The sequence below is a fragment of the Anolis sagrei genome, chromosome 2, assembly GCF_037176765.1.
Source record: "Anolis sagrei isolate rAnoSag1 chromosome 2, rAnoSag1.mat, whole genome shotgun sequence".
Classification (NCBI taxonomy): domain Eukaryota; kingdom Metazoa; phylum Chordata; class Lepidosauria; order Squamata; family Dactyloidae; genus Anolis; species Anolis sagrei.
The window spans coordinates 123,441,333-123,585,511 of NC_090022.1; the positions used below are offsets into that span (position 1 = coordinate 123,441,333).

General features: G+C 41.0%; 1 protein-coding gene across 1 annotated transcript; it reads left to right on the top strand.

Annotated features, from left to right (window-relative positions):
- Positions 1-5,676: 5,676 nt before the first annotated feature.
- Positions 5,677-67,189, top strand: TRIM16 (tripartite motif containing 16). Its single transcript, XM_060764523.2, has 8 exons — positions 5,677-5,695; positions 46,970-47,042; positions 54,740-55,374; positions 60,059-60,154; positions 62,779-63,012; positions 64,836-65,007; positions 65,147-65,242; positions 66,443-67,189. The coding sequence occupies exons 3-8, from the start codon at positions 54,805-54,807 to the stop codon at positions 67,114-67,116; spliced, it is 1,842 nt and encodes a 613-aa protein (XP_060620506.2). The 5' UTR covers positions 5,677-5,695; positions 46,970-47,042; positions 54,740-54,804; the 3' UTR covers positions 67,117-67,189.
- The last annotated feature ends 76,990 nt before the right edge of the window (positions 67,190-144,179 follow it).

Below are 144,179 nucleotides of genomic sequence, written 5' to 3' on the forward strand. Positions count from 1 at the left end.
CAAAACCTGTCCAAACTAACCAGACCTCTCCCTCTGATAAAGAGGGAAGGAAACTTGACTCCATGGCCAAGAAATTCTATTCCTCAGCATGCTTGTTTGCACGCATGGCTCATTATGGGGTTTATATGAGTGTATATCAAACCCACCTATGGAACAAAATATCACCCTACCTGGAACTGTTACCTCCAGCTGATCAGCCACTGGCTCTAGCTTTTAAGCAAGAGGCCCTACTTTTGTCATCTTTACAAAAGGATCTTGCAAGAAATACAGCAGACACTGCTGGCAAACTCATTGCAGGCTCGGTGGCCCTTCGCCGTCATGCCTGGCTAAGGGCTGCTATCCTCTCTCAATCACAACGCAACCTCATCGAAAACCTGCCTATGGACGAAGCAGGACTTTTCAACCCGGAGACTGATTCGCAACTCGAGCATTCTCATAAAATGAAACAAACGGTCTTCAAATATGACCAACAACCTCACTCTTACCAACGCCAACGATGGGGCTCATATTACTACCGCCCTCATTACTACAACAGACCTTATAACACCTCCTTCTACAGAGGACGACAGAGATCTTACACCCAGTCTACAGCCCCGAGACGGCCTCAGCTTCCTTTCAGAGGTCAGTACCGTGGTACCAGACCCTCCAATAACAATAAACGTCGTTTTTAGCACATCACTAACCATTACCACTCATCCTTCCATACACACACCACCATTCACATACTTCAATAGACTACAGCCGTTTCTTCCAGCATGGCAATCTATCACCACAGATGCCTGGGTTTTGGACATAATTGAAAGAGGATATGCGATAGAGTTTGACACATACCCACCTGTTGGAAAGGTCCTCCTTACACAACCCTCCCAGGAGATTTGGGAAGAGATACACTCGCTCCTTCAAAAGGGCGCCATATCTCCCAACCCCACACACAATACCGACACCTGCTTTTTTTCTCGATACTTCCTAATAGACAAGAGGGACGGGGGACTACGCCCCATCCTAGATCTTCGTAGGCTTAATACCTTCATCACACCACGCAAATTCCGCATGGTTACACTTCCTAACATACTACCCTTCATCCCACCGGGAGCGTGGCTAGCGACGGTGGATCTACAAGATGCCTACTTCCATATCTCAATTAGGAACTCCCATCGCAGGTTCCTCACCTTTGCAGTGCAAGACAAACACTTCTCGTTCAACTCCCTCGCGTTTGGCTTGTCCACCGCACCCAGAGTGTTTACAAAATGCATGTCAGTCATAGCGGCGCACCTCCGCCAACAAAACATCGTGGTTTTTCCTTACCTGGATGACTGGTTATTTTGTTCTATATCAAAAACGCAACTGTGCAAAGATATTCATTACGCCTTATCTCTCTTACAGGACTTGGGTCTGGTTGTGAACCAGGAAAAATCCCATCTCACCCCAACCCAACGAATCCAGTTCATCGGAGCCATCATAGACTCCACCCTCCAAAAGGCCTTCCTTCCAGACGACCGTTTCACCAACCTTCAGCAATCAATCCTAAATCTCCAACAATCCCGTCGGGCCTCGGCCTGGGCTATCCAGTCTATCCTTGGACACATGTCATCTACCACAAATGTAACCCCATTTGCCCGCCTAAAGATGAGGCCGCTGCAGAGATGGTTCATCAAGTCATTCGACCCCCTACGAGAATCTCAATCCCGAATCCTATACCCACCCCACTCCGTCCTCCACTCCCTCTCATGGTGGACAAAGCAATACAATGTTCAATCGGGTATGCCTTTCACCCAACCTCACCCATCCATGTCCCTCACGACAGACGCCTCCAACTCGGGCTGGGGAGCGCACCTCAAAGGTTTCAAAGTGAGCGGCCACTGGTCCCCTCAGGACCGAAACCTACATATAAACGCACTCGAGATGATGGCGGTAGAAAAGGCCCTCAGAGCCTTTGTCCGCATCGTTTCGAACCGCAAACTCCAAATTGTGACAGACAACACTGCAGTCAAATACTACATCAACAAACAAGGGGGAACACGCTCTCACACCTTACTAGCCATATCGACACGAATTTGGGAATGGTGCATACAGAGGAACATCCTCCTCACAGCCATCCACCTACCAGGCCAGGACAACATACTGGCGGACTCTCTAAGCAGGTCCTCAAAGAACAACCACGAGTGGCAACTACATCCCACACAATTCAAAACTCTCACCCACAAATGGGGCACCCCCAGCATAGACCTATTCGCATCCCCTGTAAACACACATTGCCCTCTCTACTGCGCAAGGCTCCGCCCTCACTCATCCCCAGGTTGTCTAGGAGACGCCTTTCTGTTCCTATGGTCTCCAGGCCTCCTTTACCTATTCCCACCTCTCCCTCTCCTATCCCCAGTCATAGCCAAGATAATTCAGGACAATACCGATTGCATCCTGATCACCCCCTGGTGGCCGCGTCAGCACTGGTTTGCTCCTCTCCTCTGCATCTCCAACAAGGAGTTCCTCCGCCTCCCCCCAACCCCGGACCTTCTCTCAATAGAGAACGGCCTGGTCCTCCATCCGGACCTCCACTCCCTTTCCCTAACGGCGTGGAGGATCAAACCACAATGAACCTATCCGACGATGTTTCCAGAATTCTGTTGGCCGCCCATAAACCTACCACTAAAAAGTCATATCATTATAAGTGGTCATCTTTTCAAAAGTATACTCAAACAGTGGGCTACACGCCCACCTCAGCACCTATTTCGGTGATACTAGATTTCCTTGTTACCCTTTCTAACAAGAATTTCTCCCTTTCCTCGGTTAAGTGCTACTTGGCAGCAATCTCTTCTGTTCGCAGGAAATTCGGCTTGCCGTCCCTTTTTCAAGACAACCTTGTCCAGTTGTTCCTCAAGGGCTATAAAAACGTTCACCCTCCTACGTCCCTTCCTTCACCTCAGTGGAGCCTAGAGTTAGTATTATCCCAGTTGTCAAAACCGCCCTTTGAACCTATGGCCTCTGCCGACATCTCCCACTTGTCTTGGAAAACGGCATTTCTCGTGGCCATTACGTCTGCTAGGCGATCGAGTGAGTTGACAGCTCTACGCTCAGACCCTCCATACATTAGGTTCCATGACGACAAGGTGGTCCTCCGGACCGATGTTACGTTTTTGCCCAAAGTTGTTTCTCATTTCCATATGTCACAAGATATTGTTCTCCCGGCCTTTTTCCCTAACCCATCCTCCCCGTTGGAGGTAGCGTTACACTCCCTTGATGTTAAGAGAGCACTCTCCTTTTATCTACATAGGACCTCCACCTCTAGGAAGTCCCCTAAGTTGTTTTTGAAATACAGAAAAGACATGCTGGGCCACCCTATATCATCTCAAGGGTTGGCCTCTTGGATTGTTTCGACGATCCAACTAGCTTACCAATTGGCAAAGAAAGAACCTCCTTCTCACATCGTGGCTCACTCGACACGTTCGGTGTCCACGTCCCAAGCTTTTCTTCGAGGAGTCCCCTTGGACCAAATCTGTAGAGCAGCCACGTGGTCTACTCCCTCCACGTTTGTCTCCCACTACAAGTTGGACATACAAGCAAAGAAAGACGCTGCTTTTGGCAGAGCCGTCCTCTTCTCCTGCGTGGCATGACCCACCTCCAGGTCAGTAGCTTGCTATTCACCCATAGGTGTGGATTTCGCAGAGGACACGAAGAATAAATTTAGGTTGCTTACCTGTAACCGTATTTCTTCGAGTGTCCATCTGCGAAATTCACACAACCCGCCCTTCCTCCCCTCTGTCATGCCTCTAGACCTAGCTGTGATTAGCGCTGGGGAACTAGAGCTCACCCGCACACGGCGGGATATATATACGAGGGGGCGGGGAGGGGGGTGGAGCCTCAAAATAATCATTTTTTATTTCATCAAACTTAGAATGTTCCGGATTTCTGCGCATGCGCGAAGGGAAACCCATAGGTGTGAATTTCGCAGATGGACACTCGAAGAAATACGGTTACAGGTAAGCAACCTAAATATCATCATCATCCTCATCATCATCATATCTCTCAGGGATTTGCAATAAGTTGGGAATATGTTTAGTCTTTAAGTTTAAAAACAACAATGGAAAGACTTCCCTCTCACATTATACTATTGAGGAAGGCTTGAGGGATAGTAGACGACTAGACATGTTGACTAAATGTGATTTTTGTGTGTGGAAGATATTGAGCTCCACTGAATTCTGGTACTCAGATTCATAGTCTGGGAATTCTTTAGTTATAAGCTTCTGTCTTGTGTATAGTAAATTTAGAGTTTTTGGTCAAAAACAGGGTAGATGCTCCAAGGTTGAACTTGTTCCATCACTGGTCTAAAAAATTGACATGGTACTCATTTTGCGTGCATTTCCTTAGCAGACAAACATGGCTATCCATCTGGGACTTATTAGTTTGGAGAGTTCTTATTCAAATGACAAATTTTATAAAAACATCTATTTGGAGACTCTTGTTTTCTTCTGCCTGGAGATGAATCACTCATCACATCTGTCTGTGCTAGCTTCACTAATAGGCATGAAAGCGAAGCAGATTTTTTTTCTTTTGTAGCAAAAAAGAAGGCTAGTTACAGTTGGTTCTTTGGGTTGTGGCATGGGTTGACATAAGCCAAAGTTGTCAGCTGAGTCTTGAATCATGTTTTGGTCCCTTCAGCAAAACCACATGAGATGCAAGTCTTCAAAATGGGATTTTTTAATAGCCCACAAGAACAAAGCAACTCTGAAAATATAAGAGGGTTAAGTGATTTCACATGACATTCAATCACAGGAGTTGTGACTGATCAAGCAAAGGCCCATCATGATTTTCCTTATATTTTCATTTCATGGTTTTACAAGCAATCAATAGTGTCGTGGTGACCTTACCAATATCTTCTGATACCTTTTAAGACACAACTATAGATGGGATGGTACAATATGGGTTGGGATCAGAGCATAACCTCCAATTGCACTGATTTGGCAAGAGCAATTCCGGTTAATTCTCTGATGCCGTTTTCCCCCAGCTGTTCTTAAAATGTCCTATTTTCTCTCTGCTCAATCACTTTCTCTCTTTCTTCTGTCTACTTCAGTTACTGCAAACTGAGTTCAAAGTGCAACAATGGGTTATACTCAGTCTTGTGTTGTTTGCCACTGTAATGCTTGAAGTCATGCGTCCTAGTTTTAATCTAGGCCATGATATGGAAGGAGGGGGATAGTTATATCCCTTATCATGCCATTTCCTCAGTTTGTTGATGTTACCGTATGCAACTTCAAGTCAACTCCAATTCAAAGTGATTGCTCATAGGATTTTCCTGGCATGTTTTATTAAAAGGAGGTTTGCAAGTGCTTTTGTCCAAATGTGCCTTGTCCAAGATCAACTAGGGGGTTACCATGGCTGGGCAGGGATCTGAACCCTGGCCTCCCAGATTCCTAGTCCAATACTCAAACCATTACATCATGCTGGTTGGTTTCTTCATTTTATCTCCCATTTCACATCAGCTCCTAAGGATTGCAAAGGAAAAGACTGGCATAGCATGGGTAGCTATCTTTTCATCTTTCAACTAATCAGCTCTAAGGGAGGCTTTAAATTAGAGGAATGCTGAAGTGGGAAAGAGTTCACAGCTGCCTCCCACATGTCAAGCCTCACATTTAATATAACTACCATTGTGAGTAGTTTTAAGCAAAGAAAAGAAAGCATTTCTGATCCACAGATTTCCAAGGTAACAGACTTACTTGTTTGACCTTTTGACAATGTGGGGTATGCTACAGCTATTAGCTCTTCTGCTCAGTATCCCAGTTTGCTGACATCATAGGTAAAGAGTGAAAAGGGAAATATTTGTGATGATGGCAACCAAGAAACAAAAAAGACGGATCTAAAGGGAAAATGCTCAAAGTAAAGATTCAGACCACAGTTGGAGACTTGTCCTATTGGTTCAACAATGAAACCAATTGCCTAGAAAGATGGTCGCTCTCCTTTCCCATATGTCATCGAGAAGAGTCGTGATAGCTACTTGTTCTGGATACACGGATTGGACATGCTGGTCTATAAGGCTCTTCCCAGGTCTATGATTCTATGATTTGAGACCTCTTGTGTCACCTGGCTACAACTGACAGCAGATAGAAGTAGCAGACCTATCATCCTCTGCCAATCTGCCAGTGTTGTCATCAGCAAGTAAAAGCTTGGATCTGACATCTGGACTCACTGGTTTGACATTGCAGCAGTTTTACAAACTTATTCTTTAGCTGTTATGTCTTGTCTTTGGACACAGAGAGAACACTACCAAGAAGAATTTGAGGAATTGATTAGGCTGTATTAGAACCATAGCTACAAACTGGAACATCCCCTATTTAAATTTGGCAGAACAATAGTTCCAAAGGGTGTGGCTTTGACATTTAATCATTTGAGCATACGTTTGTGTTTAGCTATTATTGGAAAATTGGGTGGCCATCAAGCAGCCTATGAGTTGGATCCTCTGAATCCTTTCTCTCTCAGGCTGTGAGGGATAAGGGGAGGATTCCAAGATTAAGAACAGCATTCTTGGCTCATCTGAATTCTCAAGCCCTTCTGGAAATAGCAGTGGAGACTCCTCTAGCTAAGAGATTAGAAGGGAAAATGTTTCCTGAACAAGCATAGCCTGTGCTCCTGAAAAAATGGGAGCTTTGGAGCTGCATCTTCTGTGTGGACAGCCAAGTTCAGCAAGGCTTTTGAGAAAGCACGTAACACATATCCTATCAGTGGGCAATCCAGGGATTGGAATGCAGCGTGCATCATATACTGTTCAGCTCAGATATTAGGATCATGTCATCTTTTGTAGTCTTTCCCATATTGAATGTATTTATTTTATTTATTAAAACATTTACACAGTGTAGTGGCATGAGTCAAATTATTGGGATCAGCCGAGTCTTGAAAAAAAACCTTTGGATCTATGGAAACTGCCCTGCATGACGAAGCAATGAAACAGCACTGGCCCATAGTATCTTCAGGCCCTGGAATGAATATCCTCAGATTCTAGGCTGGAAACTAGATCCCCACCCTAAATTCCGTTAATTCTTCTTGGTAGAATTAATGGAGCAAAGATTGTCCCCTATCCCAAAGGCAAGGTCAATACTATACCTTTCCATATCCTCTGGGCCATGGAGACACAGATCAGACAGTTTTCCTGGTTGTACTGTCATTTTGCAGCACAATGCCCCAAACCCAAATATCTGGACAATAACGGAATTCATGATACTTATACTGGAGGTCACAGTTGTAAGAAGTCAAACTCTAGCACCTAAGAATCAGAAATATATTTACACAGTGAAAAGGACAATAAACTAAGCGTTATTGTAGCTTGCGTAAGAGTTTTCCACACTTAAAATCCTGGGACAGTATGTCTTGTCTGCTGAGTCACAGAAATGAATAAAACAGATGCTGCAGTAAAATGTGTCACTGTGATTCATCAGTATATATCAGCAAGTCTTCAAAAGACTTCAACTTAGGCTGGATCTTACTGCCCTTGAAGCAAAGGACAAAATGGTATCTTTGCCCTTCCCCACCCTGTCCACCTGCAGAAGCTGACCAGATGAGCAGTTGAACCATTTTGGCAATGATGTTGGCAAAAGGCTAGGTGAGAGTGTGCAGGCCTGCTTGCCTAAAGCGTATGCCAGTTCTTCAGCACAGAGAAACAACAACCTTTATGCACCATCTAGTATCTGCCATGGGAGGTGACCACCTAACTCCATGAGATAGTAGGACTGACCCTTTTCCCAAGATGCAAGTATAAGCAGTGATTCTTACTTCATGACTTTCACCCAATGGGAGTAGTACTTGTTAGGAAAGATATCTTAGAAACCATATTCAGGCTAGTTCCAGACAGGGAAGAAGTCAGTTCCAACCCGGGTTTAAAAAACCTGGGTCAGGGCGGCCTTCTGTTGCCTCATTGGCCCGAAAGCCTAAGCTTTCAACACTGGGTGTCTAGAAGTGCACCCTTCTGGGAGAACACCCAGACACCCTAACCCCCTCCCCAAAATCTCTTTAAAACCTCTTTAAAAAAGAACATAGATTATCTGGCTGCCATGACCTTGTGCTAGAGTCCTGGTGCATAGAAATGATGTGCTAGGAGAAGGAGGGGTGAGGAGGAAAATTGCTCCTCATCCCTCCTTCTCCTGGCACATCATTTCTGCATGCCAGAAGAACTCAAGCACAGGGTAATGGCGGCCAGAAAAGTTGTTTTCTTTGGGGGGGGGGGTGATGGTTACAACCCTCAGGGTTTTCCGGGCTGTTTCAGCTTGGAAAATCCGAGTCCACACAGTGCCCATACTGGATTAGACTTGGGTCTTTAAAGAATTGAGTACCTAATTAATTTGGGACAAAGCAGGGTTTTCCTACTTTCTACTGAATTAATTCACTTTTACTCGTGGTGCCATTTGGACACCTCTGGTAAAAGCGCATGAGCTCATGCATTTTGGGCCCTGTCTGGATGGGCCCCCAGCAGACATATTTTGAGAGGACTTTTACTCCTTGTGTTTTTTTAAAACCCCAGGATCAGCTTTAAATGTAAGGACGCTTGCCAACTATATTCTAAAAGCTACCTTGGGTCGTGTGCAAAGCAAAAAATGGGATATAAGAAAAATAAAGTTAAGTTATGCTGATCCTGTCCACATTTGAAATGAAAGGAAGGTAGAATTTTTGGTAGAGTCACATTCTCACGTTGGCTGCTCTTTCATCCCCCCCTACTGGCCAACTTCAGCAAATGAGGAAAACATGACCTCTAAATGTAGGTTTGTTTTATACTACATCTTGTGGTATCTTTTTGGGATTCAAGCTCTTCCTGCCATGAGTGCTGCTCAATATTATATAGGAAATGCCTGAATCAAGACTAAATTGTTCCTAAATCTGTAAGTAAATGAAAAAGTTCTTTGTATTGTTGGGAAAACAGGCAAGCTGCTCAGGGGACAGTGTTCTATAAAACTGTTGTGTGCTTTTACCTTGAGTTTCACCTTTGGTTCTATGCCTAGATCTACACTGTCATATAATGCAGTTTGAAACTGCATTACATGGTCAGTGTAGATCCATATAACGCAGGTCTTAAATTGCGTTATATGGGTCAACACAGACCGTATAATGCAGTTTCAAACTACATTATATAGCAGGTTAGTTCCAGACTATGTTAAGTATAGAATACTTAATAGATAGCTAAACTGAATGATCAATGAATCTCAGGGCTCTTTTAGGTACAGGGAATATTCCACAGGTGAACCCTCCAGATGTTTGTCTTCACCTCAATACTGTCGAATACAGGACCCTTTCACACAGCCATATAACACAGAATATAAAGGCAGATAATCCACAATATCTGCTTTGAAGTGGATTATCTGGGTCCTCACAGACATATAATCCAGTTCAGTGTGGATTTTATACAACTGTGTGGAAGGGGCCACAGTCGGCACAGGACAGGTATGACAGAAGATAGGATTTGTGAAGTAGAACACAGTCAACAGAGCACCCATGTATTCACCTCTGGGCTACTAGACACGTCACATATTGCCACAGCGAATTGAGCCAACTCCTTTGATAAGAAAGCTCCTTCCACTAGAAATGTTAAAAGTGACAGACATTTTCCTCTGACCTCTGGCCTGGTTTTGGGCCAGACACAACTTTGATCTTCTTGAAGGAGGATCTACACTGAAAGTTGAATCAGGGAGTGTATTCCTGTTGATTTTATCATACTTCTTGGCAGCTTTCAATGTTGCTAATTTGGAACCTGGAAATAGTTGTAAGGAATGATGTTGCTTGTAATTAAGAGAGGAACAGATACTTGAACAAAAGACAAAAATCTTTGAAAAATGTCTTTCTTAAATGCTGGAAAATCCTGGTGGGAATTCTAGACTAATGGGAATCTTCACAGTTAAGGACTTAATTATGCCATAAAAATAAAATCTGGCTTTTTTTGAAAACAGAAAGCAACATTTGTGTCCTGGAAACTAGATTTTCTGCACATAAATGGAAAATATCATCAGCTGCATAGACATCAGTATTCTCTGCACAAAAATTGCAAATTTTGCTCAGAACAAGTCCCAAATTAGGACCTAAATATCTTAAAGGCACCAGATCTTATTTGAACTTGGATACTAAGCAGAGCCAGCCCTGGTTAGTACCTGGTTGGGAGACTGCCAACAAATACCAGATGCTGTATCTCAAGGAAGCAATGGATAAAATCACTTTTGAGTATTCCTTGCCTTAGAAAATCCCATGAGCTTAATGAGTTTGCCATAAATTGGTAGACCATTTGAAGGCAAACTGTGAAGAGTACTCAAAAATAAAACTGCTAAAAGTATGTGCTGCTTTCTTAAGGACTGAAATTAGTTTTTTTTATTCAGAAGCGACTTGAGAAACTGCAAGTCATTTCCGGTGTGAGAGAATAGGCCATCTGCAGAGACGTTGCCTAGGGGAAGCCTGGATGTGTTACCATCCTGCGGGAGGCTTCTCTGATGTCCCCTCATGAGGAGCTGGAGCTGACAGATGGGAGCTCACCCCATCTCTTGGATTTGAACCGTCAACCTTCAGGTCAACAGCTCAGCTGGCGGAAGGGTTTAACCTACCATGGAACAGGTTAAATTAGTGAAAAATTATATCCCTACCTGTACCAACTCACTTTTGTAATGTCCCTTTCCAGTGACAGTAAATAACATTTATGTGGAGTACTGCAGGTTTAGTTTGAGGGAGATTTTTTTACAACCTATTATCTAATTTAAAATGTCTTTGTGTTTTTCCTTTTCTCTACTTCTGCTCAATTTGTGCAACAGAATATTTACTGTAGGAAATAATAATGAAGAGAAATATATAAGAAGTTCTCACAAAGGATCTAGCTGGGTGATTTTGCATGCACTGAAAATGAAGGTAGAGAAAAAGAACCTCCAAGTTTCATTCCTGAAGCAGGGATAGACTTATTTAAAAACCCTCAAATGATTTAAAATGGAATTTGGGGTTAGTAGGTGGTTATTTTAAATTGCATTGAAGCCTGAAAGAAGTGTGTTTGCTTAGAAAACAGATAGATGCTGTGTGTACCACCAGCACCAGGAACAAAATGAGTATGGATTTTCTGGCTGCTTTGAATGTGGTCCTAATTTGACTCACAATATTCTGGATCTTTTCCTTGCCTTTTTTTAGCCCTTATAATTGGAAGTTGCTTAGGGGAATTTTGCTCTGTATTATCTACATAGTACAATGTCTCTTGAAAACTGCAGTGTCTACAGGATTGCAAAGAACTGAACAGAAGCTTAAAAGATTAATGGACCGACTCAGCACACTAAAAACAGAGTTCTTGTGACGTCTTCCTTCTTTCATCCAGTGCAGCTGTGCTGTGTTTTGAGCATTTTTGAGGTGGAGCTGCAAAACAAATCTGTCCCAAACAAAGTCTAGGGTGCTCCCTTTATCATTGCCTGTGTTATTATAGTAGTGGTAACATGCTGCAATTGGTGGCAAAGCAAGCCTCAGGGAAGCCCAGCCAAGGAGTTCACCTGTTGTACAATTCTTATTATTACTCCAAGTGAACTAACCTGTTACAGGGAGGTGTTTTTCTACCTGCCATGCACTTGCCAAGTAACTCCCTTTACCTGTTGTGGCTTCAAGCAAAATCTGTCCTGGAATTTAAGTTTACCTGAACTGGATTCTGAGTGCTCCTTTTATTATTGAAGCATTTCATTGTAGGAGATGCTCTTTCTGAGAGGCTGACTTCTGTGTCTCTGCCAAATGCTAGGCTCTTGTGGCAATATTATTTTAGAAGAGAACAAAATGAGGGACAATAAGACCTTTCCACACACTGAGGGCTCTTCCACACAATCATATAACCCAGAATATCAAGGCAGAAAATCCCACAATATCTGTTTTGAACTGGGTTGTCTGAGTCCACTCTGCCATATATTCCAGTTCGAAGCAGAAAATGTGGGATTTTATTGAGCTGTGTGGAAGGAGCCTGAGAGCAATCATATTATAACTATTTCCAATCACACCGTTGAGTGGAAAACTTCATCCAGAATATGTTAAGGGAAAAAAGATAAAGTCCTGGAAGTTTTTCTGTTGCAGAAATCTTAGAAGTTGGATGTGTAGGAAACTATAGGCCAGGGCAAAGTACCTGGTGCACTCTAGATGTAATGCATCTCTAGCAAGTGGACAGAGATGATGCTATCATTCAAAAATATGGAGGTTATCAAATGACCCATCCCTGTAAATTATGAGTAATGGAATATCGCCTTCTAGTAACAGGTGGGGAAAACTGATCTTGGTCTTTCCTGTCAGTGTTCAGACATCTTCCTTGCCTTCTGTCTCCTTGTGATCACTCATTTTTTTAAGCTTAGAAGAAATTCTCCTCTGACCTGTGTTAACAATATGTTGTGATGGTATATCAAATGATAATAGTAATAATAATATAAATGCATTTCATTTATATTCCGCCATTCTCCTCTCGGGGAGTCAGAGTGGATTACAGCACAGGCAAACATTCAGTGCCTTTACAATAAAATACAATGAGACACACCAACACAAACAAAGGCAGAGGCGTTTCCTTTCATTTCCGGCTTCTGGAGGCGGTGCTTATCTCTGGCTCCGGGGAGGTACTTTCTCCATTTTCAGGCAGAGGAGCCTGCGTTGTCACCTCCTGGTTGTGTGGCTGGCAAGATTGTTTGGAGTGTCTCTGTGCTTTTTCCCGCTGAAGCGGTACCTATTTATCTACTCACATTTGCATGTTTTCTAATTGCTAGGTTGGCAAGAGCTGACAGATGAGAGCTCACCCCATCTCACGTATTCAAACTGTTGACCTTTGGCAGTTCGAATCTAAGTAATCTAAGTAGGGACTTTGCATATCAAACAGGTTATTAGTTCCAGCCAACATCTTCAGGGTGTGAGTTCTTCACCATTTGGGTGTAGTGCTCAAGGTTTCTTGCATGTCACCATTCATCAGCTGAAGTATTTTGTGTTAATGGGATCTTCTGTGTATATGCTATGTGCTCTGCTATGAAGAATGGCCTCTCCTTATCACAGTGGTAAGGAATGCTGGACATTGCAGTCCAACAATATCTGGAGGAAAGGTTTTGGCTTGTACCTGTTCTAGGACTTCAAAGGCTGCCTAGACCAGTGGTTCTCAGCCTATGGTTCCCTAGATGTTTTGGCCTTCAACTCCCAGACATCCTAAGAGCCACTAAACTGGCTGGGATTTCTGGGAGTTGTAGGCCAAAACACCTGGGGACTCACAGGTTGAGAACTACTGGTCTAGACCTCACACAAGCAAGCCATTTTATTTGTCCACCTAAGTGACTAGTGTCTACTTTGATTGGCAGCAGCTCTGTTGAGTTTTAGGCAGAAGTATTTTGTGTTAATGGGATCTTCTGTGTATATGCTATGTGCTCTGCTATGAAGAATGGCCTCTCCTTATCATGAAAATTACACAATGGCTTCCAGAATACCCTATTTTGAACTGACTGTCATCAGTAAAACAGGAGCTGTATATGAAAAGGGGAATTGTGCCTTCTGTCCCGCCTGTTCACTGTAAATGCCAGTACCTTAACAGTGGGCATTAGCCAATAGTGACATTTTGATTTTATGTTGACTTGTATGAAACATTCTAAGCAAACTGAAGGGGTTTCAGCAAAGCACGGTCCAAAGTGGTGAAAGGGTTTTGGATGACACCTTGCATATGGAAAAGATAAAGGAACCACATTTCTGCATATTTTAGCTTTTAGAACAGGAATTAGGGCAATCTTCAAACATAATTAAAAGAGCATTTGAGTAGGGGTGGCCAAAGGTTTTTATTGCCAGAGATTTAAGTACAAATTGCCAGAGATGTTAGGATAACAAAAGTAATTATGTTTTTTTTAAGTTGTAGGAAAGCTGTTAGGGACAATGCCTCCAAGCAATGATTGATAGGATAGAAATGGTCATAAAATGTTTCCAGCTGAGTTTTTTTTAAAAGAAATCTAGATGTTAACAATCCATACATTTGTTTCTGGATTAGCATATTATGTTTTCACTATTGCAGAATGATTTGGATGTAATTCAAGAATCTAAAAATCCTGTGAATGCTTATTTGGAAGTAAGTCTCATTGAACATAGGGCCCTTCTACACAGCTGAATACAATCCCACATTATCTGCTTTGAACTGGAATGTATGGCAGTGTGGTGGACTCAGATAACCCAGTTCAAAGCAGATATTGTGGGATTTTCTGCCTTGATATTCTGGGATACAGGACTGCGTGGAAGGGCCCTTAGTAGGACTTCTTTGCAGATAATTGTGCACAAGGTCATCATTCTACGGGCAATCCCCAAGTTATGAACAAGATTCTGTAAATTTGTTCTTAGGTTGAATTTCTATGTCAGTCGGAGCAGACGTGTGTGTGTGTGTGAAGCTTTGGATATCATAGGGAAGTGTTAATACCCCTGTGGTGTTTGTTTTGCTATCTGTGCTCCTGTTAAGAAGATTTCGACACACTTTCTGTTCCTGTGATTCTTGGATTATGAAAAATTAGCTTGTTGTGGAAACAAGGATTGGTGAGAAAGCTTCGGTGAAGACACCTTTTTTCCATCATAACTTTTTCAGGAGTGGATTCCCCTTCTTAGGGGTAGAATTCTCTCACCGTTGTCTCATCTCTGTTCTTAACAATGAGCCATTTGTAAGTGAGATGTTTGGAACTCAGGGACTGCTTGTATTAGTGATATTTAAGTACTTGTTAGCTGCATTTCTATTCGCACTGTTTCTCCAATAGACTCAAAGTGACCTACTCATGCACGAGAATCCCCGCAATCATATGAGCAGTGACAGCTGGTGGTTTCTATTAAGACTGGGTGGCATTGGATATGCTCTGAGTTTTAATTCAAACTTTAAAGGAGATATCCTAAATGCTAATCCTATTTTGGAGGGAGGGTTTAATGCTTTGGATAGCTTCTTTAAAGTTAGGACTAAAACCAAAAGCAAATTCACTGCTCTTCTGATTTGGAAGCCTGTATGTGAGGTCAGCCAGGATGAAACAAAGGGCACGTCTGCACTGTAGAATTAATACAGTTTGACAGCACTTTAAACTGTAATGGTTCAGTGCTATGGAGTCACAATAGTTTTAACTTAACTATGTTTTTAGCTAACATGTTTCTTACCAACATGTGTTTGGTACATGTTAGTGTCTTAGCAAACTGCAACTTCTTATGATTCCATAGCATTGACCCATGGCAATTTAAATGATGTCAAACTGCATTAATTCTACAGTGTAAATACTCCCATAGTGGTGGGCTCAAACTTGCACAGTGAGGTTCATGGCTCAGTGAAACTAGAATCTGGATCTCCCAAGTCCAACATACTGTGATAATAGTATATAAAAAGTTATTTTTAAAAATAGGCATACAGATCACAAGAGAAGAGCCAATGAGCTTCAGTTAAGTTCTGCAGATACTTATACAATGGTTGAATGAAAATTAATGCCTCCACCTTCATAACTCCTCAACAGATGGCAGTACTGGTATGCGGCAGGTACTGGCTTGTTCAGTAGACTCTCCTCTACAGTTCCATTTTGGCAGGAAGACTTAACATTTAACGGTTGTGTTGTTAAAGTGCAAAGTATGGAACCCTGCCCAGACGGTTTGTTAATGTGACTTAAGCAACATGCAGTCATTGAATTCTTGACAGCAGAAGGTGTCACCCCAAAGGAGATTCATCAGAGAATGCAAGCTGTTTATGGTGATTGAGTTGATGTGAGTTTAAAAATGTTGAGGTGGAAACATCTGACTTGCATGACAAACAAAGAGTTGGACGTTCTGTGACAGCAACCACTGAGTTTCACAAGCAAAAGGTTGACAGATTGATTCAGGATGATCATTGTATCACTCAGAGAGAAATTTCAAGCATAATTGACATTTCACAAGAATGTGTGGGTCACATTATTGCTTTGCTTGGCTATTGGAAGATCTGTGCATGATGGGTACCCAGGATGCTGACGCCTGAAATGAAAGTGCATAGACTTGAAACTTCAGAGACTGGATCTCACCACCATACAACATCCTCCATACTGTCCAGATTTAGCACCGTCTGACTTTCATCTGTTCCCGATAATGAAAGAAGATCTGTGGGGACATCATTATGCTTCTGATGAAGACATTGAGAGAACTGTGAGACGCTAGTTGCAGAAACAGAGTGTCGACTTCTTGTTCATCATTGATAGACATGTATCCAATTATCTGGTGATTATATGGAAAATGGATAGTGGTAGTTAAAAAGCACATTCTAAGGATTATTTCTGTGTTTGATTTATTAAAATATTCCCATCCAAATCCAAGTAATGAAGGTGGAGGCATTACTTTTCATTCAACCCTCGTAGTAGGAAATAACCTGTAATCTGACATCACTTGGATCACTGAAAATGAAAAACCAACCGCATTCTGACCCTCTTGAATTCTGCCCTGTCCTGTATCTGTTTTCCTGATCTGGAGCAGTCAGTTTTTAAAAAAGATACCACATCACTAAAATGGCATTGTCATATTACAGTCTGATGGAAAAAATTAGCTTCTGAAAGAACCTATCGATTGCACAGCTTGAAAATGCAACTCTCTAATCTTGATTAAACCAGCAAGCATTTGAACTTTACAAAATAGAAGAGAACTCTTTCTAAAATGCAGCCAAATCTGGACTGATGTAGACCCCAAGGATTTGGCAGAGAGAGTATTGGCCTGGAAGTCTTTACAGATTCTCTAATTAACCATAAAAGGTTACATACAAGGACAGATTACAGTTAATTGCTTGTTTTGATCATGGAGTCTTGCCATAACTGAGGAAGTAATTTAGAGCAATTTCACACATGCCAGATTTCAACACTTTGGAGCTCCTCTCCCGCTGTTGGTATGCGTGTGTGAAAGACTAGAGATGAACAAACTTCCACCAGCTTCATTCATATTCGGCCCAGTGGAAGTGGAGAAAGCTTCCTGAGTTTGAAATCTCTTCATAATTTCTATATCTTTCATAATTTATTCAACCATCTTCTGAGCCTTAAAATATTTCGGAGCTCTCTCATTCCTTCAACTGGTAGTTTGGAATGGTGGCTGCAATACTAGCTTTTGTCAAAGTCTCTTCTCACTTTCCCTCCCTCTTCTCCACTTGCCCAGCTACTCTATCAGTGGAGTAGTAAGGAGATCTGGGAAAGGTTTAATTTTCTGGACTATAACTTCCAGAAGATAAAAAGGGGAATAAAGAAGCTCTCTACTCTTTGGTTTCAGCAGGAGCACCTGAGCAAGTGGGACAAAGAGTAAGGAGAGAAGTCCTCTGGGCTTGAGTTAGGATTCGGTCTACAGATCTTGAAATTGCATTCAGTTGCATTTCTACAAATGCTAGAAATGCAATTTTAAAACTTCAGTCTGAGATATTCCATATAAGCATAATGTTCCACCTATACAATTCCATTCATCCCACCAATGCAATCAAATATATAGATAAATAGTTAAATACATCATGCATACAGTACACTCCTCCCCCATATCTGTGAGATCAATATGTGCACATGTGTGCACAGGGGTGGCTCTTCCATTACGCGAAGTAAGCGACCGCGGAATACTTTGTTTGTCCCAGAGGCAACCCAGGGGCGCCTCCTTAAATGCCCCTCCCTCCAATTGGGCCTCGTCCCATGAGCAGCGCCGGTGGCGGGGGGCGGCAGCGGGAGGAAGCAGAAAAGCCACGCATGCGGCATGGGGGAAGGGAAAGGCGCGCGCCTCTGCCCTTCCCCTCTCGCCCTGCATGTGCTTTCCTTGGCGGCAGAGGCAGGAAAGGCGTGTGAGGGAGAAGAGAAAGGTGCACGCCTTTCCCTCCCCTCATGCCCCATGCACCTTGTAGAGCGGCGAGAGGAGTGTGGGGCAGCAGCGAGGCTTGGCCATCTCCTTCTCCTCTGGGCGCTTCTTCCTCCTCCTCTCCGTTTAGACACCTCCAAATGGAGAGGAGGAGGAGGAAGACCCTGGAGGAGAAGGGGGGCATCCTCGCTGCTGCTGCTGCTCTGTGCCACCCTCTTCTCACCCCCTTCGAGGCCTCGCCTCGAAGGGGGCGAGAAGAGGAGCGTAGGGCGGCAGCAGCAGCGAGGCTTGGCCATCTCCTTCTCCTCTGGGCTCTTCTTCCTCCTCCTCTCTGTTTAGAAACCTCCAAATGGATAGGAGGAGGAGGAAGACCCTGGAGGAGAAGGGGGGAAGACTTCGCTGCAGCTGTTGCCCCACTCCGTGCTCTTCTCTCTGCCCTTTGAAGACTCTGCTTCGCCTGGAAGGCTCAAAATGTGCCAGCAGCATTCTCTCCTGACGTTTCACCCACATCAGTGGCAGGCATCCTCAGAGATTGGAAGGTCTGTTGGAAACTGACTCGCCCCCATTTCCTTCTCAGCTTTGGAATTATTACTATTATTATTATATTTTATTATATTTATTATTCTATTTACAATTATTACGTTATTATTTTTATCATGAATTATTTATATTTATTAGATTGTTATGTGTTATAAATGGCAGACATCTTCAGAGGTTGGGAACTCTGTTGGAAACTAGGCAAGTGGGGTTTATATATATCCCTGTGGAATGATGTCCAGGGTGGGAAGAACTCTTGCCTGCTTGAGGCAAGTGTGAGTGTTGACATTGGCCACCTTGATTAGCACAGCACTGAATGACCTTGCAGCAGGATGCCAAGTTTTTAAACTTTGTGTTTTCTATATACATTACAAATTTACCTTTGGTTTGCATCTGATGCAGCAAATAACCTTGCAGCTTCAAAGCCTGGCTGCTTCCTGCCCGGGGGAATCCATTGTTGAGACGTATTAGCTGGCCTTGATTGACTCTTGTCTGCAAGGCCATTGAATGCTAATCAAGCTGATGGGATTTGGAGTACCTTCAATTGATTCAGCTCAGACTTCCACAGACCATTAAAACTCCCATTAATGACAGATCTGAACCAAACTTGGCACACAGAACCTCCATGACCAGCAGAAAACACTGGAGGGGTTTGGGAGGAATTCACAGTAACAGGATCCTAGTGTTACAAGAGACTTCCAAGGGCCATCCAGTCCAACCTCCTTCTGCCATAAGGGAAAAACACAATCCAAGCACTCCTAACAGATGGCCATAGAGACTCTGCTTAATAATAATACTATTATTAATAATAGTAATAGAATCATAAAGTAGGGAGACCTCCAAGGTCCATCCAATCCAATTTCCTTCTGGCATAAGCGAAAAGCACAATTAAAACACTCCTGATAGATGGCCATTTAGACTCTTAATAATAATAATAATAATAATAATAATAATAATAATAATAGCAGCAGCACCCAGGGGTAGTGTGGTGGTATGCAAAATAAAGTAATGAGAAGCAGCCAGAGATTTTTTTGTTTGACAGACATAGATTGGATTAGTATGTGTTTTGCTGCCAAATTTGGTGCCAATTTGTCCAGCGGGTTTTGAGTTATGTTAATCCCACAAACAAACATTATATTTTTATTTATATAGATAAGGTTATTCTATCTTTAGTCATCTCAGTGGACTTACTTGTCGTGGTCCAAAATATTTTATTTTCTTTGGAATTGCTATGCATTCTAGAAGAAGTCCTTGCAGAAAGGAAGCCGTTCGTTCCGTAAACACACAATATTTATTTAAATGTGTGTGTGATGGAATGTATTGCAATTTGCAATTCCAAATAAAATAATATGTATGTGTGTGTGTCTGTGTGCATGTATGTGTGTATGTGTATGTATATGTATGTGTATGTATTAAGGGCTGTTCTGTCTTGAATTGGCTCAGCGGAATTGTCATAATGCAAAGATCTTGTATTTTCTGTGAAACCTTTGTGTCGTACTTGTAGATCAAAAATAACAACAAAAATATTTGCATTTATAAAACATTAATTTGTGTTAATTCTATGTAATGTAACTATATGAACATAATGTAAGTAACCTTCTGGTTTTAAGGTAACTCTTTATTCACCTCTACCTTTTTTTTTTCAGTGATTGGTTTTTTTTTGGGGGGGGGGCGCCAAAATAATGTTTGCTTACCATTGAAAATTACCTAGGGCCGGCCCTGTGTGTGCACATATAAGTTGAGTGTTTTTTGGAATACAAGACAATATCCTATAGTGCCGTTTGTGCTCTGTCCAACCCACCTACTCCCCCAGCTGTCAATTATGGGAGGGGAAAGTAGGGGAGAAATTCAGATGTTGGTGAACTGATTCATCTTTACTTGAAAATGGAAGAAAATGGGAGTACTCTCACAGTGAACCAATCTGACCCACAAGAGAATACCACCCATGAAACACCATGCTGTGAGGAGCTTGCTCATCATTTTGCAGATAAGATCTTCCAGATTCCCTTTGACTTGGATGCCATACAGCTCTGTTGGATGTAACCTTGGTTTATGCTTGTCCAGTGTTGATGGATACTTTTCAACTTGTGCAATGTGAGGATGTGGACAGGATCCTCGGAGAGGTGAGAGCAAACACATTGCTTTAGAGTCCTGTCCTTTCTGGCTCATAAAACATGCCAGATGAGGACTAGTGGAATGGGTCAGGTAAGTGATTAATGCATCAGGGCAGGGTCTCTGCAGGCCTAAGGAGGCTGGGGTAAGACCTCTTCTAAAGAAATCTTCCCTAGACTCCACTGTCCTTAATAAATACAGACCAGTTTCCATTTTCCCATTTCTGGACAAGGTACTGGAGTATGTGGTGGCTTCTGAAGGATTCCTGGATGAAGTGGATTATCTAGATCAGGCATGGGCAAACTTCAGCCCTTTAGATGTTTTAGATTTCAACTACCAGAAATCCCAGCCAGCTTACTGGCTGTAAGGAATTGTGGGAGTTGAAGTCCAAAATACCTGGAGGGCCAAAGTTTGCCCATGCCTGATCGAGATCCATTTCAATCTAGTTTCAGACCTGCTTATGGGACAGAGACAGCTCTGGTCACCTTGGTGGGTGACCTACACAGAGAACTGGACAGGGGGGAGTGTGTACCTGTTGATTCTCCTGGACATTTCAGCGAATTTCGATACCATCAACCATGGTATCCTTCTGAGTTGCCTTTCTAGGATGGGGCTTTGAGATACTATTCTTCAGTGGCTCCATTCCTTCCTGGAGGGACAGTCTCAGAAGGTGGTGCTGGAGAATTACTGTATGATTCCCGGGTCTGTGGAGGCCAGAGAGGCAGGCTTTCCCCACCACACCCCTGGCCTCTATGTGTGGAGGCCAGAGGCTCAGGAGGCATGGGTAAGGAAGCACAGGTAAAAAAATCCGCAAAGTAGGGAGGCTATATTAATTTTAATATTTGTACATTATGCTAAAATAATGTATAAATATTAAAATTAATATAGCATCCCTATTTTGCAGATTTTCACTTATTGCGAGTGGTCCTGGAACAGAACACCCGTGATAAGTGAGGGAATACTGTATTCATTTTGTTTAAATTGTTTCCAGAGAGTGTGATTGTTAGCCACCTTGAGTCTCCATGAAGATAAAGGTGGGGTTTTAATAAATAAGCAAACGTACCCTTCCATCCTTTCCCCTTATTTTTCACCACCGTCACCACCATTTGTGGTCTTTTCCAGGATAGCTTATTAAGCAGTTTGGGATACTGTGCACAGAATAGCACTAAAAATGTATATGCATTGTTCCGTCTCCCAGGAGCCTGGTTTGCCTTACCTTTCAGCTGCTTAAGGCTGCTTTCTTTTGCATTTTGTCTCAGGGCTGCTGCAATTTGCAAGAGCCCCAAAGGTTAATAGTAGCAAGTCTGCAAGGCAGTCTGCAGGCCTCCTTTGCAGTTATTGGCCCAGAACTTTTGAGCCCGCCCCTTTTACCAGGCCAGACCTCCATTTTGGAATCCTCCCTGCCTTCAGTTTGGAAAGAAAGTCCTGATGTGCTGGAAGCTATCAAGGAAACCCTAGAGAAAACCATCACAAGTACTAAACTAAACTGAATAAATTGGGCTGTAGATAAAAGGTTAAATAATTTAGGATAGAAAGGTCAATTAGGCTATAGATAGAAAGTACTATATATAAACTAAATATAAGTAAATTGGGCTTATAGATAGATAGATAGATAGATAAGATAGATAGAAAGGCTTAGGGAGCTATTGCGCTATAGAGGAGTTTATTGAGCTATAGAAAAACAACTGAGTTCATAGAATTTTGAGATAGAATTGAGTTAGATTTATAGATAAAATTTAAGATAGTTATTGAGCTCCATTTGCCTCATCTTTAAACTAACCCTGGGCTGGAATAGGGAAGGCCTACACCTTCTATAGATAGTGGTTCAGGGTTAGGGTAAAAATCTCAGGATTTTCTACCATTTGAAGAAAGGCAACTCAGTGACTGGAAAAGAAAGAAAATAATAGCTATATGGTTTCATTGATTGTCTGTAACTTCGTAAAGCTGAGCCAAGTCTACAAGGACTTTGTTAATAAATATTCTGTTTGTTCTTCAATACTCAATGTGGACTCGGTTACTTAGAAAGTTTAAGCCCTTTAAAGAAAGATTCCAGCAGTCCGCTCAAACAAAAGGCAGCACATCATAGTTCCATCTTTAAGGCGTTTGGGTGTGACGACACATGCTTGCATGCAAGCTACCTGCATATTAGCATATATCACCCACAGGACTCCATCCACACTATGGGTTTTTCCCCTCTTTTTCAGAACAAATCCGTTCTACAGACTAGAAGTTGGGGTCAACCAATGAGGTAGAATGGTTGAACATTCAGGGCAGATAACAGGAAATATCTCATATAGCATTAAATGCATCTATGGGGTTGTCTGCCACAAAATGGTGTGATAGCCACCAACTAGGATGGCTTTAAAAGGAAATATGTCTAATTTATGAAGGAAAACACTGTCAATAACTAGATGTTTTTTTCTAGTATCATAGGCAGCACATCCCTTAATATTAGTTTCTAGGAACAGGATTAGAAGTATGTTATAGTTCTACTCATATTCTGCCTGTGAGTTTCTTTGGGCATCTGGTTGTCTATCTTTGCTTTGGTCCAGTACAATTTTTCTTAAGCATCAGCTTACTGAAATCTCCCTACAAGTACAAATAACCCAGGGACTATATACTATACAGGTTCATGCAAGCAAAACATGATGCTAATAATCATGGGAAAATACGTCCATTAATTTAACACATGTGCCCATGTATGTAGTATATGAAACTGCTTTCAGTGGTGTAATTTGGGAGATTTTAGTGATTTCCATTTTTTGGAGGGGGGGATTAATGAAGCGTACCCAGAAGAATGTTTGTTTTTGCCAACTGCATCTCTTGATTTCATTTTCCCAAGATTCTTGTGCCCTGAAGCCAAAAGAACACAAAACCCTGTCCTTTCCTTCCATGCAGAAAAAGAAATATTGCCAGGAGTATCAAGATGAGCATAGAAATTGGTGTGAAAATGTTACTGGAGCATAGAGCTCTGCAACCAACGGAACATCCACCTGCTATTCATTGTTTCTGAAAGCGGATTATGCTTCTCTCCATATATGCCTTACTACATATGGGGAATTTCTTCAAAAATCAAACATCCTTAACCCATTTGAATGTTTTTGCACCTCATTTTCTGTCAGTCAGTGTGCATGTTTTGATATGGCTAGCTTCCCTTCTTAGTTCCATGATCTACTGGTGGAACAGAAATTACTGTATTTCTCAATTCTAAGACACACTTTTCTCCATATAAGCTTCCCTAAAATGAGGTGTGCTTTAGAATCACAGACACACTCACACACATACACCCTACATTTTGCTTATATAGATATCTTAAAATCAATGGTATTTTAGAATCAACTAAATATGGTAGAGATAAGAAGGTGTATGGGGCTGCTTCTGCTCATAATGCTCTCACCCTTCCTTCATAATAACACATTTTATGGCCTAAGCATATGAAATAATCCTGTCCTGAAATAAGAATTAAAGTTCTCATGCTTCTGTGTATAGAAGCTATATCAATACCCTGAGAAGTAATATGGTGTAGTGATTCCAGTACTGGATTATGACTCTGGAGGACAGGGTTTGAATCCCTGTTCGGCTATGAAAACCTAAGCCACATATTTTTAGCCTCCGAAAATCCCATGATGGGGTTGAAATAACACAGACATGACGTGAAGGAACACAACACTTATGTATCATATGCATGCCATCATATGTTATGAACTTATCTTCTTTCTTTGCTTGTCTGCTCTCCTCATATCCTTCAGGATGGGAAGCCATGACTGGTTGTCATGAAGCCACTGAGAGTATTAATACCACATGCTAAAATGTATGTCTTGTCATACTACAGGATTATATACATTTTTCCTACCAAGAAAATGCATGCAACTGACAAAGGTCCGTAGACCTAAAAAAATGGTGCAAAAAAGGAATACTGTATCAAAACTGTGGGTAACAGCAAATCATTACACTGGTCAACACACATTTTGGTGCTTCAAGTTTTAGACTGGTTTCTGGGTATATTTGACCTGCTGGTTCCAAAAATGGCACACTATGAACTCTAGGTTTTGAGAACATATGCCATATACCAGTCTTTATCTGCTTACCCATAAAGAATCATGAGAACTAAGAAACTAGTTTATCCAAAGTGATTTTCTGAATCAGTGCCTCAAATAACCCTAAAAACAGGCCTAAAAACCAAGAAATCAAGATTTATTTCTGTCGGATCGAGAAAGCCTGAGTTATGATAGTAACTGCCTATCACAATTCTATATTTTAGGATTTATTTGTCGTGTCAGAGCAACCAGTCCATTATATTACATTTCTAACAGAACAAAGCAAACAAACAGAAAAATACAGAACTTGTGAGTTTGGTAGTTGGTTAAATGTCCTTTGCCCAGTATCTGGCCACTTGGACTGCTTCCGGTGTTGCTGCAAGAAGGTCCTCCATTGTGCATGTGGCAGGGCTCATGTTGCATTGCAGCAGGTGGTCAGTGGTTTGCTCTTCTCCACACTCACATGTCAAGGATTCCACTTTGTAGCCCCATTTCTGAAGGTTGGCTCTGCATCTCGTGGTGCCAGAGCGCAGTCTGTTCAGCGCCTTCCAAGTCGCCCAGTCTTCTGTGTGCCCAGGAGAGTTTCTCATTTGGTATCAGCCATTGGTTGAGGTGCTGGGTTTGAGCCTGCCACTTTTGGACTCTTGCTTGCTGAGGTGTTCCAGCGAGTGTCTCTGTAGATCTTAGAAAACTATGTCTAGATTTAAGTCGTTGACGTGCTGGCTGATACCCAAACAGGGGATGAGCTGGAGATGTCTCTGCCTTGGTCCTTTCACTATTGGCTGCCACTTCCCGGCGGATGTCAGGTGGTGCAATACTGGCTAAGCAGTGTAATTTCTCCAGTGGTGTAGGGCGCAGACACCCCGTGATAATGCGGCATGTCTCATTAAGAGCCACATCCACTGTTTTAGTGTGGTGAGATGTGTTCCACACTGGGCATGCATACTCAGCAGCAGAGTAGCACAGCGCAAGGGCAGATGTCTTCACTGTATCTGGTTGTAATCCCCAGGTTGTGCCAGTCAGCTTTCGTATGATATTGTTTCTAGCACCCACTTTTTGCTTGATGTTCAGGCAGTGCTTCTTGTAGGTAAGAGCACGGTCCAGGGTGACTCCCAGGTATTTGGGTGCGCTGCAATGCTCCAGTGGGATTCCTTCCCAGGTGATCTTCAGAGCTCGGGATGCTTCTCTGTTCTTGAGATGAAAGGCACATGTCTGTGTTTTAGATGGGTTAGGGATCAGCTGGTTTTCCCTGTAGTAGGCAGTAAGAGCACCTAGAGCTTCGGAGAGCTTCTGTTCTACTATCTCAAAGTTCCCTGCTTGAGCAGTAATGGCACGATCATCAGCATAGATGAAACTCTCTGTCCCTTCTGGCAGTGGCTGGTCATTTGTGTAGATGTTGAACATGGATGGAGCAAGCACGCTCCCCTGAGGCAGGCCGTTCTTCTGTTTCCGCCATCTGCTTCTCTGGCCCTGGAACTCAACAAAAAAGCTCCTGTTTTGTAGCAGGTTTCCTATGAGTCGGGTGAGGTGGTAGTCCTTTGTGATATTATACATTTTTCTCAGGAGGAGGCGGTGGTTCACAGTATCATAGGCTGCTGACAGGTCTATGAAAACAGCTCCTGTGATCTGCTGCCTTTCAAAGCCATCTTCTATGTGCTGAGTCAGGTTGAGCACTTGCGATGTGCAGCTTTTGCCTTTCCTGAAGCCAGCTTGCTGTGGAATCAGACATGGGTCTATTTTTTCCATAATTCTATACAAAATAAGTCTCTCCAGAACTTTGTAGAGGTGGCACAACAGGGAGATTGGTCTGTAGCTTTATGGGTCATTACGGTCTTTGCCTGGCTTCAGGATGGCAATGACTCTTGCTTTCCTCCAGATTTTGGGGATCTGACAGGATGCAGTGCAGTTGTTCGTCAGCTCCAGCAGCCAGCACCTTGCTTTGGGACCAAAGTTCTTGATTTGTTCCATCCGCAGATCATCCAGGCCAGCTGCTTTGCCATTTTTACATTTATTGAGAGCCATGTGCAATTCAGTAGATGTAAAGGGTTCATGGAGGTTGTTGTTCTCAATCTCTGGCTGCCTGGCTATTGGTTTCTTTCCTACTTTGGTGGCAAAGTTGGGTTTCCCATTCTTCAAGAGTTGGTGTGCTATCTGATCTGCCTTTATGTTGGCATGGGTATTAGTTTGTGAGGGGTCGTTGCTCCACCGTCTCAGCAGCCTCCACGCTTTCTGGCTGCTCCTGCCCATGTTGACCTCTGTGATCCACTGTTCTTTCTTGGCTTCAGAGATGGAGGACACAATGCTCTGCGCTGCCTGGAGGGTTTGCTCACTAAATGGGTCTTCGTTGTGGAGCCTGTAATAGTTTTCCAACAAGGCAGCTGTTTCAGGAGTAATGCCCTGAAGGTAGTTGGTTCTGCAGCCTCTTGGTATCGAGGCCCGTGAGCAAGTTTTCACAATGTCAATAAAATGCTCGTATTCCTCAGGGATTGGCGCGACCGATGTGATCATGTCACCTAACATGTCTGAGAATTTGGTCCAATCTGCCTTTCTGAAGTTGTATCTTCGTTTAAATCGAACTTCTGGAGGCCTTATTGTTGGGAACAGTTGGCATACTATTGGTCGGTGCTGTGTGTTTGGGATGGGTGGTCCCACTGATTTGGTGCATTGCTGTACAATGCTGTCACTCACAAATAGGAGGTCTGAGTTATAACCTCGGTGCCATCTCCCGCTGTTGTAGAATGGTGGGAGCTTGCTATCATGGATGAGTGATAGTTTGTGCAGTTCAGACCAGGAGAGGACAGCCTCTCCATTTTTATCTTCTTGGGTATAGCCCCACACGTGGCTATGGCTGTTAAAGTCACCAATTACTACCGCCCTTTGGTGCCTATCAAAAGTCTTAGGGGAGGAGAAGCAGAACTCTTCATTTGGGGGCTTGTACACAGAGGTGATGGTGATGTTATTAAGCTCTACTGTTAGATCCTCGATATTGTTCTCTTCAGTGTTGTGGGCACTGCTGACTTGGAGGCCTGGTTTGACAAAGACGGCACTTCCATACTGCGCATGTGGTCTTTCCGCTACTAGGATCATTCCTGGAACTTTGGGTCATTTCTGTCGTTCATCCCTGTGTGTTTCTTGGACACACAGCACATCGCATTTCTTATCTCGGCACAGTTCATAGAGCAATTGCTCTTTGGCAGCGGACATGCCTTCGATGTTGATTGAGATTATTGTCATGGTTGGTCCTGAAAAGGTCCGTTGGTTGTTTTGCTTGCTTGCTTGCATGCTGGTCGCTTCTGTGGTGAGAGAATCAGCCGTCTACGAAGACATTGCCCAGGGGACGCCTGGATGTCTTGCAATCCTGCGAGGAGGCTTCTCTCATGTCCCCCTATATTTTAGGATGATTTGCCTTACCTGTTTGATATAGTTGAGCCATCTTGTTTGGTAAAGATGATTAAGAGCCTCCTTTGGGAAGCTTAAAACAGCATGGTGGCAAGAATGGCACTACCATTAGGCAAACAGTACACCCTTTAGGTCAGCTCAGGGGCAGCTGCTAAGATGATTAAGGTGCTGAAGGCAAAAGGTATGGACCTTTGGCCCTATACTCTGAGTTAGCCTACCATCTACAGCTATAACGACATTGTCAGCGTTGAAGAAATTTTCAATTGCTAGATATTATCCATTTTGTACTTATTTTTTTGCTATAGACAGCATTTTGTGTGGACCAGCTGTGCACAGAAGATTGTAAAGATAGAATGGGTCCAGGGAATACTGCCACAAAAGGCAGTGGTCCAAATCTCATGCCTGAGAAATCAAGCTTTCCAACCTTGCCAGCCATGGTTCATGAATTCATTAGCCACAAAGATAATATAGGATTTGTCAAGCTGTCAAAATCTGAAGTCCTGTGATATCATTATCTCGGTAATATTTTAGGTTTGTTAGAAGGTATCTAATGCTGATCTCTGCATGCCAAGAAACATTATCTCAAGTTGGCCAGGTTCAGCTCACTGAAGGGTAAGCTCATGCTGGAATCGATTTTCACACTGATCACATGACTTTAGTGTTCACAATCCATCAACATAAGCAGAGACTGAAACCTAGGTAAATCTTTAACAGGATTTACAGTCAAATTAGCCAGCTACAAATCACACTATGGACTTTTCAAACTGCTTCATACAGAGTATTCAGCTGAGATATTGCTTGTTGTTAAGACAAACTTTTCTTTCCATAAAACAATCACAGGCTGCCTTAGCGATGAAAGAAATTTTGATATTATTCCGCAGGTAATGATCCAGGGTCAAGTGAAAAACCATGAATTTTTGTAGGAAAACCTACAGTGTTTTTGGTCATTGGTCTTTTTTTGAGGAAATTAAACAGGGATCTGCTAATATAATACATTTAACAAAACAAAAAGGGTACTTGAGGGCACTGTGAGGACTACATTTACTGATAACAAATCAGCATTTGAAGGGCTTGCTAAACAGCCTGATTTTCTTTTTTTATGTAGTCCAGATGAAGCATCCTTCCGCAGAGTCCACTGAAAACACTGCATAGCAGATTCATGTAATGTCTAAAACAGTCAGTAGATGATTTTCAGAAAACTTTTACTCTTGCCAAATTGAGGGACCCCATTTGGGATCAGGGCACACTGTTTAAGAAGCAGTGTTCTAGATGATCTTGGACTGCAAGTGCCAACAGCCCTAGCTAATGCAGGTAACACTGGGAAGGTTACTGTTGGATATTTCATGCCAGCTGAATCTGAGGCCAGTGTCCAGATGGTCCAGCCTGTTCCTGTGCTGGCCTGTCCCCTGTGTTGTTCCCAGTTCTCCTTGCTGGCAACAGAGTTCTCTGCAAGTGCTTGGCCATAGACTGCAAAGTCTGCTGATGTCAGCATGGAAGACTTGTTTGATCAGCTAACAAAGTAGATTGTTGCCCTCGTCCTTACTGGTCATGCAGATGTTCTATTCTGAAATCAGCAGACGTGACCATCGTGGCCAAGCACTCAATGGAAGCTCAATGGTTGGCATGGAATGGCGGCAGTGACAGAGTCATCCCTTCCCTTGTACTGATTAGTGTCAGGAAAGGATGATGATGGCAGTGTCCATCTGAACAGTAAATTGAACTAAAACTCACCCAATCAAGATTTCTGTGAACCTCCAGATTTTTCTGGACTTTCTTGCAAAGTCCAGAGTTTCCTGAAAACTGCAGAGTATCCCCAATTTTGCCAAGCTGAAGCAAAATGAAGTTAAGGGTAGAAAATTTGGGACACTCATCAGATACACCATCATTGTGAATTATAAAAACAGCTAGCACTGGACTGAAGGTGAGTGTGTTTGTTTTTGTTTGAGTAGAAGTAGCCAGTAGTGAGGAATGCTGAGAACTGCAGTCCAACAACATCTGGATAACTGCACAATTTCTACCTCTGGTATAGTGGGATGAATAGTCTACTGTTTTATACATTATTATGGATTACACAAAAGATTGGAGAAGTAAAGCTTCGATATTTACTCTATTGCCAATTCCCCCAATGTCTTTCATGTATATACTTTTATTGCGTTTAAAATAAACACAATTGCAGCTGTTCCCATGGGAAGCAGCTGGTTCTGTTGAAACAGGGGAAAATGCTGTGCATTCATTCATGCCAGGTGGTATGCTTCTGTAAGTGTTATGGGAAAAAGACTAAATTGGTAAGGTTTACATGTGCCTCACCCATCCTGCTTTCGCACCACCCCATGGTCTTAGGAATGGAAAAGCCCCTCCTTGCTGCACAGATTAATCTTGTCTTAAACATCAATGAATTATTTCTGAGTGGGCATAAATGGGACTACTAGTGTCAGGTTGTCATTTATGGAACAGACTTCCTCAAACTGATGTCCTTTATAGATTTTGAACAAAACGTTCCCATAAACTGCATCCAGTATAGCAGATGGCTTGGAATAGTGTTTGAGGCCCACCACATTTGGAGGGTGTTGATTTGAGCAAGGCATCAGGCACAAAAATCAGATTTCTTGAAGAAATCTGTATCTAGTGTACTATTTAGATCTAGTGTACTATTTGGATCTAGTGTACTCTTCGGATACCAATTTCTATTTTTCAAAATTTATTTTCTCTTCTGCATTGCACAACCTGAAGGAAATTGCTTCATCTGGTGAAAAGTGTAAGATAAAGCTCTTGGGATTTTGCCCATGGTGGTACTCTTTGCTTTGCTTGTGGGCATTTGTCCTTTGAATAGCTATGTGACACAGAGTGTATGGACTATCTTTGCATTACTAACATTAAAGAAACCACAACTGATATTTTCTCGCGGTTATGCAAGTATTTGATTCTAGTAACCAGAGGCAACTCTAGCCTAAATACCCTAAAGGCATCAGATCCTGTCTGATCTTGGAAGACGATATTTCAGAGGAAAGAACTGGCAAAACCACTTTTGAGTATTCTTTGACTATGAAATTAGTGGTGTTACCATAAGTCCATAGATAACTTGAAGGCACAACTAGAGACAAAAGCCCATGGGTCATGAGGTGGCAAGCCAACCAGGCAGAAGGTGCTGAATGGGCTCATAAAATATGTTTAAGGCATGCCATTGTTGCTCTCAGCACGTCTTCTATAAAATCCATTCTTGATTAGGGACCAGCTGTTGGGCTTGAATATTAAAGACTTCGACAGAGCTTGAATAAGTGACTTTTTGGGATCATAGCTCACAGAATATCCCATGGAGGTTGACTGGGACTATCAGGAGATTCTGAGAACTGACATTCATACAAGTAACATTTCAAAGTACTGGCTATAGTCTTCATTCCTATTCTTAATAAAATCTACCCACTTGCTGCCGGGCTGCACTTCTCTGTATATCTGGAAGCAACAATCCTATCTCATCTCATTCCTCCATAAAGGTGTATGAAAAGGGCTCTGCCATCTGCACACTTGCTCTAAGACTTGGCGCGTGTGCGCACAGACACAGACACACTGAACAACCTTAACTTGCTTAGCAAGAAAGACAATCTCTCTCTCCTCCCCATCCCAAGTAATTTGTCCTCTTGCTCTTTGGTTATTTGTGCTGGGTGGGGCTAAAGAGGATTTAACATGTATTCTTGAAGACTGACAGTAATGAGGCAATGATGAAAGATGTGTGAAATCAGCCTGGTGATAGGTGGTGATAGATCCTGTTTCAGGTGAGTGGGGCAAGAGGAGAGCCAGTGTCTTCTCTAACAGCATCCACATCTTCTTGAAATGTAGAGACAAAAACCTAGAAGGAAAAAAAACTGCTGCCTTTTTCACCATGCTATGGGCATCATTCTCAGCAACTGAAGTACTATTTATGATTCCACCATTCCAGCTTTCCTCCTCAGCTCAGGTTGGCATGTGTGAGTTTTTCCTTTTCAGCCTCTCCCTAGAATAATTTTATGCTGGCAAGCAGTGCTTTGTCCCAGATAATGATGAATTTCATGCTTCAGGGTAAGTGGGAAGAGAATAGTGGCTTCCAACCTTGAATTCACAGATTTTATTGGACTGCTAGATCCAGAAATCCTGACCACCCTTTCTGCTGGTGGAAACTTCTAGGGCCAGAAGTTCAACAATACTAGAATTAGGTCCTAGTTTTCTCCAGTCCTACCCCAGTACTTTTTAAGGTTCTCCAATATTCTCTGCTAGGCTGTTCATGGTTTCTATAACTGGAACTTCAATGTACTTTCTGGCAAAACAGTTTTTTTTATCTCTGTGCCTGAAGCATCCACATGTAATACAAATGACAAATAAAGCCAGAAGAAGTGATCAAGATGTGCAACTGGAAAATGCAAAGGTTCAAAGTAGCTAAAAATGAGTATAAAAAATAATTCAGGGACTCCTTTGTTTCACACTTTATGTGGCTATTCTTTGGGAATGCATGCGTTTCTGATTGGCTCTCTAGTTCTTCCCAATCTCTTCTGGGTGTTGCAACGATTTGCTTACAAAAGCAGAACACAACACTTTTCAATAGGTGTATAACTAAGGTCATGGTTCTGGTTATTGTGAGGCATTTAATTATATTTAGTGAGAGGTAAGAGATTTGTGCTCCATCATATACTCTATATTGTCTTGTACTTTGAACATATCAGATGACATGACTCATTCGAAAAGATGATAACTCTTGGCAATAGAAGGCAGTAGGAAAGGAGGAAGACCACATCACAGGTGGAGTCATTTGATCAAGGAAGCCATAACCCATAAATTATAAGATCTTTACAGGGCTGTTAATAGTACAGTGACCTGGAGGTCTCTCAGGCCCCATCTGCATTGCCATATAATGCAGTTTCAGAATGCAGTTTGACTGAAATAACTGCATTGTATGGCAGTGTAAATGGGGCCTCATTCACTGGGTCACTAAGGCAACGTTACATTAGTGAAGGAAAATAAGAAGAGATTTGTATATTGTGAAAAGAATAGGTTTATCAATACAATGATAAAAACATAAATTCAAGACAGGCTTCCTAGTTTAGATTAAAACTAGTCTTTTGCTTAATATCCAATAGACTTTATATTAGTTAATTCAATAACTAGTGACATGAAACCATGAATGAAATGTGCAAATAATGAGTCAGGGTAAATGCCAATGTTAACCAATCCTTTGTGTAAGCTCAGTTAGAGAACTCTTCATTGTTTAAGCTCAATTAAAAGGAAGAATTAGATCTGGGTGGTTAAACAAGTAAGTTGGTCTATAGAGATTAATTTCGGAGGCCCCACCTATAAAAGGATTTGACACGTTGTAAGTCTGGTGTTTTCCATGTGTTCCAGATACTTTTTCATGCACAGAAATTGGCTGCTGAATCACTTATGGATTTTTTAAAAAATGAACATGCATCATGTCTATGTGTCATTTATTTATTTATTTATTTCGGGTACTTTTACCCCGCCCTTCTCAATCCCCGAGGGGAGACTCAGGGCGGCTTACAAAAAGGCACAATTCAATGCCGACACAAAATACACATAATGTACAAAACCATAGTTAAAACAATTATCACAGTTAAAAACAATCAAAACGATCAGTATATAACACATCAATAAAACTATTCTCATGCTCAACGTTCATCTTTCAGAGTTCCATAATTCCATTCCATTAGTCAATTCCTGTCCATTGTCAAAGTCCTTTCTTTATCTGCCAGATTGTCCGAATGTCTGGTCCCAAATCCATGTTTTCAATTTTTTCCTAAAGGAAAGGAGTGATATCGCTGATCTAATTTCCCCGGGGAGTGAATTCCACAGGTGGGGGTTCACCACCGAGAAGGCCCTGCTCCTCGTCCCCGCCAACCTCACTTGTGATAGAGGCAGGGTTGAGAGCAGGGCCTCCCCAGAAGATCTTAAACTCCAGGGTGGGACGTAGAGGGAGATCCTTTCGGACAGATACACTGGGCCGGAACCGTATAGGGTTTTGTAGGACAAAACCAGCACTTTGAATTGTGCTCGGAATTGGATCGGCAGCCAGTGGAGCTGACACAACAGGGGGGTGGTATGCTCCCTGTATGACGCTCCGGTGAGCAGTCTGGCTGCCTCCCGCTGGACTAGTTGGAGTTTCTGAACAGTCTTCAAAAGCAACTCCACGTAGAGTGCATTGCAGTAATCTAATCGGGATGTAACAAGAGCGTGGACCACCGTGGCCAGATCCGACTTCCCAAGTTACGGGCGCAGCTGGCTCAAAAGTTTTAATTGTGCCCCATTTTTACATCACAGATGCCACAGGACATGGCCAGGTGCTTTCACAGAACACTGTGGCTTGCAATGCTGGCAACATGGAGGATAAGGTGATCATCAGTATGCCAGATGCAGTCTTGGTCTGGCTGGGCTGTCTGGACAAGCAATGCAACGTCGTAACAAATTCAGTCCATGGGTCAGTATAGACTTGCTTATGGAGAACCCACTGAAAAACTGTTAGGAATTTGGAAATGACTCAGTCTCCCCTTCCCAATACCACTGCATAATATAGGACACAGCTATGACTGTCCAGAAATTGTTGGACTCCTCATCTATTTTTCTTTGGCAAGAAATATTTAAAAGCTTTTTTCCAGTTCTATCCTCTCAAATATTGCATGCAGTATCTGGTCTTCATTGGTGGTACTGCTTGGTTTCCAAGATCAGAAGGACCTGCTGTCTTCGAGTCAAGTATGACCCCCTTATTCACAGAGTTGATGTCCACACAGTTTCACCTACCCATGCTACCAAGCAGGCCCGTAGCCAGGATTTCATTTCGGGGGGGGGGGGGGGGGGGAAAGAATTTCAGGGGGGGTTGCGGGGGCTGAGTTTCGGGGGGGGGGGCTGAGTCTGAGTGAAAGAGGGTCTAGCCTAGCAAACCTTTTGTATCATTACCCCAATACCCCCATGCATATGGGATATATTGAGTATGGTGATCAGATCATGATATGAATAAACATAACAGTTTAAATAATGCACCAGTAAGGCCTTTTCGCGAACCACCTTGAGAATTTCGGGGGGGGGGGGGGGGCTGAAGCTCTTCAAGCCCCCCCCCCCCCCCCCCGGCTACATGCCTGCTACCAAGTATAGCCTCCTCTTCGCAAGGTGTTTATGGGCCTCTTTTAATCCTTCAGTACAATTCAATGTAATGTTTCTGACTCAGTTAAAAATATATAATCCACCCCTGTCCCTAAGTTGTACTTTATTTATCCCCCGTCACCAAAAGAATTGTTATCATCACAGAAAGAAGCTTGTAGTACTGAAAGATTCCTGAAAGTGTCCCTATGTGCCTTGCTTTCAGTAAAAGTTACTTTCTGCCAAATCAGATGTGAACCTATGGTCATTCTAGTTTAGCTGAAGGAAAAGATGTGGCCAAAGGTATGATCCTGATGGTGTGTGGGAATTCACTCTAGAGCTGCCAGAATTGACCACCCCACCTCTGCCAATGGTCCATGTCCTGTAACATAAAGTTCACTTTTCTTACTGACGTGTGGAACAATAGACAAGGGCTAGTGTTAGTACTATATAAAGTGACCCAGTTTTCCTACATAATATCTGTGTTATATATTTTCCTTTCAAGCCCAGCAGAGTGCCTCTGGCTATTCTGCTTCACAGAACATCTCAGCTTGGGCACCTGGCACAGAATGAGATTTCTGGAATTTCTCTGAGTAAAACACCAAAGTGAGCTTTTTCAAGTGCAAAAGGCTGGGCTGGCTCTATTCATGATTACCAGGCTCTGCAAAGTCACAGGGGTGTTTGGGTGTAATTCCTTCAGTGTTTGTTTGCTGGTACCTTGAGAGTCAGCGCTGTCATTAAATTGAATCCTTTTCTCTCAGCTGGACTATGCAATGTGTGCAGCAAGAGCAGCCGCTGCATAGCTCCCACTGAGCCTTTGGAAAGGAACAGAAATACCTTTACCCCTTAATATCTCAATTAAAGAGTGGAATTTGCCATTGGATAGCTCTTGGTCCCCCCCCCCCCCTTTTTTCTCCATAGCCTGGCAGGAATGAATCCGACAGGATGTGTACACACACTCAGGGCAAACACAGAGAAGGCTTGTTTTACACGATGGCCTGAAAGTCTGCCGCTTTCCTTCCTGTAGACCCTCAGCCTCCCTCCCTCCTTGCCCCTTGCATGGGGCCTGCAAATTGATGGTGAGGTGAATAACTTCTTTGACACCAAGAACTAGACCGAAACTATGTCAACGGAGACAGGATTTTGGGGGGAGGCAGTTCTCTGGCTTTTCCTGTTTATCCTGTTTGAGCTTTTGAGCTGCATCCTGAAAGGTCAATTTGTAGAGGAGACATTTTTATCTGGGGATGAGAAGAGAAAAGAAAACAGAAACCAAAAATGCCCAGAGAGAAAGAAATAAAAAAAAAGTCTTTAGCAAATGTCTTGGCCCTGACATACTTCAGAAACCATTCAGTTTAAAAAATGTTAACCCCAAGGAAATAAAGATCGTGAAGGACACATGGGATACTTGCTTGAAGCCTTGAGGACACAGAGTTTACTCAGGAACAATCTGAAGCCCAAATCAACTAAGGTAGCCATGGAATGTATTACACAACATCTCTCCTAGAAATGTATTATTTTGCAATAATGATCATTCTGAATGTATTGTTTGTACAACTCTCTTTTGATATGGACCAGCAGCCTAATTCAGGACTGTCTGGTGATGTATCATGCATTATATATCAAACAATGAGGCCACAAACATTACACAAACAGATATTTGGAGCATGGGGAAGAGATGCCACGTATTGTCACAAAACCCATCCGCACTATTCAGTGATAATACTATGATTCCACCTTAATAGTCATGGATGTCTTTTGTGAAATCCAGGTGTTTGTAGTTTGTTCAGAGACATCAGAAGAGCTCTTCAGTTGAATGTTCACCTCAGGGCTCCAGAGGAGGGAACCTGGCAATTAAAACAATTGAATATCACTTTAATTCCATTATCCTTTCAGATTTGGAGTTTTGACTTTTGTTGACTTGGTTATCACAGATTTGATTAAATTTCCCCTCTAGGGAGCTCATCATACCTATGCCCCCACTTTAGTTCCATTTCACTGGAAGGCACGCATGGCCCCTGCAGTGACCTGAACATCCTCCCTCCTTTCTCCAGTATACTGGGGCATCAGAAAAAGGTGCATTGGTCCCTGCCCCCATCAAACAGGGAAAAGGGTGGCAATGTACATTGCCATGTTGTCCTTTCCCCCATCTGTCAGGGGGAAAGGGCCAAAAATGCAGGTAGCTCACTCAGAGCTACCCAAAAGATGCTTTACTTCCTGTTGCTGGCGAAGAATGGCAATCAATGGGGAGAGGCCATGGTCATGTGGTGTTGCTCAGCAGGCCCCATCCCTGAAGAGGAGCAAAGAGCCCAAAACTTCCAGTGTGATGTGGAGGCTGGAGTCTCTAGCTCAGTGGTTCTCAACCTGTGGGTCCTCAGATGTTTTGGCCTTCAACTCCCAGAAATCCTACCAGCTGGTAAACTGGCTGGGATTTCTGGGAGTTGTAGACCAAAACACCTGGGGACTCACAGGTTGAGAACCATTGCTCTAGCTTCACTAGCATGACTGGAATCTCTAAGTTCTCCTGTGCAATTCTATAATCAGCTTCCAGTAGAAGTCAACCGAAAAAGCCAGCCTCCAGACCCGTTTCCCCTATAAACTTACTGGAGGACCCTCCAAGGAGCCTGAGGATGCAGCCATGGTCCTCTGGCAAGTTTACAGGGGAATCAGAAGCAGGGAAGGGGAGGATGGGGATGTCATTGTGCTTCTTTGGGCTCTTAGAGTTGACTCTTGGGTTCACAGAAGGCAGTCTTGAGAGTCAATTCCCACAGGTCCAACACCTGAAAAGATTTGGACCTTTAAGTAAGGTCCAGATCTTTCAGGTTTTTTAAAATCTAGAGTAAATAGGGAAATCTCAGTTTATTCTGGATTAATCTGGATAATCCTGAGGCATCGCTTGGATGCCTCAGGTTAATCCTAAACCCATTAGGGGTTTTGAGCCTGTGTGGAAGAGTCCTGAATGAGACCAGATGAATAACGAATAGTCCAGTGTCATCTTACAGTCTAGCAAGTATCAGTATCACACACGGTTTTCACAGACAGAGCCTTCTTAGAGACGCAAACACTTGAAATGTTCACCTAAGCAAACTGTCAGCCACAGCGGTGTACAGGCAGTCCCCGAGTTATGAACAGGGTAGGTTTTGTAGGCTTGTTCTTAAGTTGAATTTGTATGTAAGTCTGAACAGGCATATTTTTAAGTGTAACTCCAGCCAAATTTTTTTACATTGGCTTTGGATAGCATAGGGAAAGGTTAAAACCCCTTGTGGTGTTTGTTTTGCTGTCTGTGCCCCGTTCAGGAGATTTCACCTTGCTTTCTGTGACTGTGATACTGGATTTTTTTTAAAAAAAGGCTTTTTGTGGAAACAAAGATTGACGATCAAGCTTCACTTGAGGTACCTTTTCCCCATAATAACTTTTATCGAAGTGAATTTCCTTTCCTTTTGTAAAATTTTAAAGGATTTTTATTTTAAAATTGTCATACACCACAATACACATTACAAACATATACACATACATAGACAACCTGCCACCCACAATACCCCTCTGCTCACCCCCAGTGCAACCCACTGCCTTGGGTCTGGACACTCATCTACGCAGAGTTTATGCATAGTTTTATTTAACCCTCTCTAATTCTAGATCAATACATTTCTCTTGTTTTGATTTCTTGTTTCCTGTCAGGTGTGCTAAGACCAGCTTCCAATTTCTTTCAAAACTTTATCACTTTCATATTTCAGATTGCTAGAAATCATTGCCATGCTTTCTGTTGAGTAGATTTGTCTCACTTCCTATTGTCTCACCCCTGTTCTTAACTATGAGTCATTCATGAGTTGGATGTTTGTAACTCAGGGACTTTCTGTAGTATCTTCTGTTTCTGCCAATCCTTCTCCCAGCTTCTCTATTTGTTTATTTTCTCTCCTTCCCCCCTACACTTTTAATATTTTTCTTCAAGAGCTCCCTAGTGATAAGTAATAGAAAATAACAACTGTCTGTCAACTAGTTAATGCTGGATTGCAGCCATGGGCAGACCAACTTTAAAAAATATATCTATTCGCCTCAGACCATAGAACATTTAAGTTTTTGGATTGCAGCTCCCAGGATAGCCATATTGATGTGTGTATGTGTGTGTGAGAGAGAGACCTACCCAGAGTATAAAAAAGCCAGATTTTCCAATTTCCTACTGACCTATCTATTTGCCTAATGATGTCATCAGGAGGAGCTTGTTTTGGTGGCATAAATCGGTTCACAGAATCTATCGACTCCCATACTACAATGTAATGCTACTTCATAGAATCATAGAATCATAGAGTTGGAAGAGATCTCATGGGCCATCCAGTCCAACCCCCTGCCAAGAAGCAGGAATATTGCATTCAAATCACCCCTGACAGATGGCCATCCAGCCTCTGTTTAAAAGCTTCCAAAGAAGGAGCCTCTACCATGCACCGGGGCAGAGAGTGGGGTTCTGTGGCTACACTATCCCTCCATATACATTATGTAACAAAAGTTGTAAGATTTTCTGTTCCTGGTTTGAAAGTGTTATTTCATGTTTAATTGAGCAGTATTTACTTTGTAAGTAGTTGTTATGCTCCAGAAACTTAATTTTTGTGGCTGCCATATACTTTGTTGATTTGGTTGAGACTCTATGAGATATTCATTGAAAAACTATGTCCTGCAAAAACAAAATTTTTACTGTTTCATAAACTTTTTAATGATAAAACCAATTAGGAAATGACATTTATAACCTAGGAACAAAAACCATGTTACATAGTGATATTGTCAAGTGCTAGCAGTGCCCACCATTGCCAATGCTGACTGGGGCTGCTGGGAGAGGCAATTCCAAAGCACCTGGAAGGCTGCTTGATTATCACCTAGAGATAACAAATGGACAGTGAAAGGGAAACACGTGCCAAGAGGAAGGCGCGTCAAACCAACCCTGATCGGGATTGCCTTCCACCTGGAAACTGATGCCCTCACTGTGGAAGAACATGTGGGACAAGAACAGGGCTCCACAGTCATCTACATATCCACCAGCAAGACACTGTTTTTGGAAGGCCCTCATACTCAGACAAGGAGGGATTGCCTAAGTAAGTAACTTTGCATTTGAATAAAGTTAGGAAAATTAAATGTGTGTGAGAAAGACTGAATTCAGTGGCATGTTAACTGGCATTGGTAGGATGATGCTTTCGCACCCACAGTATCTTTCAAATGTCTCTTTCTGAGTAATGATCACATGGTATTAGGGAGCTGATTATAAACTTCAGCAACTCTGAATAAAGAAGCCTTTCAATTTTGTTTCCTTGTCCTTCTAGTGACACCTAGTGGCTTATTTGCAAAAGCAATTGGAAATATAGTAAATTGCTACAAAAAAGCAACAAATTGTTTCAATATCTGCAAATTGTTACAGATTATATTTATTCTGAGCTGATTTCTCTTGGCTTGCTATTTCTTTAGACAGTGTTTTGTGTCTGTTGATCCCTTGTTTCAATTTTTGGGATTACCTTTACTGCTGTGCCATTCATGCTTAACTTTTTGTTTTAAATTGTGGCATTTTATTCCCATCGGGACTGTTGGATTCGTGGTCATTTGTTATTTGCATTGGTTATAGATAATACACACATTATTAAATATACACATTATTAACTACATTTCTTAACATGTATTGTTTTGTTCTTTGCTCATGTGTTTGTAATTGTCTTTTCTGGGTTTTTTTGTTGGGTTTTTTTTGCCAATACTCTTATTTTCTGTATTGTTTGGTAAAATGCAAACTGGTCACATCAGAAGTTCAGTTCCTAGAATGACTAGGCTCATAAAGTTGGAGGAAGTTCCAGAGTCTGTTTGAAACTCCATAGCACTTTGTGACTTCAGCGTAGTGTGGATATCAAGAAGAGGTCTGATTCAGACCAGTCATAAAATCATAGAATCATAGAATCATAGAATCAAAGAGTTGGAAGAGACCTCATGGGCCATCCAGTCCAACCCCCTGCCAAGAAGCAGGAATATTGCATTCAAATCACCCCTGACAGATGGCCATCCAGCCTCTGCTTAAAAGCTTCCAAAGAAGGAGCCTCCACCACACTCCGGGGCAGAGAGTTCCACTGCTGAACGGCTCTCACAGTCAGGAAGTTCTTCCTAATGTTCAGATGGAATCTCCTCTCTTGTAGTTTGAAGCCATTGTTCCACGTCCTAGTCTCCAAGGAAGCAGAAAACAAGCTTGCTCCCTCCTCCCTGTGGCTTCCTCTCACATATTTATACATGGCTATCATATCTCCTCTCAGCCTTCTCTTCTTCAGGCTAAACATGCCCAGTTCCCTAAGCCGCTCCTCATAGGGCTTGTTCTCCAGACCCTTGATCATTTTAGTCGCCCTCCTCTGGACACATTCCAGCTTGTCAATATCTCTCTTGAATTGTGGTGCCCAGAATTGGACACAATATTCCAAATGTGGTCTAACCAAAGCAGAATAGAGGGGTAGCATTACTTCCTTAGATCTAGACACTATGCTCCTATTGATGCAGGCCAAAATCCCATTGGCTTTTTTTGCCGCCACATCACATTGTTGGCTCATGTTTAACTTGTTGTCCACGAGGACTCCAAGATCTTTTTCACACGTACTGCTCTCGAGCCAGGCGTCCCCCATTCTGTATCTTTGCATTTCATTTTTTTCTGCCAAAGTGGAGTATCTTGCATTTGTCACTGTTGAACTTCATTTTGTTAGTTTTGGCCCATCTCTCTAATCTGTCAAGATCGTTTTGAATTCTGCTCCTGTCCTCTGGACTATTGGCTATCCCTCCCAATTTGGTGTCGTCTGCAAACTTGATGATCATGCCTTCTAGCCCTTCATCTAAGTCATTAATAAAGATGTTGAACAGGACCGGGCCCAGGACGGAACCCTGCGGCACTCCGCTCGTCACTTCTTTCCAGGATGAAGAGGAAGCATTAGTGAGCACTCTCTGTGTTCGTCCACTTAACCAATTACAGATCCACCTCACCGTAGTTTTGCCTAGCCCACATTGGACTAGTTTCCTTGCCAGAAGGTCATGGGGGACCTTGTCGAAGGCCTTACTGAAATCCAGGTACGCTACACATCCACGGCATTCCCCGCATCTACCCAGCTTGTAGCTCTGTCGAAGAAAGAGATCAGATTAGTCTGGCATGACTTGTTTTTGATAAATCCATATTGACTATTAGCGATGACTGCATTTGTTTCTAAGTGTTTGCAGACCGCTTCCTTAACAATCTTTTCCAGAATCTTGCCCGGTATCGACGTGAGGCTGACCGGACGGTAGTTGTTTGGGTCCTCCTTTTTTCCCTTCTTGAAGATTGGGACCACATTGGCCCTCCTCCAATCTGCTGGAACTTCTCCCGTTCTCCAAGAACTCTCAAAGATGGTTGCCAATGGTTCCGAAATGACTTCCGCTAGTTCCTTCAATACTCTGGGGTGTAGTTGATCTGGCCCTGGGGACTTGAACTCATTAAGAGCGGCCAGGTATTCCTGGACGACTTCTTTCCCAATTTGGGGTTGGATGTCCTCCAATCCCTCATCCACTCGATCTTGCTGAGGTTGAAGACTCTCTTTTTGTGAGAAGACCGAGGCAAAGAAGGCATTAAGTAGTTCTGCCTTTTCCCTATCCCCTGTCAGCATTGCCCCATCTTCTCCGCGAAGAGGTCCTATCACCTCCTTGTTTTTCCTTTTTCTACTGACATAAGAATAGAAGCCCCTTTTATTGTTTTTAATGTCCCTGGCAAGCCTGAGCTCGTTTTGTGCTTTAGCCTTGCGGACCTTTTCCCTACAGGTGTTGGCTATTTGTTTGAATTCTTCTTTGGTGATTTCTCCCTTTTTCCACTTCTTGTGCATGTCTCTTTTGTGTCTTAGCACAGTTAGAAGTTCTTTGGACATCCATTCTGGCTTCTTTGCACTTGTCCTATTTTTTCTCTTTGTTGGCACGGTTTGCAATTGCGTCTTGAGTATTTCACTCTTGAGAAATTCCCATCCATCCGTAACTCCCTTGTCTTTTAGTATCTGTGTCCACGGAATGCTGCTCAGTGTTTCCTTCATTTTTTGGAAATCAGCTCTCCTAAAGTCCAAAATACGGGTTTGACTTGTCTTAGTTTCGGCCTTCCTTTGTACCTCAAATTGCAGGAGCACATGGTCACTTGCCCCTAAGGATCCTACCACTTCGACCGCATCGATCAGGTCCTCCGCATTTGTTAGGATGAGATCAAGGGTAGCCAATCCCCTTGTTGCCTCTTCTACCTTCTGGACCATGAAATTGTCTGCAAGGCAAGCGAGGAATTTGTTGGACCTTGTACTCTTGGCCGAGTTTGTTTTCCAGCAAATATTGGGATAGTTGAAATCGCCCATGACTACTACATCATCTGTCCACACAGGCCACTGCTACCATTTCTTATTCTTTGTGCTCAGCAGCTCAGGGAAAGGGGGATGGATTGGGCTCATGTCATTGCCACTGCCATTCACACATGGCTGCTGAGCCCTGTGAGATCTCCCGGCTGTCACTAATGCCTCATGCTTACATTAGAAAAAGGTGCTCATATCATCAGGAAGAAGGAAATTCCACCAAAACATTAGGAAGAACTTCCTGATAGTAAGAGCTATGCTGCAATGGAATATGCTGCCTTGGAGTGTGGTGGCATCTCCTTCTATGAAGGTTTTTAAGAAAAGGCTGGATGGTCATCTATTGGGTTTGCTTTGATTGTGAATTTCTGCATGGGTTGGACCAGATGGCTCTTGGAGGTCTCTTTCAAGTCTAGGATTCTGTGAGATGGGATTGGCTTCCTCTTTCTTCTTGACTGCAAACACTCCTCTGCTGATATCAGCATGGGGCATCTGCAATAGCCAGGAACTGTCACAAAGCTCTGTAGATGTCTGGGAACAGTGATCACAAAATGAACATCAAGGTGATGGTTCATAGTGACTAATGTGGTCATGGCCTGGCTGGAATGGCTTGACTTTGAACCTGATGTTGTGGGTTGGAAATGGTGTGCGTGGTCACCTCTGGGGCCATTGGAGAGCATTTCTATTCCAGATTGGTTCTGTATTAAGCACCAGTGTAGATGAAGCCACTGACAACCTAAAGTACCTTTAGATTTGGACTAAAATTCAGACCAGAGTCACTACTCCATTGTAAAGAAGCTGTTAACTGTTAATAAGTCAAAGTTCACTCCATCCTTTCATCTTGGTGCTCTTCCAATAATGTGAATCTCCTACACTTTCTAGGTGGGGTTTTGATTTTTGAAGATTCATATATTTAACTTTATTTTTTAAAAAAATGAAAGCAAAAATATTATTTTAACAAGAAGAATAGAGAAGATACATTAGATGTAGCATATTAACGTATTGGGTTGTTTTTTTTAAAAAAAGAATTAGATATCTTTGCTATTTTGGAAAACATATTTACCATGTGCATTTCATTTTCCATTTGAAAGGTATGTCCAGAAAACATCTCCATATTACATAGAGAACTGTTTTGCATTTTGTCTATGATGTCCTCAGGTCTTAATTTTATCCAGAGGCCAGGATTTAGTTAGAGCCAAGTGTGCCTCAAAGCTTGGGAAAGTTTTTGGTTTTGGATTAGAACTCCCAAAATCTCACAATCAACACGTTACCAGGTTTTGCCTCTCTCCTTATGAATTCATTTAACCTATAGAAATGGCTGGGCACCAATATTGTTTCTTTTATGTCTCCAGGATGAAACCTTTTGTATGTAGGCTTTCACACCTTTGTCATTTCAATCCTGTTTACAAGTTAGTGGTTTCCACTCCTATTTCTTTCTCTTTTTATGTCCATCTCATTTTACTCTCAATCTTATTTGTTTTCTTCTGTAGCTTTAACAAGTTGATTTTCCATTTGCATTTCTGTTTTTTCTGACATTTCAAATGTGCATAATGCTTATAGAAGACATTTGATAGATGTTGTTTAATTTGAAACAAATAATACATATTCTGATTGTCATCTTTCCACTTTCCCAATGCAAAGGCATATCAATAAGCCTGGGCTTAGTTGCATGTTATGTGTTTTCATATCTCAAGTGGAGAATGGGAGATGGCATGTCCTCATCCATATCATGCTGTTTGTAGTGTGTGTGAGGGATGATGATTGTGGTGGTCTGTTACATCAAAGAAAAACACTAATAAGAATGGACACCATGGGAAAAGTACTACCAATTCTTGGGAGATAGGACAATGCAACAGGAGGGTGCATTGATGTTCTTGCTCCATTCCAGGATTTTTAAAAATTTTATATGACTTGATGGCTGTATATGAAATACTTCTGATCAAGAGTTAAATAAAAGGTCATGTTGCACTTTGGAAAAAAGTGGTAGGAGAATACTCTGTGAGATGTCATTTTCATGGTTTTCTGCCTAGTAAAATTAGGAATACACCATAGCCATTCTGTTGTTTTGTACCACCTTCCATGTATTATTCAGATCTAGAAGAAAGAGGGAGACATTCATTGGTTGCAATATTGCCTAGCTAGGCAGAATATAGCATTTCCACACGCAGAACTACAGTGGACACCTAAGACCTCATCACACAATGGAAATTCAGTGTCCTAGGATGCTTCTGCCCCAGTTGACACATGGAGCCCCACACCACCAATCTCACAACATAGTCTCACTTCCAGTGGGGCTCTGTGGGTCAACTGGGTGGCACAATCATAAGATACTGCACCGCCAACATGGAAGCCTCCCTGTGTTCTATTTGGGACAATGGAGCTAGCGCAAAGGGAAGCCATGTGGCGACATTTCCCCACATATTATAAGCGTCTGCTGGTGATGAGGCAGGGTACAGGAATTGACCCACTGCTGCCCCCCACAATTCACCATGGAGGCTGGGAAATTGGAATGCTGGACCACATTAATGTGATGAGGTCCCTGTTATACTGCTTTGAAAGACCTTCCTCTCTATCCAATGGGCATATGTACCAGGAGAGTGGCACATATGCCCACTGGATAGCATATGTGCCATCCAGTAGCTCTGCAGCAGCACCTCACTATGTCCCCAGAGCCCCACAAAAAGCAATTACAGCATCATCGGAAGTCCTTCAGGGGTGTCTGTTCTGATATAATAATTTCACATCTGGCTACAGGGACATACTCAGATACTTGAATGACCCCCACCCCTTTCCAGGGGCTGGGAATGGTTCAGCAGTTTTGTGTTGGTTTTGGGAGGACTTCACCTTCTTTGGAGAGGAAAAGGGAATAGCAATTTCTGTAGCAACAAAAATAAAGATATGCAGGAATAGGGTTATTTTAACATTTGTGTCTGCCACTAACAGAAGGCCTGCCATAAACAACAACACCTATGAACAATGATGACAGTAAGAGTAATGATGAGCAATAGCATTTTTTCAGTCACTTTCCCAAATAGTTATGTAAATTCTCATCTTAAAATTATGATGTGTGTAGTCTGTGGAGCTCTTTCGAGAACCTCCTAGTATAGTACCATGATAATTGCAAATTAATGTGGTTGATCGACAACTGTAGATTTTAGACTAGATAGGAGAACTCCGAATGACATGATCCATATTGATGGGTGTTGGAGGTCATGGGGTCGGGTTCATGGGTGTGGGGTTAGAGAGGGACAATAAATGTTAAGGTATAATAACTACATTTTTTTCAAATGTTTAATGAGTAATGACTGCATGCCATTCTGTAAACTTGCTTTCTATTTTATAGATCTTTTTCTGTTTTCTTTTTTGTTTTTCTGTTGTCTGTTTTGTTCCTTGTGCACACTATAATATTTTTTTTTTAAAAAAAGAACTCCGAATGGTGATTTCTATGGGCTTATATATGTTTGTCTCCAATTTTGTCTGGGAAATGTCAGAGAACTGTAAATCATAGAAACATAGGATGTTAGAGTTGAGAGACCATCCAGTTCATGCATGTGGTAAGGATATTTGCTTTCTCATTATGACATAGGTTCGGAAAATGCAAATGTGGAAATTTCTCATTGAAATGCAATCTGAACAAATTTTTCCATCTTTAACCAGGCCTTATAAAACCATTGTGGCTGAATCAGCTCATCATTCAAAGAAGAATATATTTTCAGTGCAAGGACTTTAGGTATGTTCTTTCTTCCTTTTTCTGACTGCTATGTCACATCGTAACCCCTGCCTTGTCTTAGGACTTTCATCTCTTTCCAGTTTCTCCAACACAGTCTACACTGCATTGGAAATTGGCTTGTTGATCCTTTTCTCCCTGACCTGATGTTTGGCCTGAAGTCTGCCACATCTAATCATATCTCTGACATTTTCACCCCTGCCCCTCTGCACCAGGACATCAGTGCACATTAGCCAGCACCTTCCTGTTGCATTGGATTATAATTGCTGTCATCCCTGGCCATCAACATGGTCACACAGGATTTGTTTACAGTAAAGGAGGACATCTTGAAAATACTTTATAGGTTCAAAACAGCAGTGATCACAAATTCTATCATATATTTCAACAGAGTGGTGGAATACATCAAGAACTTGGCACACATTAATGGATGGGAAGATTATTCACTTTGACAAATCTTTCAAACCATCTGATTGATTCACTTTCCTAGTGCTTCCCCTTTGGCATATACAATCTGATGACCAGAGGAGACTTTGTCAGTCAATATATTTATTTGATTTATTCAGTGTAGATTCTCTGATGTAAAGTGAGAGTGCCCCTTGAAGAAAAGTTAATCTAAGGCTAAAGAAACATTCTTTCTACACAATGGACATTTCTATGGTTTGCCTTCTGGGTAGAGTCGATGCCATGACATAAGGCCTCTAACATGCCAAAAATACTTCTCTTACCCCAAATATTCCTGTGGTTTCCTCATCATATGAATTGTCCAATGTGGTACACTAAGTAACTTTGTACATAGGGATTTATGTTATAAAGCATACTGTGCCTCCTTTGCGACTCTTACTTCTTTCTTAATCAGATTTCAAATGTAATCTCTGTGCTCACTTCTTTATTTACTCCCAAGAGAAGTAAAATGCTTTTGAGCAGGTCTGATTATGTGTGGCACATCCAACAGAAAATTTTCCATGCCCTCTAATGAAGTGTTTTCATTCTTCTTCCCAAGATTCATTGGAGGAAACCATGAGTGCACATTTGTTCTTATATTATTTTTCAAGTCAGGTTGTATTATTATTATGATTTCATTACATTTGAAGCATGTGGTTTATTATTATTTTTGGCTTCCATCCTTTTATATTTAATTTTCCACTTTCATTGTCCCTGGTCAGGAGGGAAAGTTGGCTAGAAATTTCACTGTAAATGAAAATAAATATAATTTGAGTATTACGGCCTGGTATCTCATCAGTATAGATTGAGAAAAGTTGGCTACTGTCCATGAAAGCTCATGCTCTAATAAATTTGTTAGGGTCTATGGTGCCCTAGAACTCTTGGTTGTTTTGTTGCAGCAGTGTAACTTGGCTATCACTTTGGAAATATTATTCTCATACCCAAAATCAACTTGACTCTCTCTCCCCTCCCCCCATAGTCTTCCTTGAAAGGAAAAACAAGAGTGCTGAGCTCCAGTTTGTGATAGTGGCAGAGCAGCAGAGACATCAACAAGCATTGCTTTCTCCTGGAAGCCTGAAGTGTCAGCTGGAAGTGCAGCCATAGAAGGGAAACCAAGGGTCCTGCTACATTGCCATATAATGCAGTTTGAAACAGTGTAGAATCATATAATGCAGTTTATACTGCCCATTTAATTACATTTCAAAGAGAAAGCTAACCTGGAGTGAAGCACCAAACAGATCTTTTTCACTCAACAGGCAACTTGGTACCAGAAGAGGAAGAATGGGCAGAAGAAGTTGGATGTAGAGCAATGGGAAGCATAACTGGGATACACAAACCTCTAGGTTTCCCAGGTCCGATTATCTCAGGCTCTGAGATTTTGGGACAAAATCCTGCTGAGGCCTAGGTACAGAGAGGCAGGTCCTATTGATATTACAAGGATGCATAAATCATCAGTCACAGTTATATAGCGTATACCATCCAAATATAAAACTCCAAGGTATGTGCACAATTTCCAAGTCAGTCCTGAGATTTTTCATTGTTCTAACAACAGAAGAGGGTCCATGTCCAGAGATCGGGCAAGCCTAAAGGTCATAAAGGCATGTTTGACGGGAATGTGAAGGAGGTTCTTCTTAATGGCTGCTTTACACTTGTCTATGCTAACAAAAAACAAAAAAACAAAACAAAAAAACTTCCTGAACCACTACTGTCTGTCTTCATGACACATGAGGACGACTTATGAAAATCAGCCACATTCATCATATTAATAGAAATCATTCTAATCAACTGGGTGATGTCCAGTCATAATAGTGGATAAAATGTCATACCAGTCACAATGCTGTTATTTTCCATTTTTGCTAATGTTTCCATTCCATTTCCCATCCATCATTTCTGACTATGATTTATCCTATTAGGCATGATGTAGCTCTGCATGAAGGCCATAAACATTGATAGTGTACAATTACTGTGCACTGCACTTTAATGGTTATAAAACAAGAAAAGCAGGGATTAATGTGCTTTTCTCTTGATAAACAGGATTCAAATTTCTGCAAGCTTCAATGCATTTGGGGGATTTATATGATTCCCTGGAAAGTTTCTTTGGTTTGTTTTGCTTTATGTGCCTTAACTCTTTTTCTTTTTATTAGCAAAGCAAAATGCAGGTTTCCCGCATTTTGCAATGGAGCAGAACAGTGCACTTAATTCTAGGACCCTTTCCAGATGATGATAAAATCCAGATTTTCTAACGTTCTAAACCAAAGCAGCCAGAATCTGTGATATTACATCTCCACATAGTGCTAGTATTAATTTTGTCAGTTGTTGGAGCTGTTGTTAGGAACTTGCTGTCGAAAGTAATACTCTCACCTCATTCCTCTGCCCCAAACCCCCCCTTTCAAATCACAATAAATATATACTCGTGTAACTATTTTGTTAAGAGAAAAAGGGAGCTTCAAAGAGCAGTAGAGTGGAAGCTTGACTTAAGAGTATCCCAACTTAAGAGCATTTTGAGTTAAGAGCCATTGCTTGGCCTGTGTTTCACTTTGACATGAAAGCAGCATTTTGAGTTAAGCACTAGTGCCAGGGGGAGTACAGGACTTTAGGGCTTCAAGAGAACAGCCAACAACCTCTGTGCCTCATGCTCTTGTGTGCTTTGGGAGATTGCTGTCCGCTTTGCTCTTATCCGCTTTGAGGAACTTTGGGTTGGTTGATTTTGTGTGGATTTCATTCCTGGAATGTTTGGCTTCATGAAGAGAGAGGGGAGAGAGAGCCAAAGAAGAGGGGAGGCTGGATTGAGAACAATATGAAGAAAAGGATGCTTCTGTCTCTTCACTTTGTGCTTCCTTGCTTCAGATTTGTGCTTCCACCATGTTAAAGGTGATATTTTATATTGTTCCATGTGAATGAGTTAAGAGCTCGGTCACAGAACAAGTTAAACTCTTAAGTCAAGGTATCACTGTATATATGCCCCTTGTTAAAGTTCTCATTTTCACTTTACAAAATAGATGTAGGAACTTCTCATGCCCAGGTCTGGATGTTTTACCATTTGAGGCAAAGAAGTAAACAGTAGCTATCTGTATTCCATATACCAAACTAAATTAGTCATTGGTTTAAACCCTGTTTGGAAACACCCTATATGGATAGTTCAGAGCAGTATAACAACATGCCTAAATACAATAAAGGTATTAAACCCTGTCTGAAGCAGAGTCATCCTGTGAAGCAGAGTCATCCCTAGTTATTCCTTGGCTGGAAAGCCACTAAATACGAAATGCTGTAGGCTATATTACAGAAAAAGGAAACCACCCTGGAGTATTCCTTAATCAACAAAACCCTATGAAATTCATGGGGTCACCATAAATCAACAAATGACTTCAATGGCAAACACACAATATAGGAGTAAAGGACTTCTCTCTCAGCATTCTCCAGTGTCTTTTCTGAAGCGATCCCCTTGCACAGTACCTTACATTGCCAGTTTTCCCCAGGTACCAGTCTGAATTGTACGAGTATTTGGTGGTTGCTTGGGAAGGGGGGCACATCAACACTGAGTGAATTAAGTGGCAATGAATAAATCACTATAGGGTGACTGGTTGCCCTCTGAGCTCATCAGCTAAAGATCCTGGGAGTTTCAGTATGAGCTCAGTGAATATTTTGTCCTGTCAGTTTGGTATTAGATTACAAAATAACAGGCTGAATCCACCCCACCTTCCCTCCAACTTTTTAATTTTTTTTAAAGAACTTCTTTTGATGAATGATTTAGCATTGCAGATTGTGTAATCTGTTTTAAGAGATCCATTCACCTTGAAATGCCATGTGTGAAGTAAGGTTCTGTATTAACCAGCAAATATATGAAGCAGAAATAATACCTTCAGCAAGGCTGCATTCAAATATCAATCTCTGGCCAATAAGTATGGTAGATAAAGATGATGTAATACTGCTTCAAAACTGCAGTTGCCAGATAGTTTTTTTGCCTCTTAAGCAGAAGCCTATTGCTTTGTATGTTTACATAAGGAATATTTTACAAGAGAAATATGAATCCAGGACAATACACAAGATGTAACAGACCAAAACCTGGGTCTAGTTAGGTCTCAGTGTCTAAACTAGTAATGAAAGAATATATTAGCCATTATCAATGTATAGATTGCAATTTAGCTGGAGCTGAAATTTAATGGAGTGTAACTGGGAGTCTGGAAAATGATACAGCAACTTTTTTATTTGCTGGCATCTAAGCCAAGGCCACATTCCCTGGAGGTAGTGAACCAAAGGTCATGTGCTAGAAGTGGGAAAGTCAGAGTTGATGTGGGGTTGAACCAGAGGCAGGATAGTGCCAGAGCTGAGTAGTTCTTTTTGATATAACACTTCCCTTTAAAAATAAACAATATTGGAAAACCAAATAGGTGTGACTGCACTTATAGCTCTACCTTTTAGGGATGTACGATCCATTTAAAATGGTTCAAGGGGGGTGGGGGGGCGCTGGCATTTCATTTCTAAAGTGTTTCTAAAGTATTGTTGCATCTCAGATCAGGAAATGAGACCATAAGATTAAATCCATCACACTGGACTGTGGGAAAAAACAATCCTTTTCATTGATGAAAAAAAAGTATGTATAGTGAAAAAAGTTACTATAATGAAAGTAACAAAATTACATTACTATTTCGTTACAGTAATTGCATATAACCCCCCCCCCCCCCCTTCAGCACCGACTGCTGCTCTGAGATCAAAATAAAAGAAAGGCCATGAAGGCAGTTCCATCTTGCCTCCAGTGTCATCGGTTGGGAGCCCTCCAGCACCAACTGCTGCTCTGAGATCAGAATGAAGTGAGGGGCCATCAAGGCAGTTCCATCTTGTCTCCTGCACTGTGCTTATAATATATTATAATATAATATATTATATTATATTATAATATAATATATTGTATATACATATAATATTGATAATATTATAATGTAATACAATATACTACTACTACTAACAAAATGATATTATAATTATATATATTTATATTAAATGTAATATTACTAATATTACAGTATAATGTTATAGTACAATGTAATATATAATATTAATATTGTGCTATGATAATAATAGATTGTATTTACTTTTTACTTGTAAGCCGCTCTGAGTCCCCTTTGGAGTGAGAAGGGCAGCATATAAACTTCATAAATAAATAAATAAATAAATAATGATAATTGGGCAAACTTCAAGGGCTCCTTTCTCCCTATTTTTTAAAAGCTATTGGGGTGAAAGTTGCTACAATTGTAGAACTATTACTGTTAGCCCACCAAATTTCAGAATGTTTCACTTATCCACAGATTTTTGGGGAATTTAATATGCTTCCCCTATAGTATGGAGCCATTCATTTAGGGATTTCTTTCCAGCAAAGCACAGAAATTTACTTACGAGAAGTATCTGTCAGTCCTCCTCTTTACAGATTAGACCATTAATTGGAACTCTCACTGGTTGCTGTTAGGGAGGGACAAATCTCTCTCTCTGCTACCATAATTGGTGCTTTCTGATGCTGGTGCATTCTGAGGAATGTAGTTTTGGGCAGGGCCTTTTAAATTATCTGACATACAGCCCCTCCCTTCCAAAACTACATTTCCCAGAATTCTGTGCTGTTCCCAGCAAACACTGCCCCCCCTTTCCCCCCTTCTCCTAATGCTGAGACTCCATTGATTTAGAGAAAAGGCAAGGCACTAAGGCAGGCTTTTTGGCTTTACTTTGCTTCCTTATGCTGAAAAGGAAACTGACTTTGGGAGCCTTCCGAAGTTTACAAAAATAAAATGAAAAAGTATGGGGTAAGTTTTGATTTTTAATTTTTTTGGTGCAGGCCACACCCATGTATTGAATATCACCTCGTAAGCACAAAATTTAACAAATTTGATTCAAATTACAAGGCAAACAAAAAACATGCTGAAACCATAAACTTGCATCTTCGGGGCAGTGTAACCTTATTTAACACAAGCTGAAGCCTTATTCCCAGATCTGAATTTCAATCAACCAGGAACACCTGTGCCATAAGCTTCAATTTGATGATGACCATTCAGTCAATTGCACATGTTAGGTAATGGGTTTATTGGAATTAGGCAGCAAGGAATAATAGAGCTGGGCATCATCAGAATACTACACAGGCAAAGCTCTGAACAATTTCTCTCTGTGGTTTCATTTGTATGTTGAGCCCCTTTGGGGAAAGAGGACAGGTTATAAAGAAATAATAATAATAATAATAATAATAATAATAGTTATTATTATTATTATGCTAAAGATATATGTGAGAGACTCCAGAAGGTCCTGAGGGACCCCCCCCCCCCCCACACCACACCACACACCAATAGACAACAGCTGAATTTTCTGTCAAGTCGTGGTCCTCTAGAATGTGTACAATTCTCTAAAACAAAAGTTGTGACCTTTATAACTAATATTGAGCAGCAGTTGAAGCAGAAATGAGAATTGCTACAGACTCTTATTCCTAATTAAAACTTTATACCCCTAACTCTTTATTACTTTATCCAAACTATCATAATAACAATTTCATTAGGTTTGTGATATGTGCCATGTAATTTTTGAAGAGCCTGAAGTGGTTCCATTCTGTTCCTTTATTTTTTTTTCTTATCCTATTTCCCTGGACAATTAATTAACTTGGAAATTTTGTCTATGATATAGTGTTTTGCTTAGGCCAGGGGTTCCTATGATGGACCTAGCCATTACTGTTGCTGATATTGTTTGCTTTCAAATTGTTAGTGACTTATAGCAATTTGGTCAACTTTTCAAATAGGGCCCCTATATCCCAGGATCTGATTATTCCAGATTAACTGGCAGTGGAGACTCATTTAATCCAGTTTAAAGCGGGCAATCAAGGATCAGATCCTGGGATTCAGGGTAGAGTAGAAGGGGCCTGAGTGACATTTGAGAAAGGCTTGGCCTGTGAACATTGCCAAAAGTTTTAGTAAAGGAAAGAGTAAGAAGTCCAGGCAGTTGCTGAGCAGAGAACCTGTTTCTTAAAGTTGAATGGAAGAAGGTTTTAAACTTCCCCACCCTTTCAAGTTGTCTGTGGAAGGTGCCTGTGGGCCGGCACTTCTCTATACAGCTCTCTTGATGTGGAAGAGGCCAGGCATGCCCTTCGCTTACTTCACTGACTCACAGGCTGCATAATTTTCAGTCATGCTTCTGCAAACCGGAAGGAAGGAAGGAAGGAGTTAATATCCTGAGGCAGCCACCTAGTCGGGAGTGTTCAAGTGTGATTGTTCTTTCATTTCTCGACTGTGCAGATATAATGCAAACACCTTGGGAAGCAGCAGTTAGAGGAGTGCCTTTGTACAGGAGAGATTAGAAAATGGATGATCCGGAATCAAGTCTTTGTGAAGAAGTCTGTGAAGAGTTGGTGCTGAAGGACGCAATCCCTGTGGTGAACGGACCACCATTCCATGAAGAAGATTATGAAAGTGTGGGACTGAAGAATGTCACAGAAAATCTGTCAGAATCTGAAAGAAAAGACAGCCACAGCAATAATAACAAGCCGGGAGATGATCTGACTAAAAATGAAACTAAGGGGGAGCCACCGGATCCCATGAGCTCAAGCAGAGAAGGGGACGCAGTGGAGGAAGAAGAGATTCTTTGTGACTTCTGCTTGGTTGAAAAAGTACAGGCAGTGAAATCCTGTTTGACTTGCATGGTAAATTATTGCCAGGATCACTTGCGGCCTCACTTGGAGAATGTCAAACTCCAGACACACAAGCTTATGGACCCACGGAAAGATATTGACATAGAGAGCTGTGAAGCCCACAGGGCACATCTCAGTTGGTTCTGCCATGCTGACCTTACATGCGTCTGTGAGGAGTGCCTTGCTGATGGACACCTGGAGCACAAAGTAGATACTTGTGAAGTGGCCAGGAAAGAAAAGGAGGTAAAGTGTGGATTTCTGTGTATCGTTATGTGTTGGGATGTGTATGTTTTAAGGGGGAGTGTCATTGTGCATTTAATTGCTTGAAAATACAAGGCTGAACAGTTTTCTCTTTGACTCACAGTCTTCGAGGTGGGTGGGGCATGCCAAAGGGAGATTAAGCAACCCCTGTTAGATGGCTCTTGGAGTACAGTCTTCACATGTTCACTAGGGAGTAGCCCCACTGAAGGGAGCTGGGCCTCCTTCTGAGTAAACTTGCATAAGGTTGTGATATCAGTGTGGGATACCTGGAGTTTTTATGACTGTGTAACTGGAGTACTCTGAATCTTAGGCCATCCTTGTAAAAAGGATTGATTGCTTTATACAAGAGATGTCTGGATGAACAGAACTGTAGTTTGCTTGCTTTCTGCTAAAGAACATGGCTGTGTTGCCAAATGTTATCTACAGGCACACCAACCTTGGCTGTGTTGCAAAACACTGAAGCAGCTATGTGGCTGCTGACAGACTATTCAGAAACTGATATAAATCAACTTTTGGCATAGAAATCTTGGCTGCATGTCAAATGGAGATTTATGCGTGTATTTCTGGCGGTCACATAACCAGTTCAATCCTTAGTAGTATAGACAATACAATGCAAAAATGTTGCTCCTGGAAGGTTACGGAATTAGAAGAGCTAATGATTTTCACTGAAGGCTTAGTTCCCAAAGTTCTATGGATGGCCACAAAGTTGAATAGTTTAAAAAGTGGATCAATAAAATTCACTGATGAAGAGCGCTCTCAAATCTTCTAGTTATGAGTCCACTGTTTCTCTCCCCTCCCCTTCTCCCTTTCTTCTGCATGACATCAATTTCAAGATAATGTATTATAGTTGTACTTGCGTCATGTTGGTTGGCTTCCCATAGAAACCAGGATGGTCATTGTGTGAATAAAATGATGGCCCAGAAGGTCTATGTTTAGATCTAAGGCAAGTGTTTCCCTATGGTTTCTAAGATGCCACACAAGCTTGCTGGGTTGAGCTCTGCTCTACCTGACAAAAGATTTATATTTGCTCTGTTTGGCATACTGTCTCCAGTGTATTAGAACCACCTATCTGAGACTTAATCTTTTCACATCATACTCACCTAAATTACATTGGACCCACCTAAATCCTTTGAAAAGTCTGACATTTTTGAATGGTTGTCACTGAGAAAAATCTTTTATGGTTGCCACAGAGGGGGAGAGAAAGAACAATAATAGTTACATTAACAAATGCATATTCATCTTTCACTTTTTCATATTTATTTGCACTAATCTACCATTTATATCATTCTGAGATTGGGGCTGAGGTTATGGGAGTTGCTCAGGAATCACCCCTAGAACCCCATGTTGAAACAAGATTCCCCAGTCATACTCCCAACTATCGATACCTATGTCACCTTTGCTCACACCTACCAAAGTGTTTGAAAAGTTTTGAGGTTGGACAGTGCTGAAGAGGTTAAGGAAGGAAAGACAAATTCTTTAGGGAATCAATTCAGTTCCAAGACATGGGATGAAACCAGACAAACACAGGTCTTAAGTAATCTTGGCAAGGCAGAGGGTGCTTGGTTGGATAGATCAGATGGCTAATTCATCAGACCCTGAAGTGAAAGAAAGAAAATTAGGAATGTTTTAAATGGGTCTTACCCTATATAACTACATTGAAAAAATAGCAAACAGTCAATGGCATTTATGTATTTATTTATTGCATTCGTATGCCTCTGTTCTTCCAGAGCATCAAAAATAATGTTGAAAATTCACAATTAAAAAAAAAAAAATTAAAACCACAAAACATATTGCCTTTCTCCCAACTGTAAAATTAAGCCTGATGGGGCAATTAAGAACAATATAGGCTTTAACTTCCTCTTTTCTGCCTTTCCATTCCACCTCAGTAAGTCCTGTCATATCCTATCTCTAGCAAAGAAGTGAATGTTATTTAAAAGAGTGCATATCCACAGTTGCCAGTGCTAAAAATGCACCACTGGATTTTACATTGAGATGTTTCGACAAACTCAAACAATTGCATTCTCGAGAGTTTCTAATACCTTGCAAATGCAGAGTTAAAAAGCAAGCTGTCCTAAATGATCACCTCAGAGATCTATCTGTTTCATTGGAAACTGTTTAAATTTCAATCCAGTTTTGAACAATGATCTTCTTATGGATAATCTTTTCCATATCTCATATTTCCATGCTGAGACTTTCCAACCCTGAGGCTGTTATAATATGAAAATAATTCCAGAAATGGCAATGAATCATAGTTTAGGTGGAGTTGACAGGCATTCCTATCTGTTATGACAACTGATGTGGTGTGAACTCCTTGCCTTTTCTGTCCATCCTCGCCTTCTCCAGGGTATGAGAACTATTAGAATTCCATTCGAATGAAAAGCACAGGAATTTATGTTAGGTTCATCACTCCTGTTTCCCAACTCCAATTATTCCATGCTGCCTTTTAGTCCTAGGTGAGGAATTGTTCAGAGGGATGAAACTGAAATCCTTTGTGGTGTGTGTGTGTGTGTGTTTAATTTGAATCCTGTTTGCATTTTTCATGTGCCTGCATAGAATGAACTTGAAACCTCTGAGGCAAGGTACTCAGAAGGTCCAACGCCAAAAATGAATGCATTATTTTTGCTGCCTGAATGTGACATTTATACAGCTCACACGAATCTAAACTATTCAGTCAAATGAAAACTTTCAAATCAAAGTACACGTATACATGGATTTCATTGTGTTCTCATCCCTCTGTAGAAACAAATCTCTTATTTATTTTTCAATGTGTTTATTAAAACATTAACAACTCAGCTTTCTATGTAAAAGATGCCCCCTCCCCATGCCTATCGTTTATTCATTTGTCCATGATGGCCCTTGATGCTGTCATATGGTTAGCAAAAATCATAAAATAAAAAAATCCAAACAATAATAAATCTATTGAAAACTAAAAAGAGTAAGTGAAAAATATTCTAATGGCGAGGTGTGGGAATAATAAAATGTTAACAATATACCAAAGTTGGCAGAATAAAAACATTTTATCATGGGGGGAAGCCAGTAAGGAAATTGCTAACTGGGATTCTTGGGGGAGGGAGTGCTGATTGCAAACCCAAATAATTTCAAACTAGTGGCATGTAGAGCAAAGCTCCAGTGGTACCTGCAGTGAATTAGATAGGTTAATGCAGGGAAAGGCCAGATTTATAGGCCATTCCTAGAAACTAAGCTGCGGCCACTTTAGATAGAACAATTCTGGAGTAACAGGCTCCAGATAACATTATGCCTGTTGTATGCAGAATATTTTTTGAATATTTTACAGAGGTCACGCCATGCAAAATGCACTGTGTTAATCTAATCTATAGAGGCCAAAACTTGCATTTGAATTTGCTTTCTTTAGGAAAAGACACAGAAGGCATATCAGTTGATGGAGTTCAAAAACAATCCTAACAGATGCTGCCTGATAATCTATGAATAAGACTAGGTCCAGGCATATCTCTGAATTGGGAACTGTCTTCACCAAGGGAACTGCAATTCTCTCCAAAACACCTTAACATGGATCAGTTTTTCAAATGAACACCATGCCTGTTTTATCTGAATTAACACCTATTGCTGGATTATATGGCTAATGTAGATCCATAAACTGCAATTTAAACAGTTGGTAAACTGCATAGTGTCTCGATCTAAGGAAGTAATGCTACCCCTCTATTCTGCTTTGGTTAGACCACATCTGGAATATTGTGTCCAATTCTGGGCACCACAATTCAAGAGAGATGTTGACAAGCTGGAAAGTGTCCAGAGGAGGGCGACTAAAATGATCAAGGGTCTGGAGAACAAGCCCTATGAGGAGCGGCTTAGGGAACTGGGCATGTTTAGCCTGAAGAAGAGAAGGCTGAGAGGAGATATGATAGCCATGTATAAATATGTGAGAGGAAGCCACAGGGAGGAGGGAGCAAGCTTGTTTTCTGCTTCCTTGGAGACTAGGACACGGAACAATGGCTTCAAACTACAAGAGAGGAGATTCCATCTGAACATTAGGAAGAACTTCCTGACTGTGAGAGCCGTTCAGCAGTGGAACTCTCTGCCCCGGAGTGTGGTGGAGGCTCCTTCTTTGGAAGCTTTTAAGCAGAGGCTGGATGGCCATTTGTCAGGGGTGATTTGAATGCAATATTCCTGCTTCTTGGCAGGGGGTTGGACTGGATGGCCCATGAGGTCTCTTCCAACTCTATGATTCTATGATTCTATGATTCTATGTGTTGTTGTAGGTTTTTCAAGCTGAATGGCCATGTTCTAGAAGCATTTTCTCCTGACATTTCTCCTGCATCTATAACCTCACAACCTCTGAGGATGCCTGCCATAGATGCAGGCAAAATATCAGGAGAAAATGCTTCTAGAACATGGCCATACAGCCAAAAAAACCTACAACGACTCAGTGATTCTGGCCATGAAAGCCTTCAACAATAAGTTGGTATATTGGCTGGGATTTCTGGGAGTTGTAGGCCAAAACACCTGGGGACCCACAGGTTGAGAACCACTGGTGTAGATCCAGCCAGCAGAAGAAATTAGGCCCTTATAGGCTAGAATTCCTACCCCAATTGTCATAAAAGAAATAAGAAGGCAATTTTATTCATTAATTTGAAAAAATATATGTTGTATTGCTTCTGTTAATAACTCTTGCTTTGTCTATCCACAGTATGAACTTCTTCAACTCCAAGCAGAATATGACTGGAAGCTAAAGTCAGCTGAAAATGCAATAATTAAACTGCAGAAAAATTCAGAATCCATAGTGGTAAGAATTACATTGCCTCATTTTGTGCTTATATTTCAGTGGTTGTAATGCCTAGTTAGGGCATTACAACCTTGTACAGACTAGCCTCTGGTTCTATCCCTTTTAAGTAGATCTTCCCCCACTTTTCTTGGCAGCAGCAGCAGCAGCAGAAAAAAATGTTCAAAGATGCAAAGGAGCTGGATTTTTTTTTTGCAATGATGCAGAATGTTCAACATAGTGCTCTTCCCAAAGTTTTGTAGTTACTCATTAGAGTAATAGGTATTAGCTACATATATCTTTACACACAGGGCTAATTTTCAGCAACATGCAGCAGTTTAGCCTTGGTCACCCACCAAGCTGGCCGGCTTCCATCACATGACTCTGGCACAGCTCCATGGGTGGAGGGTGAGGCTGGCGGTGGCATGCGCCAGCCCCACCTTCCACCCACGGAGCCACGCTGGCATCTTGTGATGGGAGCCAGCTGGCTTGGTGGGTGACCTGGACCACACCACATGTGCTCACGCTTCCCCCATGTGATTGCCTTCTACTGGAGCTGAACTATGAAAGTCATGGGGCTCCAGGTTCCCCATGCCCCTCTACGAAGTGAAGTATCGCTGACTGCCATCTGATGAAGCAATTAAGTAGTCCTGTGGTGGGGGGAGCTATGGCAATGGGATATTTAAAACATTCAAAACCACTGGGTTTTGTGAATACTGAATATATCAGATTCCTTACTTTTTTCTTGAGACTTAGAGAAATGCTGCCTCATTGATACACAATGCAGTTCAAGTTTTTCTGTCATCCTTTTTGTTTTCTTTTGCATGCTGAAACAAAATATGGGGTATAAATAAAGTTAATAGTAGCAATAACAATAATAACATCAACAACAAAGATGATGACATAATGCAGAGTGACATTCATTGTCTGCTCTGACTACTTTAGACTGAAACCAAACAGTAAGGCCCTGTGTTTTTCTGTGCCACACTGTCCAGGTGAAAATTTATAAAGAGACTAAAAAAACCCCTGTTTATATAATTATATAGCTTTAATTATATAATGAAGGTCAGGAGAATTACCATCCCCAAAAGTATGGCTAATGTAATGGAGCAATATGTAATAATGGTCTCTTACAGACCTGGCAATATGGCATAGATGTGTGTTCCTGTCTAGGAACTGGACTATCCAGAAGGTCTCCTCAACTAAAGACAAAACAATTCTGTCCAAAGCAGACTACAACTCTATTCCTAAATCAGTGTTCCTCATAACCACAGCACTTCCTATCTCATCTAGATTAGGTCACATTACTTGCAAGGTCCAACATGTTAGAAAGTAATGAGTAGAATGACAACTTCATCCATACAGAGGTTTTGTTGAAGAAACAGCTTAACGGTAGCACCCAGCAAATAAGCCTCTGAGTCAGATTTCTGCATAGCAGATGCATTGTCATAGGGTTGGTCATTAAAATAACAGTAGAGTGACAAATACAATTTTTTGCTATCTTCTGAAAAGTTAATTAAATAACAGTCCTTCTGCTACCCTTATAATATCACAAGGATTTCAAAATGTTACACTTCCATGGGAACCACTAGAATCACTAACCTAAAAAAATCTCTGCATTTGATTTGTAGTGTTCTGTGATGGGTTTTCCCACCTTTCAACATTTCATAGATGAAAACTGGGACATGTGTAACCAAGTGATCAAGACAGCAAACGCTATTGATGAGGAAGAACACAAAACTAAAGAGTGTCTGCAGTTTATTTTTGCCTGAACCCAAGACAAGATTCTTGTCCTTTTCCCATGCTACTTTTGTACTTTGAATTCAGTATGGAGCAGTTGAACCAAGCTATGGACAAACTGCAGGTGTGCATGCAGAGTTGAAAGTGAAGAGAAAAACTGGGTTATTTTTCAAAGCAACTAGGGGCGCATCTAGACAGCTTAACGACAGCATCCAGCAAATAAGCCACTGGGTCAGCCTTTAACTTGGGAGTTTTTAGATCCATGGAGTAAAGATACTATGGGCAGATTTTTATAGATAAACTATGCCTGAGTGCTATAGAAATGCAAAAGGTGCTGTTATGGTGATAATAATCACTGAGGGAGAAAGACAGGAGAAGATGTTGCCTGAAGCCAATGAGAGAATAACCATATGATTGGAAGAGGAAAGTACTGAATTGTAGCTTGATGCTAGCTGCAGCCAGAAAGGGGATGTAATAATTGGCCAAGGGGCCCCTCATGAGGTTTGGGTGATAACTGGTGTTAAAATATGTGAAATGTGTCAGGAAATCATTGTCGTTGTTCAACCTACTGCTGATGGACTGGAGTTTGTGGATATTTTTCAGTTCCACTGTTTCTCCTTCCATTCATTCTACCAATAATAAATTAGTTACCTTAGCCTGTTGTGGTTTCTTTTGCTGGTAAGGGAAAGAAGGTTTTGTGTGAGTTTATTAAAGTTGGTGTTGGGCACTATTTAGCTTGACAGAGGAAAGAAAGTACTTTTTGGCATTCTGCCTCAGGCAGCAAAATACCTTTACTACCTCTTTCCCCCTAATAATTATGTTTTCTAATGTTGATTATAAGTCCCTATGGGAAAATTATTAGGGACACAATAGGAAAATGGATACATTGGATATTTTTATTCCTGCAGAATTCAGTTTCTGAAGTGAAAACCTTGGTGGAGGAGAAATTTGAGGAGCTACTGCAAGCTGTTAAGAAGACTCACTCTGTCGTTTTAGCATTCCTTGAGGAGAAGGAGCGCACTGCAGTTAATCATGCAAATGGAATAAAGATACACCTTGAGAACAAGAGAGTGACAATGGAGGAATGTAAGAATAGGTTAGAGAAGATGGCCACACACACCAATGACATCATCTTCCTAAAGGTATCTTCCTTGATTAAAAGACGTAAATGGCCGGGTAGTACAATTTAGATAATCTGGGTTATTTGGATAATCTGGGATCAGATCCCTGGATATAGGGCAATGCATTTCCAGCCTTAGACTGCCTTTTCAATTGGGAAAAATTGCAATAAAAAGTGGAGATTCTAAATAGTGAGTTAAATCCAGTCATTGCATCTCATTACATTTCTTTCATGTCCTCCTCCTGTGAGAACTCTTCCAGTTTCTTTGTACTGTACCAGCCATTCTATTTGATAGAAAGAGAAAACAAATTCTTAATTATCTGAATATTTTTGTAATTTTTATTATGATCAAGGAGTGGAACTTAAGTGATATTCTGTTCCAATTAACTCAGCTGAACATGGGGTATATTTCTATTATGCACATTTACCAAAAGTGATACTGAACAGCGTTGGTCCAACTCCAGCTTCTGAGAGTTAGTGCTGAAGTGTTGACATGAAGAACTTCTCCTAGATACATCTCTGAAGCTAGCTGCTGATTGACATGTATGTTGGAGGGAACTGCTGGTGCTGCTCAGCATGAGTCACTTTTTGGCAATCCTAAGTGTGTAACTCCAGTTGAGGAGCAGCACAATAGGCACCAAACCATCTCTTAAGTAAAGGGCCCCAAATCAACAAGAACCATCTTGCCATGGACTACAACAAGGATCTGGGTTTAGATAGCTGTCCCAACACCTGGGAATATATGTTTGCATGTGGTAGTCTGTTTTCTCATTCTGAGAGATGGATATACTCATATGCCAAGTAGATCTAGGCTTGATCACTTTGAATGCATTCTAATGTCACTGTAAATAATATATAAAATGGCAACACAGAAGCAAGAAAAAGGAAAGTTGCTAGGTATTCGAGAACCAATAGGCCTACAGAAGTTGGTGATCTACTATTCCTGAGATCTCTTTCCATTATTACAATTCAGGGAAAGTGGAGATTAACAACATCTAAGGTCAAAGCTCCCACAGCTCCAATGCAGCCATTATCAAAAGGGAGATAGTTACAAGGCAGTGTGAGGCTGCTTGGGACTGATCTTGGTTAACTCTGGGTAAGGCTACCTTAACATGGTCTTGTTTTGGGTTAACCTAAGTTGGGGTAAAGCCCAAATCTCAGCTGTCCCCCCAAATTAGAGACAATGGTTTTGACCACCATTCCATGTTCTTTGGTTCAGGCAGCTTGGGGGGGAGGGGACACAGAGTGTCATTCCCCTCTCCTGTGATGGTCCCCAGCTGTGACACGCCACCTACGTGCTTCTTGGCATTCTGGTTTATGTTAGCCAGAGCACCACCATACCAAGGGTGATGGGAGGATGGGAGAGGGGATGAGAAAAACCCTGTAGCAGCTGATCAAAGGTGCCAAGCAGTGTTCAGTGTGTCCAGGCAATAGGAACTCCCTCCTGCCTTCAAGGAGCTTGAGCGAGTCCCAAAGAGGAAACCATACAGGCGTGATTTGGCATCTTGGATGCCAGATCATGCCTGTGTTTGCTTTATGTGTAGATAAAACTTAAGAGGCTATGAGTTCAGTGGCTTCTGTTATTTTATTGGTACATTCCGCATCCTAAAGGTAACTTAGATAGAAAGAAGTGCTATCTGAGGATTCAGACCAAGACAACAAGATCTGTTATCTTAGGATGATTATTACTGAAGCTGAGTGAAAATTAATTAAAAGGATAATATTTATTCTCTCTCTCTCTTCCACCATCTCTTGCCCTCCCAACTTTCCCTCTGTGTACATACTTATTACCAAGAATACTGTGTATTGAAAAGAGATATTTATGAGAGTATTCATTATTAATAGGAATATTGTGAATTCAAGAAGAGTGAAGGAGATGACACGCTACCCAGTGTTTATATTGGTCTAAAGGACAAATTGTCAGGAATCCGAAGGGTGGTCTCGGAGTCCACAGAACACATTTTACAGTCACTGCAAACTTCCTATAAGGACAAGTTACAGGAATTTGCCAAAGATGGTGGGTATTCATTAATCAACCCATCCCCAAAACTACTTACTCCTTAGTTACTAAAATAAAGAATAAAGTTGGTCATGATAACTTCCTTCCTTCCTTCCTTCTTTCCTTCCTTCCTTCCTTCCTTCCTGTTTATTTGCAGAGGATGCTGGGATAAAAACAATGGTGTCTGCAATTGTTCCATCCAAGCACCGCTTATCAGCTCCAGAACCTGAAACTAGGAGTGACTTCCTCAAATGTAAGTAATTGGCTATTTTTTGTGGTGACTCCCATAAGCACATCCCTTGTTAGGCAACCCAGTGATAATGTGTATAAGGAATATTTCTTTAGTTTGTGATATGAATTTAATGTGTTAGTGCTGTTTGAATGCTACTATGGGGGTTAGTATATTTCTCTTGCTGATACCAAGAGGGGAAATAAGTGCAGAAAGTCTTCTAATCAACTGTTGATATTATATCAAACATACATGTGAAACATCACAGTGCCTTATACAGCAAGCCATCACTTTCTACTGTTTTAGTACAAGGAAAAATGTGAAAGTAGCAAACCACTAGCTACCCCATAGATTTTCAACTATTGAATAATGTTATTTTCTCCTAGTTCTAATGTTGCTCCCAACCTAACTCCTCAGTAAAATGTTAAAATTCTTTATAAAAAATATATCCATATTTTCCACAAACAAAACAAAATGCCTGAAATCACCAAAATTTACTTGTATAAAAAGAGATGCTTGAATTCTTTCAGAGGGCTCTTCTACACAGACCAAAAAGTCAAGTATGATCCGTCATACCGAACACCAGTTCAGACCTACATGGAGTCCCCACAGTAACTCCCTTAGCCTTCTTGGAGGCAGGAGGGAGTCCCTATTGCCCAGCCATGCCAACCACAACCCAATGTCTTCCCACCACATGTTGCAGTAGTCCCTAGACATGACGCGTCACCTAACTTGTTCCTGGCACTTTGCCTCATGTCAGGCAAAATGTTGGGAACAAGGTAGGTGCCGTGTTACAGCTGGGAACCACTTTGACATGGGGGATGGTTGGAACTGGAATCCCATGTCCCTGAGTTGCCCAAGCCTGAGGAACACAGAATGGTTGTTAAGACAGTTATAGCTGGTAATGGTTGGGAACTGGCCTAACTGTCCTGACTTAGGTTAACCTGGGGTAAGACTGTGTTAAAGTGGCCTTGCCCAGGTTATCACAGATCAGTCTGTGTGGTATTGAGTATGGAAATGCCCTTAGTCCCAATCAAAGTCAGTCTATTGAATCAAAGGTATTTACTTATGTGCTGATTCACTATTTAATAGGATTACATCTGTTGAACCTAATAGGGCTCAAGTTGGACCTTCTGGGCGCAAAATTAAATTTAGCACAGAGAGTTCTATTCTTCCATTTCCTTACATATATGCCTATATCTATATCTACATCTACCTTTGCAGATACTTGCCCACTGACATTTGACCCAATTACAGCTCATCGCTATTTGAGGCTCTTGGATGACAACCACAAAGTCACCAACACAACACCATGGGAGCACCCGTACCCTGATCACCCAGAGAGATTTGAGCACTGGCGCCAAGTGCTGTCAGACAAAAGCTTATATATTGGACGCTACTACTTTGAGGTGGAGATCTTTGGGGCTGGCATTTACATTGGTATGACCAACAAAAGCATAGACCGAAAAGCTTCAGAAAGCAATGGCTGCATCTCAGGGAATAACTTCTCCTGGTGCATCAAGTGGAATGGCAAGGAGTTCTCCGCTTGGCATAGTGATATGGAGACACCCTTGAAAAGCCAGGAGTTTAGTAGGATAGGAATCTACCTGGATTACCCCAGGGGTACCCTGTCCTTTTATGGAGTTATTTCTGAAACCATGACACTGTTACATAAATTTGAGTGCAATTTTACCGAACCCCTGTACCCAGCCTTCTGGCTATCAAAAAAAGAAAATAAGATGCGGATTGTCAAGCTGCGGGAAGAGGCAGAGCAGAGTCCAGCCCCTCCTCTTACCTCTGGAGAAGTCCCTTCAGTCAGTACAGCTCTGGCAACAGAGAGTGAAGCAGTGGCAAGTATAAAGATGGATGATTTGGGGGTGAATCCAGTGAATGGATGATTTGATCATGGGCAGTTGCCTACCTTTTCATGTGCCATTTGTATGTCATTAAATAAATGGGTCTTTATATATACTTAAACGTTTTGGTTGCTTGCTAGTTAATAGATATCACCTTTCAATTGAGAAGCAAAGTAAGAAATGGCTGGTGCTTCCTTCTCTTTAAATTGGTGGCATTGAGAAGATTTTATTTATCTTTAGAATTAGCTTCCTTATGGAAAAACTGTGCTGAAGGGTGGTGTGTGTGTGTGTTTTAAAAAAGCTGTACCAACTCTCCAATTCAGGAAAGAGAGAGATGGAAGTTGTGGCGAGGAGACCAAAGTCTATATTATCTTGGTTGGCTCATTGTCCAACTAAATTGGGAGAGATTGAATGTGTTTGACTTAGTGGAAACTTGGACTTAGATCTCACAGGTCCTAGTCCAACATTCCCACACATGGCATCATACTATCTGTTTTTGCTTCCCACCAGAATCTACACTTAATGCATGAACATCAGGCTGAGGAAAACTATGTTGATGTGTGCTGCACTTCTGCTCCCAGATTATGGGAAGGGTCGATCTTTTCAGGCTTATCAAATTTTAAGAAGAAGGTTCTCTTTGAAATGGCCATGCTACTCACCTGTAAATCACATAAAAGCTATATATACACTGAGTATTTCTTACCCAAAATGCTTGGGGGGGAAATGCTTGGATTTGGGATTTTTTTAAAATTTTGGAATACCTTTATTTGTCTATATGTACACATTAAACAATGAGATATCTTGGAGAAGGGGCCCTTACACATAGAGTGAAGGTAATTTTGTACAATATTTTTTCATAATCCATGCATGAAACACAGTTTTTGTACATTGAATACAAAAGCCACCTATTTGGATAATCTTGGATTTTTTTTTTCAGATTTCAGAATTCTGGATAAGGGATACTCAGTCTGAATTTGCATTAAGATTTCAAATATTTGTATGGGGTCAGTTGGGCTTCTATGGTTTTTGTCTCTAATTTTTTTTTATGTCAGGAGTGACTTGAGAAACTGCAAGTTGCTTCCTGCATGAGAGAATTTGCTACCTGCAAGGATGTTGCCCAGGAGATGCCCACATGTTTGATGTTTGACCATTCTTGTGGGAGGCTTCTCTCATGTCTCTGGATGAGGAGCTGGAGCTGACAGAGGGAGTTCAATCTGCTCTCCTTGGATTCGAACTGCTGATCTATTGGTCAGCAGTCCTGCCAGCACAAGGGTTTAACTCATTGCACCACCAGGGGCACTTCTCCTTTTAAAATACCTTGGTTATTTTGGCATCAGCATGATTCTATAGCATTCCTATATCCCTGACCACCTCAAACTGTGCTAAATGAGACTTACTCAGAGGAGAGAAACACATTGCAGTCTTGATTATATTCTATAAGGCTTCTTAAACTAGCCAACCCAGTCTTTCTTAACTGGGTACTTTCCAAATCTTTTGGACTACAACTCTTCATGCAGGGGAGTCCTATGCCAATTAATCTGGAGGGCACCTTGTTGGGAATATTGGGCTAGATTGAGTGTGTGTCTTATTTAAAACACCCCTATTTTTATTTGAAATACTATTATAAGTGGTGGATTTTTCTTGGCTGAAAGCGGACATGAGGATTAACCACAGAGTGACGTAAGGGAGACATGAAAGAAGAACCAAATGTCTCTGCACAGGGTCAAATCAAGAATGACAAACAGTGGAGTTGAAATGAACCTTGAAAAGTGAGAGAAAGCCTGGGTGTCAAATTTTCCTTTCGTATATGACCAAATTAACTTCAAAATTAAACAAACAAACATGTTCTGAAGACTAGGACTTTTTCCAGGAATACAAAACTCAGAGACCAAAGGAACAGGCAGTGGTTTCAGAAAAGTCTTGAAATACAACATTTCTCCACATGGGGGCAATATTGTTTCATAACAAGTCTGATGTGCCAACAATGAACCAAGTGTTCGGTTGGCAAGTTTGATTTTGCAAAATTTCCACTCCTCTTTAGAGAAATTTAGTCATGTGCTTTAGAAAGCAATTTCAGCTCTGTGCAAATATAGATATTTTTTAATAGATCAGTAATAATATAGGCTGGTGTAGAGACATTTCTGAATCAGTACTTGAAGGTATATATAGATTTGGTTTAAAAAACTGAATTCTGATCAGACTGAGTGAAGCAACCATCCCAGGCAGGAAAGATTTGGTCTTATGAAATGGCTAGTTACTCAAAGTGGTGCTTGTTGCATTTTTAATGTCAGATATGGAGAGCAGTGCTTTTTTGTTTCACGTGCCAAAATAATCTGCCCAATCTGGGAACCAACACATCTTGACACATGTAGTATGATGTTTGCTACTCCATCTAATATTACAGTATATCTGGTCTTTTCAGCAAAAGGACATAGGCAGGAAAAAGCAGTTGGTGGATGGAGCTGGACCCCTCACTGCTTATTCTTAAAACAATTAGTTTTGCATCTTTGGTCCCCTCCTGGATATTTTGATGGCAGCTTTGGGCAGGGCTGACTTTACTTACTTTCAACCAATGTGCCTGCGGTGTCCCTCTCTGGGAATGTTAGAACTGGCTTCTTATATGTTTCTTCAGTCCCTCAGCATTGGGTGTGATTGTTGATATGCATTGCTATACATGCATACACAGCCAGAATGCTGTAGTGGTTTGAAGATTGGACTCTAGTCTCAGCAACACTCATTTGGTTCTGCTTTGTCGTTTTCTGAATCGGTTTGACTCCTCTTGGGCAATGTCTACTCAGATTTTTTAAAAAGTAGATTCACTGCTAAGCTGCTGTAAGGAGTTCACAGTTAGATTTGCAGCACGACTGCATCCAGCAAGTAATCAACATCAAGGGAACATGTGTTTTACACTGGAGATTCCTGGTAACTCCAGAGCAGTGGTTCTCAACCTGTGGGTCCCCAGGTATTTTGGCCTATGACTCCCAGAAATTCCAGCCAGCTTACCAGTTGGTAGGATTTATGGGAGTTGAAGGCCAAAACATCTGGGGACCCACAGGTTGAGAACCATTGTTCTAGAGTGATCCTGCAGTTTTGAAAATGAGGAACATTGCATCTAACCCGATCAACTGTCCACAATGCCAACAGTCCTTCTGCTGTGTCTCTGCCAGCAAGTAGCTCTCTCTTTGGGGTTTGCCATCATGAATGAGAGACCTCCAAGTCACGCAGCCATCAGGTCTTGAAGACTCTGTGCAATCATGGCTTCTGTGATTGAAACCATCCATTTGGAATGCAATCTTCATCTTTCCATGCCATCTTCTACCTTAGTAAGCATTACTGTCTGTTTTAGTGAATCACATCTTGTCATAATATAACCAATATTCAACAGTCTCAACTGAGTCATCTTGGCTTCTAGGGAAAGTTCAGGCTTGATTTGTTCTAGATCTCACTCTCAAACTGTTTTGCAGTGTCTGTAGAACTTTTCTCCAGCACCACGTTTTAAATTAGTAGATTTTCTTCCTATCCGGTTTCTTCACTGTCCTGTTTTCATAACCATACACAGACACTGGAAATACAATGGCATGGACAATCCTAACTTTAAGTATTCAATAATATATTTCACACCTGAAAGTATTGTCCAGTTCCTTCATAACTGCCATTCCCAGTCTTGGTCTTCTTATTTCTTGACTGCATTCAGATTAAGTAATGGGCCAAAGTAAGGACCATCTTGAATTATTTCTATGTTTTCATCATTTACTTCAAAGTTATGTGGTCATTTTCTCTCTCCTAATGTTCAGCTTCAAACTTGCCTTTGCACTTCCTTGATTTTTTTAAAAAAACAATCATTCTATGTCTTGCTATTTCTGTTAGTAACTGCTCGTTTAAATATATTGGGGGTTATGGGGGGTTGTATTTTCTCCCCAAACACTATTTCCCTCCCCTTCCTCCTAGTTGTAACAGAATGGGAAAATAAACACCTGAGAATAACAAAGGGCAAAGCAGATTATGAGAGAAGAAAGCCTTGTGACACGGGGACAAAGCTGTCGAGGGAAACGTTCAGGCTGTATTTGTTCAGCCAATCAGCAGCTGCCGTGCCTATGATGGCAACCTGCCAGTCCCACCAATGGTGCTGGCCCATGGGATGGTTATTACAAAGGGGGACACCCACCCATATTGGCTCTCTTTAGAATGCTACTGAGAGAGAGAGAGAGAGAGAGGGAGAGAGAGGGAGAGAGAGGGAGGGAGGTGCCAAATGAATTTTATATCCTGGATATGATTTATCCCTTCTACATATTTAGGGAGAGCATCCTGCAAACCTTGGCATGCAAACAGGCCTGCTGCTAGATCAGATTAATAATTTTGAATTAAGCTGTAAAGCAAATGTCCCCATTATGCTTTAAAACCTACTAAAAACTGACACTTTTGGAGGAAGCAGGAGAACATTTTGAGCTGAACAGCAGCATCTAAATAGCCTGAAGAGAATACGAGAGAGATCCGACTTGTGCGGCAATTTCGAATGTCAAAACAAGTTTCCTCGCTACCATGAAAAGCTATTTGGACTTCACATTTTTAATTAAAGTTTTAATTATCCCCAGAGTATTTTATTAGCTTTTATGAAGACAGCTGCTTTTTAGGCTATAAACCAAAGCTTTGCTCCGCTCCAAAGAGCAACTCGTCCCAGTTAGGAGTTTTGTTCTGAATAATTTTCATCATTTGTAAATGGGGTTACTTAATTTAAACTGACATTTACCATCCCAATTTGATTGAAATGGCTTCTTTAAAAATTGCCAAGGCAGCAAATAACTTCGCATGGGGATTTTGTGCTATTCTTAGATAAGATGGGAGAACCTCCCTTGGGCCCAATTTTCCTCTGCAGAACGAAAGCCCTGCTGGCCTCTTATTCACAGGTTGGATCCTGACCTCACCCAACCTTTTCTATTTCCACACCACAAGTGCCATATGACTGGAAATGTCCCTGGAGAAATCAGTGGGCTGTTACTGGGGGCAGAATATAACATATTGCAGGATGCAAGTTTCTATAGAGGCTTTGAAACATTTAAATTTTTTTAAATGTGTGATCAGCGTGAAATATTTTTCTTTGAAAATAAAACAAAACAACAATTTGTGATTTAATGAACTGATGGAATAGTTGGTGCTTATACTTTGTTGTACAGTGGTTACCAAATTATAAACTAGAGTTGGTTGTGTCTGGCTTGTTCAAGTCCACTAGCCTATTTGTGAGCATTTGTGTGTTTCAGTTCACTAAATTGTAAACAGCTGTGGTGACAGAATAGGTATATTTCTGTCTTTCTATGAGTAGGCATCCTGTTGGTGACATCTGCAGGCTTAAGTCTCCCTTAAACCTGTATATATCTTCTCTTGGTTGTTGCAGAGGTTGATACTTCTTTCCAGCCTCTGCAACAACCAAAGCACTGCCCAGACTCACTGTTTAGCTGCCACAGCCCAAACTAGCCATTCAGCAACTGAAGGAAGTGAGCATTGGCTGGGCAGAGAATGATTACATTATTTACTGAAATCATTGGAGGATCCTGGTGAGACTAGAGGAATTATGTCATTAATTTGCATCTGGCTATGAGGACATGGTAGAGTGATGTTTCTCTGACCCTCCTGCTTTCCACCAGGCATTGTATGGCTGATGGCAGAGGTGGCAGCAGCTAAAGTGTGGGGAGCTGAGTCAACCACGGAATTATTATGCTATACTTTGCCATGAAGTAGTTCTGTTTGTACATATGCACACACAATGTATATGTTAAGAATGATTTTAGCACATCGGCAGCAATGACTCTTTGGTGGTTCCAGGTTTATCATTTGCATCTTCCACAAAGTAAAAAAATTACGTATTATCTATCTCTTATCTGAAATGCTTGGAACCAAAGATGCTTTGGAATTTGGAATGCCTATATGTGCATACATGCACATACTGTGATTTCTTGGAGATAGGCTCAAAGTCTAAACATAAAATATTTTAAATTACATTATGTATGAATCAGAAAGCAAAGGGGGTCACTATCTCAGCCACCCATGTCAACCATTTTGAATTGCTGAATATTTCAGGTTGTGGAATTCCTGATTGGCAATGCTCAGCCTGTAGCATTAATATAGGATAATGGCAACTCTCTTTGTTTTCTAGGGGATGGGTTGAGGGACACTTTGTATGGGTGGGACTCCCTGAGATTAATTTAACAAAAGTCTTTTCAGTCATTTTAATGAATCAGTTCAAAATAAGTCATGAAATAATCTTCAGGCTCAGTCAATTTTGTTTGAATAATGGGTATGGGTGTGCATTTGAGTACCATGTTTTAAATTAAATTGTAAAAATGAGAAATTGAGCTTGAAAAAATCTAGTGGCTTAGACACAGAAAAAAACAATACCGTATTCAGGTTCTAGTGATAGTAACACTTGCTACTCTATGTATGCTGTCACTTAGCCCTTTTGATTGAAAATTGGCTGAAATTCACTTTTCCTTAGGATGGTGTTACCAGAAACAAATAGCTCATGGACTGCAATGCATATAGCTCGCAAAAAGTTACTTTGAGGGGAGTGGGGAGGGAAGAACAACTCTCGACTCATGCTCGGCAGTAAGGCCAATGACCATTCATGCAAAAGGGGAACATTTGGTGGAAGTTGCCTTTGTGAAGTCATCTTGACAGTAGATGCATACGTTATGCAAGCAACTATTGTATTTACTAAGAAAGTGGAACAGGGAATAGCACACATTTTCAAGGAAAAGGGATATGAGAAAGAGTGTTTCTCTTAATTTTCGAACCAACTGCCCATCTGCTCTGTAACAACTCTGAGCTCTCAACTGAGCTGGTTTTAGTCACAGAATCATAGAATCCTAGAGTTGGAAGAGACCTCGTAGGCCATCCAATCAAGAACCAGGAAGCAAGAAAAACTAATTCAAAGCAAATCTGGAAGTCTTGAAACTCAAATCAAAGTCTTGAAATTTAAATCAAAGAATAGAAGTGAAATGGCTCAGGACTGGTGGCTTTAGGGTTTCCAGAGTGAAAACTTGGAGAGGATTCCTGTACCCTTAATGGGTTGGTTAAATGAGGGCATTTTTGCAGGTTTTACTAGTTGCCTCTTCTACATAACCACTAACCTTCTCCATATTTTATTCTGGCATCCCAGGTGGCAGCAAGACATTTTGTTATCTGTGGAAGAGCAGTAAATATTCCCAGTTACATGCAGCCAGCCATATTATTTTGGCAGAAAAATCTCAGTCGCCGCTCTCCTTATGCCTGGCTGTAAAAATACAATGTAAACTGGTTAAATAACTATTTCCTTTTCATGACACCCCAAATCTACTGCAAGAGAGCTGCCTTACTTGGCACAATGGTAAGATGGGCCTTAGAAGGAGGGGTGGGACATTGCAGGGGAGGTTTATGTTGCTTCTGGAAAAAAGCCCCCCAACCTCTGCTTTTACCTCATTCAGGAAACAGAAGGTCTTAAGAACCTGTGTTTGCTGACATAGCTGTGGTAGTCTTTAAGGAGCCTTTGCAATTGAAAGGAACGGCCTTTCTCCTTTGAATTAAAGTCTGTAGAGTCTAATTAATCTCTCAAGGAGGCAGCTTTTCATGCTTGGCTTGGCTTCCACTTTGCATGCTGACATGTGCCAGCAGCATGCCAGGGAGGGGTAAGGGGGCTGCGTGTTATAATGAGGCTTGAACACTGCTTTTAAAATTGCACGCTGCCTCTTCCCGGGAGCCATACCATCAGTAACCAGAAACACACACACACATACACACACACACACACACTATGTGCAGTCACCCCACAGACAACAAACACAGATCTGTTTGGGGGAATGCTGTGTTTTGGAAACTGCATTACAGCTGATAAATAATAAAAGTAGACTGGACCTGCCACTGGGGTTTCTGGTGATGGATGGAATACAGGCAGGGCCAGTGCTTACAATATGTGGTGCTGAAAACTAGAGATAAGAGGGAATCAGTATTAGATATACAGCTTCGTTCAAACAGCGGAGGAGCCTGGCGACCAAGCTTCCTGCACTCCATCTGTGACACACTATCAACCTCTCAGGATTGACAGCTCTGCCCACCCATAGATGTCAGCCTTGCAATCCATGGACTTGAAAATGTCATCACATCCTCAGAGTGTACTATGTCTGGGGCAGTCAGGATGGGAGCTGAGGAGAGACGAACCAGTCCTACTAGTATGATGATGGTAGAAGGGAGAAATAGCATTAACTACAGACATTTTGCTGCCTAAGGTGGAGTAGCAAATGGTGTTAGTCCCCCATCTCCCATAGCCAAGATATAATACCTAATTCCCATGGCTGACCAGGGTTTTGGGGTATATGATAGAAAAAATAGATAAGCACTCCTTCCCATCCCTAGCATTTAAAATGAAATACTGTGCTAACACATTGAATATCTAGAAATTGACTACAATTCCTAATATTAGAACTCTTGTCATTCTTGCCCAACCCTAAAGACTACAGGGATGGCTACCTCCTCTCCTCTGTTGACTTGTTTTCATGCCTGACAGAGATTTATTTATTTATTTATTTAGAACATTTATATCCCTTCCTTCTCGACCTCCAAGGAGGGACTCAGGACGGCTATCAACAGGCAACAATGCGATGCCGACACAATATAAAACACCAATAAAATACAACAATACATAAAAATGGTTGTAAATATACATTAAAACAGTTCACCAGATTAAAACATACATAGATTGTCAAGTTCAGAGAAAACGGAGGAAAGTGACTTTTCACCCATCACCATTACTTCCCTCCTGCTTCCCCACCCATTTCATTTTTCTTGCAATTATTTTTCTTTCAGAAATCAAGCATTTGAATCAAAGTTTGCTTTCCACTGTGCACATTGTGCTTGTTTGATATTCATTTTTTTTACATGATGGGGTGCCACTACTTCACCATATTCAGTGACTCCTCACTGTCACTCTTTGGGCTGAAATCATACTCCTCGTGGTCTTCCTTTCTGCCCTTGGCTCCTCTTCTTATTATTTCTTGCTTTGGTGAAGTGTACACAAGGAGAAGAGAAGAATATAGGAAGAGGAATGCTTAATTGTTATCTAGAAATTATATACATAGGCAAACTGATACAAGGGCTGCTATTAAGTATAACCATACATTGATATTCCCATTCTTCGTAAATGTAGGTAACCCAACTTTAAGTCTTTCAAGTTGAGAGCTATCAGTGGAAGAGAAAAACCTACTTTGCAGATGGTGCTGCCAGAGAAGCACTAAAAGGAGGAGGGCAATTGTAAAGTGAAGCTGTTCCTTGCCTTTCTGTCCACTGATTCCGTTTCATTCCTGGCTCAAGCTGTCAGTAAAAAACAAAAACAAATAGAATATTTTCTGAACTTAGCCTGGCTGAATGTATTAACTGTGCCATAGTCTGATGCAGGACTCAAAGAAGGTGAGCAACCACCTTGGTTCAGGAAGAAAGAGTGTTGAAGGTCATGCTCACTACACAGGAATGCTCCTTTCCCTCAGCTTTATGGAACACATTCTCTTAAAAGATAGATTTTTCTGAAGACTTCAGCTTACCATCACTCTGTAAGATGTATTCATTACCTAATATGACCCCTATTTCTAAGGCAGGTTGTATTTGCATCTTGTCTGAATTTTCTATGTGAAGCTACAGGCCGTGACATCCTGTGTCTCACCACTTACAGATAATTTGAATAATCCTTTCACCTCCTTTGATGGTATTTCCTTGAAGGTATTTCAATGGTGCATTTAATCTACTTTAAAAAAAATAAAGGAGTGAATTAAATTCCCTCAGTCTTTTCTCTCATCTGGTGGGGTGCAGCCCATTCTGGACTGACTGCCACCTTGGAATGTTGTGATTCTTCTTGCCTGGCAATAAGGTTATGCTTTGGTCCTACACAGAGACTCCAAGTCTTTTAAAAGAGAAGGTTAAAGGGATGGAAGCAACAGAAACAATCAACACTATTAGGGAAAACAATTCTTTGAGAGTAACAAGCATAACACAGCTCCTGGAAAGGAACATTTTGAGCTAACACAGGTTCTCTTTTGATCATTCTTGAGATACCATTAGGTCTGGTTTCAGACAGAATTGCTTAAAGGACATAGTACAGTCTGCACACATTTTGGAGTGGAGAACATTTCCTGCTCAGCTCATGTGTTGCTACTGCCAGTGGTAACACTTTGGATCTAATGCCAAGTTGGATGGTCCTGAAACAGGAGTGGGAAAGTCTTTTCTAGGGACATGGGGGTGGTGATCTTAGGTGACTAGATAACAGACATGGTTCTAATCTCTATGGCCAGATCATCCTGCACAGGCCAGAAGGCAAATTTATCGTGGTTAATGGATTTACAATCAGGAACAGCTCATACCATGTTTGCTGTATGGAACTTTGAGGTTCAGAGGTAGTGTGCCTCCAAGCAACTGGTGCTAGGCGAACAAAATGGAATAGGCTGATAGTCTTCATGCTTAGCTTAGTCATGGGCTTCCCTAAAAGTATCTGACTGGTCTTGGTGGGTAGAAAGATGTTGGCCTAGAGCAGGGATCTCCAAACTAAGGGCTGTGGACTGAATAGGGGCCGAATGTGACCCACCCCCTGCCCTAAACTTTAGATTTAGGGTTGCCCTAAGTCTGAAATGACTTGAAGGCACACAACAACAACAACAACAACAACAATAATCCTAATTAAATTGACTATCTCATCAGTCAAAAGCTGTCCCATACTTCCCATTTAAATACTAGTAAGTTTATGTTGGTTACAGTTGTTCTTCATTTTAAATATTGTATTGATCTTTCATGGGTTTCTTGCACTACAAAGAAGATATGTGCAGTGTGCATGGGGATTTGTTCATGCTTCTTTAAAACTATAGTCCAGCCCCCCAACAGACTGAGGGACTGTGATCTGGCCCTCCTCTTAAAAAGTTTGAGGACTCCTGGCTGAGAGGGATCCTTGGTTATGTTCCTCATGCAAATACTGCTCCTTGGCTTATTTCTGAAGAACTCATTTAGCAAAGGAATGTCTGGATGTATTTTGGGTCAAAAGAGTATTCCTACTGTTTAGCTAAATATCCTGCTAAATCATACAGTAATGTAATAAATGTGGATTTAGGAAGCCATCTGAGTGGATAATAGTGACTAATGGGGAACACGAACCACTACAGAACATGGTGGCAGTGTTTGCTTGTGAGTCCATTGTGCTTCTGAAGGCAGCTTTTATGTTCCAAGGACAATAGCACTATCCACCTGCTTCTGGGCAAATGTTACTAATACCATACCATCTGGCACCACAGTGCCAGGCACTGCCCTGTTCTCACACTGCAGTCATTTTAGGGCTTGATTAATAAGGCCACATGCCAAATGTGACATCACAGTGGTAGGGAAGAGCCACATGTCTTTCAAGAGGGACTGTCAGATCTGCTCAAGGAGTGGGCTTTTGTAAAGTGGGGGAAATGTGCTGTATATACTCTTGTAAAAGTTGACTTCATGTATAAGTCGAGGGCAGGTTTTAGGGCCGAAATTATAGATTTTGCTAGACCTATAAATAAGTTGAGGGTCATCCCATGGAGAGGGAGATGCACCAATACTGCCTCATGTGGCCAGCTATGGTTTTTGCCATTTCCATGTCCAAGCATTCAAAAAGGCTAGAAGCTGAGTTACAGGAGAGAGAATAGAGGGGGAGGTTCTCACAGGATGAACTAAGCTCTCAACTTAAAAAGAGTTAGGGTACAGTTCTCAGATTGAATCATGAATAAGTCATATTTTGTTTACTAAAATTTCTAGACTTAAACAACAGTGCTAAAAAAACAGTCATGTATACAGCCAACTCCCTCCCCCACTTCCAAATTTTCAGTCCAGATGTTTGAACTGATACAACTGGGAATGAAAAATCAATGTATATTAGGGAAAGTCAGGGGTTCCTGGCAGCATAAAAGCACACACACCTTCTGAACTCAGCCTCCATAACTAAGTAGTTTATCACATAAGGCAGGTAAAAACACAATTACAGCAGGACAACAGTGTCTTTGTCTTGGACTTATCACATAACCTCATTCCTTTCCTGTTGCTCTCCTGATGAGAGGCTGTTGGAGCCATTTCTCTTACAAAAGGAGGTAATAAACGGATTGTGTTTGTAAAAGAAACATTTTCTAGGCTGTTTCCCACTGGGAGCATCATGTGATAAATCCAATGCTGCTGCCCTGCTGTAATCATGATTTGTTTGGCTTGTGCAATAAGCTCATAAGGACTTGTTCCCCATGCATCAAAATAGAAACAGGCTTTGTTCTCTTCCCTTTCATAAAGCAAAATGAAACTGTTTCAGCCAGTATGTTTTGGGTGAAAAGTGGAAGGACAGATCTGGCTTGTACTTTGGAGGTGGTGGTGGGGGCAATTGAGTAGGAAGTTCCTTCCCACATTGAAATAAATCAAGACTGTTCATTTCAAAGATGACGCTACGGAGGCTGGATCTACACTGCCCTATATCCCAGGATCTGATCCCAGATTATTTTATGCTTATCTCACATTATCTGGCAGTGCAGATTCATATAATCCAGTTCAAAGCATATCATCTGGGATTTGTTCCTGGGATATAGTGCAATGTAGATCCAGCCAGAGAATAATTGGGATCTGCTAAGCCAACAAAGTACTAATAGTTATAATTTAACAACAGTCACTAGATGATCCAACCCAATTTAAGATAATTCTATGAGTAAGATGATATAGTGAGGCCTTACACACAATCATGTTTTACAGTATAATATCACTGCAACAGAAATATCCAGAGAGCACCAGATTCTGTCTTTTCTTGGAAACTAAGAAAGGTTAGGCCTAGTTAGTACTTGGATGGGAGGCCACCAATTAATACCAGGTACTCAATGCTATATTTCACAAGAAGGAACTGGAAAAACAACCAGTCTAAGAAAACTCTATGGGATCACCAAAAGTCAGCAGGTGACCTGAAGGCCCACACACAAAGAAAAACAGCATATTCATGGTAAGCACAAAGCTTTCTGAATTGATAAATATTTCCAAGCAACCACCAAACAGCAGCAGAAAGAAAAGGTAGTTGGGTGGAAAATGTGGAATTTTTTGATCCTGCTGAAAATGCTGGCAAGGATGGCTACCTCCTTTGCTCAATTTGAATAAAGCCTTACCAATAGGAAGGAGAGTTTCTCCTTTGAGTCAGATACCAGGTTCCTCCATGAGTGAAGGGAATGGAAGAGGACAGCTCTGCTGGATGGAGGAGGTGTGTGAAGACAAAGCAGAGCAGGAGAGGCACAGGGGTGCCTTTCATTTCCTCCTGGCTCATAACAGCCCACACCTTCTATCACCCAGCCGGCTTGTAATGGATAAATTAAAGAGGTCATGGGAGCATCTTTGTTTTGCACATGTGGCATATTTAAAGCTCTGTCCTCCATGGATAGTCAAGAAAGCAAGAGGAACTTGAATGGCACTTCATTAAAAATGTAAGACATTTAACTTCATACAGTGCCTATGATAAAAGGTCTGTATATAGGTAATAGGGCAGCTGGCTATCCTTACTTTCCTTTAATCCCCCCCTCCATCACTTTTCATTTATCCAAAAGTTCTCTCTTGATGCTCTACTTCTGACTTCTGGGAAACAAATAAGCAGGCACTGACTGAAGGTTGCAAATATTTACATTCCCTTGGTTTTCCAGATAGGAGGACTTTATGCCAGCCTGTCTCACCTAATTAACACAGAGCTAGGGAAGTCAGCAAAAGCCCTTTGGACAGCTTTTACACTTCATTAGTTAAGATTCGCCCCACCTCCTTTCCCTGCCCACTCCCTGCTGACATGTCGTCTGTGCAATGGAATATGTCAAAGTAACACATGGCAAGGTGTGTGGGTTACACCAAAGGCCTAGCCAGGCTCCTAAAGCTAAGCAGTCTCAGAGGGACCTGTTCTTGTAGCCACCCAGAGAGCTGGCAGTTTTCTTTCCACTCTGACTCCAGCTCTTCAGTAGTTGACGCCAGGGTACATGACTGCACCCAAAAGTTAAAAATAATCTGGAGCTGAGATTTATAAAAACTGGAAGCACATACTCAAAAGCATTTCAATAATGTATCATTCAGTGCTGTGTGCCCTTCTGAAAGCTGGACAACTTATGCTAACTTTGAGCAAAACAGAAATAGAAATGCACATTAAGAAAAAATGGTTGTATAAGAACATAGGAAATATTATAAAAAGTCACTAGTCCAGCCTAGTTTTGTCAACTAAGACAGAATTTACACTGTAGAATTAATTGCATTCACAGTTAATTGGATTAGCAGTTAAGGCTCAATGTGCTTTCATGTCTCTTCCTACATGGAGATTGTAGTATTCTCTGGTGGTCTTCCACCCACTCACATGGCCCAATCCAAGTGAGTGGGGAGCAAGTATTTTCTGAGTGGTATAATACAGTATGCTTAAAGTTGCACAAAGCCAGGCTGACTATTGATCTAAATACCTGTGAGAGGATTCTGTGCTAGAGCTGAAAGTTGGGTCTCATAGGTAAAGGTAAAGGTTTTTCCCCAACAGTTGTGTCTGACTCTGGGATGTGGTGCTCATCTCCATTTCTAAGCCAAAGAGCCAGCATTGTCCGTAGACATCTCCAAGGTCATGTGGTTGGCATGACTTCATGGAGCACCGTTACCTTCCTGCCAGAGCAGTACCTATTGATCTACTCGCATGTGCATGTTTTTCAACTGCTAGTTTGGCAGAAGCTGGGGCTAATAGCAGGAACTCACGCCTCTCCCTAGATTCGAACCTGCAACCTTTCGGTTAGCAAGTTTAGCACCTCAGCGGTTTAACTCACTGCACCACCAGGGGCTCCATATGTAATGATACCTGAGATTATTACCATGCTACAAAATGCTTGCTATCTGTTGTGCTATATAAATCATGCTTGATCACAGAATCACCACAATGCACGGCATATCTAGAGTTCTTTTCTTGCCAGGGACATTGCTGTCTTGTCTGATGGATCCAAGGGTGGATTTGCACTGCAGAAGTAACGCTGTTTGACACCGCTTTGACTCAATGCTCTGAAATCAAAGGAACTGTCATTTTACAAAGTCTTTAGCCTTCTCTGCCAGAGTGCTGTTGTCTCATGAAACTACAAATTCCATGATTCCATTGCATCAAAACATGGTAATTAAAGTGAGATCAAACTGTAGATACAACTTTAGTCTTCTTCCTTCAGATCTCCCACTACATCCTTTTTGGACCTTCAAGAGATTTAGGATCTGACTGGATGGAGATAGCTCCTAGCCACCTTAGAAGCTTCTATATTAGGGCTATGGAAGAGCCCATGTTGGAAAATATCACCATTGAATCTCACACTCCAAGGGCAAAGCATTGTCAGGTGATCTTGAGGGGAAGAGCCACACATTCCTATGCCCCCTGTGATCTTTTGTCAAGACAATGAAAACACAGTCTACATTCTGTAGATGGCAATGGTTCCCTGAATCACCCCTGTTTAACCATCTACCTCCTGGTCAGCATGAATGTGTTGGGTGAAAAGCTGCATACTACTGTGCGAAGCTGATACGGAGACAGACGGCAAGGCACCTGGACTTCCAGCCAATCAGGCTGCAAAAACTACTTGCTCTCCACCATGGAAAGTGGGAGAAAGCGAAGGAAGGAAAACAACAAGCATAATAATAGTCCATGTGGCAGCAGTTATATGTCAATAAAGAAGACTTCTCTCTCCCACACATTAGTACCATCATCATCATATTCACCTCTTCATTTTCCTGCTAAGGCAGGGAATGTGCAGATGTCTCTGTGCGTGCATGTTGTGGTTTGTGTGTGTGCTGCTTCTAAACAATACTAGCATTTCTGGTACAGCAGTGGTAAAGGGAGACATAGGGATAATGTTTACTTCTTGTCCCTGTCACCCTATTAATTAATTATTATTTATTTCAGACATTTATATCCCGTCCTTCTCACCCCCAGAGGGGAACTCAGAGCAGCTTACAACTGGCAACCATTAGATGCCAACAACAACAACAAAAACACAGTTAAACATTAATTAAAACATCATCATAAGTTAAAAGGACTGTTTAAAAGAGACAAGTCCAAGTCCAGAGTCATAATTCAAAATCTATCCATTGTCATTCACATACCTGAAACTATGTTACTACTAATGTGTAGTATGGAATACCAACAATGTGCATAATAATGTAAATAACCAACAATGCTAACTATTGCCACTTTAATGGACCTTATGGAAACTTGCTTATTCTTTTGAGAGAGGAGATATAAAGAATGGAAACCGAGTTCCAGCATTCCAGAGATGAAAATGAGCACATGTGTGGCAAAGCATCACCAGTGTGGGGTCAAGGTGGTCAATATTACTTATGAGGAAGACGACACATGCTGCAGCAGTGTCTTTTGCCTGAGACTATTGGGAAATGTAAGATTTCACTCTCCTCTCCCCGTGTTGAATAAATTGAATACAATCTGCTTTTACACTTTGAAATCAATTTGTAATAATTAGAGTAAGCTGAAGAGGAGATGTGGGAGCAAGAGAGAGAAAATGGGATATTTCTGAAAGCAGCTGACAAGATGGAATGGCAGAGGATTGATTGGGATTGTAACTGCAAAATTAGGATAGTAGGCTATTATGGAGATCTATAACAATCTTACTAAAGTGGATATTTCCATTAAGATCATTGGATAATCTCAAAGATTGACTAGGATAAAAACAAGGATAATAGCTCTAGGGAAGTTTTCTAGTTGTGATGTCCATTTCCTCAATAATATGGCTAGTTGATAAAGGTGTGAAACAGGTAGAGAGTAAGATAAGCTAGATCCACTCTGGAAATGCACTGCAGATGCCCCTGATATGAAGCCTGCTTCCATTGTGTGGACTGTGACTCTGTGCAACAAAGGAAAGGTTTTAATTCAAGAGAGGCGCCTTAATGCTAAGAATAACAACCTCTGAGCATATTGTGTCTTCACAGAGCACTCAGCAAGTAGACATGCACAATGGGCTTGCTCTGTTCTATTGTTTAGGCCCATTTGACTCAGCCTTCTTTTATCATCTCCTTTTCAAATATTTCTCACACAACACAATAGCTTTCAAATGTAATTGGATTGTTTGATCTTAAGGAATCTATGCACAAGGGAAGAATGCTTGTGATGCTGAAATGGACAGATTTCATTGCAAAATGCTTTCAGTGCTGCGTTCTGACCTCTGCCTAACCTTTAACCCTCTCTTCCATGCTAGATTATATGAGGGACCACATATCCAACATTCAGCACGAATCCAACTAAATGATGAAATGAGCTTTGCCTCGCGCACCTGACCTTTGGTTGCACTAATGCCTACTGATAATTGTCTCTTTAGAGCCGTACTTGTCCTGGGGTTTGAGAACAGGCAACAAAGTATTTCTCTCTCCCCCTTCTCAATTGAGCTACAAAATAAAATAAAATGAAACCAAATAAAATAAAATGATAAGTGATGGCCCCTCTAGCAATGTCCTACCGTGAGCAGAATCAGCTCCAGAAAAACAACTCTTAATTCAGCATGTAGCAGGCTGACTACCGAAGCAAAAGGGAAGAAATGCTTTACTGTAGCAGTGAAGGGTGAAGTACTTTGTGGGAGTTTAGCTCCTGCCAAGCCAGCTCTGCTGTAGTCCTGATGACACACTGTGAGCAAGCAAACAAAAAAAACCCTTACTTTTTAAAAATGTTTTTGTCTGCCTGTTTATTGGGAGTACCGCTGCTTGGCCATGAAACTCTCTGGGCGACCTTGGGGAAATCATAGTTGCTCAGGCTCGAAGGAAGGCAATGGCAAACCCCCTCTGAACAATTTCTTCCAAGAAAACTCCATGACAAATTTACTTATGCATTGCTGTAAGTTAGAAGAGATCTGAATGCACACAACAACAACCTGAAATAAATATGACCATTCAAGGATAAGGAAGAGCATATTTTCCATCTGATTTGGTTATAACTGTTTTTTTTTTAAAAAAAAGATCCCCAAATTAAGACTATATTGGGTAAGACTAGGTTACTATTCTGTCTGATTCAGCTAGTTTTTAAAAAAGAAAATGTACTCTCAATGAGTAGGTACAACAGCTGATGAGATTAGTTGCCTTTCTTCAACTCTGTGATAGAACATTGTCTTCTGCTTCTTCTGAAGGCGGTGGGATAATGGCAGGGACATAGGTCAGGCAAAGTAGCACGTCTTCCCATATTTGTTGTCAAAGCAGTTGCCTCACTCTGTCTAATGGAAGGGTTGGCTCAGTAAAGAGGAAAGTGTTGGCCTTGAATGGGCATTGCTGGAAGTTTGGCCTACCATTGCTGCCTCTTTTAAAAGCCACACTCCTCCACTGCTGCAATCTTGCTATACACTTAGAACATAATTGGACTCCTTCCAGGTTATTGTCAGGTTTTCTGCTTCCCCAATAAATAACCAGGAAGCATTTCTCAAGATCTGCATAAAAGAGGAAACCCTAATGAGCTGCAGATTCAATTAGCAATAAAAGCACCTGTTAACTATCCCGGCTAACTACTCTTTCAGGTCTGGCACAACACCATGGGAAGTATGTCCTACCCTCTGCACTTGGAAGGTTTTGCTAATTCAGCAGTTGGAAATGGCTTTGCGCAGAGCTAGAAATTGAAAAATGTGAGAAGTCTTGCTCAATTGGGTCATTTGGTGGTCTCCCGTCCACTACAGGAGAATATGTTGCCAATTAGCTGGTACCAGGCTGTGAAAAATAACTACAACTCACTGACTCACCTGTTGCTTCATTTAAAAAATGTATAGTCTATACTGACTGGCAAATTCTGGAAGCTCTAGTCTAAAAAAGTAACTTTCTAGGTTATGATTAATGCATAAGGTTATGGGAACCCCAAGAGTTTTCTCCAAAAAAGACCTTTTCAGTTAAGTATTGTACTGTGCTGTGATACTAATATTGTAATAAATAAAAAAATAAATAAAATGATAATCTATTTAAAAATCAAAAGCCATAGAGTTGGGATGTACTCATTGAGTCCAATTCCACGCCAGTGCAGGAATCCATAGTTCCCTAAGATTACTAAAGAGAGTCCACCTTATGAGACAGTTTCCTCTATTGTGGAACTGTAGTTACCATCAAGATGCTCCTAATATTTAATTGGAACCTTCTTTACTGTAATTTGAATCTATTACTCTAGTTTGAATCTATCTGGAACAGTGGAAAAAAAACCCTTGTCCCACCTTCTGTGCAACAGCTTTTCCAATATTTAAAAAATCTACCCTCTCAGTTGTCACTATTTGCTTATCCAGGTCACACTTACCCACTTATTGATATGGCTTTTAAACTGCTGTGCTTAGAAGTATAGACAATACCCCAGGTCAGTACTTATGAATGAAAAATACAATGGTATTACTTTGTCTTCTGACCTAAATACTATAGTTCTGATGCAGCCTAGAACAGCAGTGGCAGATTTTGCTGCTGCATTGCATTGTTAAGTCATATTTAGCTGGTGCTCTACTATATCCGTGTGTCTGTTTTCTCCTGCCAAAATGTACAAACTTGCATTTTTCCTCTGTCAAAATTAATTTTGTTCATTTTGGTCAATTTCTTCTATCTGCTGAAGTTATCTTAGATCACAATCTTCTTAGTTGGGCTATTCTAGTTTGGTGAAATCTGCTTGGTTAAAGAGCATTCTTTCCATCAACCAAATCACTGACAAATGATACTGGATCCAGGAGGAAAGCCTCCTGCACCTCACTTGTTACTTCTCTTTAGAATAATAATAATAATAATAATAATAATAATAATAATAATAATTAATAATAATTCTTACCCACCTCTCCTTGTGGCTCAAGGGGGATGATGAGGAACCATTGTGGACTACTCTTTGGGTACAGTCAGTCAAACAGCTACAAGTCTACCTAAAAGCTACATTTTCTAGCTCACATTTTATCAACTTGTCTTCAAAAATATCGCAGGAGATGTCAACACAAGCCTTACTGAAATCAAGATACATCACATCTACAGCATTCCTCTGATCTGTTTAAAATAGATTACTAGTTTTCCATGACTTATTTTGACACAATTGGTTACATACCCTTTCTGTTACTCTAAAAGAATCAGGTAATGATGCTGAATAAGTTAAATTAAAGATATTTTTTTCTAGGTAGATCTGAATCCCTTCTAAAATTAAAATCCCAACACAAGAGCAGAAGGGGAAAGGAGCAAGGATCTCAGTGTCCGAATCTGTAAAACAAATTGTGCTGGGAGAAAGACAGGATAATAAACAAACAAATAAATAAAATATTCATGTATGGGAAACTTTCTCCCATTCCATCTTCCAATGAGTAATAGATTCAAAATATCCTTTGGCTCTTGGAATGTTTCCTCCTAGGAGTATGAAATTGTATTACAAGCCACTCAGATTGCACAAATGTACTTACTGTTGAACAAACACTTCATGAAGAACAGGTAAGACAATCCTGCTGAACAGCCAGGATGACTCAAAAGTGAGGGAACCGGGCAATCAATAGAGAAATGACTACCAACAAAAGGCTAGTAATTCTGTATTCCTCCATATTATCTTTCACCTTGCCCTTATGTGGCTGCTTTTATTGCTTATGCTTTGGCTATTCCAAATCTCATCACTTTTCAAAAATGTTCTAACCACATGAGAGATACTTTCAATAGGCAGTTCCCGTATGGTATAGATATCAGTTCAGTGAACTATTCACATGAGCAGAGGCTGACACACGGCTTATGTGTTTGGGCAATTTAAATGTTACCCCAGTCATGTAAAAATGCCTCATAAAAATAGCTGCTACTCAGCAACACTAATGTTTAAAATATCTCCCACCTCCAGTAGCTTTTGTTTAACAGTGAAGCAAATATGAAGCATGTACATAGGTAGGAAAAGGAAGTGATAGTTGGTTACTATCCAGGTACTTGTGCCAGAATCGTTCCAGATGAGCATCATGAACCACCTTCTGAAATAACCAATAAGCATACTTATGAAAAAGAAAAAAAATCCAATTGACCTTGTTTGCATGGGCTAATCAGCTGGCATGTGATTCAAACACAGTGTCTTTGAATATGGCAAATAAAAGCAAGACAAAAGATAAGTACTTGAGTTTGATAAGCACTTGGTTCCGTCCCTCCCTGAAATAAGCACACATTTACATTTGTGGAGAGGTTTTAATAAATCGCTTTGAAAATGGTAACTGAATCACATTCCTCCCCACTTGAGATCACCTTGCTTTAATTATCTCCATTTGATGTTCAGATGCTTCTGTGAAATAAATTTATTAGTAGTTGTCAAGACTGAAATTGTGTTTCTCCATCAATGTGCCAGGTTGATAAGGAGCCGCAAGGAGGGGGAAATACGGCTTTGCACACAGGCTGGATACTGTTTCTCCCTTCACTACTTTATCACTGAAACAAGTTTCCCTGAAACAAAGAAACAAAACATTGAAGGGAAAATCAGAGCTGATTCACCTTGTGTGTGGGGTGTTCCTAACTATATAGTTTACTGTGTAAACAGTTTTGTACCGAGTCTTTGTATTCAAAACAAGGCACTTGGAGGAGATTGGTTAATATTTTATTTGTTATTTATTAATGAATTTATATGTATCGAAAGATCTTAGGGCAGGGAAAAGGTAGAAAAACAATGATCTAAAACAATTTAAAATAATCCCAAATCATTTTAAACAGTATAAAACCATTTAAAACTATAGATGTCATTTTCAATCTAACGGTAGCAGAAGAGCTCATGGAGATCAAGTAGCCAGAGGAGCTCAATTGTCATTCTTGAATATCTTAAGTCAAGAGGGGGCCACTTTATACCGGCAACGCTCAAACTGTTTGAAGCTAAGTCATTAACCCAACTCTTGTAGGGGGCTCAGCTGGGTCCCTTCCCCAGTTTTGCCCCATTAGAGCTGGTTCAGTCAAAGTTTCTGAGATCGGCTTTGCAGGTACCTAAATGCGTTTCTAATATCACCCTGCAACTGGAGACGGCCATTATAAGGGTGGAGGCTAGGGTGTGGGTGGCCATATTCAACCTCTGGCTCAGAATATCCCATGCACCCCTTGGTCTTGCCCAACTAACCATGGAGGATGACTTCCAATCCACATGGAAGCAGGCAGTAGCATCCAAAATCTCCTCATTGGGATTTTCTCCAGGTCTACTACTCACTATGGATTACAATCAAGCTAAAGCACTTATTAAGCAATGTGTCACAGACACAGAGCGCAAACTGGCCTCCGTTCTAACCTTACTTATCAACGAAGACAGCAGATATCTTGCCTCCACTATGGCATATTTAACAAGTGTAGACGTTCCTATTTATCAAAGGGCTTTCACCCTGGCTCAATGCTACGCTCTCCCATTAGCTGTACTCGAAGGCTGCTACTGGAAGATCCCTTTCCCAGAGAGATTCTGCCCCTGTGACTCAGGTCATATAGAAACAATAGAACATGCGCTCTTTCAATGCCTGTTCTACAGGGATATCCGTGCCAGGTTTATCTTACCTCTGATATACAAGCATCCAGGCCATTCAGGACAATTTTATATCTCCCTGATACTTGTAGATACTAATTCAGCTACAACCTACAATGTTGCAAAGTTTTGTGGAGCAGCATACAAAATATGTCAGGGGATGATTGGTCCCAAAAGTTAACTGTGTATCCAGTAATCATCTTCCTTGAATCTATAATTTGCTGATAGACCTGTGCATTGTATGTTTTTACCCTATTTCCCCTTCCGCTCCCTCACCCCTATTATGCTTCAGTATTTATATTTTTGATGTACTAAATGTACCAAGTTTGTATGAAACCGAGACTTTTATTTCCTGTGCTGGTCTATGACCTAAATAAACGATTTTATTTTATTTATAGATACAGTATATACAAACAGTCCTCCATATCCACAGATATTCTGCATCATATATTCAACCATTTACAGCTTGAAAATATTTTTTAAAAATGTCAAAAGGCAAATCTTGAATTTGTTATTTTATATAAAGGATACCATTTTACCCTTTCATTGCCTATCATGGGACTTTTGCCATTTTACATTATGAATATCATTTCATTTGATGCTAAAATGAGACCTGTATTGGTGCTAAATGGATCTTCTAAGCACTCCAAAGCAAAGGTGCCATAGCAGAGCCTCCTCCACATGTCCACACTGTTTCCACATTTCTCTTACCCGAGGACTTCCATGGAATATTTTGATGGTTATTCATAAGGTACTTCTTCAGTCGCTGAAGTAGTAGTAGTAGTAGTAGTAATAATAATAATAATAATAATAATACACTTTATTTATATTCCACTGGGAGTTGCAGTTGCTTGGATGTATAGTTCCATGCCATCAAAGAGCATTCTGAACTTCACCAACAATTGAATTGAACTAAACTTGGCATACAAGACTCCCATGACCAACAGCAAATACAGGAGACATTTGGGGAAGATAGACCCTGAAATTTGGGAGTTGCAGTTGCTTGGGGATATAGTTCTCCTGTCATTAAAGAGCATTCTAAACTCTGAAAATCATGGAATTGATCCAAACCTGGCATACAGAACTCCCATGACCACCATAAAATACTGGAGAAGTTCGGGTGAGGCCTTGCACAAGGCAAGGCCTCACCCGAAGAGGCCCTTGCTTGATCCACACCCCTGCCAGCCGATGGGAACGCGATCGAGGTGAGGGAGGCCTCATGTAAGGCAAGGCCCCGCCCGAAGCTGCCCTTGCCTGACGCACGCCCCTGCCTGCCGGTGGGAGTGTGATCGAAGTGAGGGAGGCCTTGTGCAAGGTGGAGGAGCTGACCTGCAAAGCCTGGCTGTTTCCCTGGCACAGGGGCCGGCAGCCATTTTGAGGAGGTGGAGGGGGTGGGGCCAACCGAGGTGACTTCGCGACCCCCAGAAAATGGCCCAGCGACCCCCCTGGGGGTCGCGACCCCCAGGTTGAGAACCGCTGGTCAAAGTGGAATGTTGCCCACATGTGAACTACCAGATTATCTATGCCAAGGAAATGAATTGCTGGTTGATCAGCTGAAGGTGTCATCAAGTATCCCATATCATGGAATCTACTTGCATGTCCAGATAGTGGGATTCTTCTTCAGGGAGACTGCAGCTCCATCTAGGTAGGACCCTAGCCTTAGACCCTGACATGTGGCCTTAGACGCTGACTCTGTCTGGTGTGAGTACATTGGAATGTATTTCAATTCTGTTTATTATGTATTATTTTAATTCAGGTTGTTTTAAGTTGTCATTGTATGTTTTAAGGCACCATGGAGGTGTGATCTGTAAGCCGCCTTTGAGTCCCCCGTGGAGTAGAGAAAGGCAGGATATAAATAAGGTAAATAAAATAAAATAAATAAGACTACTTGCAATTTCCTAAATTTAAGAATGAGCAACCAGCAAAGTAAATACACTTTTGAAATCCAATTTCACTTTATGTATCTTCACCCAGCTCATTGCAGTATTCAGATACCTGTGATACATTGTGATGAAAAGGAACACCTATCTCCATGATACTGATGACACCCAATTCCAAAACTAAGCAGATTATGGTTTGGCCAACTGCTGAAGACTGCCCTTCCACAGGACAATGTAGAGTCCTCCCACTGTGCCTCATTTTTCCAATTTTAAAAAACTATTTTAAAATTTTCAAACTTAAACTGTTCCTCTTAGGGAGTATGTAGACTAATTTCATCATGTTTCATTTTACTTCACTGTCTGTTTTAGAACCAAGATAGGCCTTTTTTAAAATCAGGAAGTAGACTGGCGATAATACGTGAATCTGGGCAAAGTTAGGACCTAGACCTTCTACTCCATTTCTCAAAGAAAGTGGGGGAATCTCGGGGAGAGAGCACTCCCATAAAAAAGTGTATGACCTCACAACCTCTGAGGATGCTTGCCACAGATGCAGGTGAAACATCAGGAGAGAATTCTTCTAGCACATGGCCATACAGCCCGAAAACCTACAACAACCCAGTGTTTCATGTGTTTTCTTCATTACATTGACTTGGTTTTTTAAAGATGTAAAAAGTATACTCTGGTTAATTGTGGCTAATGCTTAATGTCTCATGTTCACTGATCTCACCAAAGTTGGTCCTTGTATTGTCAAGTTGGTCCTTATATTTACCATCAGCACAGTCCTGGAACATCACAAGGCATCAGCTTTATATCTCAGCGAGCCACAGAAACGTAATGGGTTAAACCCTTGTGCCGGCTGAACTACTGACCTGAAGGTTAACGGTTCAAATCCGCAAGACTAGCTGAGCTCCTGTCTGTCAGCCCTAGCTTCCCATGCAGGGACATGAGAGAAGCCTCCCACAGCATGGTAACACATATGGATGTCCCCTGGGCAACGTCTCTGCAGATAGCCAATTCTCTCAAACCATAAGTGACTTGCAGTTTCTCAAGTTGCTTATGGTTTGAGAGAAAACTCAGACTTTTGTCCTGAAATGTCAGGGTCTGGCAATCCTAGGTCTTAAAAATGGCTTTTAGGACTTTATGTGTTCTGCAAACTTTCAGTTCTCACCCCCAATATAGATAGTAAATAGTATTTATATATGTGAGGTGAAAAGAAAGAAGCAGCAGAGAGGGACTATACTACTGGAGCCAGGTACGGGTATTTGTCTAGGCATAAAAATGAATTATAATGATTGTGCTTCTGTTTATGTGTTTCTTGGAAAAACAAGTGAGTATCCCATTATTGCGCTACCACTGAATGAAAGTTGTAGTAAAAGTGTATTTATGTGGCTGCTACAGCAGATAGAGTGTGAGCTTGAAATTAAATTGTCCCCTTCAAAGGAAAAATGCTGTAGGCCCTTTGCTACAAATTTCATGCCTGGGCTTTTAGTGTTTCTTTTAAAAGAAAGAAGCCATTTAAAAAAACAACTCCTTTCACATGTTTGGTATATGGTGACAGAGCTGGTGATCAGAAATCCTTTTGTTTCCCTTTCATGACAAGAAATTGACCAGAGGGAGTGGGAGGTATCCTCACCACTTTTGCCATTCAGTTGGTAGGGCCATCTGGAATTCAGCCAAGGGGCCTGGGTCCTATCCTCTGATAACTCATCAATTTCTTTCTCACCCAAACCATCTGGTTTGGAATGTTGAGTTATGAGCTAATATTAAACACAAACGTTTATAGCATCACATATATAATATTGTTGATTAGACGCATCAAGTAAAGTAATTGAGCAGCGGGGACCTGGGGGTAAGCAGCTGGTAGAACATCTGGAAAGGAGCCAAGAGGCCTGGCTTTAATTCCCAGGTCATCCATATTCCTTCACACCAGAAACATCTGGATTTTGACGCCATGGGCCGTTGGACCACAGAAAACCACTTCTGGGACTCCGGATTTGCTGTGGTGGGAATCTCAGTCAGAAATGCTGAAAGTGTTTCCATTTGCAAGAAGTGTATTAAGAGCACACTGTTGGGAAGCCCAGTTCAGATGAGGTTTTCTAAAGGCTCATGGCTTAGATATAATTCATCATTATTTAATAAAATATCACAGCATGTACAATACGAATGAAACACAATAAGGCGGTATTTCCCTAAATAAAAGGGACCTTAGGATAGATCTAGACTTAAATATCATTGTGTGTTCACTTATCTATTATTGTCCAATTACTGTCTCCTGTGATTTCAATAGGTTTCCTCTAAGCATGACTATGGCCCCATCTAAACTGCCCCATAATGCAGTTTGAAACTGGTCAGTGTGGTCAGTGTATACAAATATACTTCGGTTCAGTGTAGTTAAACTGCATTATGTAAGATTACATGGACCATATAACACTACATTATATAACAATGTAGATGGGTCTTGGATTCAACCTGTTGTCTCAACCATTGATTTTTCTAACTGGTTTTGGAATATTACTCAGCAGTCTTTTTCAGCATAGTCAGTTGTGATGGGTTTACAGGAGGTGAAATCCAAAAACATATGGAAACCCACAATTACTCATCCCTAGACTCCAGAATACGAAGCAGCATGTCATCTGCAACATGATAATGGAACATCAACAGAAGTTACACTGCCAGGCAATGGCAACACATGGAGGCAACTATTGTAAAATAGGGAAACTGCATAATTTCACTAAAACTTTCATATGATCTGTTTTCCATTTGGCCTTTATAGGCAAAGGCAGAAAACCTGCCCTGGGAGAGGAATGCTTTTCCTTTAGCAAAAAATATAATCTTGTCCTATAGTACAGGAAACTGTCTGGGACATGTTTATCTCATCTGGATCCAGAGCTCTTTTACTGCCATGAACTTTTGTCAACATTCGATTACCATTGACAGTGATGTTGTGGCAAAATGTGAAGTGTAGACATTTATCATAACAGTCCCTATAGACACATGTCAAAAAGAGCCCCAAACCACAGCCATCTGTGTTGATTCATGCCTTTCTGTGTATGTACATAGAGACATGGAAATACAGACATCCACCAGAAATACAAAGCAGTACAAAGCATAACCGTTCATTAGTCTCAGCTATCAAAACACCGAGAATGCTGGGCTATCAAAAATGGTGGTCAACATGCTGGATGATATTAAGAAAGAAAATGATGCAGGCATCCTGTTGATGACATATGAAGGTTTAAGTTGTGCTATGTATTCAGAGGGACTTTTTTCAACAATGCACAGCAATCCTATCCAGCTGATGATGCTGTAAGTGGAACTGTACATGCAGGACAGTAGCTCATTAAAGTATATATGCATAGTATTATTGAAGGCTTTCATGGCTGGATTCACTGGAGTGTTGTGTGGTTTCCGGGCTCTATGGCTGTGTTCTAGCAGCATTTTCTCCTTACATTTTGCCTGCATCTGTAGCTGGCATCTTCAGAGGATCCTCTGAAGATGCCAGCCATAGATGCAGGTGAAACATCAGGAAAAACTGCTGCTAGAACATGGTAATACAGCCCAGAAACCACACAGCACCTTATATGCATTGCCTTTATGCATTACTCCATAAGATGTCAAACACATTCATTAGAGATTGATGTATGTTATGTGGTTATTCAGTACAGAGTTTGCAAAATGTAACTCAGCTAGAGGATATTTATACGTGGTTGAAATAATATAGGATCTTGGCCGACAGGCCTCCAAGGAGACACGCCCATCAGCTCAAGCTATTCCTGGGTTACCCTTTCTCAGCATCAGGGGAAGACCCTTCATTTCAAACCTAATTAACAATTTCTGGTAGCTCTACCAGCAGTAGAAAATTTGTTAATCTAAGAGGTCTTGATTATTACTTAGACCAACTTGAAAAGGTTTCAATGGTACACGAAAGATAGCTTACACCAATATTGTTACTGAAACAATTCTTCTTCTTCTTCTCTCCCCCACCAATTAATATGAGGACTACACCTAAATTGACAGAGAATGAATTGAAAACAAGCAGCTTTTCCTTATTTTTCCAGTTCATTTCTTAGTAATCAGCTCAGGAAGGAAAAAGCACAATAGGACCTCAGTGTACAGGGAGGGAAAGTTGAGTTCTGTGCTATAATTGTGCATTGTGAAAGTAAATCAACAATTGTGCTGTCTTATTTGTGATATGGAGATCTCCATTCTCTAACACTTCTTTGATGTCCAATTATTTCTAATCATTAATGAGTTGATAAAATAAAGTATGGTATTTGAATGGGTATAATAAACATTTGGTCACTTTTGTATTTTCTCCATTGGGTGTCAGTAGAGATTCACTTTTACACCTCCTACAGTGGATGGCTACAGAGCAGAGGGCTTTGCCTCTAAATGAACTACCTTCTCAGTGGCCTCCCAAAGATTGAAGATGGCATCTTTTCAATAACATGTGCAGGAGAAAGAGGGACGGTTTGGGCTTAGTGGTTTTTGCAGTAGCTGCATTTCTTAGTTTGCCAGGAAAAAATAATCCTCTTCTCAGATTTTTCCAACATGTTCAGAAATTAGGAGTTCTTTATTTTTGTGGGGAAGGGGAAGACAAAGATCTAACTCCCAGAATGTCTCAGACAGCATGCTTTCTGAAGTTCTGCAGATCAGTACACTGGAAAATGGTATCTGCAGAGCACACTGAGAAGAGGTAGCTGGAGAAAGTCTCTGGGTTTCTGTAGCAACTGCATTGTGTGGACGATATCTAGAGCACTGATGGCAGAAATCTCGACTTTTATGCAACAAGATATGATATAGAGAGTACCTATGTTCCTGTAAAGTGGCAATATGTGCAGCAAAGAAAACTTTCTTCTCTGCATGCATTGCATCCGCAGATTCACATCCAGTTGAGCTGTTCAGATAGTGAGAGGCTTAACTCTATATCCTTCCCCCCAAATCTATTGCTAGACCCTTTAGTAGCCCTTAACAATCATTTGATGATAAAATATGTTCCATAACAGCTGACTGAGATGCTATAATTGAAGCAAAAGCCTGCAATGAGGTCTCGAGCAACTCTGTGAGTGGGATTACACAAGATCAGTTTCAACTGGCGAACACTGTTGATGTGGACAAGCTGCTGAGGCAGGTAATGAGGATAACCTGCTTTCTTCATTCCTGCCCCTCTTGGCTGGTCATCAAGGGAGGAAATGCAATTTGATTATTAATGCATCTCTCAGGGAGGGGAACTTTCTAACTTGTTTAAAAGAAGCAATAGTTAGAGTGCTTCACCTGATAATCAGCTGATACACCAACTGCGTCCCTTCCTAGATTTGGGGGACCTAAAAATGGTAGTGCTTTCACTGGTAACCTCAAGGTTGGACTTCTGCAATGTGCTTTACATTGGGCTACCTTTGAACCAAGGTCAGAAATCCCAGTTGGTTCAAAATACAGCAGCCAGACTGGTTATAGGATTATCCAAGAGTGAGCATATTACACCCATACTACTATTACTCCACTGGCTGCCAATTACTTTCCATGTGAAGTACAAAGTGTTGGGTTTAAATTTTAAAGCCCTACATGGTTTGGGTCCAGATTACTGATAGGATCTCATACTTTCGTACAATCCACCCTGAACATTGAGGTCTTCTGGGGATGGCCACTCCAATGTGCCAGAACCTCACTGGCAACTGTCACCCAGATGACTTTTTCATCAGCCACCCTTACTGGCCCCAGATTTAACGGCCAATGAAGACTTGCCTTCTGCCACTCACCAATTGTCCTATGCAAATCTCTGAAACACTTCGCCTGTCAGTATCTGCTTGAAAACACAATTTTCTTGCCCCATACTCTCACAATAAATCAAGCAACATTTTATTTACAAACCCATGGCATCACATGCATTTCCCAAAGCATCCCATGTACAAGGGAGTGCTGTAGCCATAATTAGTCAGAGCCCTGATCTGCAGCACTCCAGAAAGCCTTCTCTTTAGGCATTTGCTGACTGAAAAATGAGAGCTTTGGGGTCATGTACAGAATCCTAAAAGTTACAAGATCATAAATCATGCTTGCAATCTTATAACTGCTGAACAAGATGTCAGCCTTTTTGTTTTTCATTTGAATTGTGTGCTGCAGGCAACTGTGATACATACTTAATGTATCAAACTTAATGATATCACTGGGATTGTCCATAGCTCTCAAGTTTTGGCACTGAAATCTCCAGGCTTGGCCTGTCAACCCTAGTCTGATGGATGCAAGGGGAACGGGCACAGTGAAAGCAAGGGGCATGCTTCGCTTGCATAGGGCCATTTCCAGTTATAACATTTAAAGAAGGTGGACTGCAAAAAAAAATCTGTCTAAAAGCTCTTTGAGGTCTTATATACAGGACCGGCTGCAGTTAGTTAGAAGGGAATGTGTACCAATAATTATCTGTCATTTGGGGTAGTATTCTAATGGAATAGGACTTCATAAAAAAAGAGAAAGAAAAAAGAAGAGCATTTAAGTGGATACTACAACTGAGATCCTGTATCAAAGTCATGATGTAATAGCTATGATCTGGTTTTAAAAGCACTATACCATTAAATAAGTGTCAATTGAGATATTTTATATAAATCTCAACCAGGCTATGAATGAGGGATCCTCATTCTTAGGAACTGAAATTTCCAAACCAGGAAGCCAGTATTCATTTACATTCCTTGTGCCTGCTACGTTGTCTCTCCAGGAAGTTGATTTCATTGATATATCCTTAAATTTCTATCCAGGAGGTCTTAAATTCCTTTAGCTTTGGTTGGATTGATAATTTTAAACTCCAGTCTTGCATATGCTTACAGAACTTGGCCAAAAGCAGGATTTTACTTTATAGCAGTGGTTCCCAACCTTTTTTCTGACCAGGGCCCACTTTGACCAGGGGCCACACTCCAACATTAGTACCAAAAGAGGTGGGGCTAATCAGTTATGCAGAAGAGAGCAGAAATAAAATAAATGAAATAAAATAAATAAAGAGGAAGGAGGTTCGCAGACTGGATTTTCATTCTCGCAGTCCACTCTTGGGCCGCATCCTACAGATTTACAGTAGTAACCACTGCTTTATAGTATCATTACTAATATAGTGTTTATAGTTTTATTCAATTGCTTGAAGCAAGGCTTATGAAACATGGTAGATAGATGCTCTCATGATTATTTTTTTTTGCATTGCCATAGCTACCAATATCATGGAGTCTGGGAATGGGATGTAACAAAGGCATTAAATTGTGTCTTTGATGTTCCTTGGATCATAGAAGAAGAAGTATGTGGGATAGGAGCTGCCAAAGTTACCTGAGTTGAATCGCTTCAGTGATGGGCAGTAAAGGGCTTTCCTGTGGATGGTCCCTTACCAAGTATTGATGTTTCTCTCCCAAAATCTTGCTTCATGAGGCTGGAATGGTAATTTTTTAATTAATGTAATCATTCAAAATACCAGTATTTCCAAATATCTTTGTTTTCCTGTCTGCACATTACATTTTTATTTATTTAGACTAGCCGTCCCCTGCCACGTGTTGCTATGGCCCAGTCTGGTGAACTGGAAAATAAAGTAATGGTTTCTAATATATGTAATATCTTTATGCTTGTAGGTAAACAGTATTTCTTGTTGTTTCTATGTCAGTGTTGATGTGGAGATTGTCTGGTTTGCTTACTCTGGAACATGCAACATAGAATTGTCTTTCTTTCGGGGTCCCTTTCAAATCTATGATACTCTCTCTCTCTCTCTCTCTCTCTCTCTCTGTGTGAATCATATCAATCTATCTGTATCTATGACTGGATGGCTCTTTGTCAGGAGGGCTTTGATTACGTTTTCTTGCCCTGGTGAAGGGAGTTGGACTGAATGGCCTTAAGTATTTTCTGTTGGTCATTGGGGTTTTGTGTGGGAAGTTTGCCCCCATTCTGTCATTGGTGGGGTTCAGAATGCTCTTTGCTTATAAGGGAACTATACATCCCAGTAACCATAACCCCCAAATGTCAAGGTCTATTTCCCGCTAAGTCCATCTGTGTTCATATATGGGCATATTGAGTATTCCTGCCAAGTTTGGTCCAGATCCATCATTGTTTGAGTCCACAGTGCTCTCTGGATGTAGGTGAACTACAACTCCCAAAGTCAAGGTCAATGCCCACTAAACCCTTCTAGTGTTTTCCATTGGTCATGGGAGTCCTGTGTGCCACGTTTGGTTCAATTCCATCATTGGTGGAGTTCAGAATGCTCTTTGATTGTAGGTGAACTATAAATCCCAGCAACTACAACTCCTAAATGACAAAATCAAAAATTTTGAGTGATGATCACTCCTTGGGTTGGTAGGTGCCTTGTGGCCAAATTTGGTGTCCATTTGCCCAGTTGTTTTTGAGTTATGTTAATCCCACAAACAAACATTACATTCTTATTTATATAGATGAGGACACTCTTCCAACATTTCTACTGATGCTGGCCAGTTTGAGATTCCATTTGCCCTGCCAATTGCAAGACCCAAAGGTTCATACCCTTATTCCCAGGACTCCATATCTTTTGCTTCCCTTTGTATTTCATTTTGTCCAGGATGAGAGACCTCTACTATGGAAGACAAGACTAAGCTCTAGCCTTACATGATACTGCTTTTAGCTTAATCATAGTGGTAATGATTTCTGTAACAACAAACTTGCCAAGAATTTACACTGGACAAACACTGAATCTCATAGGATCTACACATGCAGGTCCTCTCCTAGAACCTCCAAACCAGGAGGTCAAATTCATTTCACTATAGGCTATTTAAAATAAGGTTGGTTACCTGGCAATGGATTGATTCATTTCCCCTTCACAAATCCATATTTTCAAACTGTTCTGATTTATCAGGACTGTATCCTAACTTTCAGCTGTGAAATGTTGGATGGTCTGCAAAGATGATCAGTATCTTTAGACAATAAAACAAGAAAACAAAACAGATATTTTAGGACTTCTATTTTAGTTTTTGACCTTTCCTGTCCATTGCCCAATGGGCATGTTGCAAAGTTCTCAGAGTTTTATTAATAAGGGCTGTTATGTTGAACTTTCACAAGCAGGTGACAGATTGATGTAGGAAATTAAGTGAGTGTAGTATATCAGAATGACTCTGAAGGTGGTTGCTAAATAAATGCCACTAAAACATTGCAGCTCTTCCACATCTGTGCAATTGTGGGAGGGAACAAATGGGACCAGAAGCAAAATAATGCATCCAGTGAGAATTTAATTTTTTTATATAAAGGAGTGTTATTGATGGTTGTGGAGGATGTTGCAGAAAAAAGTAGGGAACGGCAATGTTAACATGGTGCTGACAGAGAGCGAAGGCAAAGTAAGGGATCAAAGGTAACTAAAACAAGGCAGAATCAGCCAGCGTATACGCTGTAGACTAACTAATTTTTAGATCAAAATATTCACATCCCACCTTCCATTTAGTCAAATCTTCACAAAACACATGAAATCTCCGAACAATAACATATCATATCATATAAATATAGAGCAGAAAAAAATCCCCACAGTTGGGTCCTGATTAACAATAAATAAATGAATAAATTAATAGATAGATAGTTTCATTTACAGATACCTTCTGAAATAATATTATCCAAGTGATCTACAGAATGTAAATTAAGTGGTGCATGAAATGCATCATGTGTTGGCTGTTTAGTATACAAGGAGGTGCCAAACAGAAATATGAGACACAAACTAGACAAATTATAGGGCTTGTAGAAATGAAATACACACAAGAGCATTTCTCACTAACTTAAATGTAATCCTCCGACTTCAATTTATTTGGGGTTAAATAATTGCTACTTCCAAAATTCTACCTCATCCACCAAAACACTTCATTTGTTCCCATGTTTCCCAATGTGGTACATTTTTTTCTAATTGGTTTTTCTAAAATATGCAAATATTAGGGGAAAGGAATCATTTTATGCAGAATGAGTTACATATGAGTTGACACTGATTGGATCATTTTTTTAGAGTAGGACAGCCACGGCTTTTAGGCCCTTTTGTCTAGTGAACATCCTTGTGACTCCTTTGCAGACTTATCTCAAGCCTCCAGGGTTGTTGCTGGTGGGAGCTAGCCCACAAAAGGAGCCTCCGGCGGTGCAGAGGGTTAAACTGCTGAGCTGCTGAACTTTCTGACCAAAAGGTCAGTGGATCAAATCCAGGGAGCAGGGTGAGCTCCCGCTGTTAACTCCAGCTTTCGCCAACCTAGCAGTTTGATAACATGCAAATGTGAGTAGATCACTAGGTACTGCTCCATGCAGTCATGCTGGCCACATGAACTTGGAGGTGTCTACAGACAATGCCAGCTCTTGAGCTTAGAAATGGAGATGAGCACCACCCCCCGGAGTCAGACACCACTAGACTTAATGTCAGGGGAAACCTTTACCTTTACCTTAGCCCACAAAAAATAGAGAATAGAAAATGTCCAATCAGTTAAAGTAGAGCATATTCATTGCATAAAGAAACAAACATTTTTTTTCTTTATCAATGTGTTTCCATCTGATGGTTTAATTGGAATGAGTTTTTACTTAATGACATTTAAAGTTTTAAATATAACTTTGTGATGTTTGTGTTTCATTTGTAGCCACCTAAAACATGAAATGAAAGGTGAGATATAAATGAATAAATGAATAAATGAATGGGCGCCATGATTCTGAAAGAAGTTTAATGGGGAGAAAAAGTTCTGTGACAGATGGATGGTATAAAACTCTGAAAAATTAAGTTATAAAAGCCTGATGTATATACTTGTGTTTTCTGTACAGAGATTGGTCGTTCTTTAGAAACTGCTGTATGCTTTTGTTTGCATAAGGATGGTACATAACTTCTTCCATACTGGGATTACCTGTTTGCCTGTCTGGTTTATGTTTTCCATACATCTGCTGATGTGAAGAGGTGCATTTTGACAGCAAACAAACCATTAGCTGGCAGTTCCTTGCAGGAGCCCAGTTTCTCTTGAAAGCTGAGCCCAATCAGTAACAAGCCAAGGGACCTAGAAGCCCTTCCTGTTTAACCCTGCATGGCCTTTACCAGCAGAGGGAATTCAGCACCCGCCAAAGGGAAGTTTGCAGGAGCAGTGGAATTGCCACAACGGAACATCTGTTGATAGTATGGTCTATGTCATAACAACTCCTACTTTAATAAGATAATGAAAGTCATATCCATATAATTGTATAATATATAGGCCCAGCACTGTAACATCAGTTGCCTCAATGTGATACAAATTGGATGCAGAAGCGTAGCCTTTTTGGCTGCAGCTTATTCACGGATTATTATTTTCATAAAAGTTATTTATAAAGGTAGCCTTGGCTTCATCAGCTATTCTGGTTCCTAAAGGGTCTTTTACCTTGCTACTTATTAAAAATAAATCCTTTAAATTTTTAATTTGTCCATTTTGTAATGGTACCTTGGTTTTTAACTAATAAAGCCATACTAAGGTTATGAAGAGTTGAGATCACTGGCTGTTCTTTTAAAATTGAGGAATATGAGGAATATGAGGTCTGAAGTACAATGGAGGGGCATCCAGTTTCATTTTATGGAGCACACTTGCTGAGAAGCCCCCCACTCGTATAAAGTGTGGCTGCAGTCAAGCTCGGAGCGTATTCAAGAATGCCAGCCCATTGACTTTAAATAATTCTAAAGGCTTTGAAAAATTTGAATTGTTCCCATGTGTTGATTTCCAATGTGCTAATTTGTGAATTTCTACAGAAGTTCAAAAGCTGTGAGGCCATGTAAGATGGGCATCAGAGAATAGATTTAATCCATGGGTTATGGATTTAATCCACAAATTATGATCCCAGTCCAAATGAACTTGCATGTGGCAGTAAAGCCTGCAGGCACAGTATCCTTTTTGGAATCTGGAATAGTTGTTTGATGTAAAAGAGAAGGGGGAAAGTTGTGACTGAATCCAGCCAAAAACACTCCCTTCCAAAAAACAGATTGGCAGCAGCAAGTATTTATTATACAGAATTATGGGCTGTGTCTAGTTAGTCAATGATCAACTTCTGCCCATGCAAAAGGCAATTACGTATGTCCCCTACCCTTCAGTGTCTGCACACAGATTGGGCCCTTCCAAACTGTGCAGTTATAACACTTTAACTGCCATCATTGCCATGTCTGTCCCATAAGCATAGGGGCCACATGCTAATCTATGCACAGATCATAACATTAATTTTCTTAATAGCCGCCTCAATATTAAAATATCCCACTAACTTAGATAGTGGGATCCCACTGTTTGTATTCCAATAATTCTATTTATATGGTGAAGGGTTAGAGGAAGTGTAAGAAAATGAAGTGAGGAAAAAGAAATGGTACACTTATTACATATTAGTGAACTTCATAAATAACCTTTTAAGCAGAAACTCATTCAGCGTGAGATAGCTCTTCTGTTCAGAACATGAGGTGTCCTTGGGTGGCACTTTCTGTACCTGACAGATGATATACATGCAAAGACTCCTTACAGACATTCTCATGAATGTGCCTAAGTCGACACATATCTTGTACTGATTTATAGATTCTACATGGGTTAATGCCTGAAAAAGAAAGAACTTGATGTTGCCAGGAAGAAACTGGGTAAGTATTTATTTGTTGTGTCAGGACAATCAGTCAAATTAACTGGGTAAGTGGTTGCCCTAGTTTTTATGCAACTGTTTTGATTGCAATTGAAAATAAAGACTAATATGTAAGTCAGCCTTAAATGTGTATCCTGAGAAAGATCTACACTTAGAAAGAGGGCACAAAATGATGCATTTACCCAACTACTGTTGTTGCAAAAGAACTATTTGGTTTTCTTGAATAATCTCACTAAATATTTGAAAAATCTCATGGTTCCCCAAAAAGCGTTTAATATGAATATTAGGAAAGGACACCTGGAGCACATCAGGTTAGATAGGTTGGATAATAGCTTTTTTGACCACTACATTCCCCACACACACACTCACACACACAGAGACTAAAACTGATTGGTATCATGTGTTATTTTAGCATAAAAGCCTATATAGTAAGAGTGGCATTTGTGAATTTCAATGAAATGTTGGAAGTTTATAATAAAGGGTGTGGGTGTGTTGGGGGTGGGGTGGGTGTGTTGGGGGTGGGGTGGGTGGGTAGGTGGGTACAAAGCGAGATCTGAGCTGATTATGAGTGGCAAAAAAAAAATTGTATCTGCCAGCTGGGTACTGGATATTTCCCCAATTAAGCCAAGACCTTATCCAGTCATTCTCCAGTGATTTGTCCTTCTCATGTGCCATTGCAGCTGAGACTTGGATGATCACCGGCTACCGTAGAAGGAATTGCTCTCAGCAGGACAACATGCTGGGGCTATCTCATAGATGACAGGCCCATCAGAACCAACCTAGTCTCAGTGTCTATAGCCTAATAGATCCTGTGATGAATTGAAATATATTATTCTCCTTTTGTGATGATGCCAATTAATGGGATAACCCAAGCATTGTTGCACAAACCACTCCAGCCAGAGGCCGCATCTGATCTCCCCAAGGTCTGAAGATAGAGCCCACACACATTCAAAGACAGGGGCAGACATTGCCTGCTGGGGCTTGCTGAAAACTGCACCTGCTCCCCAGTGGTGGAAGGGGACAAAAATCCTTTTATCTTCCATAATTGCAAAGGGGCTTAGCATGGGCAAAGAATCCTTGCTAGGATCCTTTGGGTATGATACCTGTCAGCAGCTGGGTTGCAATCTTTGTGATGCAGACACCAGGACCTAGAGGTTGATGACAAGAGGGAGAAGGAATCTGTTTTTACCTCAGCATCAAATGACAAGGCAGAAGCTTCCTGGGGTTCATCATATTGGCACCGTTCCATGGTGACTAGTAGTGATGAGATTTCTTGTGAGTTTCAGATTTTTTTTTGTTCTCTCAATCCTTCTTTTATTCCACTATAAACAAGAAGATGGGGAACATATTGACCCGCCCAATTAAAATGGACCAGACTGTGTCAAACATTAACTGATTACAAAGTCATGATAAGACTATTCCATATGATTTACTTAATTAATAAAGTCCAAAAATTATGCTGAAGATGCTTTCCTTCATACAATTTGGGAGTAAAACCTTCATCACATGGGGGACTCCTATCCATCACCCTGCATGCTGCTTCATCATAATGATGTTTCCCCATCACACAGGGAAAGCATTGCTAAAATGGCATGGATCCATGCAGCACAACATGGGCAGGCTCCTGTATTTTGAGGGAGGCTTCCTAGTACACTTCCACTCCAGTTGTGGGCAGGACCTTCGCTGGAAGTCCAGCGATATCGTGTGATGGGCAGCATGCCGATCTGCTGCTAGACTGGTCAGGAAGTGTCCTAGGATGCTAAAAATCCCTTCTGTGATGAAGTGGTAAGACAGCTTTGGAAGGGGAAAGTCTTGTTTCTGAAATACAGTGTATAACCCCACTTTGTCTGCAAGTGTCAGAATGGAATAAGCAAACAACTTTTACATTTCCTCCCACACTGCCTGGGTCAAAGCGATCTTATCATGCTGTAGTGATTTACAGTGATTGTGCTCCCTCAAATGCACAGCAGTTTCTTTTTCCTTTCAATCATTTTTCTGATGCGATGTCCTCTCTACACTTGTACAAAATGCCTGCACACTAGACAAGCAGAATGATGAAGCCAAAAAGGAAGCAGTCCATTCCTTGCCACAGAGCTCCATTTCCTATATCTCAGCGGAGCCCATGGCACTTGCCCCTAGGCAGGTATCTCCAGTGATAACAGAAAAAGGATATTTCCTTTTCTTTGAACCGCCTAGCCTCCATTTCTCTTGTTTTGCCTCCAAAGCTGGCAATGAAGTACCCTTTAAAATGCTAAGGAATGATAGATGATCCCTTAAAGACAGAAGACCTTTTTGGCACCTGGCAATCCAGATTCCAAGAGCAGAGAAGAATAAGGACTGTTCTCAGAAACCAGACCAAAATGCAGCCTATTAATGTTATCAGTGCTTCACCAAGGCAATTGATTTATTAGTTGCTCTCAATTAGCTGGATCTATTGGTATAAAAGTGATCAATCTTCTTATTGCCGAGTGTGAATTAAGTTTAATATTGTAATCATAATATAAAACAAGAATACATACAACTTTTGACCTCATCAGATGAGCAAAACTGCCTATCCTATGATACTTGAACTTCAGTTGAGGAATAGAGCCCACCGGCTCCCATCATACAACACTGATCTACCTCCGGTAGGGCTCCATGCCTTAAGTGAAGAGGAGGCGTCACAGGAGGCAGCAGTGGCAACACGGGAGGCTTCCGTGTTGCACAGGAAACATAGTGGGGCGGCAGGGCAGGGATGCTTCCTACCATGGACCGCCATGCATTATCTTTGATACATACTGGGTTGAGCAACCTAGTGTAGCACATTGTAGAAGTCCAACTTTGTAGTTACCAGCACATAACTTTTGCTAATTCCAGGAATCTGGAATTAGCAGAAACAATACCAAGCAAAGCAAAGGAGCACAATTCTATGAGTACTTCTTCATGAACATGACTGAAATGTGTTGGGAGTTCCACAAAACTCTGGAAATATCATTTGGTTGTATATAACATGTGGATTTATAATAAAAATATATGGCTTTGAAGATTCTTAAAACAGTGGAATTCACAGCCATATTTTTCAGTGAGAAATCAGTTGACAATGCACAGTCTTCTGTGAGCACCAGTAAGATGAAACATTCACAAAACAGCTATGTTGAAATGCTAAATAACACTCCTACATCCATGATCCACCCTCCAACTTCCTTAATGGTAAGTCTTAATGGTGTACAAGGCAAGAGATGGAGAGAACAAAGTGTCCCATATCATACACACCTGTAAGATTTAGGCCAGAGTTATCCAATGCAATCAGAAATTACAGCTATGTTTCATCTTATTTACTTACCAAGGAGCCCATTTCTTTTCACTTACTACATAAATAAGATTTGCTTGTTTGCCAGTTAACATCTGTATTTCAATTATGTTATTCTGAAAAATAGGAGTCTCAAGTGTATGCCAAGACATTCCATGTTGGTAGACAAATAAAGATGAGTGAGTGATCATGTGTGTGTGTGTTTACATGTGTGTGCATGTGCAAATTCTTAATATGTGTAAAGAATGAGGCAACTGAAGTTTTGAGGCAGAAATTTGACTGCAAAGTACAATCCAATGAGCTTCATTAAGGTTACACCTCATTCTTTTAATTAACTTCATGTTCTTCTCCTTGGCAAAGTAGTAATTATTTTTTAATCAGACCATCACTGCACATTGAAGATGAAGCCAACCTTAGCCTCATTGCACAAAGAGGTGTCTTAAGAATTAACTTAATTAGCTTGTCGTCATTCCCATAAAATATAGCTAGAATTTGAAGAAAATACCCTTCTTTGCTGTTCCAAGGTTAATTAAAAATGTAGTGCAGGAGCAGGTCAACACTGGTGAAAGCCGAGGAAGAAGCTGGGCTCTGGCCAGTTCTATGATTAATGATTTTTCCTGTTCAAGAGAGAGAGAGAGAGAGAGAAGAAAATGATGTTAGTGTCACAGTGAAAATGTTGTGTTCATAATGATGATATGTCCTGTTATAAGTGTAAACAGTCTCCTTCACAAGGGGATTCCTGTTACTGTTTCTGCAAATTAGCAGGTGAAATCTACTTGCCTCAATGCTTTGAGTGAACTTCCTATCTCCCATCTTCCATTGAACCCAGTTCCTCTCAAAATTTCATATTTGCCATGATACTTCTTTGAAGGTGCAATTTGATCTAGTGGAGCAGTAATAGACTATCAGGGTGTACAGTCTCTAAAGAGACTGTGATGGTAGTAATAATATTAATAGAAGATGAATAGAAAGATGGAAAACAGAATTGTGGTGGACAGGAAAAGAGATTTAAAGATGGGCTTAAAGATAACCTTAAAAACTGTGGCATAGACACCGAGAACTGGGAAGATCTGACCCTCAAGCATCTAACTGCAGGTCAGCTGTTACCAACAATACTTTGGAATCAGAAGAAACAGGAATGGAGGGCAAAAAGAAAAACATATCAAGAGGAAGGTGCATCAAGCAATCCCTTGTTGGGACTGCCTTCCATCTGGAAATCGATGTCCTCACTATGAAACAACTTGCAGGTCAAGAATAGGCCTCTACAATCATCTAGGGACTTACCACCAATACCCTACCCTTGGAAGGCAATCATACTTGGACACGAGTGATAGCTTATTCTGATGATGATTAATAAAAAGTGGGGATTGTTCCTCCATCTTCTTTCCACGTCAATCAAATAATGTGTAGCTTCATTTAAGGGTCTGGAGAAGTCTAGGAAAGATAAGTAGAGTACTTTGACATTTTAAGATCCTGGAATTAATGGATTTTCATGTGAGTTTTAGAGATGAGGTACTAGTTATCTTAGTAACTCTCAAGCTGAACATGAGATCACAGTGTTATGCAGCAGTTAAAAAAAGCAATGTGGTTTTAGGTTGCATCAATAGGAGCATAGTGTCAAGATCAAGGGAATTAAAAAGATCACTTTATTCTGCTTTGTGTCAGGTTCTGGGCATTGCAATTCAAGAAGGATATTAACAGAGAGGCTGACTTATGACCTTGTCACATGGCTGCTGCCGGTCTTGATGGTGAGGCATGGAGGTGGTTGTCTCGCCTTGCTTCATCTTGGTTGCTTCGCCAGCCAGCTGGCAATCTTGTGGAAGGAAGCAAGGTGTGCACACAGTGCATGTGGCTTCCCTCCCTATGTTGCCAGCTCTATTGGTGGTGGTGGTGGTGTGTTATCTTAATGGCAAGACGATCATCTCCATGTCTTGCCATTAAAAAGAGTGTCACCCGCAGCAGCTGTGAGACAAGATCCTAAGTAACGAAAGCCCTTGGTGATTTGTTTCATCTATACACAAAGCTAAGCATTAGCCAAAGAACACATTGAACACAACTGATGGATCATCAAGGCTGTATATATTTTAATACTATTGATCTAGTTTCCAGAGCTGAGATGCCATCTTTCTGTTAAACTCATTGTAAGAGGCATGATATAAAAAGAGGAAAGGATCTAGGGTGTGGCATGGGGAGAAAAAGAAAAATGCAAAGACCAGCTTTGCATCTTTTTTTCATCCATACTGTAGTTACCGGGTGACCAGGTGACTGAGAGAGTGGAAAGAAGCCCTTGGAGAGAAGGAAAGAAATGGCACTTGTTCTGTCTGGGCTGAGGGCAAAGTAAGCTGTAATGTTTGTCATCACAGAAGTTAGGCATTATCTCTGGATTTTATCATTGGTTCTCCTGCACCTGCTCAGAGTGATCCATCAACCACCCTGGCTAATAGAGTGGAATAGGCCATTTACTCAGTAGGTCTGTTCTAGTTGAGACTAACAATAGAATTCAGAACTTTACCTCCTTGCATAGAAATATCACAGAAGTAACAGGAAGGAGTTATGGCTGGATGAGGGCATCTAAGATTGCCTTTTAGGTTAGGATAGTAGAGGGGGAAGCCCAATTGAACTCAATAGGGCTCATTTCTAAGAGACATGCACTGTTAACACATCATCAAATGTGAATTTAATCATATTTATTAAATGAGATATGGAGTAGTAGTGGATAAAGCATGGCTTTCTAGCAGCCTTTGAACTATAAGTTCCAGCACATCTTACCACTGGATATGTTCACCAAAGTTGATGAGAATTTCAACAAAGTTACCAAGATCCTACAGTGAAGAAAGATTAATAGGGTCTGCTAGTATGTTCAAAGTGCCTTCCTCTGCCTACTGAGAAAGCCTGGCTTGCTGTTTGTCATCTGCAATGAGAGAGAACAGGTTAGAGATCTGATGCGTTCAAGTAAGATCAGTTTTGCTCCCACTGCACCAGCTTAGAGGTTAGCTTCTTACATTGTTCCCATTTGAGGCTTCTGAAACCTTCCTTTGAAGCACTCAGAGCTGTCTATTATTGTGAACAAGATAACTAAGCTGAAGAGACCAAAGAAGAAGCACGTAAATATTGGCTTTGCTATATTTGCATGATGACTGGCCCACCAAAGGGTTAAACCATGGGAGGCCCTATAAACCTTTCCGTTATGGTTGGATGTTTTTTCCAGTTACAGATAACGTCTCTCATAAGAAAGAAAAGAGCACTAAATCCCCAGAAGCCTTCTTCAGGGAATTAGGATATTAACTTAGGCATTTAATAAAAACATAATGATAACTAATCTACTGTGAAGAATCTTAGTCACAAAATATGGTAATTTACCAGTGAAAGAATTGGACTGGGACTGCGAATTGGAAAAAAATCAGAAAATTAAAACTCATCGTTCTTGTTTCTGTTGTGAGACATCCTGAGAACTTTGTTGCAAGTGGCCAATACAAACGATAAACAAAATTAATTGTGTGTTTTGTTGTATCAATCTATTCATTAGGAAGAGGAAATGCATACTTGAAATGTAATAGGATGTACCTTTCCGGTGTACACAATCAAATAGGTTTCACATTTAAGAGGCTTAAAAGTTACTTGTTTGAACACTGGTTCTCATTTCCCAGCAAAGCTAACCTATTCCTATTCCGAACATTGAGCATGATTTATATTACTATGGTGAATTCCCTAACATTTTTTCACTTCCAGTGTCTTTTTCGGACTACAACAACACAAGATGACCCAAACAACACAAGATTCTGGGAGCTGCAATTCAACACGTAACTTTTCTGAGCTCAGGATTTTAATCAGGGCTGCTTTACTTACACCACAAAAAAGATGGCTTCTTTCATTTCATCCTGGAAATGTTCCTAAAAATTTCTGCCTGCTTGTTTCTATACTAGGAACCCATCCCAACACAATGAATTAATGTTCTAGCAGTTCAATAAGGCTTCTCCGATGTTTATACTTGTTAAAATATTTTAAGTTTTGCAAATAGGCAATCAGGCTCATTTGCAGTTACAATATCCTTGTTTCTAACAAACCTTCACACATATTAGGTGGCAGCCATATATTTAAACAGTTATTTAGAACAGTGTTTCCCAACTGTGTACTTTCTGTCTCCTGTGTTGTCACCAAAATCACCTTGTAAGCAGTTCTCATGAATGTGATTTTCCTCACCTTTATTTTGTACTTTCATTGGAGAGTGAAACTTTTCAAATACTTTTTTCTTCTTGGTGACATTGAGTTTATGCTTACCTTCCTTCTTTTTTTCCAATTTTAGGAATTATTTTTTCTGCCTTTTCCACTAAGATTGAGAAAACTGGTAAATACCGTTTACAGCCCCAGCAATTGTGGAGTGGAGTGGAGTGAATAAATGACTATTAAAATGCAGCTGTTTCTATTATGCTTGCTTGCAATAATATTTTACTCAAGACAAATAAAGCAAAAGGCTCCATCATTAGTAAATCTTCCCTAATCTTTTGCAACTGTCTAATCTGTTAGAGATTAGAATCTCCTTTATCAATTTATTTATTTATTTACTATATTTGTATACCGTCCTTCTCAGCCCGCAGGCGACTCAGGATGGTTTACAGAGGCAGCAATTCAATGCCCACAACACGATAAAAACATTTAAAACTGTAATGATGTAATGATGATGTTTTTATTGTACTGTGTTGTACTATTTTAATATGTAATGATTTGTACCTGTTGTACTTTATATATGCTGTAAACCGACCTGAGTCCCTCGTTGAGGTTGAGAAGGCCGGTATAGAAAGCCTCTAAATAAATAAATAAATAAAAACATTAACATATAATATAAAATCATAGCAATTAATAAAACATAGATAATTTACATCTCCTAGTTAAAAACTTTGTCCAGTCTTGTTATCCAGTAGCCCTAATTTCCTATTTCATAATCAATGGCTATAGTATCCCCCTGGATTTGTCAGTGGTTCGTAGAGCACAGCTGGAAACTACAAAACCAGATTGTAAAAGTGTCCATGGTGGCTAGGAGATTCCAGGATTGCAGCCTAGCCTCTGGAGGCACCTCTTCTTACAAAATAGTTGAAGAAGATGCTATGTAAAGAACACATTTGACCCTACCATTAGGCAGGGTGAGGTGGCAGCCTGGGATAGCAAATTCTGTATGTCATACAAAAGGTAGTAAATAGTTAATTGTTTGTTATTATTGCATATTTACTGTGACAGATGGGGAGATGTTTCTGGGATCTTCTGCATGATGGACCTGAATAACCTGGCTGGCTTGGATATAAGACACCTTGATTTGTGCCATTTCCCACACCATCGCAGGTAACACACTGTCTTGGTGTGAAGCAGTCATCTGGAATCTTGCTCTTCATCTCATGTTGGTACATAGCTACCAATGGTGGTAACAGAGGTGGATTAGTCTCACCATATTCAAGAGGGAAATCATTTGACATAGAGGAGGTCAGGAAGCCATGTGTTCTCAGCATGATTCCCTCTCCCACCCTGTAATCTGCCCTCTTTCTAGCCACTTAGAATTGATAGATTTTGGGGCATATTTGTTTTTCCAATCCATCATAGACTATCTTGTAGAGGAAGGGACAAAAGGATAGAAACAAGTAGACATCAAAAGAATATATCATATTGTTGTTCATTCATTCAGTCGCTTCCGACTCTTTGTAATCTCATGAACCAACCCACGCCAAAGCTCCCTGTCGGTCGTCACCCCCAGCTCCTTCAAGGTCAAACCAGTCATTTCAAGGATACCATCCATCCATCTTGCCCTTGGTCGGTCCCTCTTCCTTTTTCCTTCCATTTTTCCCAGCATAATTGTCTTCTCTAAGCTTTCCTGTCTTCTCATGATGTGGACAAAGTACTTCATCTTGGCCTTTACTATTCTTCTCTCTAATGAGCAGTTAGGTTTTATTTCCTGAAGTATGGACTGGTTGGATCTTCTCACAGTCCAAGGCACTCTCAGAACTTTCCTCCAACACCACAGTTCAAAAGCATCTATCTTCTTTTGCTCAGCCTTCCCTATTGTCCAACTCTCACATCCATAGGTGACTATGGGGAATACCATTGCTTTAACTATGCGGATCTTGGTAGATCTATCATATTACCAAAAGAAAAAAGAAAAAGGAAAAAGGAAAAGAAGAGACATAAAATGCTAATATATTGGCAATGGCTCAGCCTTCCATGTTCTATATTTTGAAAAAGTGGAGGGGGTTTGCATAATATATATATTTAAAGCATAGGGAAAGCTTTTGACTGCTAACAATCATTATTACTGTGGAAGTAATATATAAATCCCTTTTAATCCCATTCCTCACATTTCCAATTTGCTGTAGGCAAGGGGCTTTGGTAAAACCAATTTCTACTCTGTGGGTAGGCTTTTAAGACAATCAGATGCAAGGCAGGATGTCCCATATGTGGGGGCCTGCAGCCAGATAAATGGTGCTGTGGCAAACCTGGATCACAAAGCTTTGAATATTCAAATAAATAGAGAAAAAAGCAGTAATCATTAAAAAAAAACACTCAGCAGGCTAATTAAAAAGTGTGCTTTAAAAGCAGTTCCATTTAGCTCACTTTCAAAACATAGAATTTCATAGAAACTTAGAGAAAAAAGACTCAGCAAAATTTGCTATAGATTTGCTGTGTTATTATTCCTCTACTGCCACCTTGCTGCTATTTTGAGGGGAGGGGAGTAGGCTGGAGAAAATGGTGTTTTGTTTTTTTTAAGATGCAGTGTGTTTTCTTATAACCATCTGGGAAACCCATGCTTTAAATAAGATATTTGGGTTTGTATAAAGTAAAAAGGTAGCCTTTCCAGAGGTGCTACAATCTGCTGGTGTATCCCAGCATGTTATCCAATAGGGAATCAAAGGAGATCAGATGTGGTCACCACTTCTCCAGGGAGAGTATCTAATGTAAATATGAGTTTGGGGTTTCTTTAGGAGCAAAGAAATCCAAAACCCAAGAACTACATTTTCTAAAAGATTGCTTCAGATATCCCAGCCTGGTATACTTCAGATATTTTGGAAACAGTTGCTATCATTAGCAGGGTTGATAGCCAGGGATGTGGGAGGTGAGGAAGGCTAAATTAAACTCTTTATTACTCAGAAACTGTTTCTTTTAGAAGGTACATGTTTTGTGGCCAAATTTCCTAGAGCCTACAGAAATGTACATATACTTTCAATAAGAAAGGTTAAAGTGTTTCTACTCTGTGGCAGCACTATTGGCATATACACATTGGCTCCACTGTTAATCGGAATTTCTCTTTTGGTTATGAGATTTTCTTTCCACACAGAGATGGACATTGTGCAGGACATGTTTGGCCTGGTCAAGAGACAATCTTATAAAGCCAAAGTTCTACTGAATATCTGAAGGCAGATATCTATTGTTTCATTCTTGCCCTTAAACTTGCCTGTCCTCAATTTACAGATCATTTTGCTAGCCACAATTCTCTGAGAAGTCTGCTTATCAGTATGATACAGAAGTTTGTGAATATAAATATATACATTTGTTAAATTTAGAGATTGTACATCCACACAATTCTGTGTGTCAAGCTTTTGCAGGTTCATCTGATACCCAGCTTCAATTAGTTTAATGCAAGGGTGGTAACGCGTGGCCTTCCAGATAAGGTGGCCAGGTCAGGGCTATCCCAAGCCTTGAAATTTCAGCTCCAAAAGACAGTTCTGTGCTGACGTAGAATAGCCAATCCTTGTGTTGCCATAGAGTAGACACTGGTGATGTCATAACCACTGACCACAGTTGCACATATTATGACATTCAAATTAAAACAGCACACTCTAACACAGGCATCCTCAAACTGCGGCCCTCCAGCTGTTTGGGCCTCCAACTCCCAGAAGCCCTAATGAGCTTGTCCAATTGTCAGGAATTCTGGGAGCTGAAGGCCCAAACAGCTGGAGGGATGCAGTTTGAGATGCCTGCTCTAACAAATAAGGAATATGCACACAGACATCTCTATTGAACCTGTGAAATCATCTTGAGATCCCTCCTCTTTGCTCTGCAGGCTAGAAAATAAGGGCTAGGCCTTGAGACTTGAGTATGTTAGCTTCAAATGCTGTTGGATTCCCATCAGCCCAGGCAGCATAATCAATAGTGAGGAATATAGGAAAATGCAGGCCAGCAATAGCTGGATGTCTGCTTGATTCTACCCTGAGAACTGCATGTGTGTTTACAGAATTGCATTGTATGAAATGGCCCTAAGTGACAATGTTTTCATCCCCACTCCCCACATCATTGTGTCTAAGAAGAAAAGGAAATGGCTAAGCATATTTTCTCTCTTGCTTTTGATGCTCCGGAAATGTGATGTAGCACCATTTCATTAGTGGTCATGGATCCTCCTTAGGCTTATTATATTTTCTCTTCTTTCCTTATTTAAAAAGGGGAAAGTGAATCAAAAGTCACAAAAGCACCCACAGAGTATATTGCATTTCAAAACCCATATTTGGGATGGGTTGTTCCCCCCAGCCTCCTGCCTGCTCTCTTTAGCGACCTATAAACCATTCCACCAAACCTTACTGACAAGCTTGGATTGGGAGAACAAAACAAGGATAATGACACTTCTTCTCTCCCTCTCTTTCCCTGCAAGAGCTTTCTTCTTTTCTCCTTTGTCTCGTATTTCTGAGTTAAGAGGATTTTTTAAAACACAGTAACGAGCTCTTGCTTTGAACTTGGAATATGCCTGCTGCATGAAGCCTCCGGACCATCCTTATTTAATATGCCCAAATATGATTAGTGTCAAACAGTGAAATATCACTGCCTTATCTCTAGCAACCAGCAGACAGGAACACTCGCAGGGATCACATTTTTCCTTTTCTTTAAATCCCCCTCCCCACATTTTTTCTTTTTTCTTTGGGCAAAACACAGACTTTGAGAATAAGAAGGATGTGTATGTATGTGTATGTACAGGCACTTCATGGCATGTTGCATTCTGCAACCTTTCGAAAGAGGCATGTTTGCTTGTTTTCTGGTCTGATAGTGACTGATGATTAAGGGAAACAGTTTATAGCAATGGCAAGTGAGCATATAATATTTCTGCCTCGTGTTGCTGCCATGGTGGCCCTGGCCCCTCTTCTTAACTTAAAGGCCTATGCATCAAAGGATGCCCCAGTTGGGCAAACCAATTAATGGGAGCCTTGCAAGGACCACGTCACTGCTGTTTATCTGCCAAGAAATGCTGTTTTGGCATTTAATTTTTTCTCCTTCTCTGGAAGCCAGCATTCCAATTTATTTACATATGAAGGGTCTTGCATGTCAACAACTGCAAGCTGTTGATAAAGGATTTGCATCTCTCACAATTTCATGGATATCTTCAATGGTTTTGACAAAGGGGGTGGCAGATGGAAAGGCAATAGAGGAAGGGCAATTTAGAATCTAAGACTATTAACAACAACAACAACAACAGCAACAACAACAACGTATTTTCTACCTGCCTCTTCTCGTAGTTTGAGGTGGATTAACCATTATTAAAAATGCACAATCATTTGAAAACATTCTACGAAATACACATAAAACATATTTCTACAAAATACATATTAAAATACACAGAACAAAGATTAAACATAATCTTTGTTTAAAATTTTAAAATTCAGACAAGTTTAAAATTTATGATTGAAACTGGCTAGCTAGGCCTGCTGGAAAATATAGGTCTTTAAATGGTATTTAAATTCTGACAGTTCATTTAGCTGTCAGATCTCTTCTGGTAGGTCATTCCAGTCTTGGGGCATCTGATGAAAAGGTCCTTTGGGAGATGGTTGCCACTCAGGTTCTGGCATGCTAAAGTAGCCGCTCCCCAGAAGACCTAAGTGTTTGGTGCAGGTTGTATGGGAGAAGGCGATCCTGTAGGTAACCTAGACCCAAACTATGTAGGGCTTTAAAGGTCAAAACCAAAACTTTGTGCGTTGACCAGAACCTAATTGGCAGCCAGTGAAGTGACTTTAGGATAAGTGTATTATGCTCACTGCTGGATGTTCCTGTAACCAATCTGGCTGTCTTATTTTGAACCAACTGGAGTTTCTGAATTTGATAGAAAGGTAGCTCAAAGTAAAACACATTACAGAAGTCCTACCTTGAGGTTACCAGTGAATGGACCACCATCTTTAGTTCCTCCAGATCTAAGAAGAGGTGCAGCTGATGTATCAGCTGAAGCTGATAGTAAGCATCTACCTGGGCTGACATTTGGAGAGATGGATCAAGAGCACTCCCAAGCTTTTAGTAGAAGTGTAACTCTATCCAGAACTGGCTGACAGGCTGCCACCCCCAGATTAGGACCCTTGATGGCAAACACCTTTGTTTTGTCTGGATTCAGTTTCAATTTGTTTTTCCTCATCCAGCCCATTACCTCCTCCAGGAATTCATTCAGAAGAGGCACACCACCCTTAGCTGAGGCTGTTTTCGAAGGCATGGAGAAATATATTTGGGTGTCACCAGCATACTGATAACATCCCATACCATGCCAACGAATAATCTCTCCCAGTGTTTTCATGTAAATATTAAAAAGCACTGGGGATAGAATGGCATATAGTCGAATGCCACATAACAGCTCCTTTTTTGAGGAACAGCTATACCCAAGTGCCACCAGCTGGAGCCTGTCTGTGAGGTATGACTAGAATCATTGTAGCACATTGCCTCTAATTCCCAAAACCCTCAGGCATTTCAAAAGGATACCATGGTCGAGGGTTTCGAAAGCTGCTGAGAGGTCTAGAACAGGAACCTAGAAAGAGAGGTCTAGAAAATATCCAAAATTAAGATCATATTGGTCAAATTAGTTTTTGTGATTGTTTTGATATGCCTGTTTTTACATTTCTTCGTGTGCCTAGTAGGCCTCATTCTTTGTTTCAGCATAGCAGGGCAAGCAAGTTGAGAGGTCTGGAGCTAATAGCTCCCCCCCGACTCCAAAACACCCATTTCTAGGCATTTAAAAACTGGAGTCCCACAAGCAACCCTCAGAAATAGTGTTGTGTCATTTGATGAGCTCCATGGGACTCCATTTTTAAGAGTCTGGAGATTGGGGGGAAGCCTTATTGCAATGAGGTCCCATGCTTTCAAGAACTTCACATGTGTTCTTGTCAAAACAGACAGCACTCATCCTGTATCTGTGCATTTCATTATTTCTGACTAAATGTAATATCATACATTTTTCCTTGTTGAAATTTATTTTATTAATTTTGGCCCAGTTCTCTAATCTGTTAAAATCATTTTAAATTCTGATCCTGTCTTTTTGAAGTATTAGACATCCCTCACAATTTGGTGTCATATGTAGACTTGATAAGTATGCCCTCTAAACCTTTATCCAAGTAATTAATGAAGATGTTGAACAGCACTGGGCCCAGGATTGAATCCTATAGCATCCCACTAGTCACTTCTTTCCAAGATGAAGTGGAACCACTGGCAAACATCCTTTGCAGGCCCGTAGCCAGGATTTCATTTGGGGGGGGGGGCTGAATTTTTTTCAGGGGGGTTTCAGGGGGAGGGCTGAGTTTTTGGGGGGGGGGTGAGTCTGAGTAAAAGAGGGTCTAGCCTAGCAAACCTTTTGTATCATTACCCCAATACCCCCATGCATATGGGATATATTGAGTATGGTGATCAGATCATGATATGAATAAACATAACAGTTTAAATAATGCACCAGTAAGGCCTTTTCGCAAACCACCATGAGAATTTCAGGGGGGGGGGGCTGAAGCCCCTCAAGCCCCCCCCCCCCCCCCGGCTACATGCCTGATCCTTTGGGTTTGATCACTCAGCCAACTATAAATCCACCTAACAGTATTGTCAAGTCCACATTTTACTAGTTTGTTTGCAAGATCATGGGGACCTTGTCAAAAGCCTTGCTGAAATCAAGATATGCGACATCCACTACATTCCCTGGATCTACCAGACTTGTTACTCTCCCAAGAAAAGAGATATTAGTGTGGCATGGCTTTTTGAAAACTACATGTTGCCTTTTTGTGATCACAGCATTCCTTTCTAAGTGATTACAGACTGCCTCCTCGATGATTTGCTCCAGAATATATCCTGGTATTGATGTCAAGCTTTTTTTTTTTTTTTTTTGTCGTGTCAGGAGCATCCTGTTGTGAGAGAATTGGCAGTCTGCAAGGACGTTGCCCAGGGGACGCCTGGATGATTTTGATGTTTTATCATCCTTGTGGGAGGCTTCTCTCATGTCCCCGCATGAGGAGCTGGAGCTGATAGAGGGAGCGCATCTGCCTCTTCCCGGATTCGAACCTGCGACCTGTCGGTCTTCAGTCCTGCCGGCACAGGGCTTTAACCCACTGCACCACCGGGGGCTCCTGGATAGTAATTGTTTGGGACTGGATAGTAATTGTTTGGGACCTCTTTTTTTCCTTCTTTAAGATAGAGACAAAATTTGCCCTCCTCTAGTCTGCTAGGACTTCTCCTGTTCTCCAAGCATTTTCAAAGATTATTACAGTAGTTCTGAAATTACTTCTATCTTTTGCAAAACAGAAAGTGAGCAGGAAATGTTTTGCAGGCACTTGTTGCTGTAAAGAAAGCTCCCCTGGCATCCCACAGTTACCCACTCCTTGTATACACCAATGCATTTTTCCTTCTTGAGAATATAAGGGTTATGCTGGATCTGATAGCATCACCTTCATTGCTTGTCAATGGAAAGTCTACCAGAAAGGTATGAGTGCAACTTCATCTTCCATCTCATGTTCCCAAATAACTGGTATACAGAGACACACTGCCTCTGATACTGGAAGTGATAGGTCAATAACACAGTTGTAGCCATAGATGACCCCAATGTGCTTGAATCCCCTGTAGAAGGTATCCGTTGGTAGATAATGTCTTGTGACAGTGCATTTCACACTTTAAGTATCATGGTGTGAAGTTTTTAACTGTACTGGATATGGCCTAAGGGCTAATCAATAAAAAATTAATAATATTTATTATTAAGTGTCCTGAATTACCCACCATTCTGGAAAATCTGGCCTAAGCATACATTGGCCTCTATTTCCTTTGACCTATGCCATTTAAAAAAGGGTATGCACATTTTATATTTCTGATACTGTGTAGTGAAAGTTTAATACACTGTAACAGGAAAGTGCGGTGCCATTTTTTGCCTGACTTCTCCTCCTCTGTGTACCACCTGAAGCATTCTGCGGCTGCCTTGATAGTGCATTTGCAATAGTTGAAGCCACAGACCTGTTGAAATTATGCATATTGTTAGTTGGGATATGCTCTCAACAACTTCACAATTTGGGATAGCTGTAACTGATTGGCCCTCTTTATCTATTCTTATAATTTTGTCCAAGGAACTGCGGAAACAGCAAATGACCTATTAAAGGTAATTCTATTGTGGGTGGAATGGAATGATGAGGAATACAGGAAAGGAATTAGTTGCTGTTTCTATCGTTTCATCTCCTTCAGCTGTTAATTCTAAAATATCTAGGCCTAAGACCCCTTTATAACTCTGAGGCAGGTGGCTGGAGTGATTAATCTGTACAATTACTTTTAATTATTAGGGCTTTGTTGTTGCTGTTGCCCCTTTTGGACAGGTGGCCAACAGAGCAGTCAATAGCTTCAGTGTGAGGACAAGAATGTGCCTGGGTTGTGTGTCAAAGCAATCACCCCTTTCACCCAGAGGGACAGGAATTCCCTACAGTTTGGCTGATCCTTTTGCACCTGGAGTGAAGAATGTTGAATGATCTCTGATTTGGTTTTAGGAGACAAGTGTTCCTTAAACATGGGTACAGGACCAGATGTGTCTGAAAACTCAAGTGGTTGCATATAATTTACATATTTATAACACTTGCATGTTTTAAAAATGCACTCCTTGTGGATTTTAAACACACCTCAATTTATTGGGACATATCATGTGTTTTGGAATCAGATGGCTTCTTCAGAATAATTTAAATATATATCACAGATAGTGTGAATGCTTATATGTGAGCCATTTAAATTTGCATCAAGTAAATATGCAAAGTTTGGGCAAAGAAGCAAACTGAACTTTGTGAATGATCACCACTCCAAAGTACATTGGTCACTTGAAATTCACATTTTTAGATAGTTTACTCAAGGTTTAGAATTGCTACTTCATCAGAGAGCATTGCAATTTACTGTGTCAAATGCCTTTGCATGATGAATGAATGCCATGTACAGAGGTTAATTTTGTTCCCTGCATTTTTCTTGGAGCTGCCAGGCAGTGAAGGTCACATCCACTGTTCCTTTGGTGGGGCAGAAGCCATTCTGGGAAGATGCTGTCTGAAATAGGTAGAAGGTGGTTTGCAAGGATTCTTGCAAGGATTTTCCTAGCAGAGGTTCCTAGAAGAGGTTGGACCGGAGATACCTTGATAGTTTCCATTGTATATAGTGGGACTTGAGCATTCATGAGTTTTGATATGCATAGGGTACGTAGAATCAAATTTTGGACTGAAACCCCCAGAAGCCTGATTGAGGGATTCTGGAAACTAAATTCTAGAACCATAACTTTCTTGACCTCTGGAACATACAGAGCAAGATTGCATTGGAGTCAATACTCCATTGACCTCACTCTTCGTACAGCTTGCATAAGTGTTGGAGGGCTTTCTCAGGTGAATGTAGCCCTGCATGCATGGATATGTAGTATGACCATTGGCTTTACATATGAATTCCTGAAACTTGTGCTTTATCAAAGGTAGAGATGGTTTTTTTTGTTCACTCTCACAAAAGGTCTTGTTTCTTCTTCCAGCACTTTCCATGGTCCCCCCCTCCCCTATTCTTCCGCCTCTCACTTTCCATGCTTTATAACCTCTACAGAGAAGTTACATGCCGACACAGATTTCTCTCCTGGGATGTTACACTCTGTAAATCAAGTTTGGGGGTCAGCAATATCATATGGATAAGAGGCTGTTCTTTCTCTCATGTGATTCTTTTAGCAGAGGATTAAACTTCTTGCCCTAAAATAAAAGCAGTCCTCTTCTTTTCCCCTCCCGCCACCCTTTTGCCCTAGATAGAATATTCATTCCTTCTGCTGGTCGAGTGAGCAATCCATCCAGAGATGTGATCTTGTGATGTAATCGTTTTCTGTTTAGTGTGAAAATTAAGTGAGAATGTGAGCAGAGAAAGAGAAGAGTACTGTATTGTGGAAGGCTTGGTTATTTTAAAAAAATTAAATAAGATTTTACACTTCATTTTTATGAAGATCCTATACAGTCAAAAGGCAATGAATTGTAACCAACAGAAGGAAAACAAAACAGATTACCTTCTCCTGTTATGCAGAGATATACTTTACATATAGGAGTAGTCTATTTCTTATTATTGTGGCATAGATAGCATTGCAATGGCATGGAAAAGCTTCAGTAATAACATTACTGCCTGCTCCCCCAACTTTGCAAACTTGACACTGGGCACTTCCAGACAGCCCAGAAATTTGCACTAAAGGATTTCTGTTCCCACTCCCACCAAAAAACCCTGTTTTTCCTGGCATGTCATGCAGAACCCCTGAAGCCACCCAAATTTTCCCCTAAAATGTAAATAAAACTTTCCTGGTCACCATAATGTTCTTCCTCATGCTCTCCTGGTGTAAGGAAATGGCATGTCAGGAGACCGGGGGGGGGGGGGGATGAGGAGAAAAATCTCTCCTGTCCCCCTCTTCTGATCCAAGTATTATGGTGGCCGGGTAAGTTTTATTTACTTTGTATGGGGAAATGTGGGGTTTGGGGGGAGGAGCTGGGTGCCCTCTTGGTTTTTTGAGCTCCTGGAGACTGAAAAATCAAGATGGCAATGTGAATTGGGCATGGGAATCATGATGCCATCACCAGGTCCAATCCACACAGGGCCCATACCTGGTAAGACCCAGATCTTACTACAAAATCTGAAACTTACCAGGTGTTTAATTAATTTTCTCACCCCCTAGGGGTGAGAAAAGTGGTATATAAATACTATAAATAAAATAAATAAATAAAACCAGGGAAACTCTGGTCTCGGTTTTTGGATCTGCCTAGATCGGCCCTCTATTCCTCTAAACTGCTTAAGCTCATTTGATCTACTGCTATGCCCCAAAATCTTCTAATCTGCTAAAACTACTGTCATTACTGCTCTACTTTTTATTTTTATTTTCATTTTTGAAATGATGCAACAATGTAACAGTGACCTTCCAACTCATCAAACTTTTTTTTTAAAAAAAGTTAAACTGCCATCACAACATTATACATGTGTAGTGTGAAAGTGCCAGCATGGTGTAGTGGTTTGAGCATTGGTCTACAATTGGAATACCTGATCAGCTATGGAAAAACATTGGGTGACCTTGGCAAACCAAACTCTCTCAGCTTCAAAGGATGGCAATGGCAAACCCATTCTGAACAATTCTTGTCAAAAAAAAACCCATGGTAAGTTCACTTTAAGGTCCCCATAAGCTGGGAAGCAATTTGAAAGAACAGGATAGCAAAGTGTGAAAAAATTCCTGGTTGCGTCCAGGTTGCTGGCATATGGATGAAGATATAAGTAAGTCACCCACTGGGAACAGCACATGAGCAAAACTACAGATGGTCACCTTTTGCTAAACAAGGACTACAGTTTAACAGAGATATGTCATGAGTTAGGAGATTTAAAGTTGGCTTTATAGTTGGATGCAAATCCTCATGACACCTTATATTTGTGGGGTTGCCTTGGGGAATAAACTATTACCCACTCTCATGTGTATAATTTTCATTCCCAGTTTCTCTATATCTGAAATGAATGATTAGTAACGTAGTTGTCACATCAGAAGTGCTACAAAAATGACTAATAACAGCAGTGAACCATGTCTCTTCTCTTACTTGTCAAAGAAATAGAGTAGCTGAAAACTGTCAAAAATCACAGTAGGTTAAAGCCACAGTATGCATCAAAATTAGTTTTACATTGGGAGCTTAAGGATGTACTTCCTTTACTTTTGACTAAAATGTCTGTTTCAGAATATTTACTTGTCTGCTCTTTTTAAAGATTTAGTGAAATAAGGGATGGTTATGTTGAGAAAAGATACCAATGGATTGCTCACTACACTAGCAAAAGGAATGGATACTCTATCTAGGGCAAAGGAGTGGCGGGATGGGAAAAGATGAGGACTGTTTTTATTTTAGGGCAAAAAGTTCAAACCTCTGCTAAAAGAATCATCTGAGAGAAAAAACAGCCTCTTATCCATATGATACTGCTGACCCCCAAACTTGATTTACAGAGTGTAATGGTTATGTTCTGGAGCACCATTCTTAAATAAACTAGAGCACATGTTTACAGGTGTAGCATTAGGACACCAGCACAAAATATGATCAGATTAATGCTTTCTGAATGGCCTATGTGAAGGTATCACAACCTTGTTTTATCCTATTGCTGACAGCAGGAATCTCACCCAAGCAAGTGCATGCTATGCATTCCTGGTGTGACATTTAAACTGGATCTAAATGAAGTGCTCTAGTATTATTTCTATAGCAACCAAGATTGACCCAAGACATTTTGCATGTTGTGTCACCCAAAAGTCATGTTACTGTGGTATGGATGGCAAAGAACCTCACAAGCACACCATCTTAAAGAATAAACATGTAGAACAACCCCCTTATCCACAGATTCAATATCCATGGTTTCACTTCATATCCAATTTTTTTCCGTGAATGTGTTAGTGGACCCCACTAGATCGTCCCGTGCTGTACTATAGTATGCTTCTGGACCACATATGGTTAAAATATAGGGTTCACTATTATTCACAGACCCCATCTATACTGGCATATGATGCAGTTTCAACATGCAGTTTAACTGCATTGAATTGGATTATATGAGCCTACACTACCATATAATGCAGTTCAATGTAGCATTCTTTGGCACTGTTGATGGGGCCACAGTTTCAGGTTTCCGCATGAGGGTCTTGGAAAAGATATCTCCACTGAATACAGTTATCACACTGTACAAAAAAGACAAGCTACAACCTTGTTACATGGCTGCTGGACATGCTCGCTTCATTGAGGGGCATGGGGAACCTGGTGCCCAATGCCCCACGTTGCCTGGATCCAGCTCAGGGTGTTTTTTTGGGGGGGGGGGGAAGCATGGTATGTGCATGCAGCATACAGCTTCCCCCCATGGATTCCAGTGGCAATATGAGAGTTCTCTCATGTTGCCATTGTGGCAGCATGTACTAACTCTGCCCTCCTTCACCCACAGAGCCATGCCAGCATCGTTTGATGGGAGCTAGTGGGCTCCATGGGTGACCTGGGCTAAACCAGCACATGCCACTGATTTTAGCCCTATGTGAAGAGGTCCCTAAATTCAAAAGACAAATTCAAGATACTAAAAAAATCTGCTGCTTGAGACAGGCATAACACCCTGTGTCATGGCATCAAAGTCTAAAATTATTCTTTTCACAAAGGGCAGATCTGAGATGCCCTTTAATGTTTTTGCATTGGAGAGCCTTCAAGCATCAAACCATTTGTGGACTAGTTCCCTCTCTTCCACCATCAATAATTGTATTATTGCTTTCCCCCTTTTGACTAAATCATTAGCTGTCTGTAAGCCTGTTTCCAGCAGGACAAGGCCTTGCGGCAGGAAAGAGTATCTGTTTCAGAGATCATGCACCTGGGCCTGTCCACAGCCAGAGCAGACAGACTATTTCTAGAGGATACTAAACACTTCATAAAAAGGAACACTCTGTTTAAGACGACATCTGCCTTGAGATGCTTCTGATAGTTAGCCTTTAATATGGAAAATGTGTTTTTGCCACGGCTAAGAGTGAGGAGGACACAGGGTTTGCAAATGGTCTGGATTTTCAATAAAGCACATTGTCTAAGTTACGTGTTGAGTTTTTCCAAGCACCCAACAGTCAGGCCTTCACTCAAAACCTTTCCCTCTCTAGCTGGTATTATCCTGTCTGGCAGAAGAAGGCCCTCAGGTTGAGACTGCAGTTGGCACGATATATTTACTTCAGGTAGGTGCCAATTTGGGCCTCCATCCAACTCCTGGATGGAGATGTGAAACACAAGCACTGAGATGTGTTTGTACCTAGTCTCAGTCTCAGGAACGTCTGCGCAGCTTTGGTCAGAAGCAGTATTGTATACCTGCCAATTCCTCAGAAACAGATGGAATTGCTATAGGGGCATACACAGTCCCTTCCTTTATAGTCTATATAACTGTATAAATTCACAAACCTCCAGTCCTACCTCTTCCCCACAAATCTAGAAAGTAATGGAAAAAATCTAAGGGAAGGTTGTAAAATAGAGGATGCTACAAAAGCTACTCATCACAGGAATTGTCATAAGGCACTCCACGTTGATATGTGAGGGCCAACAGTACAAGGTGTATTTCTCTGCACCATGGCTAAATTACAGATATATAGTATAGGAAGTTATCTCCTGACTTATGTATCTCACCTTCTCAATTATATCAGATATGACCTGATGCCAAATCACAATACAAAGAAAAGTGCTGTAGCTCATACTAGTTTTCACAGCTGTCCCCAGTTTTGCAGGGAGAAACCTTATTAAACTTCTGTTGTACCCATTTTATGTTTAAAATATACCAGTTTATCTCTTTCCCTCCCACTTTCCTCTCTGGTCAAAGTAAACATCAATTGCTGCTAACTGAATTCAAAGTAAAAAAGTAGCTTGCACTCAGATAAAACTCAGCAAGGGAAAAAGGAGAAAAGGGGGCAGAACCTAGCAGGTCCAGGGAAAACCCAGCTGCTGCAGCCTCTCCTAGTTGGTGCATGCTTCCTCATTAATAACGTCTCCCATCCTGACTGCACCCTTACAGAGCTTGGCTACAAGTATCCTGGTTTTGATGTATAAAACTTTGGAGGGTATGAGCTTTGATTAGTTGTTAAGAGTTCCAGGTCTCTTTGATTAGATAGATAAATTATTGGAGATCCAACCAATTCATTCAGCAGACCATAAAACATAAGACAAGCTCTGCTGGATGCAAGAGTCCATCTAAAATCTAGATTCCTGCTTCATATGGTGGCTAGCTAGATATTTCAGGATGAACTTGTGCAAGCTTTCTTCCTCTCAGTGTGGATAAAAGTATATGATTTTGTAATATTTCATACCCTTATACAAATTAAGATGAGATGGCACTGTTATGTGTAATATCTTATCAAACTTTCTGGTAAGCACATGTACTGTAGGGTTGCAATCTTTTTGTAGATGCAACAAAATGCATGCAACTTGTACATACAACAAAATAAACAGCTATCATTTCCTTGTTTATCACTGTCTGAGTGTCTCCCCTTTCCCTCCTCATTCTCTGCTGTTTTCCCCTATTGCATTTGAGATTATAATCTTCACTGATCATGGACCTGCTATTTTATATCCAGCAAAATAGTGTGTGCACTGAAAGTATGACATACTTCTGCTGCTTCTGTTGACGGTACTATCATTATTGACCAGCAGGATAAACTTCCTGGGGGAAGATGAAGTGGACTATTTCACATTAGAAATAAATCAAGGTTTCCAAATAAATATATCCAAAACTAGTTGCTGTTTTTCATTATGCCCAGGTGGAAGAATTCTGCATATTTCTCTGTTTTAATATTTGCACATCTCTTCTTATGTAATAGCCTCTCTCAGTGTTACAAGCAGGTGTATACATAAGATATTGTGAGGCATATGCTTAAATGTGTAAAGTGTCAATGTCAATCATATTATTGGCCACAGCAGAAATAATATCTGCATATATGCAATAATGACCTGATGTGTTTCTCTTGTTTAGAGAACACCTACCATTTTAAGTGGAAAAGAGGCAGCGTAGTAATATACTTCTATCTGTGGTATTTTAGACAAATAAACTTCTCATGCTTGTTTTCTTTCATTATCCAGGTGAGCTGACAAAATATTTCTATGCTTTTACAGAAAAATGACATAATGTCCTAGAATCCTGAACTTGACTTTATTTTCCCATAATGTAAGTCTACTCACTGTGTATGTAATTCTTCCTGGAGGCTATAAGTCGCTGCTGCTTAACGCTAAAAACCTGATTTCCTGTGAGTCTCCTTCCCACATCTGTTGTGACCATACCATCTCTTTCGCAAAATCTGGATGATGACTGCTCATTTGGCCAGTAATGGCTTCTGCACACAATGGTGTCAAGTGTCCTGGCTCCATGGGGTGCCACTTGAAAGGGCTTAGTAGAGAGCTGGCAATTTAATCATGTCAGGTCCTCTCTTTCTTCCAATTAGATCTTTAGGCATATGTACACAGAAGGTAAACTTAGGTAGGCATTAATGCTTGTCATTCAGTGCCGAAGAGATCATTGTACTACCTAATCCACCAACTGGCAACTGGCCCCTAAGCCAAGGACGTATCCTCCTTTGTACTCTGTAAATTTTAAGGAATGGGAGTATTTATTTCCCTCTTTTAATTGACAACTTGAAATTCAGTCCAAGTCATTTGGATGCCTGAGAAGAAGGACAAGATGGTATTTCTCCATATTCTATGTACAGAAGTTGTATTAGCATTTCCAAAAGGGCAGCTGAACAGTTTTTTAAATCACACCTGACTGATCATACTACCTTAGAAAGGCCAGGGCATTTCCTATGGCACATACCACTCTCTCCTCCACTAGAAGAAAACAGCCTGGACTTCATGAGAAAAAGTGGGAACCTGCTTCCACCAATGGTAGCATCTGCCTCCTTTTGTTAGTTGTCTCATTCTGTCTAATGGAAAGGCTGGCATTGGCCCAAATCGCTGGCACATGCTGAATTTTACAGCAATTGTTCGTTCACTTTTGACTGACCTGATGTTAACTTTTGAGGCTCAGATATTTCTACTGTCATTATTTTACATCTACATGCACAACTGTATCTCATTGACTTTTATAATCCCCACCCCACCTCCAAAAGTACATTCATCAGACTTCACAGTATATATTGTTATCTTTTACTTTTGAAGTGGAAAGTCTGTGCAATGTGCCTATTTTCCTCTGCTAAGATTTAGAAGACTATGCAGAAGGGATTTTGGAATCTATTAATGGTCAAATTCTTTAAAGATACAACCATTACAAGGAAATCAAAGATCAATAAGAGCACCTGAATTCTCATATCTGGCATGACCTTCATATATCAGTTGAGCAGTGGCACTTTCTAGTTTGGCAGGGAGTTCTGGAATATATGCAAGTCTTTGCCACTAAACAAAGTTTTTCCTTTTCTAGACTTAAGATTTGTCCTGGTGACTGCTGATTCATTCTCTTATTGCACAGGTACCTTTCTGTCATTTGATCATTTTTGAAGATTTCTGTTCTTTTGGGCTGATGGTAGTGAGGATGTTGCATATTAGTGCTAATCAAAGTTGGCAGTCCATTGACTAGATCTGAATAATTGGATGTCAGTTCCTGGAAAATCTCAGTGAAATAAAGAAAGGAAGGAAGGAGGGAAGGAAGGAAGGAAGGAAGGAAGGAAGGAAGGAAGGAAGGAAGGAAGGAAGGAAGCCAATAGGAATAAATATGGTGCTGATTACTGGCACATTTAAAAAATGATTGCGGGTTGAAAAAATGATTGTACTGTTATAGATGTTTATGTTCAGAAAAGAATTAGCTTAAATGAAAGAAACAGTTATATCAAGTTGCTGATTTAGGAAGGTAATAGATACTGAGACTGAAATAGCCCTCATCCATACAGACAATCTCTGAGTTACAAACATCTGACTTACAAATGACTCATAGTTAAGAAAAGGAGTGAGAAAACAGGAAGTGAGAGAAATCTCATTAGAAGGGAAATTCACTCCTGGAAGAACTATGATGGGGAAAAGGTGTCTCCACTGAAGCTCTCTCACCAATCTTTGTTTCCACAACAAACCAAGTTTTTCAAAATCCAATTATCACGAGGACAGAAAGTTCGGTGAAATCTTCTGAACAGGGGCACAGACAGCAAAACAAGCACCACAGGGTGATTAACCCTTCCCGATGTTATCCAAAGTAATCTCTTCCCCCCCTCTCTCTATAATATAGTTACACTTACAGAATGTACCTGTTAATTCAATTTAAGTACAAGCCTACAGACCCACCTTGTTGTAACTTGGGGACTGCCTATAACTTCTTGTAGTGAGATCCATCTATTTATCCTAACCAAGATTCCAGAATCCCTTTTTGTAGGCTAGTCTACTCCATGTCTCAAGACAAAAGTGTGTATCTCCCTAGGAATAAAAAAATGGAACTGATTTTGTTATAAACATGTTGAAAAATCTTCTGCTCAACTGTCTCTTTCTTTCTTTCTTTCTCAGAAAGTCTCTATACAAAGGGGTATATACGTACAGTAACTTTATCTAAACTTTATCGTACAGTAACTTTATCTAAACAGAAATGCTAGTAATTTTATTATGATAGCAATGAGCACCTTTCTTTAAGTCATGTTTGTGTTTCTTTTTTCTTTTCTTTTTAATAGAAAGAATGGGGAATGGGTGTTTATTAAGTTGGGAAATATTTCTTTCCATTTGCCAAGCACTGATCTTTGGAAAGGAGAAGGGAGCATGAAAATAAACAAAAGAAGAGCTATGCCCACCCAAGGGGTGCTGCTTAAGTATTATTCAGCACTCTCTCTTTCTCTCTCTTCAGGTCAAAAATTCCAGTTTGGACTGGAGCCAAGGTTAATATTTAAGTGAGATGCTGAGTCAAGCATGGAAGGCTAAGTGATAATAGCACAGAATCAGCAGGTCCCTTGTGGTCTTAGTGAAATATAAACAGCATCCGTTTCTGCAGACCTGTGGGCTTAAAAGGAACTTGTAGCACAGTATAACAGGTTCCTGCAGTAGAGAGTGAAAAGCAAAGGAAGAATGGGGAAAAATAATTTCTGCATGTCCCTCTGAATACAAACACAGTCTTTCCACCAGTATAGGTCCTTTTTGTATTTGTTAAATAGAGTGTTTTCTATGGGGATAGGGGTGGAGATAGTTACAGTTTTTCTACTTTAATGGAGGCACTGCAGTCCTAGCTCCCACCAAATGTGAAGGCCAATTATACCATCTCTTCTTCTTTCTGCTTCTGGGCCTAGCATGACAGAGCTGTGTCTGCCTCTTTTTCTCTCCCTCCAAGACTAGGGCAGTGGCAGTTGGAATAGAGGGGGAGCCTTTTATCTGGTTTTGGACATAGACATGATATCTGGTATACTTCCTAAATGGATATGTTAGGCCTTTCACTTATTATTTATGTAAACCGACAACAATTGTAAGCAGGAAGGAAGGAAGGAAGGAAGGAAGGAAGGAAGGAAGGAAGGAAGGATGGAAGGAAGGAGAAGTTTGGATGCAGTGATTTGTGGGAGGAGGGAAATGCAGCATTTATTAAGGTGTAACATTGAATAAGCCCGCCAAGTTCATGAAAAAATTACTATGCAAGTAGCCAAGTAAAACAAGACACAATTAGGACTTAATGTGCCCCCCACAGCTCCCAAATATGGGTTTATGAATCCCAACAGAGCCTGCTCTGGACTTAGTTGTGTGATGTTTAACTTGGCTGCCAGCAAAAATACCCCCTCCCCTCGGCTTTATGCTTGGCTCCTGTTATACAAATCACACCTGCAGGAGACTTTCAAAAATATTTTTTCTTCTTTCTCTTTCATTATTTAAGTTTTGATAAAGTGAATCATATTGCCAGATTCTGAATCCTGGAATTTCACTAGAAAGCACGCATTAGAGGAGGCGGTGCAGCCCTGGAATCCATCCAAATGTTAAATAACCAGAACATAATCGCAAAGTATCCTTTTTTCATGCCTCTGGGATTTTCTTCTTTTTATAAGGCTTCAGCTTTTATGTATAACAACTATCTTTAAAACCTACTTCAAATCTTTATGGCTGGATATTGTCGCAAGCCTCCAGTCTGATAAATCTATTATATGCGAACCTATATGAAACGCGTAATAATATCCAAAGTACGAAAATGTGGGAAAGGATGCTGTGTGCAGAGTTGATATTCTAATATCGGCTACTAATTTGAGTGCTAGCACTGAGCTCCGGAGGATTTGTCTTTAACATAACCTTCCAACCTTCTGTTTTTCTAACTGGCTTTTGTATATTTGTGTTTTGAAGGGAGGATCTTTGGACTTAAAACCCAGGGCAAATATTTTCCATTTTAACAATTGATGTCTGTAGTCTAAAACCCCTCATTCCTATCTTCAGGGCCATTCCTATCAAAAGAGAGTGTGTTGCAGAGGCCAGTCTCCCACTGATATTGCATCTGAAGCCCCCAACCTTTCCCTCCTGTTGTAGGACAGAGTTAGATGTGCCACATGACTTTTCTCTTGCATCCTAATCTATCCTGTTGCTCTCCAGGGAGTTTCCAATCAACAACGTTGAGACAAAAAACAAATGCCAGCCTAGCTTTCTTCCTTAGCTAGACCATCTTGTACTAAGCCTCAGGATAAGGTATTAGAAGCATTCCGTTCCAGATCTAAATTGCAAGGTTAATCCTTGTAATGACAGCCAGTTTCTTGCCTGTGGAGATGCATGTCCAGAAGGCTGGACAATTAGTTGCTAGCGATGCTCTAGCTCAATGGTTCTCAACCTGTGGATCCCGAGGTGTTTTGTCCTACAATTCCCAGAAATCCCAACAAGTTTACCAGCTGTTAGGATTTCTGGAATTGAAGGCTAAAACATCTGGGGACCCACAGGTTGAGAACCACTGTGTCTAGCTGGATGTCCTGCATCTGCTTGTCCAGTTTTGTTGGATTCGTTTCGATCTGTTCAACTCGACGAGGTCATCAGGGTTCTGGGAGAGGCGAGGCCCACCACATGCATCCTAGACCCCTGCCCTTCCTGGCTGGTAAAAGAAGCCAGAGGGGGTTTGGCAGAGTGGGTAAAGGTGGTGGTTAATGCCTCCCTTCGGGAAGGCAAGATTCCAGCCAGCTTAAAACAAGCTGTCATCAAACCGCTGTTGAAAAAACCATCACTAGACCCCACTCAATTCGTCAACTTTCGGCCAGTCTCCAATCTCCCCTACTTGGGCAAAGTCCTGGAACGTGTGGTGGCCTCGCAACTCCAGGAATTCCTGGTGGACACGGACTATCTAGATCCGTCACAGTCTGGCTTTAGGCCGGGACATGGTACTGAGACAGCCTTGGTCGCCTTAGTTGATGATCTGCGCCGGGAACTGGACAGGGGGAGTGTGTCCCTGTTAGTTCTGCTGGACCTCTCTTCGGCCTTCGATACCGTCGACCACGGTATCCTTCTGGGACGCCTCGCGGGAATGGGTCTCGGGGGTACTGCCTTGCAGTGGCTCCGGTCCTTTCTCGAGGGTCGCTCCCAGAAGGTGTCACTAGGGGACTCCTGCTCGACTCCTCGGCCATTGTACTGTGGAGTCCCGCAGGGCTCAATACTGTCCCTTATGTTGTTTAACATATACATGAAGCCGTTGGGAGAGATCATCCGGAGTTTTGGGGTGCGATGTCATCTGTACGCAGATGATGTCCAACTCTATCACTCATTTCCACCTGCCACTAAGGAGGCTGTTCAGGTCATGAACCGGTGCTTGGCCGCTGTCACGGACTGGATGAGGGACAACAGATTGAAACTAAATCCAGACAAGACAGAGGTACTCCTGGTCAGTCGTAAGACCGAACAGGGTACAGGGTTACAGCCTGTGTTGGACGGGGTCACACTCCCCCTAAAAGCACAGGTACGCAGTCTGGGAGTTCTCCTGGATTCATCGCTGAGCCTGGAACCCCAGGTTTCAGCGGTGGTCAGGGGAGCATTCGCACAATTAAAACTTGTGCGCCAGCTGCGTCCGTACCTTGGGAGGGCTGACTTGGCCACGGTAGTACACGCTTTGGTTACATCCCGCTTAGATTACTGCAACGCTCTCTACGTGGGGTTGCCTCTGAAGACTGCCCGGAAGCTGCAGCAAGTACAACGAGCGGCAGCCAGATTACTAACGGGTGCGGGATACAGGGAGCACACCACTCCGCTGTTACTCGAACTCCACTGGCTGCCGATTAGCTTCCGAGCACAATTCAAAGTGCTGGTGTTAACCTATAAAGCCCTAAACGACTCCGGCCCTGTTTACCTCTCCGAACGTATTCTCCCCTACGAACCATCAAGACCACTAAGATCGTCTGGAGGGGCCCTGCTCTCGGTCCCTCCGCCTGCACAAGCACGGCTGGTGGGGACGAGGGACAGGGCCTTCTCGATGGTGGCCCCTCGACTTTGGAACTCCCTGCCATTAGAGATTAGAACTGCCCCCTCCCTCATGACGTTCAGGAAACTAACAAAGACCTGGTTGTGGAACGTGGCATTTGACAACTGATTTAATTCTTTGCCCACATGAAAGGAGGATGATGAATGTGATTGTGATGGTGTTGGACGATTTGGCTCTTTTAACTAGGATGTTAATATTTTAATGTGTATGGTGCTGATATTTTAATCGTGTAATGAAGTGGCATTGTGTTGTTATTGTATATTTTTTGTATGTTAACACATGTTGTGAACCGGTCCGAATCCCTCTTTGAAGGTGAGAGGGTCGGTATATAAAACCTCGAAATAAATAAATAAATAAATTGTGTGGAAAATTGAACTCAATGATATATGGGGACCGTTTTTGAAACGGCCTACTCTTAGTTCTCAAAAAGGAATAAAATTATATGAAGTAATGCAAGATAACTAGCATTACATAAAATGCAACAAGGTAGCTACTGTGTATGTCTGAAACCTGAAGGTATGTCATCTTGATTTGACAAGGAATATTTTGAGGTTGCAATGAATTTAAGAACAATGAATGGTCAATACTGAATACACTGTTGCAGAACATAACTTCAAATATATCCTCCTCACCCACATTAATGTCTGTGTCTTTCTTAGCAAACTTTCAGGCAGATACTTTTGTTAGTGATTGCCATCACTGTTTTTTTGTTTGATGTTTTTCCTCAAAAAAAAGTAGAAGATCTAAGTTGTCTTAGAACCGTTAAGGTACACAGAAATTAAGCATGAAAACAAAGTAAGACAATATATCTGTAATATAAAATTACACTTCCCCCAAATATAATGAATCACAGGGATAATCAATTGGCATAATGCTGATCTTTAAAAGTTGGTCAGCTATATATGTTCAAAACCTGGGATATCAGGAACTACTGACTGGTTGCTTATTATTGTTGTCCCAACAATAAAAGTATTATAGTGCAATGATAGCTCAACAAGGGATAACTCAATTGCTTTTGTGGTATTGTTTGTACTTCCTCTATTTAAATGAATATTACATGGTTTGAGTCCTGGCTTGTGCTCCTGTGTTAAGTTCTGCTTTGAGAATTGAGGGAATGACAATGTGGTCAAGAGGAGAATATGTCTTGTAATTTAACCCAGAGACATGCAGTATTCAGAGTTTCTTTTTAAGTGACTAAAACATTTTTTTTTAGAAACAGGAAAGTATTTATTTTAAACCTTTAATTATAGTGGCATCTCTCAACTCCTTTTGGCACACCCTCCCACATTTTGCTGATGAAAACTGGGATGCTTGTGACCAAGCAACATCAAAGGGTGGCCAAGATGGCAAAAGAAGAGTCGAGCTTGGATAAACTTTTTCTTGGTCTTACTATTTAGTTAACTTGAGTGCAAATTTTGTACTTTGAACTCATTTTGCAGCAACTGAAGTAATCTGAGTACCAAAGAGGAAAGTGGTGGTGGAGAGAGAAACTGGGCCATTTTTAAAGCAGCTGAAAATGTGGGACAACAAAGGCATAATCTCTGTCAAATTGAGACAGTTGGAAAGAATGCTTTGAGGGGCTTGGAACTAGAACTAGCAGGTCTAACAATATTAGTCACAATAACAGCAGGTCCATATAATCAATGAGAGCTAGTTAACTCCTCTGTAAATTCCAAGGACTGACTAGAGTTGGTTGCAAACAAGTTTAGACCTAAAAGTAAATTTCCAACTTTGTTATTTGTCCTGTTTTATTTTTTCAGCAAATCTATCCTATCTTGGGTGGTCTAATCTAAAATATCAATCTATTCCCTATTTGAGATTATTCCAAAAATATTTGAAGCTGTTTAGAAATTTCTGTGTACAAATGGCTAGGAAAGATTAGTGGGCATTCCCATTTCTTTCAGTGTTTTCTTTATGCCTGGTAACAGAGGGCTGGAGGTGCATAGTTCTTTGGAGACAGCCAATACTCTGTTTCCCTCTTGCATTCCATTTCCTCATATTCATTTACAAGAGGGGCTTGCTGTGCAATTCAGAGGTGTGAGTGTCTCACAGCTGGTACTCCAGGATGGCATACAACTAAATAAAATTGTGGAAAGCAGTACCAGAACTATTACATAAATAATTTTTGTTTTCTCCGACTCTCCTTATCTATAGTTCAGTGAAGATGAATTGTGGGAAATTCAGGGCAAATAAAGTGAAGTAAACTTCATACAACAAATATTTGGGTTCCCCTTCAGTGGCATATAACTGAAATAAATAAATAAAATAAATAGTTAAATGGATGAATTTGGTCCTATAAGATGCAAAAATGACCACAAGCATGAATGGCTTCAATATAGATGAGGCATATTCACGGATGATAAATCTATTGATGGTCACTGCCCAAGATGGATCACTTTCAGTTTCAGCACTACGAGCTGTATATTTCTCAACTGATAAAGAGTAGGATGAGTGGATTATTGCCCTCATATGCTTTGAACAGACTTCCCAAAGTCATCAGTGGGAAGGGGATCAGACACTATGCTTGCTGAATGTTATGTTGGACTGGATAGAACCCCAGTTAATCCAGCAGAGTTTTTTTCTAATGTTATCATTTTACTTCTTCCCAAATTCATCAGTGGGAAGGAGATCAGACGCTGTGCTTGCTGAATGTCAGACTATAGGACTCCAGTTAATTCAGCAGAGCTCTTACTAATGTCACCATTTTACTGTGATTCTAAATATCAACAAATGATAGTCATTTCAAGGGAATTTAGCATGGTGGAGCCTTTTGATATTCATTTTGTGTAAGAGACTATAATGACAGTGGACTCCTCTGTCAGGGTGGTCGTGAATTCAGTCTGGGTTTTAATCCAGACATTAAATGAGCAATCCATGGTGTTGAGCTTTGTCCTCAAAATAGTTATTTCACTGCCTGAACTAAAACTAAGTCACTGCTCTACTGACACAGAAATTGTCATATGTGGGTCAGGCTTCCACGAAATATGTGTGGAACCAGAACAAGTACGTAGTGCAAATTTTCAGTAAAGCTGTAGAGGATTTTGAACTGTTCTGAAACTTCAGCGCTCTCTAACAAAGCCAGACTGTTAATCCTTCTTAGAATCATCTCTTCACCCTTAACATTTAGGTCAAAATGGAAAGAGAGGAAAGCTCCAACATTTATTTTACAGCTCACAGAAGAAAAACATGCTCTGTTTTCCTTATAATTTACATGTACTCTAGTGCTCCCCCGAGCACACGCTGGGTGTCTTGTTCATTTCAAACAAACACCAGATAAACACAGGGGTGGGGAGAGACGTGGTTACATATTAAAACCTCTTTGGGGACATCTTTTTGCAGACTTTCACACTGTGTACATTTTCCCAGCGTCTCCACCAGAAGGACAATACCTGAAATTCAGAACAGTCCCTTGTCTGATTTTGCTTCCATGGATGAAAGTATTTTTTTAAAGTGACTCAGTGGACCTCCTGGTTTCCAGGGGTAGAAGTGGAGGGGTGAGCTGAAAAAAAATTGTTATTGTACCTTGGAGATTAGAGAACTGGAGAGTGCTGGGCTGGAATGAATGAGCACATTGTGTCTTTGTTATTTTGCTTTTTAAAACCTAACACACACACACACACACACGTACAAACACATACACCCTGTGAATCTTAATTAAAAAATCTTGATGGCATGCCTTTATAGAGACTTCATTCTTGTTGTTTTCCTAACTGTAACAAGTCATAAAACATTTATAGGAGCCAGTCTTTTCTATCTCCATCTCTCTCTGTTCAGCATATGTTTATCTCACTGAAAAGAAACAAACTCTGGAAAATGTAGAAAGAACTTATAAATGGAGATCTAATTGTATTAGTGTGTAGCAGTGAGTGCTCAACCAAAGATATCCTCGGACAACCTCAAATAATAAATCAGATGCTGTTGACTATATTTGAGGAAGGAAATGGCAAGCCTCCTCTGAGAATTCCTTGCTTAAGAAAACCCTATCAAATTCATGAGGTCACTATAAGTTGACAGGCAATGTGAAGGCACATACATAGGCACACACAATCTGGTCTCAGACATTCTACTTTGTTAGTGAAGGTGTGCCTGCAAATAACTATGAATGCATTTCTATGCAAAACTATTGGTCTATCCAGTTTATTTTGTTCATTTTTATTGCCCAGCATCCACTGACATTGGCGGTTGCTATATGGGAGAACTGGGCCCATAGCTATTTCCAAAGACTTAGAGTAAAACTTTTAGTGTAGTGTTGGCCTCCCAGCTCCAGGGATTTCTAGATGAAATGGATTATCTAGATCCATTTCAATTTGGTTGCTGGCCTGGCTATAGAACAGAGATAGCTTTGGTCACCTTGGTGGATGACCTACGAAGAGAGCTAGATAAGGTGAGTGTGTCCCTGTTGGTTCTCCTGGATCTCGCAGTGGCTCTCAATACCATTTTCCCATGGTATCCTTCTGGGTTGTCTCACTGGGATGGAACTGGGAGGCACTGTCTTACAGTGGCTCCGGTCCTTCCTGGAGGGCTGTACCGAGAATTTGGTGCTGGGGGAATCCTGTTTGAACTCCTAGCCATTGTCCTGTGGGATTCCTTAGAGTTTCCCCCCTCCATGCTGTTTAACATATACATGAAACTGCAATCCTTTCTGGTGTCAGACACCATCTGTATATCATTTTATAAAAAGTTTCTTTCAAGTCATTACTCAATGTACATTTCAGACTCTTTTGTCCTGACTCTTTCCCATTGTTCCATTTGTATTGGTTTACCTAAATTTTGTGCCGATTTAACCATACATTATTTCACCTGTTCCTCCTCCATTTCAATTTTAACAACATGTTATACACCCTACCAATTAAGTGGTTATCTCCAGAGTCTAGATAAATTTCAGGTGTATCAATCACAAATCCAAATAGATAGATTAAAGCAGAATTTTAAAAGTTCCTTTTTTATGAAAATTCATTTCTTTGAAGTTCACAAAACTGCTCCATCTAGATTTTCTATATGTAAGGCATTAATCACAGGTGAAGAGATTTAAAATAGCCATTTGAAATGAGCTGTGCTGTTTGCTAGCACTAAGTGTTCAGCTTGTCTGTAGTTAGGAGTGGGAAAGGAAATATTAATGGCTGAATAAATTTGACTTTACACATTCTGAATAGAATTCACAACATTACCTGTAGTTAAAAATAAAAACAATCCATGGTCACACAGTACTGTTGTTTATCAAATGTGACCTTTCTTCCAACTTAAAACTAAAAGTGTTCAGTTGTTCCATCAAAGCAGAATGATTTATGATCTTCTTAGAAATGAATGTTCACTAGGGGGTGAAATTTCATGGCAGGTGATATTCTGCCTGCCCTCTTCTTCCCCCTCTTCCCACCTACAACAATGCCACTTGCAATCATTCTTTAACATTCAATGTCAGTGAAAAACCTGATCCAACAAAAGGCTTGCCAATGTGGTCTCCATTTCACTTTTTGATCCTGACGCTTTCTTACTGAGGTGGAAGGTCACAAGGACAGCATCTTGGTTGAAACATCATAACATCTAAAGGTTTGGCAGCTTCACAGAGTGTTTCATAACATTTCTGAGTGAGATGTCAGGCTGATCTAAGCAGGAGGAAGCCAGGCACTCTCCTTTATCTTAGAACAAACAAACCTTCTAATTCCAAAAGGAGAGATCATGTTCCGGAAAGCAACCTTTGACCCCTTGCTGTAATGATCCAGCGACACAAGCCTTTGTAAGAAGTCATAACATCTTGATCCACACTATGGGGGATACTATTTTCTATCACCACCAAAGGAGGGCATAAAATACACCCACCACATATGAGGTCTTTGCCTCTCTGTTGTTCTATGAGAGTGCCATTGACAAAGAAGATTGAGAATAAGGGCTCTTCTACACAGACCCAAATCCTGAGAGGAACTGGGGTTTTATGTCTCAGTTCCTCTAGGGATTGCAGCTACACAGCTTCCTCAAACCCCATGCTCTTGAAGAGGGGTGGCTACATGCCGTCCTGGGACAACCATCTAGCCAGCTCCTGGCCTCCACCCCTAGTTTGAACCCTAAACATATTGGAGGGCCTGGCTGCATACTCAGGTCTCTCAAAGAAACCTTCTGATACATCAAAATAATTTGTTGGGAGGTTTGGAGAGAGGAGGAGGGAAATCCCCCCTCCTCTCTCCAAACCCCCCAACGCATCATTTTAACATGTCAGAAGCTTTCTTCAATGGGACTGGGCATGCAACCAAGCCCCCACCAGTAAGTTTAGGGAGCAAACGGAGGACTGGGAGGAGAGAATGCCATCCCACTGTTTCAGGCTCCCAGAGCGCAAAGGACTGGGATGGCAATGGGGATTAACCCCTGGAATCATGGAATGTGGTCCCGGGAGTCAATACCCACAGCCCTTGTGCCACAACAGATCCAAACATTTCAGTAAGGTCTGGATCTCTTGAGGTGTTTCATTAATCTGAAATAAACTGAGAAATCCTAGTTTACTTTGGATTAATCTGGGTTAACCTGAGGTGTCATTTGGACGTCTCAGACTAACCCGTGATGTGTTGTGGAAGACTGTGTAGAAACCAATGTTTGAATTCCCACTCAGCCATGGAAAACCTTCAGCAAGTCTCTCTCTTCTCAGAGGAAGCAAGGGCACCCCCCTCCCAGAACAAATCTTGTCAAGAAAAACCTATGATAGCCTGAGTAAAAGTTTGAAATATCTTGAAGGCAGACAACATAAATATATTCTGCACAATTCCCTCTAAGGTAGGGGTTCTCAAACATTTTCAGCAATTGAGCTTTTGAAGCAAAGGTTTCTGGTGGAGCCCCTCTCATGAGGACAGCTCTCAAGAGCTTATTCCAAAGTACACCATGACTATTCTGCTCTGTTGGCACCTAGTGTTTATGGCTGCCCTATGTCCACTAAGCTGGACTGCTGTCATCAGCTCCAGACAGGTAATGCTCTCCCATTTGCAGATTTAAAAGCCAGTGCAGTCTCCTTAGGTACATAAAGGGGGGGGGGGGTGGAGGGGTGGTAGGGTGCCCTATTGTTCCTGTAAAACAGTGGTTCTCAACCTAACAGCTGGTAAACTGGCTGGGATTTCTGGGAGTTGTAGGCCAAAAACATCTGGGAACCCCAGGTTGAGAACCACTGCTGTAAAAGAATGTGAAAGAAGGACTCATGCTGGCCCTTTTCTTTTTCTCCACCTTGAACTTTAAGGCAATGGAGAATTTTCTGTTCTTCGGGTCCATAATGGAATCTCCTGAAACACAAGACAACACATGTATCGCCAATTGTTGAATAGCCTGTGGCTCAGGGCCAAAGGTAGAGTCTTCCACCAATTCTCTTTCTGTCAGCTTCTTTCTTACTCTTGTTTTTCATTCCCAATGCCCATGGAGATCTTTCTAGTCCTTTATTAACCAATTGATTTCTTCCTGCTCTGTAACCCGAATAGTGTGATGTTGCCTTCTCTCAACCATCCTCATGGAAGGCTTTATTGTGATTAAGAGAATAATGCCACCAGTTACAAAAAGCCAACTTCTTCAAAGAAGACTTGAGCTTGAGTCAAGATAAGCTGGGGAGTCTTGCCCTACACACCCATAGAAATAAGACAGGAGGTTTTCCTGCTGAATGTCAGTTTAAAGCAATTTATCCTAATCTGATTATGGGACTGATTTAACAGCAGCCTGCATTACAGTGGGTCTGGCTTAATGGGGCTAAGGAGAGAGTGTTTTAACCTCTGAGTGTTAGGTAATTATCCTCCTGGGGAGGCAGGAGTGAATGCTAGGGCAGGCTTGAACTAATACCAGTTCAAAGAGCTTGATCAATGAAGCAGGGTGCTTGAGGCTGATCTGCCACACGGCCCATCCCACTGAGTCTCATATTTATCAAGCCTTTGTGTGAGCTGTCAGTTCTTCTTCTTCGTTATCATCTGATGGGAAGAAGCTTAGAAGGGCCTCCTTCTTCCACGATTGACTCCATCAGAAGAGGGAAGAAGGGATCTGAAGATTAATATAGGAAAAGATGAGTGATTCTCCCCTCCCTCTCACAGTCAGATATGAGAGCATCGTTATCTTTAAACATGAAAGTAACTTTGTGGCACTCATTATTACTCTCTTTGTCTCTGATACACACACACACAACCACCTTTCTTGGTTGAATTCCACATTTTCTCTTCGTGTAGGGTTGCTTATTATATTTCTAGACCTCTTTATAGCAGAATCTGAGAAGCAATGTTAGTTAAGCAGTGCAGCAGCTTGAATACAGTGAATTGTTATATTCAATATCACAGGGAAAATTTTGGATCTTGAGAAAATCAGCAGTAATTTAATCTTAAGATACATACACGTTTCTCAGTTACATAGAACATCTGCAAGTATGCAAAAGGTAACTGCTCACTTTGTCCAGGAAAGTTATTTTCATGCTTCCTTCCTTCCACTTGTTTCTTTCTCTGCATTACAATCAATATTGCATGCTTCACACTACTGAGTGAAAAATCAAGTAGGCTTAAATTGTTTGAATGCTCCAAACAAGAGGTTACTTACATATGCCATTGCTTCTATAGGAAATTGCATCGCTGCCATGGGACTGCCGTCTTGTATTGTTGTTGCCATAGGTTTAAGGTCAAGCTAAGAGAGGCTGTTCTGGTATATTGCACTTCCTCCCTACTCTGAAAGCTTCCTTGGGAAGCCAAGATAAAAAGCCCAAAATGACTTGGTTGGATAAAGATGGTTTCCAAGGAAATAGAACAGTCCCCTCCCCTGGGGGAAAATTGTTTCAGCCGTTATGGAAATGATGAATTAAACAGACATACATTATGGTAGAAACACATGAGGAACTGTACTCTAGAAGGCAATGCATGTTCGGACAATAGAGAAAAGGGAATTCTGAGTCTGAATGGAACATATTTCTAAAAGTTACAAATGTTCCCAATATTTGTGCTTCAGAATAACATTAAAGGATGCATTTAAAGGGTTGGGAGATCCTTTCTGGTCTCCTATACTTCCACTCCCAAATTTCTCATATGTGCCGTACATACCCCGCAACTGCCTTGATTTGGCAGGTACAGTCTTGATTAATTCTCTCTTGTTTTACTTTCTCAACTGCTTTTAAAATGTATAAGGGCACGTCTACACTGTCCTATTAGGTTGTTGATTTCAGCAGAGAAGGAAGCAATTTCATTGTGCAAATGATTAAATGGGAAGTCTTGGAACAGATTTGAGGCCGGAATGGTGCTTATAAACACCTAGGGGATGGCCTTGAACTGTATCTACAACTTCACAACTGTCAAGGAATCACATCTTTTTCACTTTCCCACATTGCAGTGTGTATGTGTGGATCGGCAGAGTACCTGTCTGTCCCCTAACTAGTTTCCTTATGTGCTGTGGTTTAATGCGCTATTATGAATTATGGGCTCTATTTTGGAGTATCTCTGGCTTTGCATGCATTGACACCATTTGTTATTAAAGCATTGCATTGCCTGCAAACTGCATTAAGTGGTCAGTGTAGATGTGCCCACGGTTTTGCTCTGCTCCACCGACTTTCCACTTTTGTCTTTAGGATACTTCAATTGTTGCAAACTAAGTTCAAAGTGCAAATGTAATTTCCATGCAACTACATCAACAGAGAGGAGAGGAGAGGAGAGAAGGGGCTAGAACGTTGTTTTTCCCAGTAGGTACAACCAAAAGCAAACTGCTGCAGCCTCTTCTGACTTGTGTGTACTTACCCTTTAATTATTTTTGCCATCTTGAATACACTCCAATACTGTTTGGACAGACTTGTCCCATTTTGATCTGCAAAACATTGGAGGATATGGAG

Bases quoted from the DNA above. Each gene is read 5' to 3' on its own strand.
- TRIM16 (XM_060764523.2), top strand. From the start codon at position 54,805: ATGGATGATCCGGAATCAAGTCTTTGTGAAGAAGTCTGTGAAGAGTTG. The intron at 60,155-62,778 runs GTAAGAATTACA...TTATTCCTGCAG, and splicing joins AAAATTCAGAATCCATAGTG to AATTCAGTTTCTGAAGTGAA. The intron at 65,243-66,442 runs GTAAGTAATTGG...CTACCTTTGCAG, and splicing joins TAGGAGTGACTTCCTCAAAT to ATACTTGCCCACTGACATTT.